Source organism: Battus philenor, unplaced genomic scaffold (assembly GCF_028537555.1).
Source record: "Battus philenor isolate CCGP_79_NKW_IND1 unplaced genomic scaffold, ilBatPhil1.0.hap1 SCAF_28, whole genome shotgun sequence".
NCBI lineage: Eukaryota > Metazoa > Arthropoda > Insecta > Lepidoptera > Papilionidae > Battus > Battus philenor.
This window is the reverse complement of record NW_027181691.1, coordinates 2,333,177-2,455,072: the sequence shown is the minus strand read 5'-3', so window position 1 is coordinate 2,455,072 and position 121,896 is coordinate 2,333,177. Positions and strand designations below refer to the sequence as shown.

The 121,896-nt window shown below is 33.5% G+C and overlaps 6 protein-coding genes across 6 annotated transcripts in view; 3 read left to right on the top strand and 3 right to left on the bottom strand.

The window, feature by feature from the left end:
• Window positions 1-1,608: 1,608 nt before the first annotated feature.
• LOC137925915 (large neutral amino acids transporter small subunit 1) lies at window positions 1,609-78,505 on the bottom strand. The gene is made up of 13 exons (XM_068769401.1): window positions 78,407-78,505; window positions 38,093-38,336; window positions 27,843-27,986; window positions 24,751-24,853; window positions 21,814-21,939; window positions 9,644-9,737; window positions 8,506-8,647; window positions 7,187-7,317; window positions 5,908-6,076; window positions 4,055-4,148; window positions 2,895-3,053; window positions 2,217-2,272; window positions 1,609-1,895 (listed from the first exon to the last, which is right to left on the bottom strand). Coding segments are annotated over exons 1-13 (1,467 nt in total). The 5' UTR covers window positions 78,409-78,505; the 3' UTR covers window positions 1,609-1,892.
• A 2,174-nt stretch (window positions 78,506-80,679) lies between these two features.
• On the top strand, window positions 80,680-94,245 carry LOC137925885 (NADPH-dependent diflavin oxidoreductase 1). The gene is made up of 7 exons (XM_068769362.1): window positions 80,680-81,212; window positions 82,203-82,492; window positions 83,074-83,257; window positions 90,643-90,863; window positions 91,597-91,872; window positions 92,814-93,040; window positions 94,014-94,245. Exons 1-7 carry the CDS (start codon window positions 80,828-80,830, stop codon window positions 94,240-94,242), a joined length of 1,812 nt encoding a protein of 603 aa, XP_068625463.1. The 5' UTR covers window positions 80,680-80,827; the 3' UTR covers window positions 94,243-94,245.
• LOC137925886 (U3 small nucleolar ribonucleoprotein protein IMP4) lies at window positions 83,468-89,601 on the top strand. The gene is made up of 6 exons (XM_068769363.1): window positions 83,468-83,806; window positions 83,931-84,093; window positions 85,826-85,958; window positions 87,175-87,313; window positions 88,475-88,596; window positions 89,419-89,601. Exons 1-6 carry the CDS (start codon window positions 83,620-83,622, stop codon window positions 89,599-89,601), a joined length of 927 nt encoding a protein of 308 aa, XP_068625464.1. The 5' UTR covers window positions 83,468-83,619.
• A 1,861-nt stretch (window positions 94,246-96,106) lies between the features above and the next one.
• On the bottom strand, window positions 96,107-106,823 carry tex (THO complex 3 homolog tex). The gene is made up of 7 exons (XM_068769517.1): window positions 106,555-106,823; window positions 104,932-105,053; window positions 103,971-104,106; window positions 101,666-101,769; window positions 99,350-99,511; window positions 97,553-97,653; window positions 96,107-96,323 (listed from the first exon to the last, which is right to left on the bottom strand). The coding sequence occupies exons 1-7, from the start codon at window positions 106,756-106,758 to the stop codon at window positions 96,166-96,168; spliced, it is 987 nt and encodes a 328-aa protein (XP_068625618.1). The 5' UTR covers window positions 106,759-106,823; the 3' UTR covers window positions 96,107-96,165.
• Window positions 106,824-110,697: 3,874 nt separating this feature from the next.
• TAF1B (TATA box-binding protein-associated factor RNA polymerase I subunit B) lies at window positions 110,698-116,137 on the bottom strand. Its single transcript, XM_068769429.1, has 3 exons — window positions 115,797-116,137; window positions 115,250-115,406; window positions 110,698-114,094 (listed from the first exon to the last, which is right to left on the bottom strand). Exons 1-3 carry the CDS (start codon window positions 115,990-115,992, stop codon window positions 111,436-111,438), a joined length of 3,012 nt encoding a protein of 1,003 aa, XP_068625530.1. The 5' UTR covers window positions 115,993-116,137; the 3' UTR covers window positions 110,698-111,435.
• A 711-nt stretch (window positions 116,138-116,848) lies between these two features.
• Gprk2 (G protein-coupled receptor kinase 2) overlaps window positions 116,849-121,896 on the top strand; it is a 111,924-nt gene continuing 106,876 nt past the window's right edge. The window contains exon 1 of the mRNA XM_068769322.1: window positions 116,849-117,307. Within this exon, the coding sequence (XP_068625423.1) occupies window positions 117,256-117,307 (52 nt within the window). The 5' untranslated portion in view covers window positions 116,849-117,255. The remainder of the gene's footprint in view (window positions 117,308-121,896) is intronic.

Sequence of the window (121,896 nt, the reverse complement as noted above, 5' to 3'; positions counted from 1 at the left end):
GGTAAAATGTTGGCAGTTGTATTTACAATACTTTAGACAATATTTGTTAATGTGAACCACAATTTTTATACACAATTTTCTTGAAAGATGAATCGATGAAATCGATTAAAACTGCCTTGCAACATCGATTATACAGCAAGCTAAAAATTATTTGTAAAACAAACTTTAATCGTATTTTACTACACACAATATATACCAATGAATACAATATTATATATTTTTTATATAATATAGCATATAACAATTATCGAACCGCTAAAATTGAGGATATATTACGTTAGGGATTCCCAAAGTGAATTATATCGGAATCGAGGCCCAATACCAAGGGGCTTACATATACGAAAATCAATTTTGGGCACATACTTACAGGGTCTAAAAATCGACCAAAAATAATAAACATAAATATTTTTTTACAGTCGACTTTCTGTGTTACTTGTTATAAGAATGGCTAATATTTTATTATAAAGGCATTTGTTAGAACAAGATATTTTACCTATATAATATTTTGTACTTGCTTTTAAAGGTATAATATCTTGTACTAACTAGTCTTTATCATAAATATATACGGTTGCTTATAGGAGTAAAATTATTAAAAAGCCTAAAGTTTTTCTGCGGGAATTGGTTATACATTACATCTACAACCTTTACACCTTCTTTCAATCAATAAGCAATATAACTCTGAAATATGATACATTTTTTGACAGGATCATCACTTGTTTGTATGAAATCTACAGGCACAGATAGTAAACAATAATTGATTTTAATATGCAGTAATCTGAATTTTAGTTACACTTTTACTTGCTATTTTATGACAACAAACAATCTACAGATTTGCCGCTGAGAATCTTTTACACCTATATCTAAAAACAACAAATAGGGTAAATACTAGATAAAGAGTTTGAAAGTGATTTGGCTATGACTGTTTAATTTTCGAGATTTTTTGACCAAAATAATTTGGGAATCCCTGTATAACGCGAATGGCAACATCACATGCACAATAAATCACATTTCAACCAACGCTAAACATGTATACACAATTTAAAATTTACCACTAATATTCATGTAGCGTATATATATTTCTACTTAATTTTTTGAAAGTATATTTTTTTAAAAATTAGGCTTGAAGCATGATTAAAACTTTATGCCCGCATATTATGCATATCATAATTAAAAAATCTAAAAAAAAACATTATAAACAGTTATTTGCGTATACACTGTTACGAAAATAATTGCGATAAAAAAAGCATTTTTAATAACAATTATGACCACATAATCGATTCTTAACCTAATGACCAGTGATCGAAACAGTTCGAACGATGTACGTGAAATGTCAAACGTATATGTAACATAGACATTCCTTCGTTATTCCTGTATATGTAATTATAATTTCTGAAACTCGACTGGTGATGACTATTTCTGTTCTTAATCGAATCAATTAACTTTAATGAATTCACCAAAGTGTCAACTATATATCATTTATAAAAGATTAATATTGTCTGCTATTCTTAATTTTATCTTCACTAGAAGAAAATATTTAAAATATAAGCTTAACGAAATTACTTTTAATTTTCGATATAAATTAAATATATTAATGTGATTATATTTACTTCGCGGGATTAAAGACTTTTATTTATATTAAATTATGTTAATCTATTATAATACTTAATTTAAAAAAAAAACAAGTAATGATTCTATTTTAAATCAATATATGTGTATGTTACTACGGTTAATAAATAAACATAGTTTAAAAATATGATAAGAAGGCTTATCCATGTTTACCTATTTCGATCACTGGCGATGACATATGTGTATTCCGCTACAGATTAAATACTGTTCTCGTTATTCAGTAAAAACGGGCCGGATATGTTGGTATCACCGAATTTTGATTTGTTTTACTGGAAAATTAATTACGATTTATTATAATATTATATTATTATTACATTAATATACAATGCAATATTTGTGTAACCTGAATAGAAAAGAAAACATTATCTGTATTTGAAATATTAGACAATAATAAATGTCATTGTTTTTCGAATGCAGATAAAAAAATAATAACAATTATTTTGCAAAAGGTCATAATACCACAGACATTAATTTTAAAATTAATAAAAATTGTTTCAATTTTATATTAATTACTGAAGATATAAAATTTGTTATTGTAATTTTTTTTGAAATATTGATAAAAGTGTTTTAATTTAACCATTAGAACTCACCTTTATCTTGGGCCGTACGGATAAAGTTAGTTTCTGAATTAGTTTCGTAGATGAATCTGTAATAAAATGAAATACTGTTAATTTGATTCATCAATAACTCTAGGTGGCACTATAGATATATTCCATACAAGACAAAGCTAGAAAATTGAATTTGGGCCTCTTTTACACCGTCCTGCTGAACTAATTATAATGAGCTATAGTGTATATTGTGACTTTCGTTCCTCCATATAGTAGCATAGATCGATTTACTCCGTCTTTTAGCAATAGACAAAAAACAACACCCCAAAATAAACAAAAAACTTAAAACAAATAAGATTTTTCGATAAAAGCTTATATAAGTAATATAAGCCTTTATAGATATAAAATTAAAAAAAAACATCAGTATAAGGTTTCTTTCGTTAAGTGTTAAACTCGTTTAGAGCTATTTCATCACCAAAACAATTCACAAGAATGAACAGATAGCTACAACCACTAAGATGTTCTTTCTTGAAATGATCTAAGCGACGACCACCCAATCTTGTAATATAATAGATCGGTCCAAACCGAGGCTCTGTCCCTTCAAGGTTCCAAAATCTAAAGAGCTGAACCGATTTTCCGATATCTATTGGTTGAATCTGTGGAGAGAAATCATTGGGATCTGGTGGGAAAGTGAAGCCTTTGGTGAGTAGTTGGACTGACCTGTGATAGAGCTAAGCGCTTGTATCCGCGTCCTCGGCGCCAACAGCAAAAGGTAGACAGGCAGCGCGGTGAGGATCATGAGACAGCCCACGCCTGTCTCCGCGGGCGACGCCACCGCTGGGACCGCGACAACGAGCACCGTGCAGATAATGTATATAACTGCAAATTTGTACCGCATTAGAACCCGCTCCTTTACCGCGAACAGCATGAGCGGACTGTGATAGGATCCGGATCCCTCTTCGGCTCGCCTGTGGTCCACGCTGCCGTTTCAACCCGCAAGCACACTCCAGCAACACACCCCGTCAAAGCTCTACCTTAAGCTCTAAGAGTCTTAACAACGTGCGAGCGTCCCTGTGCAACTGGTAGGCGTCCCACCAGCTTTTAGTTCCTAGTTTTTAAATCTAGTTCACGGCCCCTTCGGCTCCGTGAACTCAATACCGATGAAACTATAAAAGCCTTAGGGCTAACAGCATTAACATGAAGATGTTTCTGAAGAGAAACAATACACCGCATTAGAAGTAATATTGCACTAGTCCACACGCAAAAAATTCGTATAGATATGTTGCAAATGCAGTAAAAATTATTTTATTACTATATATACAGTATTAAGATGAGACAGCGAAACGATATATAAAGCGTAGGACGTGCACCTATAAGCTGAACAGCTGACCTGATAAAGGACCTTGCAAAACGCTGGATGGTGTTTTCAATTTTGTTTATTGGAAATCTATACATAAAGCCATGTTTAGCAGTCGATGTCCTGCAGCTGAAATGATAATGATGACTCTATTAAGTATATATCCTGAGAGCTTTTATTATATCCATCCTTTAAAGGATACGTACTGTCCCTAAGTATGCTATCGAATCTGAAAAAATAAAAACAAAATTCCACCCGCACGAGAGTTTGGGGAAGCATTCAATAAATGCTTATTTTGAAACAAATAATGCAAAGAAAGGATTTTACGTATTACACTCATAAAAGACAGCGGGCTTCGCGAAGTAAACGGAGAACGCAATTACTTCAGACGGTGATAATAGATGGCGCTGGTAGTAGATTACCTCGCGCTATCGTTTGGCATGGGTCAGTCAGCACCAGGGTTAATTAGCTAGAAGAGTCAAGGAAGAACTATATAAGATTACAATTAATATTTGTAACTTACCAGGGAAGAACAGGTTGACTTTAATGGGCCGCTCGAGGTCCGGTCTGGTGTACCGAAGTACGGGCAAGCAGAGCACGGCCGCGCCGATACTTAGCTAAAAGGTTTTTATAAATATTATTAATATTATAATTGAAATTTATTGTTATATAATCTGTACTGAAAGCAAATTTATAGGAGGCTTGTTGAAGGTAACAATTGTTTAGAGGTCGTGTAGGAAGTTCTGTGATTGACATTTTTAATCGTCCCCGGGTAAAAAAAAAGCTGTCATATTTCATCCTGGTAGTATATGTAACTGTGGGAACAAACTACACTCAACATTTCCTTTTTTAAGTTTTGACTTGTACACGATTTGTCTTTCAATGTAATTTTTTTTATTTTGCCGCCGCTATTGGGAGCCTCTCGTACCCCCTATCTGGTGTGGGACAGAGACTTTTGTTTTCATTTATTTAATTTTTCACAATTTTTTTTTTTCATTTATTTTCGTTTTCTTCATTTATGCATCCCATGTTCTTTCAAAAAGAGCTTCAAGCTAAATGATATTAATAAAAATGTAAATAGAAAATAAGTAATAAATAATATAATATATAAAGCAAAATAAATGTAAAACAAAAGTATGTAAATAACAGAAATAAAACAAATAAAATACGAGAGTATAATGAGAGAGGAATGAAAGGTCATAGAGCGAAAGAGAATGAAAGAAGAAATGTGGAATGAACTAATTGGATGTTAATAGGATCTGGATTCCACCGGTTTGGAATGCTCAATGTAGCAACCGAAGCGGTTGATCCTGGTGGACGAGCTTAGATAGGACTTTTCCTTTCGGCAGTCTTGTCGACCAAATAAATAGATTGCTGCTGTGATCTTAAGGTTGTAGGGAGCAGACCACGGGTGGTAAACACAGCGTAAGACTTGCTGGGCGGATGTTTGGCGTGAGGAGATGACCTCTTGTAAGTCTGAAAGGCGTTGACAGAGGTCAGACCTTGCTTGGAAGCGAAGCCGTCAATTCGCCGTTAAGGCGATTCTCCTGATGCTCGGGAAAGTGGTGTTTTCCAACTACAAATGATACCTTCGGAGTCAGGGGTGTTTAAGGAGGGGATCATAAACCTTTCAGACGATTTATCGTCGTGGTCTCGAACCATAGTAATAGCATTGTGTGCTATTGTACATCATAAATATTGTGAATAGTGCACATCTTAAATAAGCTGGCACATCAGAATTTTTAATTATTATAATATTGTTTAAATGTATCTACTCCAGTCTTGCTTTTTTAAATAAATAAATATTACTACGAATGTTTTAATAGTAGCGTGAACTAGACCCTTGGACGGGTTATCCAAAATAGCACAGGTGTATTATCAGCGCAGAAGACTATCACCAAGTGAGTTTTCATCATCATGGTTATCTAGTCAGCAGATAGACGGCCACTTTAAGGCAACTTTCTGCAACTTTAACTACTTCGTTAGTCCACATAGTGAGGGATATGTCCTCGTCGCGTCTACTGGTTCGTGGTCACCACTCTACATTTTGTCTCCGATGAGTAGTTCTTCAAGCTACTTGGGTGATTTTAGTTCTTATGTAGATCTACACCTTTCTCTTTCCTCTTTTCTTTCAACTAACCTACTAAGATCAAAGTGATCCGTGGTATTATAGCAGATATGTCGGTGACAAAGGTTCTTCTGCGGATTTAACTTCTCATTTCTGATTTGAAGTCCCGAAGAGATGTTATTGGGTAAAAATACCATGTAAAACTGAGCAAATATTCCCAAAGGATAAAAAGTATACATAAAATCTAGAATATTCTTCCAGCTAAACCAAAAAAGACTTGATTAATAAACATAGTAAATGAAACATACCCAAGTAGCGAAGCCAACGTAGTTGATGAGGGCGTAGATGTCGGAGACGGTCAGGTATAGAAGGGAGAGCAGGGCTACAGCCAGCACAGCGTGAGCAGGCGTGGCACGGGCTGATACCATTGTCAGAGCGCTGGGCATCTGACCCTGAGCTGCGCCCGCGTAGAACAGTCTGTGCACATGAAATATACATTTACATATATACATTTACATAAACATTTTTTTATGGTCCCCGCTGTTCCCCTATCTCGTGTGGGACAGGGACTTTTTATTTCTAGTAATTTATTCATATTTTTTATTATTATCATTCTTCTCTTTCATGTATAATCTTAGCTGCCGTACTGTTTCTTTCATTCTACAATTTTCCCAGTCTTTCTCTTTTATTCCATTAGCCATACATCCATCCTCAACCACTAGATTCTAGGTTTTCTTACTATAATGTTATTTTGCAACATTACATTTATTGTTCAAATATTTAACACGTATTTTCTTTATAATTATCATCTTATATTATACTGTTTATTGCACTGTTTTTGGTACTACTATATTTCTTTTATTTCTATATTTTAGTGTTTGTTTTATTTTTACCTATTGCATTTATCACCACCTTCCTGCAGTAGCACATTTACGTTTACTTAAACATAACTATCACCAATTTTCGAAATTTAAAAATAGCTCAAAGAACATTTCTAAAATGTCTATACAACCTACTTACAACGCATATTTTTTAATTGTCTGTTTGTATGAATTTACCATTAAACAAAAATTTGCGAAAAGATTCACCTACTTCGGCAAATTGGCGCCCTGTTAAAATTTGTAATTTTAAACAGTGTACGGAAATAGAAGCAAATACGTAAATCAGTAATGTACTTATAGAAATTATTACTGACTCGCTTTACATGCATGCAATTATTTAACCCATTTCCCTCACACTGTGTATTATTTTAATAGAATTGCCACAGCTTATAAACAAGTTTCTAGACCATGGGCAGTACTGTCCTCTGCGTACCACAATATCACACTGCGATCGACAACACGTCTGCCAATCGTGGCGATTATGGTATATCCCTCCATAGATATGTTTGCGAGAGATGTATGCTGTTATAGCGTTCCGTGTGGAACAATCACGCGGTTTAGTTTACACAATAGCCTTTTATTTAAGTTAGGATAGGAAACCTATATCTATTCCCCGGTGTTCTGTACTCCTAAAACTATATTACCAAATAAATAATATCAAGAATTTTTAGATCACTATTAGAGCTGATAAGTGCTTGGTACAAACCTGGAGGAAGTTAGAAGTACTCCGTTGACAGCTCCAAATGTAGATGCAGCCACAAACAGGGGTATGCAAAGCGCGAACCAGCCGAAAAGCCTTTCTGCGAAGGTGACCGCCACCGCCGCTGATCCCAGTACCTGGAGATAGTCCACCCGGTTTACAAAGCGTCTTATCGCATTATCATCTTAGCAAAAGGTCATCAGCTACTGGTCATTGGTCTCTCCATGGATTTTCAATCCAACCAGTTCGAAGTGGTCTACACCCAGCGTCTTCCGAGGACTTTAAAAAAAGACGTCTGTCTCTTGCGGATGAAAGCCTACACTGCAAATACTATCATGAAACTTTTACCAGCAATTATTGTTAACGAAGATGCCGCTACTATTTAATTTGATTTACAAGCAGTAGTAGACCAGCGGTTAGAGGACTGAGAATTGCGATCGTAGGTTACATGTTCAATTATTGAGATACAATCTCATATAATTTACACTTTGTGAATTAATTACTGAGGATTGTCACTGCTTACAAACAAGTTTCCAGAATATCATAGTGCTTCACTAGGTAGACAGATGACATATTAAGGGTTGCAAGAAATCACTGGTTGTGGAAACCGCAAGATCGAACATCGTGGCGATTATCAGCGGTAAATAATAAGTAGAAGAAGAATGATTATTTACCCGAAACCTTCGTTTTGAAATTCTAACCTTTTAAATTTTTACATTCCTTAGCTATCAACTTTTGTTTTTTTATTATTTTTTTTAAATAATAATTAATGTAATAGACATGTGGCCGCATGAGCTATACACCTTTGTCCAAAATTTCAAAAAGTGAATACATACAAGTCCAGTTAATTGAGTTATGAAAAAAAAAGATTTAAATAATTTTCTTTCATGCAATAAAGATTATGATTCTGTATTTTTTTAAACTTTTAAACATCAATTTTTGAGTTACCTGTTTAAGAATGCTACCGAAACCGCTATACCGTGCCTTACAAGGCTTCGCGAGTAAAAAAAAATCCAAGTGCTCCGTCGTGAGCGTTGATTGACTGATAGAGCAGAGCTGTCGATATTATCCCCCGTCTCGCCGCTTACATACCTAAGGCGCGGTATAGCTGTTTCGGTAGCTCTGTAGTTGTCTATATAGAAAATTGTTTCACAACCTGATTATTTTTAGAAGCTATAAGCGATTTGAAATACACGATAGTTTGATTATATTTTTTTCTCGGACTGAATGGAATATTAGGGGACTTTCCCTTATAAATGACGGCTATGATGTTCAGTCCTGAGGAATCGAATCTTAAAGATATAGGTATTCTTTGATCTGCTTACCTCGGTGGGTGATAACGTGGTGTAGAAGGCGATGTTGGTGAATGTGTACACGATGGTGACCAAGGTACAGGAGATGGCGATCGCACGCGGCAGGTTCTTTACGGGATCCTTCAACTCCTCGATTATGAAGTTCAGATAATTCCTATGGAATGATGATGAACACAGATTTAGATATTTTTTCTATTATATTTTTATTATTATGTTTCACGAATATACAGAGAAGATTGCTGAGAGGTCCGAAACTCGTCTTGGTCAGTTACTACAGTTTTGCTTATAACTTTAAACCTAGTTCAAAAAGCGTTGGCGTACATATTTAAACAGTTTTTACGAATGATTTGATAAGCACTAAATTATTCTATCAATGTTTTCTAAAAACCTTAAGCGTACAAAATTTTATAACAAAAAAAAATTTGGGATTGTTGTTTTCCTTTTTAGATGATTTGTGTGTTTGTCTGTATGGAGAAAAATCTGGAAATTTCATATATTAGACACACACAAATGACCTCTGTAACTGTTCACATATTTACGAGGATTGACTTTTTGTTTTCAATTAATTTCTCTTGAAACGTAATGTCATAGATCCGATTTTTCTATATAAATTAGTAAACGGTATCATTGACAGGCCTGATGAACAGCTGGCTGAATAACAGTGTCACTTTCGACTTGTTTAAACGAAATAGATATTTTTAATATTTAAATATCTCAAAAAAGAAAGTAATAATTACTTCAATATATAACATTTGTTTTTTAATCACAGTGTAACTTATTCTCGACTTTACTCTTCATGCATATGGTGTGTCCACTTCCAGAAAGTGGTAAACATGGTTTATTATTTATATATACTTTATTTATGGTTTATAGCATACGTAATGGACCAGTTCATTTAAAAAAGGTAGTTTGCATTGTTGACTGATTAAAATGAAAATATTTATGAAAAATCTTGGGTCTCTGATTCTTTTTTGAGAAACACAATCTCCTTATAAATTATGTGTTTTTTGGCCTCCATTTTTGAGGACCTCTGGTTCACCCCTATCTTAACAATTTTTGAACTTGATTTTATACAATGAAGCAAATATATAAAGTACACTAGCAGCTTCTAAGGTTAACTAATATTTCTTATAAATATAATTACACTTACCATCCGTTGTACGCGAAAAGTCCCGAGTAGAAAGAGAGAGCTATAGAAGTGACGTCACTAGTGGTTCCTTCAAATGTGAAGTGTTCGACTTTACCTGAAAGTAAATGAAAAGGAATGTACATCTCGTTTTTACTTCATGTTATTTCATGAATCCTGAAAATGATTACCAATTTATCATATATACTGGAACGAGATATCTTTGATTTTTATTAGGATATATATTCCACAGATATTAGCGCCCGTGCATTTGTTTTTAAACGGTTTTATTTAGTTCGACCCGTACGGAAATTATTTTTTTGGGTCTAAATTAGAAATTGAAATTTAAGCACCTTTCCGTTGTCAGATTGATCTGAAATTTGGTACACACATTTAATTTAGATGACAATACAATATATTAAAAACAATAACATTATAAATGTAAGATGGCCGCCGATACAAAATGGCGGATTAAATATTTTTCTTTAACCCCCTCAATATGGGTATCAAATGAAAGGGCTACACTAGTAAAACACGATGATTATGTCAAAATTTAAAATTCAATATGGACGCCGTTCCAATATGGCGGACTAGGTACATATTTTTCCACAACCACCACACTATGGGTATCAAAAAACCGTTTAACTTAAAAGTTTTTTAAATGTATTTATTACAATTACGTTTGATATTTACGATTTTTTTGATCACATTTTTACATGTTACAGTGTCAGTCTCAAACTATTTATTAACTTAAATCGCACACTATCTAAAACAAAAATTGGAGAATCATATGTGTCTTGTTTGTTTTTAACGACTCCATAACAATGTTCAGTTTTTTGAATTATGTTTCGTGCGACCGCTTCCTCGTCCCTACTCCATCCTTGCCATCATCAGATTGTGCGCCAGTGTCTGTGCGATGGTTGTCGTATTCACATCGATGAACCTTGCGATCGCATCTTGAGTCTCGTCCATGTGACGTGATATCGCTATCACCGCATGATGAACACTGTTATACAGCCCGAGGGTGTCTGTTGTACGAACAACGATCATCTCGCTCTTTAGTCACTGAGCCTCGTGGCTGATGACCATTGAACTTGCCTCTGTACCTTGGCAGTAATGGTTTCGGGATATATCACTTCTGGTCCCATGGTCAACCACGCAGTGGCTCCATGATCCATGTTGCTAGATTCTTTAACGAAGTATAATCAGTTATGGGGTTTCGTAGACAAACGAAAATAACCGAAATAGCCCAGCGAATTGGAATTGAAATAGCAGTGATGACGTCACACAAGCCACACTGTTGGGGCTTGGGGTTATTCTGGAGTGGAAAACACGGACCTACAAGCCCAGCGCTGGACATCAGATGTACAAATGACTTTGTTAAAGTCGCTGAAAGACCTTGGATACCGCTTTCAAGTGGTACTATTGAGAATCTATTGAGAAAGTGTATGCTTTACAGCTAAAATAATAATAATGTTGATGAATCTATGAAATATATATTAATTTTTATTAGCTCAGCATCTAACTGGAAGCAATCAGTATATCGGCGTGAGTGAGCGTTTAAATCAGTGCATTGAATCAACATACGAAAGTGTAATTGACAAAAGAAATACATTTTGTTTTAGAGGTCAATACAATTACGTCCCCTATTTCTGTGTCACGAATAATGGTCGCAAATTTAGTGTATGAATTATTACTGGTATCATAACTGTGTAGGTATTTTTAAACAGTCTATTTCTGGCATGAATTCTTAGACAAAGAAGGTTAATAGATCTAATTTAGATACTATTAATTTGAGATTGTCCGTCAAAAATTTCGCTGTTTTAATGGCCGAACTTTAGGCAGCATTTTGTTTGTATTTTTATTTCCGCCGCCTCTTATGTAAAATTAATTCATAATCTGTATACATTTAAGAGATATTTATAGTATACGGCGATAAATATTGCACGTCGACCTTTGGAAAGAGACAATCGGCTAGTTTCGGCTTCGTAGAGCGTTATCTCAATCGCACAAAATACAAACAGTCCGGTATCTATTAGGAGCTGTTACAACAATTATCATTTGCTTCTTTTGATAATTATTTTAATTCTTTATATAAAATACACCAATTTTCTATAAGTGTGTAATAAAACCTGAGCCCTTTGAGAGTACAGATACTGAGAATTAGAATTTCTTTTTATTTTTATTACAATGTCTCATTTTAACGAAACGTATAATGGTGTTTATTATGTACAGTTGTAATTTTCCTAAATAATTAAATACGTAAATATAATGTGAACATGTTTTTTACCCCAACCTAAAGCCACCACTTATAGCAAAATTGGTGTATTTTATACAAAGGATAAAAATTATTATCAAAAGAAGATACTTGTTTTACAGCTCCTAATATATACCGGACTGTTTGTATTTCGTGCGACAGAGATAACGCTCTACGAAGCCGAAATTAGCCGATTGTCTCTTTCCAAAGGTCGACGTGCAATATTTATCGCCGAGTACTGTACCTATGTACTGACTTATCACTACATCTCTAGAACCATAAGGTTTATAGACCTGAGTTTAAGTAGGAGAAGGCTTTTATAAAGTTAACGTGATTGTTTTTAGGCTGTGTATGTTCAAAAGGTAGATGTATAGCTCATTTGTCAGCAAATAACTTTAAACTTTTTACAGCTATTTCCAATCACACTGCATGAAGTGAATCACTTTGAAATATGTTACATTAATTTATTTTTTCTATTTTAATAATGGCCAATAATTTATGACAGTACAAAGTCTGCATGGACAGATTTGAAACAATAATTATTTATTGTAATTATCATTACAGTCTATAGAATCTTACTGCAAGAGACAGGCCTCTAATAAAGATATCTATGGGAGATATACCATAATAGCTACACCTGGCGGGTTGGGCGATCGCAGTGTGGTATTGCAGTACACAGAGGATGTTACTCTCCGTCCTCTGGAGACTTTTCTGTGAGCAGTTGCAATCCTATATAATTAATATATAAAGTGTGATTAAGAAAAAGAAAGATTATATTCCTAGAATCAACCCAGGGAACTACAATCGCATGTCTCAGTTTTACACTCGTGTGCTACCACAGCTCAAACTGCTAATTATTTATAGTATGTAATAATAAAAATTTAGAAAACTGACTGTTTTTCTTACTACATCATTACGTTATATATATATATATATATATATACATATATATATATATATATATATATATATATATATATATATATATATATTTACATATATGTGTGTATATACATATATATACATAAGTGCGTATGCGTGTGCGTGTGTGTGTGTGTGTGGAATAAAGACGGGGCAGAAACTGGGAACTGGCCATGGCCTTTCACCAGAAGTGACATGCAAACCTTATCAACTATCAAAGTGAATAGCATCATTGTATGAGATTATTGCAATAGTTTATGATCGTTATCTTAAGATATATATATATATATATATATATTGTAACCATTGATTTTGACTATATGCCTTACATATTAAATGACCGCAAATGAATTACACATTTAACCATTTATAAAAATAATATATCACTCTGTATGTAATGAGTAAATCGTTTCTATATTTCTCGTTTCTCTAACCAAACCGTTTTGGAATAAATTTTATTTATATATTTAAATAAAACGAAAATTAGAAATAGGATTATATAGTTCGAATTGATGTAAACATGTACATTCATTGAACTATTACGTTAATTAAAAAAAAATCAAATGAGATATGCTTTCAAATAGAACGTATTGCAAGAAGTTTGATTTCTCGTTAACTTCGGAAGACTTCGGTATATTTCGTTGGACGGTCTTATGCAATAAGCTACTGTCGGCGCATCAGTCGACGGGGCATTCCTCGGGACGTAATAATGCAACCAGAGCGCACCGGATTGCGGCAATCATCTAATAAGATGATATGGCGATGTTCCATGCCGCTGAGGATGTACGAATTGAATTTATTTTCACCGCCTCGATGACAGCAACCTCTTAACAATAACATCCACTTTTATACCATTGTATATTCTCCAGTTGTATTTTTTTTTATAAATGCAATAAAATATATTTAAAATACTAATACATAAATATGGCTTTACATTTTTAATCGATTATGTACTAATTTACATATATATGCGTTTACTCTAAGAAATAGTAAGACAGTGTTCCGCACTGCATGTGCGGAAGTGCCTAAATATGGCCAAACACAGAGTCAACTTTGCCACAAATCGGTGTAACATAATTCCTGAAGATGCCCCGTGGAAGAGTGAAACACGTGTTGAGTTTTGACGGTGGCAGTTGTGTAATTCGCATTGTTTGCCACATGCGCATTTATCAGCGCACTGGCGGGCGGTGCACTTTGTTGCACGACTACCACTGCATGTGCGGAAGTGGCTAAATATTGGTCCTTTTCTTACTTAGGATGGACTTCCGCAAGCTAACGTCTGATTCCTTTAAATATCCAGGACTTGTGGGGGTCTATGTCCTATATTCCTTTAAATATACAGCAATATAGGACATAGACCCCCACCACTATTTCTAATAGGACCAGGTTGAAGCGACATTCGGCATCTTCAGAGGTCACAAATTCCCTACGTGCCCATGTACGTGCCAATGCTTCATAGTGTCCACACCAGAATCTTAGATCCTCATCAGATATCATGAAAATTGTACCAGGTTCAAATCGCATCAGATCATGTAACAAAAGAATATTGTTAACGAAGAAGGTTTTATATAAATAAATAGCATGTGGCTAAATCGTAATCGTAATTCTAAATAAAAGGTTGTCAAATATCTCCCTTCCGCCTTTTTGTCTTTTGAATTTCGCGGCTATGTACAAAGCGCTACAGCTCGTATCTGGCAATACTATACATAATTTGAAAGGTCTTGACATAACCTACAAAACGACGCTATGCATGATTAGTTTGGATATTGCGTTCAACAGTTATAGACGTGTAAACATGGAGTTCACTAACGCCGAAATTCGCGCTATTTTAAAGTTTTCCTTCGTTAAAGGCAAATCCGCTAGAGAAACGTTCCGTGAGATTAATGGTGTTTTGGGGGATGGTACTCTATTACTTCGAACCGCGGAGGAATGGTTTCGACGATTCAGAGCCGGCGAAAACGACACCATAAATAAGCCAGCCGGCGGAAGACCTGTGACGACAAATACCGATCAAATCATGGACTACATCGAGTTAGACCGGCATGTGGCATCTCGTGACATCGCCCAGGAGATGGGAGTTAGTCACCAAACCATTTTAAACTATCTGCAGAAGGCTGGATACAAAAAAAGCTTGATGTTTGGGTGCCGCATGATTTGACGCAAAAAAACCTTCCGGACTGAATCAACGCCTGCGATATGCTGCTGAAACGGAACGAACTCGACCCATTCTTGAAGCGGATGGTGACTGGCGACGAAAAATGGATCACATACGACAATATCAAGTAAAAACAGTTGTGGTCGAAGGCCGGTGAATCGTCTCAAACAGTGGCTAAGCCGGGATTGACAGCAAGGAAGGTTTTGCTGTGTGTTTGGTGGGATTGGAAGGGAATCATCCACTATGAGCTGCTCCCATATGGCCAGACGCTTAATTCTACCATCTACTGCGAACAACTGGACCGCTTGAAGCAGGCGATCGACCAGAAGCATCCAGAATTGGCCAACAGGAAGGGTGTAGTGTTCCACCAGGACAACCCCAGACCACACACTTCGTTGATGACTCGTCAGAAGCTACGGGAGCTCGGATGGGAGGTTTTATCACATCCACCATATAGCCCGGACATAGCGCCAAGTGATTACCACCTGTTCCTGTCCATGGCGAACGCCCTTGGTGGTGTAAAGTTGAACTCAAAAGAGGTTTGTGAAAAGTGGCTGTCCGAGTTCTTCGCAAATAAGGAGGGGGGCTTCTACGAGGGAGGTATTATGAAGTTGCCGTCTAGATGGAAACAGATTATCGAACAAAACGGTGCATATTTGAACTAAATCCGATCACTATTTATTCAATTTAGTTATTTTTACACGTGTTTCCATATTTACATTCATTCGAAAATACAGCTTGTTAATATAGTTTACAAATAAATACATTCACTTCAAGAAACGGGACAGATAAATAAATTAAAAAAATGTTTAAAAATGCGGACGTGGAATTATACAAGTAATACCGGGTCAGATAGAACAGGGAACTGCACTTTTATGTGCCTGCAGACCTTCGCCTCTGTTACAGCTACCGGTGTTGTCATGTGAAATAATATGCTGTCGATTATATGTAATAAATACGATAATTGGATTATGTATATATATATATATATATATATATATATATATATATATATATATATATATATATATATATATATATATATATATACACAGATAATCTAAGCTGCTATTAAAACCATTAATATTAATAAACTGATAATAAAACATTACAAAGAGAACACCTTCAATGTCCGAGATGGATTTCAAATAAAGTAATTTTCTCAAGTTAAACTGCATGCATATAAATAAACTGAAATTGGGTCGAGTTCGTTATCTTTTGTATATACTTAATGCATATATATTGACACAGTAAGACTATTTATGTCGGCACTCGAGCTGGTAGACGCAGCGTGTCTAGGTCCCCCACTAAGGGAACCGAAGCCATGGGTCAGGTATGGGGAAATGCTTGATGTGGACAGCGCAGGACCGGTAATCGTGACGGTCTTTGGGGGAGGCCTAGGCCTTGCAGAGGGCCTTCATCAGCTGGAAAAAAAGAGCAGTGGTATCTCATTCCCACGTAGATATTTTTGAGAGAGGCTTTTGCCTTGGAGAGGGAATCCATGTCCTGAAACGACGTAAGAGCAAGAGGTATAAAAATGAAATTGCTCTATAACCTACTGCAGGATTTGGGCCTGCCAATAGTGAACACCAGCATCTGGAACGTGACGATTCCATTACCTTGTTAAGCATATGAATTTTCGCTTTAAAAATGGTAACGAATGAGGAGCACGTTCCAAAGGATATTTAGTTGTATAGCGAAGAAGTGAGTAATATAAGGATTAAGTAGGAGAATGCTAAAGGAGCGTAGTATTTTATCATGTGCAGTTACGTTATGGAATTGAGATAATGGGTAGAAATGAGAAGTAGCAGAATAAAGAGATCATGATTGTAGATCGCACAAACAACCTACCAGATGTCCAAAATATAACAGGATGCGAAATAGTTAAAAGTTGCTAATTACCAGATGCTAAGTTTTAAACTCACAAAGATCTAGAAAGACTGCTGAATAACCAGAAACACAAAGGCTCGACTCACGAGAAGGCTTTTCTTTCCAGTCTTTTTACAAATCTGTGACCTGGACGTCATAGAAAGATCAAGACATATTCCTTGCATTCTTTGCCAACAATGTCAACCATGCAAAATTTTTTTGCTTATTGTAATCTTGTATGTATATTGCGTCACCAATTCATTATATTGTTAACTGTCGTTCACATCCTAGGTTTTATTACATTCCTATCGATACAACAGCCTACAAGGTTCATAAAAAATAGGATTTTAGAATGTGTATAGTATTTTAAAGACCTAGGAAATGATAATAAAATTTAAAGTTAGATAACTAGAAGAAATAGTAGAAAAATACCAAAGATATAATAAAAAAACTATACTTGTGATATAAAGAAGTAACATACTGTAAAATTTTAGAAGCGGAAGCGACGGAAGGAAGGCGGTGTATAAGGAGACAATTAATCCAGAATAATGTGAGATACTGTGACACAAATTGATGACGAATGAATGACATTGTGAAGAATGTAGAGAAAGAAAAAAATTAAAATGAGTCTACCATATCCCCCACAAGATAGGGTTAGACGAGAGGACCCCATAAACAGGGACCATAGCAATAAAGAGGGGGGGGGGGGTTATTGAGGGCTGTAGCCTTCTTCTATGGTATGGATGCACAGATCGCGGCCCGCCGGTCGAATACTGGTGGCCCGCCGGCAGCAAAAATAATAGGTTGTCAAATATCTCCCTTCCGCTTTTTTGCTCTTTATTCAATGCTTTATAAAAAGTGTTACAGTGATCGGATTTAGTTCAAATATGCGCCGTTTTGTTCGATAATCTGTTTCCATCTAGACGGCAACTTCATAATACCTCCCTCGTAGAAGCCCCCCTCCTTATTTGCGAAGAACTTGGACAGCCACTTTTCACAAACCTCTTTTGAGTTCAACTTTACACCACCAGGAACAGGTTTACGGAACAGGTGGTAATCACTTGGCGCTATGTCCGGGCTATATGGTGGATGTGATAAAACCTCCCATCCGAGCTCCCGTAGCTTCTGACGAGTCATCAACGAAGTGTGTGGTCTGGCGTTGTCCTGGTGGAACACTACACCCTTCCTGTTGGCCAATTCTGGACGCTTCTGGTCGATCGCCTGCTTCAAGCGGTCCAGTTGTTCGCAGTAGATGGTAGAATTAAGCGTCTGGCCATATGGGAGCAGCTCATAGTGGATGATTCCCTTCCAATCCCACCAAACACACAGCAAAACCTTCCTGACCGTCAATCCCGGCTTGGCCACTGTTTGGGACGATTCACCGGTCTTCGACCATGACCATTTTCGCTTGATATTGTCGTATGTGATCCATTTTTCGTCGCCAGTCACCATCCGCTTCAAGAATGGGTCGAGTTCGTTCCGTTTCAGCAGCATACCGTAGGCGTTGATTCGGTCCAGAAGGTTTTTTTGCGTCAAATCATGCGGCACCCTAACATCAAGCTTTTTTTGTATCCAGCCTTCTGCAGATGGTTTAAAATGGTTTGATGACTAACTCCCATCTCCTGGGCGATGTCACGAGATGCCACATGCCGGTCTAACTCGATGTAGTCCATGATTTGATCGGTATTTGTCGTCACAGGTCTTCCGCCGGCTGGCTTATCCATGGTGTCGTTTTTGCATCGAAACCATTCCTCCGCGGTTCGAAGTGATAGAGTACCATCCCCCAAAACACCATTAATCTCACGGAACGTTTCTCTAGCGGATTTGTCTCTAACGAAGGAAAACTTTAAAATAGCGCGAATTTCGGCGTTAGTGAACTCTATGTTCACACGTCTATAACTGTTGAACGCAATATCCAAACTAATCGTGCGAGCGTCGTTTTGTAGGTTATGTCAAGACCTTTCAAATTATGTATAGTATTGCTAGATACGAGCTCTGTAGCGCTTTGTACATAGCCGCGAAATTCAAAAGACAAAAAGGCGCAAGGGAGATATTTGACAACCTATTAATACTCTCGTACATTCGAACAATATTGAATTCTATTCTTTTTCAATTTAAAAAAAATCATTATCAATTCTTTATTGTCTTAAATTACCTATACTTCTGGCGGCCGGCCCGCCATCAGTTCATGATTTGCCCGAGTGGCCCCTAGTCTTAATAAGTCTGTGCAACCATGCTCTACGGATTGTCTTGGTTCACAAAGAGAAATGATAAAATGTTGAATGCGTGCTGACACAATCATATTTTTAATTTGAAATAAAAACTTTCATAATTTAAAAATTTTCCAGCGTTGATTTCTAATAACCGGTTGTCGCCTGCCTGATATGCGAACTTAATGTGCATCCTCTTAATCTTTCTTGCAGAAGAAATTTCATCAAATTTTAATTTTAGGTTGACTATAAATATATACATTTTTAATTTTACTATGTCCAAAACATTTAGGCGACATAAACAAAACCAAGATTTACCTATTTTATAGTATAGATTTAATTATAATGATAAAGCACATACTATATATATATATATATATATATATATATATATATATAGATAAAAGGTTAATCATATTTTAAGTTCTTAACGTGTTTATATGTCACATTCCGTGAAATCTAACATTGTGGCTTCTTTACAATATAAAAGTAGAATTTAATGTTTCTTCTTTGATAAAATATACATTGTATATTTTATTCCCTACCAAAAACAATCTAAATATATTATGGAACACGATTAGACAATAAAAACATGTTTATTAATAATCACGAATCTAAATAGTTCTTACATTGTACTATCATTGACATTATTTGTATTTTATTTTAAATTCACAATAGAATTGTATAACAAGTTTATAATTTATAATACATTGTAACATGTGTGAAATATTTCTGATTTTTAAATTAAATTAAATATTTGTAGTAGCTTTAACCTAAATTAATTTTTATTTACAAACATTTTTTTCCGTTTTTCTACTTAAATTTTTTAAACGGAATTGTTACTTGCGCCGTTCAGTGACAAAAACCAACTAGCTGCTCCCTTCAATTAAATTTCTTATTATTTTATTTCTTTTTAACCTTGTTCAACACCTAACACAGATAATAAAAAAAACTTTAGTGTAATTTCTAAAATTTTATAAACACATGTTTATAAAACACAACTTCATTCAGTTTGTGCTGCCGTCATTTTTAAAACACTTATACGTTTAAAATTTTACATGCATTAAATAACTTATGTTATATACTCGTAATAACAAATAGAACAATGATGAGTATATTCGGCAAATATCCCATTAACAAAAACCCAACGGGACCTGAATAAATATACACATCAAAAATTAAAAAAAAAGTTAAACATACGTATTTATTTTTATAAATAACTAAATTATGTTCCCCATGGCCCCTTGAGCGACTTGATATTAATAAAAGTCAGTACGTTAATAATTGCAATTTTTTTTAAAAAAAAAACTTTTTTTTTATTGGAAAAAGGTCAAAGGCATCCAATTATTGGGGCCGGAGTAATTTGAGTTCCTTATACTTCTATTACGCAGTCAATGGACCGGAAGAGTCTGACAGTGGGGTAATTGAAGATGTAAATTGAATCACGTCTATTGCCGAAGCAACCGCTTCCTCAGACATCTGCGTCAGACGTTCCGTTAACGTGGTTTTTCTGTTTAAGAAGGCAAAGGAAATTTTCCATTCAGCCAATAATTTTTTTTTTCAGTTTTATTTTCATTGTAATAATTTTTATAATGGAACCTCAGACGAACCGTTGTAATAACACACGTGACTTGATGACGATATATATGTATATACCATCATCATAATTTCAGAGGTTACGACAACCATTACTGGACATAACCTTTATAGATTTCCCTTAGGACAGATATAAAGCGGTCTGCATTTAGCGTCTTCCCACGTAACCCAACTTCGCCTTGGAGGTCTTGGTTTTCAAAGAAAGATTCCAAAGAGCCTAACCAAAGCACGATCCGATTCTTTAGTCAAACTTAGTAAATTATGTGATTATTTTTACTTTTCTTGACTTTTATTGACTTCCACTGCTGCATATATGATTTCTAATAGGACCGGTCCGAAGTGCCTTCGATGTTGTAGCGAAATAATCACAGTTGTCAAAATACTTTCGCTTATCTGTCAATGCATCGGTCTACGCATGCGCGAAGTCTAAAGACGCGCGCATGCGTAGACCCGCGAAGTTTGTAGGCGGTTGTCAAAACCGCGTCTCAAGCTGAGAAATATTATGAAATATAATAATGGCTAACGGCGTCAACTGACATGTGTTGTTTGTGAATTTGTATTAAATCTTTAGTGCTGTTATGGTATATTGAATTAAAGACTATCTTATATCAAATTTGAATCAATGTTTAATATTTCCAAATGAGTGATGTAATTTTTATGTCAAAATTATTTTATTCGCATAACAAATGATATATTACGGCGTTGGTGTATCTGAAGTTGTAGGCGGATGGCTTTTAAAATAAACTGTGTCTATCTTTCATCGAAGCCTTTTAACTTTTGTGCTCCAGCTCGCTAGGTGTTGTCTCTAACATTGCTTACCTATCCTGTTAAACTCCACCACAGTATTAACAAAGTAGTCTGTACATCTAGCGAATGTTCTGCGCTGTGCTAGCTGCTTTACCGTCTTCACTTCCTTGCCCTAAGACTTTAGTTACCATCTATTCTATATGGTTCGCCTACTGCCATTTCAACTGGTCGATTTGCTGGGCTAAGTGGTTCCTCTTGTTCATCTACTGATCTCCTTATCCCAAAATTCAAATGTAATTGCTGGATTTCTAGTTTTGGATTTTATAAATTTTATTAAATTTGCTATGTATTAATAAATTAAGCATATTTTTTACAATTCATTGATACTGGTAACAAAAAAAAGTGTGTTAAAATTTATATAATATATAATATGTGTTACCTCTACAGAGCTGATAGATGCCGGCTGCTATGATGATGAAAAGCGCCAGGAGCTTGGCGTAGGTGAACCAGTCCTGGACCCTGGTGGCGGCGCGTACGGACCAGCAGTTTACGAATGTCAGTAGCACTGTCAACGAAACAACACTTTTAAATATATAATTTATCAATTTTTCATTGAGATTTTTTCAGTTTGTTTTTTGTGCGTTTTTAAAACATTCAATATATATATGTATATATATATATATATATATAAATATAAGTTAATTATCATTTATGCACCAAAATTTATTTATTTATATAAATGTCAGGCGCACAGCGACATTTTACGAGCGAGAGTGACGCGTTGGAGTTTGGATGCACTGAATTTTTCGTTCGGAAACACACCATTGGAATTTTGTAATGCAAAGTTATTGTCTATTATCTACAGTATATCCAGAATAAAATGCAAAGTACTTTGATCTGTATTTAAAGAGGATATATTCCTAAATCAGAAAGGCAGCCTGGGCAGGTCTAATCTAAAATCTAAAACCTCCGCCACAGATATCTATGGTGGGATATACCATGATCGCCAGGTGGTGGCGGTAGGCGTGGTAGGCGGGTTGATGATTGCAGTATGAGATGTGAATTATATAAGACTGTATCCCGGAAATCGAACCCGCGACGTACGATCTCAAGTCGTAATCTTTACCGCTGGGGTACCACTGCTCGACCACCGATACAGGTAGGTCAAAGTAAATATAATTTAATGGAATCAGGCGTTATTTTGCGGAAGTCCATCCTAAGTAAGAAAAGGACCAATATTTAGCCACTTTCGCACATGCAGTGGTAGTCATGCAATCGCATCTTCAGGAGTTATGTTACACCGATTAGTGCCAAACACAGAGGTAAATATAAATATAAGACCAAAAGCCAATGTAAATATTAATTTATAACAGGTTGTCAAATATCTCCCTTCCGCTTTTTTGCTCTTTATTCAATGCTTTATAAAAAATGTTACAGTGATCGGATTTAGTTCAAATATGCGCCGTTTTGTTCGATAATCTGTTTCCATCTAGACGGCAAATTCATAATACCTCCCTCGTAGAAGCCCCCCTCCTTATTTGCGAAGAACTCGGACAGCCACTTTTCACAAACCTCTTTTGAGTTCAACTTTACACCACCAAGGGCGTTCGCCATGGACAGGAACAGGTGGTAATCACTTGGCGCTATGTCCGGGCTATATGGTGGATGTGATAAAACCTCCCATCCGAGCTCCCGTAGCTTCTGACGAGTCATCGACGAAGTGTGTGGTCTGGCGTTGTCCTGGTGGAACACTACACCCTTCCTGTTGGCCAATTCTGGACGCTTCTGGTCGATCGCCTGCTTCAAGCGGTCCAGTTGTTCGCAGTAGATGGTAGAATTAAGCGTCTGGCCATATGGGAGCAGCTCATAGTGGATGATTCCCTTCCAATCCCACCAAACACACAGCAAAACCTTCCTGGCCGTCAATCCCGGCTTGGCCACTGTTTGGGACGATTCACCGGCCTTCGACCACGACCGTTTTCGCTTGATATTGTCGTATGTAATCCATTTTTCGTCGCCAGTCACAATCCGCTTCAAGAATGGGTCGAGTTCGTTCCGTTTCAGCAGCATATCGCAGGCGTTGATTCGGTCCAGAAGGTTTTTTTGCGTCAAATCATGCGGCACCCAAACATCAAGCTTTTTTTGTATCCAGCCTTCTGCAGATGGTTTAAAATGGTTTGGTGACTAACTCCCATCTCCTGGGCGATGTCACGAGATGCCACATGCCGGTCTAACTCGATGTAGTCCATGATTTGATCGGTATTTGTCGTCACAGGTCTTCCGCCGGCTGGCTTATCCATGTTGTCGTTTTCGCCGGCTCTGAATCGTCGAAACCATTCCTCCGCGGTTCGAAGTGAGAGAGTACCATCCCCCAAAACACCATTAATCTCACGGAACGTTTCTCTAGCGGATTTGCCTTTAACGAAGGAAAACTTTAAAATAGCGCGAATTTCGGCGTTAGTGAACTCCATGTTTACACGTCTATAACTGTTGAACGCAATATCCAAACTAATCAAGCCTAGCGTCGTTTTGTAGGTTATGTCAAGACCTTTCAAATTATGTATAGTATTGCCAGATACGAGCTCTGTAGCGCTTTGTACATAGCCGCGAAAATCAAAAGACAAAAAGGCGGAAGGGAGATATTTGACAACCTATTATTATTAATCATATTTACCATTAACAAAATGATTTATACATTTTTATAATTACTCAATGAAAAAAAAATGTCAAAACCCAAAAAGGCACATTAAACAAAGTAATAAAACATTAATGAATGATAAAAATTTTGGGAAATTAATTAAAAAATCAATTACTGTCGATAAATAAAAATGTTTTTTTTAATACACCTATAAATTGTTATTTTTTATATATCTATGATCGGATGACACAGCGTGTGCAAATGTATTCATAAAATTGCTTCTAAAATTACGAAATTTAAATATGTGTATACGTACCCAATACCACAGGTTGTGGGTCTTATGAATTTTATTGAATTTCAGGCCGCAGCGCCATGTGATGGTTTGAATAGGTTAAGCAGATAAAATGTGTCACATTATCAAACATTACAATTAATTATATTAAACCTGACTTTATATAGAAGCTGAATAATCGATCGAAAACTTTTCTGACTGAAGGCTTTTGTGCAACGAATGTAGGCTTAGCTGCGTGGCTTTAATTCAGGAAATGACTAGAGTTTTGTAATATTTCAGATATGAAATTATCTAATGAATGTGGTCTTTCTAAGCTAAGAAACTGTGGCTGTTCCTTCTAGGGGTAATAAGTTGTATGAAAGGTCTGGTTTCGTAACTCATAACGCAGAGTGGATACATTTGTTCGTTCTATGGGTTAATATGATAGATAATTTATATTCACTTACGTATACAGCATGCGGCCAATAACCTAGTCGCGTCTTCAGGTGGGTCGCACTCGGGGAAGATGGGTTTCAGAACGTACACGCTGAACGTCAAAGCGACTATAGCCTATAAGGGAATATTCAAAGTGATTACTAAAAACTTTATTTATTTATTTACATTAGTCTTTTATTTTACACTTAAAATTTAAAGTGATCACTTGCATACGTAAAAGAATGAGACAGAAGAATCCAGTTTTATAGAAACTAGAATCAGATTGAACTCTACTATAACGGCATTTTGCAATTTAAAGTTACAAAGGAAGACACCGTGACCTAACAGCCCACAATGAAATCAGATAAGTTTTTTTTTAATTACATTTATAGTTATTACAGTAAGCTAGCATTTAATTTCCTGGTTGTATTGTCAATCATAGAAACTATAATAAGCTTTTTTTAAAAAAACTTAAAATAAAGTTTTTTTTTTAAATTGATTATATATCAAAGGTTTTAGACGGTAGTGTATTATAAAACCATAAATAGTTACCGAAATCAACTGATGTTAGGAAGCCTTAATAAAAGCATAGTTTTATTTTAATATGCTAATAATAAATATATCGATCAATTATTATATTCATTAATATTTATATCACATAGACAGCGGTGCAGCAATTCACAATTTGTACATTAATTATATATCAGTGCCTCTGTCCACAAACAACTTTCGAGAAGATGGGCAGCATATATATATATATATTATATATATATATATATATATGTATATATTTATGTGTGTGTGTGTGTTAGAAGTTAGGAAGTTAAAGACGGGGCAGAAAATGTTTGATACATTGATAACTAAGAAAGGAAAGAAAAGAAATCATAGAACACTCTTTGGGTTTCCGTGCCAATGGGAATGGAATTAAAAAATAGAAAGTGGCCATGTCCTTTCACCAGAAATGACATGCAAACCGTATCAACTATCAAAGTCAAAATAGCTTCATTGTATGAGATTATTGCAATAGTTTATAATCGTTATCTTAAGATTGACTTTACAATAGTTTGTAATGCGATACCTACTGAAGAAGAACTAACAAAAAAGTCAATATGGTTTGTATTTTTAAATGATACTTTCAATAATTATAATTCCTTATATTAGACCAATAATAAAAAAAAGAGTAATCTAGCACTATGTTTAGGTAAACTTCCTTTTTCATCTATATTCACATCATAAATATAAAAATTCACAATTAAGAAACACCTAATAACTGTATAATGCTATTCAAATAAAGACAAACCGTAATTTATTTAGACCTTAAAGCTTTCAATCCAATATACAGCTCCATGCGAAGCGATAGCGATAAAATCAAATTGTCAACAGTAATACGATTTTATTGTGCGAGCTTTATACATATGTGTAACGTTTAACAGATTTATTCGTTCATTTTGTCTCAATAAACGTGAAAATACGGATGTCTGTTTCATTGTTACAGCGTTCGTAATATGTAATATATATCAAGTTGGAAATTGACGTCAAACGTATATATTAATATGGACATACCCAAAAAATATAAATCTGGAAAATTCGTATCTGAAGATTCAGTCAAAATTGACTTGAAAGCTTGACAGATTCAAGGCGAATCTTTTAAGCAAAATTTTTTTGAATCACTTGGAAGTATTTTACCGAGAAACAAAGGTGTAATTGCAAATAACAGTAGTGAATCCAACCACCTGTCTCTATCTGTCAAAAATTTGACGGCAATAAAAAAAATAATTAGTTGATAGGATTGTCTTTCATTGAATAAATTCAAAATGAAAAGTTATTTCTTTAAATGTTAACATGATACCATTCTGACTAATCCCTATTAAGTGTATATAGGCGATCTACATTTTTATCTTGACTTTTTTGATTTCTCTGAAATTTTTGTACTTTGTACCCGCCCGTGTGGAATTTGTACCCGCCCGTGTGGAATTTAACAAAAAAATATAAAGTTTCATTTTTTATTTTAATTATTATTTATTAACATATTATAGTTTTTTTTATAAAATAATAGTAGCCTAAGTTACTTCATATTACATCGGCTACTTGCCAGTACGACTCGTCAGAATCTGTCCAACGATTTTAGACTTTAGTCGGAACAGACAAACAGACCGAAATTTAAAAAAAATGTAAATATGTACCGTATTTATATTCATATTCGTATAGTAAAAGGCGGTTACATGCCAATTTTATTTATTAGTATAGATAGATCATCTAAATATATTTAATGGAATCAGGCGTTATTTTGCGAAAGTCCATACTAAGTAAGAAAAGGACCAATATTTAGCCACCTCCGCACATGCAGTGGTAGTCGTGCAACAAAGTGCACTGCGCGCCAGCCCGCTGATAAATGCGCATGCGGAAAACAATGCGAATTACACAACTGCCACAGTTAAATCATTCAAAACGTGTTTCACCTCTCCACGGGGCATCTTCAGGAGTTATGTTACACCGATTAGTGCCAAACACAGAGCCATTTAAATATACTCTTTGTAATGATATTACAGCATTTAAAATATATTATTAGACTGGACACTAGTACAAAGCGGTATTCAAGGCTTGCGCATGCGCTCCGTGGAGTGACATAGCAAGAGTTAAAAAGAGAGTCCAACCTTTACGTGGTTTTTTTATGGTCCCTGTTATAGTGGAACATCTCGTACTCTCCTATCTGAATTTGAGACATAGCATTTACGTTTTTTTTCTAATAATACTTGCCACAAAATTATTTATTCCTTTACTCGTATTTTTATTCGTCATATGATCCAACTTTCCTCTTCTTTCATTCTGTAAATCTCTAGCAATCGTCTACATACTAATTTCCTTATATGCTCTTCTTTTACCTCGTTCCTCAAATATCACACGTTTTGTAGTAATAGTACACTACAAGTAGTACAACAATAGTACACATTATATCGCATTTTTTCGCTTTTAGTTTTATTTTTATACTATACTTACTATTTTGTTACATTACCTCGACGCGGTTGGTTACTTCTGCCTGGCATAAGAGCGAATCCTTTAAGAGCCTACATAAGAGCATTACCTTATATTGAAATTATTATCTGAATTTTAATGTGAGACTCACCTGAGAGCAGGGTCGGACTATCATACACTCTATCCAGAGCCGGATGAAGGCGGCGAATGGTCCAAATGTCTCCATGATGTAAGCGTAGTCGGCACCGCTCAATCTGATCATTGTTCCCAGCTCCGCATAACAATACGCTCCTACCTGTTAATACAAGATTTATGTTTATATTTTTAACACAGACACGACAAATACAAAAAAATATAAATAAGTTTGTAAGCCCCTAACTTGCGTATTAACTTAACAGATCCTTTAGGAATATATACGCATGTATAATAAAACTTTACAGGATATCTAAGGTCTTCCTTTTCCTAGTTATAAATCTAAAATTTTAAAATTATTATGTAATGAACCATAATATAGCATTTAAGAATTTTTAGCTGAACGAAATGTGTGGAACTTGAACTCAGATATGTAGATATCTGCAGAAGAATTGCAGCGGGCGTCTGTCTGGTGATACTATAATTATAACATCTGTAAATTGAATGATACTGATTCTCATTTGTTAATATAACGTCATAGACAAGGGTAAACTAGCGGTTAAGGTTCTATTACGACTATTGGTCGCAGGTTTGATTCTCAGCAAGCCTTCGCTTTGTATATATTGCATAATATCATCACGAACAATTAGTTGGAGTTGCTGAATATTAAAGAGATAGAAATAGAGACTTAGACAGCATTTTAAAACAGACTCGTTCGAAAGTTAAACCGACCACGATCAATTAAAAATAATAATTAACACACCAATAGAAAGATTTCATGAGAATCCGGGGGCGTTTACTAGCATAACAAATATAACACAATGAGGAGATAAGGTATTGACCAGACGCAGACGTGGCCGTATGGCGAGTTACGCATAGCTGACGATAGTGTGTCTATAACCTAAATATATATATATATCGAAACTATTACATTTTATCTTTTGTTATTGATATATGTTGACCTTTTTACATTTATAACGAGGTGAAAGGGCGCTGAAGGCATTGAGGCTAGGATTATGCACGGGGGACCCTCCTCCGGAAGACAACTTTGGTGATTTGGTTGACCTTACTTACTTCTCCGGATTTTGTAACCAGGTTCAAAGAAAATAATTTTGGGATTTATCTTCGAAATTGAAACAAAAATTCGGAGATGGTAGTGACGACACGATCCTGCAGATAGGCAGGTTGAAGTAACAGTGAGCAGGTTATATATCACGCAGAACCGTCAACTGTCAACCTTATGAAAATTCAAATAGAATTATGGTTGACAGATAACTTTGTTAGGTTGTCGGAAGACGTTGAATACAAGCGATAAATGGGGGATAGAGGCATGTCTGTATGGGTCTTATAGGTGTGATGATGACGACGATGATAATGAAATTCATAGGTCGTTCAAACAGACTTTAGTGATGTGAAAGGACATAAGACATAAGTCGAGCTAAGTCGAAAGGGCTGAAAACACTGTTCGATCTACTACTTCTTTGAATTATTTACGCTAGTATTAATTACGAAAATTGCTAGTATTAACTATCAACTGACTTTATGACAGTTTAATATATTTGAACAGTTTAATATATTGAAAAAATGTAATAGCCAAACCTCGAAATTCATATGTAATTTTCAACATATAGTTATGTGGCAGTGATATACTGTTACAGAGGACGGATAACATCTGTTATTAACCTCAGAACAAAAATAAAACTCTAAAAAAATAAATATCTCTAAAAATAAACACTGAACCCTTGGATTAGGAACACGCGTGACCTTGAAGTTATTTATAAAATTGAATTAAAATTGTGTACGGTTCTCGGAAATTCTAACCGAGTACTATCTCGAACTAGCTAGAACTTTATCCGTAGTATAAGTATACTCCCCATGACGACAGTGTTGTTTTTCCTATTATAAGATTAAGATCTACGGTCAGCGAAACAAAGTGACTATATGGCAAGTTATTTATACAGTGATTTCTTAAGCGATTTGTAAGGATACTTTTAACTAAGCGAAAGTATACTTTGTGTTAAAGTAGGGTGACCATCTGATTTGTGAATAAAAGACTCATTTTGAACCAGAGGTGTTTCATTTCGAGTCTGAACCCACATTATGCAACAATACTTATTGACCAGTGGTAACACAGCGGTAGCAGACTGGAAATTGCGGTCTCAGGTTCAATTCCCGGGATACAATCTACATAATTAACTTTGTATTAATTATATAGGATTGCCACTGCTCACAAAGAAATTCCAAAGATATGAGTAGCAGCGTCGTCTACGTAACATAATACCATTATGTGATCACCAGCTTGTCTACAAAGCATGGCAATTATGGTATATCCTCCGATAGATATCTTTGAGAGAGACATTCTTTTTGTATCAGGGAGGGTAAACCTTGTGGATGAACATAACATACCCTGTCCTCTGGAGGATGGACAGAGTTATGTGGGATTCCTAACTACTAAAATCCCCTCAGTAGTCGTCTTCGGAAGCTGAGGAGATCAGAATCTCCTTCGGAACTCGCAGCTGCCGCCCAGTACTATGCCAAGATACATCCTGTGAGGAAGCTGTGCTCCCCCAGTAATCTCGCTGACCACTTCGCATTGCAGCATTTTTTGGGTTAGCTTTGATGGGATGTAGAAGTCCTTCAACGCCCGTGAAGTCGATGCTCTTTTAGTCGTCTCTTACGACAGGTGCTACCTTAGCAAGAAAAGGACCAATATTTAGCCACTTCCGCAGATGCAGTGGTCGTGGCCGCCAGCCCCGTGGAGGGGTGAAACATGTGTTGAGTGATTTGGCGGTGGCGGTCGTGTGATTCGCATTGTTTGCCGCATACGCATTTATGAACGGGCTGGCGGGCGGTGCATTTTATTGCATGACTACCACTGCATGTGCGGAAGTGGCTAAATATTGGTCCTTTTCTTGCTTAGGATGGACTTCCGCGAGGTAACGCCTGATTTTATTAAATAGGTGCTACCTTGGCTCTATTCTAGTGAACACGGCTGAAGGGTTGTGGACCCGAGCTTGGTTGAATCTTTGGCCTATATCCTTATGGGTTTAAACAAAGACGATTTATATCAATCTAAAATTTTTTATAGTCTGACCCTTGTTATTTTAAACGATACTGTTTTCATTTGATAGAGTTCTACGACATTATGTTCCTGCCGTTTATGTTTTGACTCATGGTCACGGGTAAGACTGGGCAATTTTGTCCCAATAATAGCCACGTGGGACTAATTCTTCCTTCATTGTACTGCTAACATAGCCAATGAACGGTAATGAGTTAACAACTGTCATTAGTGACATTAATGGCCCGTGAAAACGTTTTGAAATGTTTCTTCTGTACTGGGTTAAGAAAATTAAATTTTAATTTATTCTGTGCAAAATTTTTAAGCAAGTAAATAGCTTGTCTTAACACGTTCACTGCGGGCCCAATTTTGAAGAACTTTCAGCTGGTGCGGCTGAGGTCGAATCCGCCTCAAGCTGAACTTCCTAGTAGTGCGGTTGAGGCCTTTTCTGCCTCATGTTCATTAATATTTTTTTACAATATTGAGTCAATGCTTCGCAGACATAAAGAATAAATTTGTCTTTGTCATACCTCATACGGTTGAGTGTAAACAGCCGTCGCACTAGAGAGAAAACACGAGTTTTACGCGCCGCACCAGTGCAAAGTCTACCATGAGGCTGAATCGACCTCAAGCCGCAGTGAACGTGTTAAGTTGCAGTACGTGGGACACATCACTCGTGCAACAGATAGCAGTTGGGGCTGAAAGGTACTGGTGTGGCGACCACGAGGCGGTAGACGCGGCGTAGGTAGACCCCTCCACTAGGTAGACTGATGGTGGACATGGTTAAGACCGCGAGAATCAGCTGGATGACCAGTCATCGTGAGGATCTTTGAAGGAGGCCTATCCCTTGCAGTGGGCGTCGACCGAAAAGAAGATTTTCTCGCCCGACAAAAGCCTACACACTTGCAAGTTAGTGAATTGATTAAGAAAAAAGAAATTAATCGATATATAAAAGTAGTGTGATAAATCTCCTCGTCTAACATTTTAATACATAATATTTTATCTTATATTTTATCGGACATATTTATATGAGCCATGGGATGCAAACTAATAAAATAAGTATCGAAAAAAAAAACAATATAAATCTCCGCGACCTGATTTTACAGACACTGAAAAAATTATTCAAAAAAATATTCAAAGTATAGAGATTAGCTTGCAACAAGTGATAGTAAGAGAAGTATATATACTACATCGCTTGTTGAAGTATGAAGTTGTATAAATGTATACATATATATGTGTGCATATATATATATATATATATATATATATACATATATATATATATATATATATATCTATGTGTGTGTGTGTGTGTATAGGCGATAAAGATCAGTGATATTTGACGCCATTTGTAAATATTATGGCACTTTCACATTCTAACATTACTTTTGCATCACCTTATGTAAATGCTATTAGCGAAACGGTTACCACTGCTCACGAAAAAACAAAATCTCTGTTTGTGTACAAAACTATCATAATTAAATTTTATTATCAAATTAATAAATTAGAATAGTGAGATTTTACACAGAAATAACGCAAGGTGATCCCTAGGTTACTAATCAATCATTTTGAAATATACGGAATTCATTTTTTTAATAAATCCGGTTTGTCTCAAAGGACAATAATAAATTGGTTCGCTGTTCGTACTTCACAAAGTCAGAGTTTTAATAAACTTGAAAGGATCATTTTCTTCATAAATGACATTCGTCAGTCTCCCAAGAGAAATTAATATTAGCGACTGAATGTTTGCGTCTTGAGTAAACACAACAAATTGCTTCACTAGGGAATACGTATTACAATGTGAAATGATTGTTATTACTGGAGCATTTTATAATTTATTTGAAATATTTTATTATGTAATATACAAAAATGTTTCTCTACCATTGTAGGAAGCTATTAAGAAGGCCTACATCCAGCTTCTTCCCTGTTAAGGTCGTCCATCCGACATGTGAGTGGACATCCTAAACTAGATAAGGAGTTCCCTAAACTTTTTTGTGTCGTAGACCCCTTGCCATGTTTTTCCGTGTTGAGTAGACCCCCTACTTACCTGATATAGATTTCCTGTAAATTTCTAACTGTAGTGAAGTTTAGTGTATGTTCAAAATGTATTGTGACCACAAAGCGAATACCAACATCCTACAACTTACACAATTTTATAAACATATATAATATTTTTTTTTACTTCATAGGTACTTTTATAAATAATGTAAATGTTTTGATATTATAAGATAGTATGATGTAAGTAAATAGGAACCATCAGTGTATGTGTTGAGACCCACTATCGTTGACCCCCATTTTCATTTCATGGACCCCCAAATTTTTTTCGCTGACGTAGACCCCTTGCAGGTTGTCATAGACCTCTAGGGGTCGATATAGACCACTTTGGGAATCACTGGTTTAGACCTATCGAATTTATTCGTGGTCGGTGTAGGAGACATCACAATCAAGAGACCTCTATAGCTTAGTTCCTGTAAAGAGATCTAAGCGAGATAAGTATAGAAATGTAAATAAACGCTTTTAAAGAAAAATCAAATGAGTATTGTTAAAGAAAATGTTTTAAAAATATAATAAATCTGGCAAAGGATGAAAGGCGATGGTCAGAAGGTATGTAAATGCAATAAGAATGTAAGGAAACGTAAAAGGAAGAAGATGCCAGATATTGTGACGGATAAAAGAAGAATAATGAATAACTAACATAATGAATACTGAAAAAAGTTATTGAAATCAAAGTGGCTGTGCCAAAAAATGATACGAGAGATAGAAAAGGGGGAATTTAAAAAGCAAATTGACTTCAACATGCTGTCATTTGCTGTCGACATTGCATTTGCTGTCACACGATGATGTAATTGCCAATAGTAAAATCATCATCATTCCCACCCAAAGAACATCCATTGCCGAACACAGTCTTCTGTAGATTTACAATGTGACTAGCAGGACGTGGACTACATCCAGCGTCCACTGGCAACCTTGACTTCAGAACCTTGAGGCTCTTGCGGTTAGTTCTACCTATCAGTGCCACTTCTAGTTTCCAATCCGCTAGACAACGCAGGTTTCTTTCGTTAAAGGTTCTCTGCATAGCTGATTATATCTCGTAGAGAAATAGCAAATCTTTCGCCGTGGCTTTGTAAGCTTGCACATAAAACTGAGAGTGAGTGATACTATTTCAATACCGTAAGTCATCACCTAACTGTATGTTATATGTTTGCTTTATCGAACCGCGAGCTAAATATTTTACCTTGTTAGATCGTATCCCATTTACAACGATGATATTTGCACGAAAAGGGACTATACTGGTGTAGGTGTGGACTAATCGATGGAAACGACATAGGTCTTTTCTGACCCTCGCTTGAAAGCAGCCATCACATAACACAAACTAATAACAAAATACATGTATCAGAGTTCTCTTTATACAGCATATTAATATATGAAGAAATATCATCTCTGTTTTTGGCACTAATCGGTGTAACATAACTCCTGAAGATGCCCCGTGGAGGGTTGAAACACGTGTTGAGTGGTTTAACGGTGGCAGTTGCATAATACGCATTTATCAGCGGGCTGGCGGGCGGTGCACTTTATTGCACGACTACCAATGCATGTGCGGAAGTGGCTAAATATTGGTCCTTTTCATACTTAGGATGGACTTCCGCAAGGTAACGCCTGATTCTATAAATTTTTTAAGAAACATCATTTTTATCTTTCTTTTTTTTATGGATGTCCACTGCAAGGCATAGAGCTCCACCAAGGACTGCCATGATGATCGGTCCTGCGCTGTCCATATCCAGCAACTTCCCGTGACCTGAACCATTGCTCGGTCCCCCTAGTGGGGGGCCACACGCCGCGTCTACCATCTCGAGGTCGCCATCCGAGTGCCAACATAAATAGTCTTACTGTGTCAATATATATGTATATTAAGTATATACAAAAGATAACGAACTCGACCCAATTTCAGTTTATTTATATGCATGCAGATTAACTTGAGAAAATTACTTTATTTGAAATCCAACTCGGACATTGAAGGTGTTCTCTTTGTAATGTTTTATTGTCAGTTTATTAATATTAATGGTTTTAATAGCAGCTTACATTATCTGTGTTCATTGAGACTGTATTCGAAATGCTATTATATTTTAAAGTATTCAGTTTGAATCTCAATTAGTTGGACAGACATAATCAAGATCACGGGAAGTAGCTGAATCTTCGAAGGAAGCTTATGCCTTGTTGTGGTGATCCATCGGTTTACATGTATCAATGAGATATATTTAGTTCTATGAATAATTCTTGTCTATCCGGCCTTCGTCCACTGGACATGCCACCCCTGATGAATCTGTAACTGCCACTTGAACCTTCATATTTTACAGGCCGCTTTCTAACCAAGTTCGATAGCATCATAATCGTCTTTTTGACAGACGATGTACTTCGAACAACGGCTGAAGTGGAAAAGAATATATTTTTATATATATATATATATTGTATATGTGTGTGTGTGTGTGTGAGTATAGTAATATATGTATTTGAATGTATGTACATCTTAAACTGCCATTTCCTTCATGTCTCTCATCTCCATTCAAAGGTTGTCTGGTAGAGATCGCCTCGAACGATAAGACCGCCTTTTGTACCTCTATATTGTATATTTTTTAGTTTTTATCTAAGATGTACAATAAAGTTTAAATAAATAAATCGCCATGTATGACAAATACAAGCGTTCTGTATGGAATAGTCATAAGTTCCACTTCACATGACAGTGTTTTTTTAAATTACGATAAAGAACTCTCTCCAAAGATTTTCTTCTCCTAAAAATAAATGGAATGTTTAGAAGGTACTTCTCATACTTGGTTCTTCGGAGATCACATATTGCTTCACCGGTAAGCTTAATTGAAAATTCTTGTGCAACCTTATGCAAGAATGACTTGCAAATATATCGGAATGCTATTTTAAATATTTAAGCAGGTTTGTATTTATTACCCTATTGACCTTTACAACAAGTTCCTGCTGTAAAAATGAAAAATTATTCTAAAACTTGGTTGTAAACAGAAATCTGTCCACAGCTGGCCATAAAATCTCTCAATCTCATATAATTCCAATAGGATAGGTTGCCTATGTCCTTTTACAAGGTCTGTACACTGTTTTACGTGGTCTATGAAGTACTTGTTTACAAGAAAACAATAAATTATATTTATACAATAAGTTCTATTATACTCGTGTATATAATGTTACACGCAAGATAAATGACTAGTATTTTTTAACTAAAACGAACTTAAAGTTTTTGATAAAAAATTGTAGTCTTTCTACAAGAGTTCAAGACGAAATCCATCTTTACCTGATGTCAGGTTCACATACCCTCACGCGCCGTTCCATATCAATAGACCCTCGCCTTTGACATTGTGTTTTTAAATCACGTGCTATTTACTGAAAGATAATGACTGTCTCCTTATCAACGTATCCGTCGCGCAGTTTCGGATCCTATATTAACTTAATGATAAACTAATTTATTTATCAACAGACGATTGTTTTGTTTCTTAAGAACATACGAATTGGAATTTAAAATTCAAAATTTCTTTATTCACATTCGCATTTGAGCCATCGATTATTTTAACATTATAAGCAATAAGCTACAACCGGCCAGGAACGCTGAATTAAAAAGAGCCGGCCTGAAACTAAAAAGTTGCTCTTTTAAATGAAGTTTTTCATGCGTCAATAAACCAAGTTCGGCACATTAAAATGTTGTATATAATTTATTTAATAACATACCTATAATTTTAAATTTATTACTAAGAAAATGAAGCTCTAAGATGTTTTGTGGAACTTTTTATATACGCTACATCAACCCATGAAGGATTTGTCATTTATTTTTGTTTCTTATATTTATCACGTGTCTGTCACTATATTTCATATAACATTTTAAATTATAGCGCGTGAATAATATGTTATTAAATAAGTATTGAGAAGCTACCGATAGGATACCAACTTCTTTAAAAACTTCTCAGGGAGACTATAGCATTTATGTTATAATTCTAGCGTTTAAGTATGCTTCAAGCATTTAAGTATAATTCTAGCGTTTAAGTATAATTCTAGCATTAAGTATAATTCTTGCATTTAAGTATAATTCTTGCATTTAAGAGTAATTCTTGCATTTAAGTATAATTCTTGCATATAAGTATAATTCTTGCATTTAATTATAATTCTTGCATTTAAGTATATTTCTAGCATTTAAGTATAATTCTAGCATTTAAGTATACATGAAGCGTTCAAATATAATTCTAGCATTTAAGTATAAATCTAGCATTTAAGTATAATTCTAGCATTTAAGTATAATTCTAGTATTTAGGTTTAGTTCCTGCATTTAAGTATAACTCTTGCATTTTAGTATAATTCTAGCATTTAAGTTTAATTCTAGCATTCAAGTATAATTATAGCATTTAAGTATAATTATAGCATATAAGTATAATTCTCGCATTTACGTATAATTCTAGCATTTAAGTATAATTCTAGCATTTGAGTATAATTCTAGCATTTGAATATAATTCTTGCATTTAAGTATAATTCTATCATTTAAGTATTGTAGTCGTATTCCGCTTTAAACCTTCTACACCTATAACCAATCACACCACCCGTACCAATCAACACAATAACCAATCCAAACGTGTTTGAGAGACTTCCACCTATGTACTAACTCATTCATCATCAGTGATAAGCAGCGGTAGAGGACTGTGACTTGCGATCATAAGTACGATTCACACTTGGTAAATTTATTGAAAAGGATTACCATTGCTTACAAACAAGTTTCCAAAGTAATGTAGTAGTAGTAGTAAGGCCTGCCAAGTGTGGGGATTACAGGATATCCCTCCATAGATATCTTTTGGGAAAGCCTATCCCTTGCAGTGGGCGCCTATGTGCTAGCAACAACACTCGTTCATTACCATAGATAATAACTTAAAAAGGAACAATTAATATAAAAGTAAAAGAGACAGGCTTATCGTTCGAGGCGATCTCTACCAGATAACCTTTGGATGAACAAAAGAGATATCTGCTGGTCTCTAGGATCATAAGACTTAGAGACCTAAAATTTTGGTACAAAAATTCCTTTTTTAAAATTAATGACAGTTAAGAGTGGATTTTGCCAAGTTTTACCCACAATGACGGTTGAGTGGGAGTTCATAAAAATTGCATGCAAGCTTTTACACGTATAACCAAACATCCTGTGTATAAACACTTACCATACTAAATACTCCTGACGCAATCCATACAAGAAGACTTGCGTTAACTGATCCAGTGTACTTTAGTACGCCGGTTGGTGAAACAAAAATGCCGCTTCCTATTATGGAGCCAACTATAACAGTGATGCCATTGAGAAGCGACATTTTAGCCTCGAGAGCACCGCCATCTTTTTCATCCTCTATCGGCGGTTCCGTCTTCAACGCTTCCGTGTCGCAGTCTTCCTTCGAATCGCTTTTCGGTGACCTGAAACAAAAGGTTACATTAGATATGTTGATGCTATTTGTGTCAATATATAAGTGAATAACTGTACGATATATGCACTCCTATGTAATATGTTTAAATTATCTTAAGTTAGTAATTTAAGAAGCCGTGAGAACAAATTTGAAAAAAAAAGTTCTATTATAGTGTCATTATTCATTTATTCCTATGTCCCCAAGATGGGGAAGAGAGAGAGAATGAGATTCACGCTTTATTTCGCTCCACGTCATTCCAACTGCCTTCACTTCTGCAGTGATCGTCCGCCGCCAGGTTTGCTGTGGGCGGCCACGTTTTCGCTTTCTTTAGGATCCCAATCTAAGGCTTGCCTCGATATGTGATCAGTGTGTAGCCTATCCAGTTCCACTTGCAGCGTTTGATCTGCTGGTCGATCGGCATCTCATGCCAGCGTTTTAAGAGATCTAAGTTGGAGATTTTCTCGGGCCAGTATATACCGACAATACGTTAAAGATAGTTGTTAACGAAGACTTGAAAAATATATACCTGTATCTATTATAGTGTACAGGTATATATTTTTAAGTTATGATAGAGCTTGAGATTAAATCGCAGTAATATAGTAAGTAAGGATACGAGGGCCAAACTGAAAGTTTTTAGAACTGGCAACTTAAAAGCATTATATTAAAAAAATAAGTTTAAATTTTGAAAATAGAACTCTTTACCAATAATATTGAGTATACATTTCATTCATTTGTCATTTGTTTTACGATTTGGCGGCAAATTGAAAATTGTCTGTGCACGTCAGAATGAATTTAAGCCGAGAAAATTTTCGTGCAATGATTTTTTATGACTTTCGATGTCATATAAGTCAACAAGAAAGTTATGATAGACTTCGATTGGCTTTTCACGATGAAGCCCCATCTCGTGCCACAGTTTACAACTGGTTTAATGAATTCAAACGTGGTCGAACTAATCTCACCGATGATTTGCGTGAGGGACGGCCTTCTACAGCGACGACTGAAGACAATATCAGTGTTGTGCGGCGTATGATAGAGACTGACAAAAGAGTGACCTATCAGCAGATTCGGACAAGTCTAGGCATAGGTATGAGTCAAGTGCACAAAATCCTCCATGAACATTTAGCGGTCAGGAAGCTTTGTGCCCGCTGGATACCGCATAATTTGACCGAGGCTCAAAAACTCCGCCGTGTTGATTGGTGCCGAGAAATGATCTAAAAATTTAACGGAGGTGACTCAAATGCTGTGTTCGACATACTAACGGGTGACGAAAGCTGGATTTACTGTTATGATCTGGAAACCAAAAGACAGTCTGCTCAGTGGGTTTTTCTTCCGAAGAGTTGCCAACTAAAGTGAAGAGAGGTCGAAGTGTTGGAAAAAAGATGGTGGCCTCGTTCTTCGGAAAGACAGGTCATTACGCGACAGTTGTCTTAGAGGATCAGAAAATGGTTAATGCAGAGTGGTACACTAACAACTGTTTGCCACTTGTCTTGGAAAAAGTTCGAGAGAAACGACCTCGCAGCAGGATCCTCCTTCATCACGACAATGCCTCGTCGCACACCGCCAGGCAAACGATCGACTATTTGGCGACCTCAGACGTGGAATTACTGGGTCACCCGCCGTATAGCCCCGACCTCGTACCCTGCGATTTTTATTTATTCCCGAAAATAAAAGAAAAACTTCGAGGAAAACATTTCATGGACGCCGAAGAAGCAGTGGCTGCGTTTCAAAACGCCGTCGAAGAGACCCCTATGGCCGAGTGGGCAAGGTGCTTTTCTCAATGGTTCCATCGAACGCAGCGATGTATTGATGTAAATGGACGCTATTTTGAAAAGTTATAATAAAACTAATAACTTGCTAGAATGCTTAGTTTTTGATTTTCTAAGAACTTTCAGTTTGACCCTCGTATTATAAAATTGACTATAAAATAAAAACTAATCTGAACGTGTTTTGGCATCTTCTAAGATGAGAACGCCTTTGGAATCCATATAGCTTTAAATTGAAATATTCCTTTAAAGGGCAGTTCAATTTGATTCTAGTTTATATCAAGAGAGAAGAGAGAATAGAAGTGTTTATGAGTCGACCATACCTATGGCGAGATATACCATAATTGTCACACTTGGCAGGTTGGCAGTCTCAGTGTGGAATTATGATACGCAGTTGATATGCTGTCCATCCTCTGGAAACGTGTTTGTAAACAGTGATAATCTTATATAATTAATGCTTTTTTTATCTTTTTATTGCACTCTCACTGCTTTCCAAATGGCATTTGCAAATTTTATAGGTATGTAAGTGGCAGAGTACGCATATCCTAAGACTTATTTTAAAGTATCAAGGGTCAATGACTCCCGGGAGAGCCTCGGCTCAGGTCGCTATATGTTACTATTTTACCAGATTGGGAGGATTACCACCGAGCGTAATTAATGCATAAAGAATTACATAAGATTGTATAGAATCGAACTCGCAACCTATGATCGCAAGTCTATATCTTCAACCGCTGCGCTACAACTGCTTTAAATACATAAGTTGTAATTTTAAATAATGAATAATAATATGAAGAATCGTAATAATGAAATAATATGTAAGTATAGCATGCTATCGAATCATAAATGAGACACGTAAATAAATGAAAGTAACCACAGCGGATTGGCAAGTTAAAATGGCAGTAGAAGTCGATGGAGAAGGCCTATGTCTAGCAGTAGACATGTAAGAGTTAAAATGTTGATATAGAATACTGTTTTGAAGGATACTTTATTTTAAATAAATTTTAAGAAAAAAATATTATACAAATACACGTGAAAATTTAAAATTATTTATAAATGGCGAAGTTGTCATTCCTGCCAATGTTCTGAGAAAAAGACTAGATCTTATTATGACAATATATTGTCTGGAATAATTTCTGCCATTATCGTCGCCAGACATTAGAGGTGTGTGCTTTGAATGCGCAACGATTCCTGATCACCCTAATATAAAGTAGGAGAGCGTTCAAGAGAAGAATATATTGTACTTCGAAGAAGTGAATAAAGTCGGTACTATAGGCAGGATATTAAAGTAGCTGCTTCCTCGGGGAGTTAAGTGTTTTTTGTGTGTTCTAGCTACGAACCTGAATTGATATTATTAAGAAGTCAGGTGAAGTAGGAGAAAAGGACCTGTATTGTACCCTGACATTTGTTTCATCAATTCTTACCAGCTAAAAGAGGCTGCCTTAAGGCTTTCTCCTTCAACTATCACCACAATGGCCGATATTTAATGGAATCAGGCGTTATTTTGCGAAAGTCTATCATAAGTAAGGAAAGGACCAAAATTAAGCCACTTCCGCACATGCAGTCGTAATCGTGTTTCACCCCTACACGGGGCATCTTCAGGAGTTATGTTACACCGATTAGTAGACTCTGTGTTTGGCACTAATCGGTGTAACATAACTCCTGAAGATGCCCCGTGGAGGGGTGAAACACGTGTTGAGTGATTTAACGGTGATAGTTGTGTAATTGGCATTGTTTGCCGCATGCGCATTTATCAGCGGGCTGGCGGGCGGTGCACTTTGTTGCACGACTACCACTGCATGTGCGGAAGTGGCTAAATATTGGTCCCTTTCCTTACAATGGCCGATGTTGTGATGCCCGCAAGCAACTTCCGATCTTGATTATGTCTTCGATTCACCTAGTGGAGGGCCTATCTACGCCGCGTCAAGGTAAGAAATATTATAAACTGTACGAAGTTTAATCTAATGTATACTATCGTAGTTATAAGTGTTAAGATAGATAATATATTGAAAAATGCCGTTCATATCTCGAATAACCTTTCATTGTATAACTAGACGCAGCCGATACGGCAGCGATAGCCCGTTTACAATTAATTTAAATATTAATTCATCTCGTTTGAAGACTCGGTGGGTCGTGACCTTGGGACAGAGCGTCGCCCATCTATTGAATCTACTGTGCATTGCAGAGATATCAATTTTATAAATAACAATGAAATGCGTTTTAAAAAAAATGAAAGTAATATATGTCGTAAACATTTAAACGTGTTGAAATTAAATTTGTATTTATTGTACATTAATGATTGAGGCCTGTATCCAACAGTGGATGTCTAATGGATGAAACAATGTTGATAATGAAATTTTTCTTTAGTTCGTGCGCGAGAAATCGTGGTCCTGGGCCGAAATACGTATGTTAAACATAGATCTTCCACAAATATATTAAATAGGACTAATTGAAAGTGTCGTTTGTTCAAACAGTAGATTGCGTTTATGTTAAACAAAAATATCTGATATTTCACTTGCATATTACGTATTTACCGTCCTTAATATAACTTGCTATGAGATTCTATGAAGACAATAATAGTGTCATTGGTGTGAGAAAATATATTAGCATTTTTGATGTACAAGTTGTAGAGTTAATTTATATACGAATATGTCAAGAATAGGTTCATAGATACTGCCTTGTGGTACTCCGTATTATTAATAATTTTTTGACCTCGTTTATGGGGTCAAAAATTATTAATAATAACCTACGGTTTTTTTTTAATAATTATTTTCACGTATGATTTTGTTCTTCTCTGTTTTTTTTAACATAATTAATATTTTTATTAGGCCATGTTTTTGGAGACCTTTCGTTACTCTTGTCATGTGTGGGGCAGAGAGGTTACATTTTAGGTTAATGTATTTCAGGTTTTTTTATTGACATACTCCTTCCTTCCTTCAAACTATCTTTTACCCTTTCCTTTCGTCCTTCGAATGCTATATATCTTTCTTCATTTGTAAATCTTCCATACATCACCTTTCTTACCACGTCTACATTCCTTGATCACAATTTTGCATTACATTTCACAGATTTTCATATGCATCTCTTTTTTGTTTATTTCTTGTAAGTTTTTCGAACCTTATCTAAAGTTGTCTTATTCCTATTTATTCATCATTATTTTTTTTTGGATCCCGTTTTTGGGGACGACTCCTTCCACTCTTATTTATGTGGGAACGGGGATTTTATTTTTGTTATTCATTTTCTTCACTGGCTTTTATTATTACCTTTCTCTTTTACCATTCGTCACAATATCTATTTTGCTAATCTTTCATTCCACAATTCGTTCTCTTTTTCTCTTCCACTCTAATTACCTTTCATCCAACCTCAATCACTGCAGTTAGGTCCATTTACAATTTGCAAGACACATATTTTTTATTTAATTTTTCTCATATCACAGTTTCTTTTATTTGCCACATTTACAACATTATTATAATTTACATTTAGTTTGTTCCCTACTATATTTCACCATTAATATTGTAGCTGTTGTACTTGAAGCTACATACAGGTGCTCGTATGATTAACCGGCTATTTGTGATCGATGACGCTTTTGTGCGAAGAGAGAACATTCGTCATGTTGATTATACGACGGATTTCGAATAAAGCCTAAATTGTATGGTAAATATTTGCCACAACAAGCCTCTTATACACCGTCGGTCTGTGAAATCCTTTGATATTAGCATTTTTCTAGCAAATGTACACATTTTTTATTATGTACACTCTGAACTTCTCTTTCCTTCTAGTATCTCATCTCCACCCAAAGATTGTATGGTGGAGTTCACCTCAAGCGATAAGACTGCCTGTTGTATCTCAATAAAAATTGTTTAATTGTTATTATTTTTGTTTTAATACTACATATCCTTTTAAATATACATTTTATAATTTTATGGTGTACAATAAAGTGTAAATAAATAAATAGATGGCCATGTTATTCTATAAAGACGAAATTTCCGTAACAGTGTCCTATATGGAACAGACATACGGTATTTAATTTATGTGTACACATAACACTTTTTTACTTCAATTATGATAGAGAACCTATTTACACCTGCGTCTCTCTCTACGTGTATCTGAAATACATCTCAGAATATTACAGTAACTTTAAATGATTATTTTTATTCGCATTAGATATTTCAGTTTATACGGTATCACAGGCTTTGTTTGGTATTAAAGTTAACCTCAATTAGTGTTACGGTGGCATAGAAAAGGTTTGGATTCCTCTAAGCAGTTCATTGATCCAAACTACGACCTATTTCCAACGGTTGCGGTCACCGATTGGGATTTTGTTACGTATATGTATGCAATAAATACTCCCAATACTTCCTATTTTGGTTATAAACATTTTTTTAAATATATCTCATTTTCTATTTATTTTATTTTACTGTTTTTTTTAAATATTTGTTTCAATGCGTTTGGTATAATTTTTTTTAAAAAATACAGCAATAATAGCATACATAGCAGCAAAATAACATAGCTATATTTAACTATAACCAATTTCGGAATCGCCTTTTTCTTAGTATATCATCAATATGTTATAAACAATCTATAAAACTGTTGATTTTTGGAAAGGATGTACCTTCCATTGATTGCTAGTAAATAAGCTATACATTCAATCCCATTAAAGCTGTTGCACCAATAACCAATTACGTTATTTAAAAATCAATAGTTTAAGAAATAATAAATAATTTAATAATAATATAATAACCATAAGAATAGTCATAATTATTCGCATTATTATATGTACTAGATATTTTGTGAGCGATCACTTCATACAGCAGTCAAATGAGCTATACAATCACTTGCTTAAACCTTCACGCAATCATCCTGTATATATAAGCATTTAATGTTAACCTTATTTATCTTATTAAAATGCTGTTGTATACGACACTGCGAATGTTGTACACAATTTGAATAAACAAGTGCATTATAATTTTTAATTTAAATACATTTGCTTTTGATATACTTTTTCTTAATAGTATATCTCGTCATTTTATAAGATAAACACGAGATTAATCTTGATATAATTCATGGTAAGTGATCCGTCCTGTCTGTTACAACTAGGATTTTAAAACACAACATCCTGCGGGAACCACGCCCGTATTCGCCACGTTGATCTTCTAACTCGCTTGGTAGAGCAAATGTGACCTTGAGAGATATTACACATTCTCTATATAGCAATATTTATAAACTATTTTGATACAAAGCCCCTCCTTAGTCTTTTTACAATTCTTACGCCCTCCTATGTAAGATATATTATTTATATTATTTTAAAAATCATAGCTAAAGCCAAATTTTGTTTTTTACATTATCACGTGTCAGTAATGACTAAATAGACAAAGTAAACTTCTTACTGGCATTATGAAGCTATAGTTCTAGCAGCGATTGAAACCTCTCAAATCACTTTGAAATTCTATTTTTAACTTTTTTGTCATTGCTACCAAACATTTTTAATTATAAAATTGTGCTGTTGATTGTTTTGGTATTTTTTTAAAGGCACAACAATGATACTATACAAATTAATAGTTGTAAAAGTTGGCACATGTAAGAATTTATACAGTACGTTGAAATTGTTATAATTTGTGTTAATTAATTAGCGACAAATTTTAGGTTTCCTCAACTCCTAAAGTTAGTTTTTGTGTATGTAAAAATTACATTCGGGAAAATTTATTTCGACCACTTTGATCGATTGTTGAGTACACGTGTACTTAACATTCAACTTCATCGAGTTAGTAATTTTTTTTATCCTCAATATATAGGCCTATACAAAAACATCTCTGATGTTGTTTTCAGATGATGAATGTTCACAAAACTATTACTAGATTTAAAAATTTCTAAATTGTGACATAGGTTTCTACACAGTAAATAACTTCATTGAAGATGAAGAACTCACTTTGCTGATGATGACTTTTTAATGTTAATTAATTTTTTTTTCTATAAAATTTGTAATCCATCTAAGTATCTTTTGCTAGTTCTTTCCAGGTCTTCATTATTTATATTTAATGTTATTGTAAATAATAGCACCTTTTAATTTTTATAAGATAGTAGAAGGCTCCTTTGTTGAAGATGAAGGATTCTCTTTTGATTCGCCTCGAGGTAATTATGTGAAGATTAGTGTAACGCCGAGTCTAAGATATTCGAAATATTCTTCCCAGGCACTTCATTGCCAAGGTCACTATTAGCGAAACAGACATTAAATAAACCATATTATGAGCAAAGACCTGATTGTTTTAATAGATTACTTTGACATATATGTAAGAAGTTAAGCTAGATAAATATAACAGGGAAAACATTGATAAGTCCTCGAGTAATAAAAAATATATTTTCACTTTCGTATACTGCAATGTTTTATTAATAAAATGATTATATTTTCATTGTATTTCCGTATAATACATGATAGTTTTGTTTCATTACGTACATCACATGTAATCGGCCCTATTGTGAGTCTTTGGGAAAGCCTTTGTCTAGCTGTGGACATCTTACAGCTGAAATCATAATTATGATTACAACCTCACAAGCCATTTTTTAAATTTGATAAACGTCAAATGTATGTTAGTTACTATCAGGTATTTTGGTTTACTGAATGACTTGCATTGGAAGAACAAAGTGTTGCTTTTACTATTTTCGTTACAAATTTTCCATTTTATTATTTTATATTTAATAGTACCTTAAGGAAAATTAAGTAATAAATAGCTGAATTGGCAGAAATGTTCTCGAGTTTTACGTCTAACAACAACAAAAAGACTTAAAAACTTCTAGACCTATTTCCTACAACCCAGAAAAAAGTTAGGTAAGGTTAGGAACATCTGAGCTCCCCATCCGCAGTCGGAGATCTGGACGCCGGGTATTATACCGCATCTTTCTCCAACCCCCTTAGCATGGCCTTGGTGACGGAGTCGAGGTGATCCGGTGCAAGTAAGGCCCAGCACTGGACCACCGCCGTTGAAACTGCGATAGTATGCGAAAGCGTTCCCGTAGTTTTAACAAGGCGTTCAAGAGAACCGTGGGGTTTTAGCTGGTAGTAGTCTAGCATAACCCTATCGTTGCCCCGCAGCGGATGGGTATCCCGTGCGGGATTTCCCCACGAATAAAAAAAGGTTAGGTTAGGTTAGGTTACATTCTATCGGAATATATAGTTAAAATAATAAATTTTAATATGTAGCAATCCCAATTTAAAACCCATTTTTTTAATCGTTGCGTTATTTATTATTTCTGAAATTAATTTCTAGATAAGTTGTATATATATTGACAAATATGACTTATACATTCACACCATTTAAAGTTTTTACACTAATAACCAATCACCCTGTATAGAATAAACTTAGGTATTCAGGTTATAGTGTTGATGTGTTCCATTGTTGAACTACCCTCATTTAAAACGCTTAATACTGGACGCCCTTCAGCGAAACAACAAATACAAGCGGCATACAATACCAGCGAACCAAACAGCTTAACAAGCATCTGTCTAGATGAAAAGAGTCTGGGAACACACGACGCGCCGAAATCTCACAATTATTGTGGGAAGTAAACGAGTTATATGAAGTATTTTTTGGAACAGCTTTCTAATCCACGGAAAGAAGCAACATAATCCTCAGACAATGTTCTCGTCTTCATTTTCATAGACTGTAAATGCAAAGGTCAAAAAACCTCATGAAAAAGAAATGTGATTTAATATTTTTATGTTATGTATCTTACATTTAAATTTTTGTAATTACTATGTTATATATTATTTACTATGACTGACATAGTCAAGGTGTGAGAAAGTCGCTAGTTGAGGCCTATGCCATGACATGAACACATAATTTATATAAACACTTAACATATACACTTTCGTAATACTCTTTACTATGTACTATATGATTCGTTTTTTTTGTTTCAAGTCTACCATCCATCATAATATTATATACTTCGTAATTAGCATAGTATTAAGATGTATTAAATTATATTACTTGTGAATTTTCAGTGTATAAATAAATAAATATAAAATAACCTAAAAACGCCGGCAAATAATCTTTTAACTACGTAGAGTGTATTGTTAGATAAAGAAATAGATGTCACTGCTCTCTACTATAACAAATAAAGGGAACCTAGTTTTATATGCGCAAACCGACCATTCTCCAGACAGCGAAATGATCAAAAAGTTCACGCTTCGTTTGGCGTCTTTGTAAGAATTTTTCTCGACTAACAAAAACGTAACAGAAATGAGGGCAAACAAGACGACGCGCGGAATTTCTTCTTTTTCCGCTACGGCCATTTTGTAATGTTCCATTTTCAAACTCGAAATTTTTAAATTTACTATTCCGAAAAATTTACGATATGTCTTATAACGAATAGAAGAAACAGGTCGTATTCAACAGAAAAGGACAACTAAAGTGAGATTTAAATAAAGAATTGTATCATACAGTTATATTCAAATAATATAACGTAAATAAAACTGACATTGTAAGTTTTTTTTTGTGGTCCCATTTACATATTTAATATATTAGTATAAGAGAGAAAAAAATTAAAGCCTGCTTTCGTCAAATGTTGCAGAGCGATAATTGTTGTAATTAATGGGAATATAGGTAAAAATAGTACAGGTCGGGTAAGATGTTAAAGAAGTAAAGTAAAAAGCAAAACACTAATGTCAAATATGTAAGTCAAAATAAACAAAATGTTTAATTGTGAAATTAAATAAGTAATTTATGTAAGTATATTATATATTATAAATAAGTTTGTGATGCCCTGTCTCATAAATACGATAGGGAAGAAATAGAGGCCCCCAATAGCAAAGGTAATTGAAAAAAAAAGTATGAGGAATCATTCCCAGGCTTTTTTTATCACTTGAAAGATCCTTCATCAAACTTTAATAGGATTTTATCCATTTTTTTAAGAAACTTTCAAATCAATAGTTTCTTTCGATACTATGTTTGCTCTAGAGGCTATATTACAATCTTAAATTTATAACCTATTCGTTGTCTAGGAAACACTGGATCAAGAAAACAAAGAAAACAAAACAGACATCTCTGTTTCACATGATTTCTGTCTGTTTTACACCGTATTTATCAAAGGTCATAGCCCAGGTTATAGAGGTCAAATGGTATCACACATAGCTCCCGGTATCCACTTGGTTAGCGATAACATTATTAAATTAAACTGATGTTATTTTTTAGCGAAGCTGTTTTTACCTTACATCACTGTAAAAGTGGCATTTGCAGATGCTACAGGTTTGTGAGTCAGGGTGCAGAGGACGCTTGGTTTTAAACCTCTTTTAGGTTGCAAAGATTGAGGGCTCCTGTGGAACCTTGAACTGGACCAGTACATACTTCTACTTCACCGGATTGGAAGGCCGCCTAGCCCTTAAATCCCTACGACAGATTCTCCATAGAATAATCAGGCTCGAGAGCGCTCTAAGAAACCTCAACATAGGTTGGCACTCGTGAAAAGCCTCATTTATCGATGGCCAGAAGGAAACCTACCTTGGTAACCTACCAGGGTTACGAAAATACTACTTTTTAAAAAGAAAATTGAACAGAGTAAACATTTAAAAAACAAAAATAATATAACTCTGCCAATAAATAAATTGGAATAAAATTTACCTTTTTCGTAACCAGAAACAACACGAAAAAATTTATAAATTTATTATTCTCTTTTAAAAAAAAGCACAACATTCTACATTACAACACACTACGTAATTGAAACTGAACTATAAAATTAGCAACACAAAGTGAAAATAAAACTGTATACAAATTGCGTTGTTTTTAGTTAGAAAGGGAATCCCCGAGTTTTGATGGCATGGCGCAATTAGAAACAAAAGTGTTGCCATCTTTTAGAAAAAAAATGAAAATTAAAGACTCGAACCCAAAACAACACAACCTCGAAATTCTAACGACGCACAGTGAAAATTAGTACTAATTAAGCAGCGACGCAACTTCGAAAAAAACGCAAAATGAAACAACGCAAAGCGAGGTTTTGGTGTATATGAAATTGTATGTTGGATAAAAGAACCCGCAACCTACGATCATTAATTTAAGCTTTACCACTGCGCTACCACTGCCGATAACCATACCGGACCCTATTTCCGCACATTCCATCGGAATCATCTCTATTCTGAATATTAAAAATGTATTTAATGGCTGCTGGTGTCAAGCAAAATAGTCTCCTACCTGAAGCCCTTGCAAGCTATCGCTCTATGAAATATCCGCCTTAAAGTTCTTACTTAACCCTTAATAACCTAGAGTTTCAATTTTGATACCAAACTTTTAAACCGAATGTTCAAATTACTATTAGTTGTTTTTATAGGTTGGCTGTACGTATTTTACTGTTGTATAATATTCTTGCCAACGAAATTAAAAAAAATCTATTTTTCCCTTCATCTAGACCCTCAAGCAAACACAGTAATATTAAAAAAAAATCCCTTTCGTAAATCAGGCTACTAAGGGTTAAGAGGATGGTAGTTTTAAAATCTGTAAGAACATCTAATATAATGATAAGAAAGAATCCTATAGCTTGAGGTTTCGTTCAAAAGAAAGCCATATGATTGTATTTTTTTTTAATTTATCAACGTTTTACATTCAATTCAGTTGTTATCAGTTCATTGACCTAACAGAATGCGTTGAATGAATCCAGAATATATATGCAATATGATACAATTAGTCAATTCATTTAAAAAAATATGTTTTAGTGTGAGTGATGTAAACCCACACACTATAATGTTAAACCTTTTTATATTAGTGATTTTAAAATATTTATACTATCGTGAACTATTTCTTTTTTTTTCTGTACTTAATTGTTAACCAATACTGTTATTGCTTGTTATAGATCAATATAGTCTTTTTCTTTCAACAAAATTCTTTTTTTAAAAATCCTTTATCTTCTTAAATTTATTATCACAGTATCAAAATTTGATTATAGCTTTCTGGCTGATCGTTAATAATAAAAAAATAAACAAAAACAAAGATTATTTAAATTTTGGTATACTAACGGTTGCTTTTCAGTGCATATTTAAATACATTGTTTACGCGCCAAAATTTATAACCTTACTTAAATAATAGTTTAAGAAAAATATATTTTTTTATTCAATTTTAACTTAGAAGCTATTGTCATAGATCCTTTGAAAGAAATTTTCTTAACATACTTTTTTAGCACAAAAACATGACTTCCTCATGAGTGGGGTCAATTCGTATAGAAAGAGAAGACAAGAAGGAAGAGGTACTCTATATCTTCCAACTCTTTCTAATTTACGTCAATCGAACCACGCGTGCCATCAAATCTAAAAAAGTAGTCTAACGCAATTACATAAGAAACAAAAGAATTCGCAAAGCGCAGAAAGCGGGTCAACAGAAACGTGACCTTATACTTGCGGCAAGATCTCGACACGTATATTTCGTAAATAATCCCGTTCTAATGCAATCATGATTTCCTTTCGACAGGTGATAATAAATTATTATAAATTATAAATCGTTTTTGTTTACATTACATAACATTTGTGTAAAATATCGTAAATATTATGTATAAACTTGTAATAAAATCTCTTTGGTTGTACTATTTGCATCTGGCTGGTATTGGTGAGATTAAAAAGATTTTAATTACGAGTTATTTTTTATTCGTTATTCTATATTTAATTTTACATCAAAAAAGGACAACGTACAATGCGAATCGTGAAAAATTTGTGACGTTTATAGAAATAATAAAAAAATATTAAGAAGTTTTATATAAAATCTAAAGGAACTTTTTCCGTAACCTATTGTACAAGGTTCTTTTTATATCATGTTAAAGCTACGGTTATTAAACTACATTGCTATGTATAGTTTTGAAAATAAGAAGCAATTCATCATCATAAACTCATTTCTAAAATAACATTTGATCATTTTAAACTTAGTTAGATAGGGAGAGGAGTCGAGTGAAGCAAGGAGCCCTTCCTAAACCTGCTGCGCGGGTCGTCAGCCCCGAGAACCGTGGTTAACGTCGTCGTTTCAGCCCTTAGACGCCCACTGCAAGGCAAAGTCCTCCCTCAAAAATATCTTTGGAGGAATATACCAGAGCAGATGGTTTGGCAACCGCAGTGTGTTGTTATAGTTCCCAGACGCTGCTGTCCATCCTCTAGAACAGTGATACTCAAAGTGGTCTATATCGACCCGTAGGGGTCTATGACAACCTTCAAGGGGTCTACGTCAGCGAAAAAAAATTTGGGGGTCCATGAAATGAAAATGGGAGTCCACAGACTGGACATCATTAGCCGAGGAGATTTAAGATTAACCCTCACAAAATTGACGCCAAATGTTGATAATTTATTATTAAAGCATCATGTTCATCCTTCTCACTATGAATATTGACTTATTGCTTATGTTATTTTATTTATAGTTTATTTTATGTTTATTTATTGTCACGTATATATTACATAACAGATACAAAATTTTGTTTTGAGTAGTTTTAATTTAAATTCAATTAATAAATGTATAAATTAACATGTGTTTTTACTTTAAGTTTTTAACACTAAACTTCGCTACAGTTAGAAATTTACAGGAAATCAATATCTGGTAAGTAGGGGGTCTACCCAACACGGAAAAACATGGCAAGGGGTCTACGATACAAAAAGTTTGGGGAACTCTGCTCTAGAAACTTGTTTATGAGTGGCAATCCTATATAATTAAGACTGTGTCACGGAAATCGAACCCGGGACCTACAATCGCAAACCTTAGTCCCCTGCTGCTGGGCTATCACAGAAATTTGCACATGACAATTATATTCCGAATTACTACATAAATTTTATATTTAATTAATTTTGTTAATGTACTTATAAATGTCTATATTATTATTATTAAGATTATGTTGTCCAACGGTGTGTCGAAAGACTATTATAATGGGGTCAGTCGATTCACGAAGAATTTCAATATGCCATCCCTCTTAACATCCTTGACCTAAATAGGGGTAAGAACCCTTAGTGGAGGAATTGGAACGTATTTAGAATAGGGAAATATATTCCGCTACAATACACAAGGAGCTTTGCTATCGACTAAGTATTTACGTTATTTAATATAAAGAATAAATAATAAAATGGTTAAGAACTATTAACAAGACTTATGATTATCTATCTGTTAAATCATTTCCTTTTCTTCCTCTGTTTCTTTCTTAATATAACATAAATTATTTAATATATATATATATATTAAATAATTAATATAATAATTTATATATATATATATATATATATATATATATATATATATATATATATATATATATTTATGTATGTCTGTGTATGTTCATGTTCGTTTGTTTGTAAATATGTATGTTTTGTACACGTTAACTACCCATTATTTGTAGTTATACCTTTTCCATACTATGGTTGTCTGTAAGAGATTACGTCGTGTGATAAGACCGCCCTTTGTACTTTTTTGTATATTATAGTGATAGTATTTAAATGTATTCTAGCGTGTACAATAAAGAATATTAAATTAAATTAAAGAATACTTTGTAATTAGTATAATTCGTACAGTCGCTGAAGTCGTCATTGTGACCATATTTAGGAGAGGTTCACCTTGAAGTCTGCGTCTATCGGCTGAGATGATCATAAGTAAGAAAATGACTAATATATAGCTACTTCCGCTATATAGCAGAAGTCGTGCAATAAAGTGCACCGCCCGCCAGCCCGCTGATAAATGCGCACGCGGCAAACAATGAATTTTGAATTACAAACTACCACCGTTAAATCACTCATCACGTGTTTCATCCCTCCACGAGGCATCCTCAGGAGTAATGTTACACCGACCAGTGTCAAACACTGAGAGAGAGGTGCTGCATAGAGAGGTGCTACTGCTACATAGCGGAAGTAGCTATATATTAGCCCTTTTCTTACTTAGGATGGACTTCCGCAAAGTAACGCCTAAATCTATTAGATATTGAAATAATCATATTGATAGCACTTTTTTTGAATTAAGAATATGTTGCCTCTCCCTAATTAGTAACATAATTATAATATTTCTGTATTTTTTAACGTATGGTTACTGTTGTTCTATTGTCATTAACAAATTCCACTGATTTAAGGGAGCAAATAGCGCGTTGCCTAGACTTAGGTTTTGGTACCAAATCTTGAGGTCTTCAGAAGTCTTGTCTTGGGTCTGTATGTAGATCGATTAGATGAACATTTCATAGAATGTTCTGGAGAACTATCGGGAAGGCACCACGGCTTGAACTGTCACTGGTTGCTATTAACAGCAGCCTGATGTCTAACATGAAAAAATATTAAAACTAATTATCTTACACTTTCTATCCCTTAAGACATTGTACTGCCAGAAGTTACAGACCTCTGGCATTCCAATAGAAAAAACTTAATGTATCATATTTCAGAGTGATCACTTTATATAGGATATATATTGTATTGTAAATGAAAGCAAAACAGTAACTATATCTGTACTTAATTTGATCAAGCAAATATGCCCACGCTTTCTTTAGGAACCTTAAATTTTATTAGTCAACATATTACCTTTTATACTTACATATCGTGAGCGACTTTATTGAAAAAACAAAAAAAATAATGACACCAAATAAATTATAGTAAACTAAGACCAAAGAACGTTACTTGAATGAATCCATGCAGGAAGTTATGAGGCTTCATTTCCCTCGTGACGTAACATACCTTCCGGTTCCAGGCGATTGAATATACGAAGCTAATGAGAAATGAGGCTCAATCACATTTGCGCGCCTTATATTACCGTTATAATAAACTTAAGTAGATGAATAAGTAGTTAATATATGAATAAACACTTTTATTCTTAACATGTATCTAGCTTAAAACTATTATAAATGTTTTATATGGTCCCCGTTTTTAGCGGCCTACCGTATATTCACTTATCTACAAATATATGTTCACAGGTACAATTTTTCCAAATTACTCATTTTCTATTAATTTTATTTCGTCACTCTTCTATCTGTCCTTCTCAATTTCTCTTCTCGTTCCTCCTTTTTCCCGCACGAAAGATTATCTTTCATTCAATTACCTTTCACAAATCGCCTCTTTTCATCTTCGATAAAATTAAAATTTTCAAGAAGGATTTATTTTTATTTTTTTACTCGTTCAGGAAACTTGAAAATTAGTTACATATTAACAGGCGACTTATATATCAAGGGTTCATTACAAATTTCCGCCTTTAGCATTATTACATACATTGTGAGGATGTGCAAAAGGATCATAATCCTACATAGCCAAAAGTTACTTAAAAAACTCTATGGCACATGCAGGATACGTCTTACAAGATACATAAAAAACATATACTCATATACATATGCATGTATACATATACGCACGTGCATGCACATACACGTATGCATACAATGTACAAATAAATGAAAAAGATGATATTTTAATTTTTTTATTATTGTATTAGTTATATTCAGTTTTATTTCTTGTAATTAATAGGGTATCTGTCACCATTTTTCATTTAAGTTTTTAAAATTATTGCGCACAATTAATATGCTATTAATATATTGAAAAGCAACAGCCACAATGTTTCTTCAAAAAAAAACCTCTGAAGGATTCTCTAGCTTTTTAGTTATAAATGACCCTGCACATCTCTTTTTTGAACTATTATTATATAATTAATTTTATTTGAATTATTACAAAACGATATAAAAATAACTAAAATAAATAATTGCAGTTTCTTAATCGTTTGCTGCAACGGTCAGTTTCACTAAATTAATTTATTTATTTCACACATAATAAACAGTGTTCAATTTGTTATACAATAACCGGCGATAAATATTGCAAATCGATCTTTGGAAAGAAATAATCGGCTAATTTCGGGTTCGTAGAGCGTTATCTCTGTCGCACGTCTGATAAAACGTCACAAATGTAGTGTGGTTTTTTTATTTAAATGCAACAGACAGCTTATGGCAGCCTGACGGCACTGCTGATATAAAATAAAAAAAAACTATTCAAGTAGATTGTTTCAGAGATTATGGATAGGTTAACGTTCTAACCTAACCTAACCTAACCTAACCTAACCTTTTCGGTGATGATAACCTTTCCGGCATTTGCAGCTTCGTCGAACTCGTGCACCCGCGGGCTAATATAACGGAACATAACAGTTCTTATCACTTACCATAAGTTGTAAGGTTCATAATAAACGCAATTAATTGTAATTGAGATATTATCTAAGTTTTACTGATACAGTTATTACAAAAAACTTATTTTTTTTCGTGTATATGGTTTTTATAAGGCCGTCTCGACTTAATCGATTACTATTGCCAGACAGAAGAAACTTGAGCAATCTAGAAAGTTCTATCTCCATCTACCAAGTGACTGTAGATTGGCTTGTTAATTGTATTATTTTTCTCCGGAGAAATGAGGGCGTGTCTTAATTTTATTTATTTACATTTTATTATACACCAAAATAATATATACAAAAAACTAAAAGGTAATGTAGCAAAATAACTAATAACTTAAAAAAAAATTTATATACAGGTACAAGAGTCGGTGTTATCGCTCGAGGCGATCTCTACCAGACAACCTTTGGATGGAGTTGAGAGACATGAAGGGGAGAGCAGTTTAGTATGTACATAAAAAAAACTATTCATATATATATGTATATATATATATATATACGGACGGTATAGTCTTAAAAATTCCTCGAGGGTCACCTGAGGGCCCCAGAGACACCAGCGACCTCAAATCAAATCCGTTTCAAATCAATAACGTGATCAACAAAAACGGCATAAGCCAAATGTGAATAAAATATTTATAAATCCGTTATTATTTTTAAATTTTTTATTATTACTAAACCGTGCTCTTTTCAAAAGAAAATAACTTATTTTCATCCAAAAACAGTATAGTCTTTTTACGAACTAATTTAAGTTAATATATTGACACAATTTCTCAAGTGTGCCCGTTATAAATAATTTAATGCTAGCTGTACAAATACGACTGACAATCTTTAACTTCATAAAACCTTCTATTCCGTGAACTCGGCTCAGATGAAACTGTAAAAGCCTATGGGATAACAGCACTAACATCAACACAGAATAAATAAGGATTGACAATTGAACGCAGACTATGGTTATATTCGATTAGTACTGAACGCTGTCAGTCTTTTTAGCTCATATAGCTTCTTCGGACTAAGGAGTCGTAGATCCGAAATCCATTAATAAATGTAAAAAAAATCTACGACAGATGAGTCTCTTTTTTCTTTATTTTAATGGGGACAACGAAAGGACGCCGGACTCCAAACAGCTAAAACTCTACTGTATTTGAAGCTATTTGTTAAAACAACGGGAAAGCCTTAGTACTTTTAACGGCGGTGGCCTATTGCCTCAACTTCTTGGTACAGAGCTGTAATCTCCCATATATGTAACCCCTAGTGTATTGATTATTATCAGAGAAAGATGCAAACCTTATCTTCGAAGATCTTTCAGTTGAACTGATATCAGATTTGGTCGAAGTCAGGTTCAGTAGGCACAGAATGCAGGTACATGTCTAGTTTTTACACCACTAAAACACTAGAGTCCCATATCTGTTAAATTTTAAAACATCACGCGTCCTAGAATAGGTATTTTTCCCATATAAAATCTATATTTTTAATGATAGTAGTGAATATATAGCATTTATCACTAAAACGTTTAAAGGTTTTCGATCTGTTACAAAACATCTTGTATGCACTTAGTAACATTAGGAAAAACCTAGTCATTTGAAATATAACTATAGTAGGAGCATGGACACAAAGGGAGGCACTCTTTTACGAGTACCTAAAAAGCTTTGCATGAAGTAGTTGAGAAAAAGCCGTGATTGACGTCAGCTTTTATGCAGAAAATTTGCTTATGTTATATGAGTTTATATTTGTTTATATTGACTTTAAAATTTAATCAAAATTTTTCTATGTAAAATTTTCTCTAGATTTATTTCAACATTATAATTTTATTTTGACATTAAAAAAGCAAAAAAAAATGTCATGGTAGAATAATGGTGCATTTACAATGCTTAAACAAAAATAAAGTACCTGATAATCACCGTTTTACTTCTTAAATATCAACGGTAGACTGTATTTTGAATTTCAAAAACCTTTTGTTATATTTATACATTATAATATATATTATACCATAATTTCAGGCGCTATTTTGCGGAAGTCAACCCTAAGTAAGAAAAGGACCAATATATATTTTGGCGGATTGGCGGAAGTAGCTATATATTGGTCCTTTTTTTACATATAAATTGTTGATAAGTTTACGAACAGTGATTGCCCAGCGGTAGACAGACTTGCGATCGAAATCACAGGTTCAATTCCATGCATACAATGTTATATAATTCACAGTTTGTGCATTAGTTATATAGGATTGCCACTGGTTACAAGTTTCCAGAGGATGGGCAGCAATGTCCTCTGCGTAATACCACACCACGGTCAAGTGCCTGCCAAGCGTGGTGATTATAATATATCCCCCATAGATATCTTTTAGGGAGCAATGCAGTGGTCGTCTATGGGGTGAAACGAAGACGACAAATTTTAATATTTCATAATCCGAGTTTTTAAAATGTTATTTTTTTATAACACCTTTACGTTATTAATTATTATTTAATGGAAACAGGCGTTACCTTGCGGAAGTCCTTCCTAAGTAAGAAAAGGATCAATATTTAGCCACTTCCGCATATGCAGTGGTAGTCGTGCAACAAAGTGCACCGCCCGCCAGCCTGCTGATGCTGACGTATGCGGCAAACAATGCGAATCACACAACTGCCACCGCCAAATCACTCAACACGTGTTTCACGCTTCCAGAGTGGGAAACACTGTGTTTGGCACTAATCGGTGTAACATAACTCCTGAAAATGCTCCGTGTAGCTAAATATTGGTCCTTTTCTTACTTATTGATTATTTTAAAACCGATGATTTTTGTACAGGGCGTACCATATATTAATTGACAGCAAATGAGCTGTTTTAAAACTTTTACGCATTGTACATCACCCTATATACACATAAGTACTAAGCAATTATATTTATTGGTTCTTATTATATCATTTTGGTTCATTTACAGTGATCACCTGTGAAGAGAAGAATGCCAAAAAGAATATAATTAGATATAGATGTAAACTTGAATAGATAGAAGAAGTATAGATTGAAGTCCCTTATAATTACATCCTTTAATTAAAATGACGAAGTAGCCAATACGACGACAACATCTACAGAACGAGGACTGTTTCACCCAACACCTGGCGGGAGTAGGAAACATTGTACCCCAATCACACAAACGTACCACATGACATCCATACATGTATATTACATATAGATTCTGTTTTTAAACGGTTTTATTTAGTTCGAATAAATAAACGAATTCCCGTACGGAATTTGTTTATTTATTTGGGTCAAAATTAAAAATTCAAATTTAAGTACCTACCCGTTGTCGGATTGTTCTGAAATTTGGTACACACATTTAATTTAGATGTCAATACAATATAATAAAATCAATAACATTATAAATCTAAGATGGCCGCCGGTACAAAATGGCGGATTACATATTTTTACTTAACCCCCTCAATATGGGTATCAAATGAAAGCAGCCCACTAGTAAAATACGATGATTATGTCAAAATTTAAAATTCAAGATGAACGCCGTTCCAATATGGCGGACTAGGTACATATTTTTCCACAACCACCACAATATGGGTATCAAAAATCCGTTTAACTTAAAAGTTTTTTAAATGTATTTATATATTATTATTATATAAATTATATACGTATAATTATTAATTTATATGTAAATTTGTATTACCTTATATCCATATAATATAACGTTATAGTTACCTAAGTATAGTTTTCTTCGTTGGTATATTTAAGACAGATTTTTTTAATTTATCTTTTTCCGTCTGTTTTATTTTTCTCTTTTATGATTTGTAATAAATAAATCATTTTTACACTGTCTTATGGTCAACAGTTATAAAATGATTTTGGCTTTAAATTTGTCGTCATACTTTATGTAAAGTGTCTAACGGTTTTTTTTAAAAAGAAGATTTATTGTATGTTATTTTTATATTTACAAAATTATAAAGAAGTTGACTAACATTAACAAGGCACATGTAATTCTATTCCAGAAAGTATAGAAACGGGCAGAGGGTAAAGAACATCATCAGAGGTAGCCTATATTGATTTACCTCGTCGAAGCTGTTAGCCTTGTGCGGCTATTATAGCTTCATTAAACTTCGATTCGCGAGCTAAATGATCTACCTTTGTAGCTTGTAGGCTAACTATCTTTATAATCCCTAATTTAGGATATGTCAACCTCATTGTGATCTATCCATGATCATCACATTCATCTGCAAACTCGTTTAGCTAAGTGCGAAAATCATGTGTACTGAACTTCAGTTGTCTTGATTCGAGTAATTTCCTATTTCTTCGATTCTTGGCAAATATCATCAGCTAACGGTGGTAAATGATATCACAGACATACACATGACATCACAATCATCATCAGAGATAGTTTTTAATATAAGACTACATGTGCTAAACACATAATGCTAAACACAAAGTGGACTTTACCAACATATAAAATCTTAAACACATTTTTTGTATAGAACCGCGAGTATCTATTACAACTTTGTTATACAATTTTAAAATAGAACATTTACTTTAACCGCAACCCGTGTAACAATAGTACCGGGAGATTGGTTTTACCGTTTAAAAGTTATGTTGATTTAAACCTTTTTTTATTGGACTTTAAACGATGTGACATTATAAGACTTGTTTCTTGTTGTATGATTTCTACAATTTTTTGAACGAAATTCTTTGACACTTTTTTTAGGATTATTTTTAAAAAGTGAATATTAACTTTTTTTAGTGATTTTCTATGACAAAGTTCAAGAGTAATTGGGAGGGCGACACATTGAAGACGTCCTGTAGCCCACCTGGAGGACAGAGGAGTTTTAGAGACTCCAAATCATCATGGCATTCAGAGCAAGCCTTACTCTTTGAAACTGACCATAAATAAATCCAGTGAATTAAGATCAGTAATGAATGACGGCAAAACTTCAGCTCTGTTGAAGTACGAAACGTTCGTTTCTAACCAAGATTGGTTGGATCGTGCTTTATTTCCCTTCACCGAGTTTTACAGGAGGTACCATTTTAAATTATTGAACATAATATTGTTAAATGGTTAACTACCATCACTAAAGTCGGTCAATAACCACGTTGTACTCTGTTGACTAATTTAAAGACTTCTCTAAAACTTTCAACAAAAATACGGTCATTTTTTTGTTAAATCATTGCTCAATTGTATACATTCGCTCATTCGTATACAAAATTTTTCTGTAACTTCCTTTTGCGTACGTACATAGTTGTTTTGATTTCACCACCATATTTTCTTTTAAATTATCAGTTAAGAAATAACCCGTGCGTCTCTTAAAGGCTCAAAGTCCTAAATCATCATTTAAGTATCTAATGGATTCTGGCGTTACTTTGCGGAAGTCCATCCTAAGTAAGAAAAGTACCAATATATAGCTGCTTCCGTCATGCAGCAGTAGTCGTGCACTCTGTGTTTGGCACTAATCAGTGTAACATTACTCCTGAGGATGCCCTGTGGAGGGGTGAAACACGTGTTGAGTGAATTAGCGGTGGTAGTTGTGTAATTCGCATTGTTTGCCGCATGCGCATTTATGAGCGGGCGGGCGGGCGGTACACTTTTGCACGACTACTACTGCATGGCGGAAGTAGCTATATATTGGTCTTTTTCTTAATCATCATTTAAAATACGCGCCATGGTTATAGGCGCTATTTTCATCTCACGTGGTAAAATCTTCAGGCAAGATTCCTTTGAATTGTTTTTCTTACTGCTTTGATCGCTCTTTTCGTATGAACTCATGTGGACAGCCAGATCGTTTTCTGTCACAAACAGAGGAGGTTTCATTTTACCTATTAATAGCCCGGCACATAAACATTTAATTAATACCTAGCATATGAAAGATTTAAAAATTATATTTGGCACCATACCTACTTTATTTAATGCAATCACAGCTATTCTGTTTCTCTCATCATACATTGTCGCGAAAATAAAAAAGTCCTTGTGTAAAAATATAAAACTGACAGATTCCAAATTCAAAAATAATATTTTGTTTATTTTTAATTATAACAGTATTTATGGCCAGACGAAGTATATTGATAAATATTAAGATTTTATACTAAGCGTGAAATTCAAGAACGACTTTAATTAAATCTTTTTTTTTTTTTTTATTGATACGAGAAAGGTTATTAAAGAGAAAAATAAAATTTTGCGGAGAATATTACAATCAACACTTATATTTCGTCGTACCACTGCGGTTCGTCATGGTAAAAAAAGTTATAAATTATTTAATACCCAAAACATTTGATGATTAAACTAAAAATTTTTCGTAGTATACGAGACTTAAAATAGAAAAATTATGTAAATATAATTATATGCTCCAGTAATGAATATACATATTTATTTTGGTATATAATACTAGTTTATACATTTAGTCAATAAATAAAGCGATCCGACTAAAACGACTGAAATATGTTTTTTTTTATTAGATTTCGTTCTATTGGAAGTGGCAAGCCTGTAATGAAATTTGTTTGGCCATGTATTCATCATCTTGTCTTATAAAGGTCGCCACAACAAGCGACCTAGCGACTTCCCGCAATCTAAATGTCATCGGTCCACCTAGTAGAAGGCCTATCCACACCGCGTCAACCTAAATAGGTATAGTGCTACCAAAACCCCTGTACCGTTCTTTAGAAAAGCGGGCGGAGGAAAAACGAGCAAGATCTCATCCGCCGCCGGCATCGACCGAGGCGGATTCTCCCCCTGTATGACTACGTGCATGTCTAAGGGACGGTACAGCGGTTTCGGTAACACAATAAAATGTTATTTATTCTCATAGCTGTTTAATCGTTTTGAATCTACATTCAAACGCGTTCCAAGAAGGATTTAATGTATATTGTAAGGCCTTCTCAATAAAAAGTCTGTAATTGTCGATTTTTTTAATCTTATCCTTGTCTTCGTATGTATAGTTTTATTTTGACACGCGGATTCGTCTCTGCGTGTAACAATAATCATTTTACTTTTTATTTATCATCAATTATTTTTTTCAACGAAATTCTTCTCGAAACTCGATTCCGATTTACCTTCTAAGAATTGCGATACCGCATGCAACATTGCATTATTGTTTTAAAATTATGATACAACGAGATAAGCACAGTACAAAGACTTATGATAGCAAGACGAAAGATGGTCAAATATTTGGTATAAATTTTATAATATTAGTATTATGTTTATGACTTTTTTATCGACTTCCATCATTGGGTGCCTCCCTTATATTCTCTTGTCATGGGTACGCAGGGACAATTTTTCAAATAATTTATTCAATTTCTAATTTTACTTCCTCGCTTTTCTTTCGTCCTTCTCAATTTCTCTCACTCTTTCCTCTTTTGCTTTCACAAAATCTTTCATTTCATTACCACCTATTCATCCCCCTGGATTACTTTTTTACAATATTTAGTTTAATATTTTTTATCTGAATTTTTATACATTTCTGCTTTAGAACTTATATCTATATTACAATTTTTATTGCCTATTTCTTTATCATAGATATTTCTTTGTCTTTCTCAACTATTGTTTGTGTTTTGTAGGCTTTTATTACTCTACCTATCACCTTCCTGCATACGACAGTTCTATATTAAGGCCACATTCGATTGGCGCTGACGCCGGGAGAGTTTCTGGCTTTTACAGCATCTTTGGACTCAGGGCTTGCTGATCACAAATCCATAGTGTTAATAAATAAAAAGTCAGATGCGTAGCCTGACGTATTGTATTGGCTAAATGATATTCACTCGGTTTTCGGAGAAAGAGTGACTTTTCTTGGTCTGTTGTATATGATACGACGTAGCTAGGTCCCCCGCTAGTTTGACTGACGACAAAGTGAAGGTCGCGGGGAATCAGGATTGTGGCAATCTTTGAGCGAGACATATGCCTTGCAAGCGTCTATCGTCAGCAAAAGAAGAAAATATATACGACTTTTCACAAAACCTATACACTCTAAAATATGGACGCACAGACCGCGGCCAACCGGTCGAATACTGATGGCCCGCCGACAGCAAAAATAATACTCTCGTACATTCGAAAAATATTGAATTCTATTCCAGAATAAAACCAAAAAAAATTAATTACAATATTATATTTCTGGCGGCCGGCCCCTAGTCTTAATAAGTCTGTGCAACCATGTTCTAAAAGGACTTTTTTTTTCAACATTGATATAGCGTTGCCCGGCATATATCATCATCATTTCATCCGTAAGACGTTCACTGCTGGTGAAAGGTATCCTCAAAAGATTTCTATAAACACGCGCTGAAATCAGCTTGCATCAACAGTGGAAACGAAAATAATAATTAATTAAAACAGTAATGACACGTTAATTTAATTTTGAAATTGGCGCCATTTTGTGAAAATAAATGACAGAATGATGTAACGTGAACAAAATGGTAGAGTACTATATTCGAATTTTAAAATAATTATTTAAGGATTATTTTTTGAATAAGGTTATAAAAACAATTACGTCATGGCTCATGGCTTCCAACGTGAATACTTTAAATCAGGAGTGAGCGACCTTTTTTGCTCGGAGGGCTGCAGTTTCAAAAACAAGGAGCCAGGAAGAAAATAAAGTATATGTACAAAGTTTAAAACATGTTATAAACGTGGTATATGTTTGTATTTAAGATATTAAAAATTAATTAGACACATTGTTATCCTTTAAGGCTTGCTTCTCAGTTTTTTTTAAAAAAAAATTAAAATAAATTAAATTATTACATGCCTCGAGGGCCGCATGCGGCCCGCGGGCCGCGAGTTGCTCATCCCTGCTTTAAATAAATTAATAATTTTTTTTACGATTCTCTATGTAGTAACAGCGCGCTTTATGAAATTTAATTCTCCCTATCACAGTTTTGTCATAGATAAAATTGAATTGCCAAATGTGTTGACTCGACAGATTCTTCTAATATTTTTAGACAGAATGATTAGTTATAGGTGTAAAATCTTTTCGATCTAAAAATATGACACATTATTTTTTTTTTATTGGTATGCGACAGCCAAATAATTTTCAAAAAAAACAAGTCTATAGAGACAGATAGTAAACAATAATATATTTAAATTCTGAGTGAAATTTTCTAATATTGTGTACTATATATATAATAGCAGTTTATATAAAGAAAAAATATATATGAAAATTTAATATACATTTCCTTAGCCGTCAAATATTTGACGTCAATCAAAATTAAAAAGTGTTTAAGAAACAAAAAACGATTACAAAATTTAGCAAAAAGATCAGATCAGATACAAATAGTGTATATTGGCCTTATGTGAATCTGTCCGTGAAACTACACAAAGCCTTGTCACTCTATTGGCCGAAGACTAGAAAGGCTTATTGTGATCTAGTTGTGAAACGTAACTTGTGAAATAAATCTATAAAATGATAAGCTATTGAAGGTTAAATACCCGTTACCGCGCTACTGTTAGGGTAACCGTTACTCCAACGGTTATGCGAGACTGTTTTTTTTTAACATTTCTCAGAGACCGTCTCTGTACTATTGTAGTTTATTGTTCTGTCATTATGAATAAGCTTTACTTAGTTTTTATTTTAATTACGTCATAGCGCGACAATCGACTTTTATTCTTAAAATATCCTTATCATCATTTCAGGCTTAGAACATCCATTGGACGTTTGGAACCGGTCTACATCCAGCGACTTGCGACGACCTTAACATGGGTTGCCCACCATCTCCACTCCAGAACCACCTTCCAACTGCCACTTCAACTGACTGGACACGCTCATTTGTAATGTCCAAAAATCTTGAAACTTTTTGTATATGTATCTATATATACACTTATTTTATTTTGTTTTATATATATATACATATATATAAAACCGGTTATTTATTTTCGTCGAGTGGAAGTATACCATGAAGAAAAAAATATATTGAAATAACAAGTAAAAATAAACAATTAATTATCTAATATAAGCCTCGGAGTATTACATCACTGGTTCGTGTCAATTTTTTTTGAGTGATATGGATCTTATTTCTTTAATTTATTGAAATTGTTCATTTTATTTACTTCTATTCTTCCACGGATAACATTTTCTTTTTATCTTTTCTTGTCTTCCATCACAGTTCCTTTCGTACTTTTTTCATTCTTTTCCACCTTCCATACATCACCTCAATCACTTCTTCACAATCTCCAAAGCATCGCAGTAACAATTTTTCCTTATCCTTCCTGTCAATTATTTGACGTCAATCAAAACTAAAACAAGTTGTGTTATGATGTAATAAAACAAAAAGGTGTCGTATATCATACAGGTTTACGACGGAAATACATATATGTAAAACTCAGGTAATAAATATAACTATTTAATAATAATAATATTTAATAATTTTACGGTAAATTAGTACAACATTTATGTCAATGAAGAACTGGCTTTTATTATGCAATAAAACATAAATAAATATATCCATATGTATATATATATATATATATATATATATATATATGTTACATGAAGCCTAATTTGAAGCACAGGATACACTTCAGTCATAAAGAAATTTTATATTTTATGCGTAAAACAGTGACTTCCATCGTTAAACAAATCATATGACGTCATCGCCTTTCAAAAACGAAACGATATGATATGTAAATAATTCTCAGGTTGCAACAATACGCAGAGGATGCTGCTGCCCATTCTACAAAAACTTATTAATGAGCAGTAGCAATCCTATATAATTAATGCACAAAGTGTGAATAATTTAAGATTGTATCCCGGGAATCGAACCCGCAACTTGCGATTGTCTCTACCGCTCTACCGCTAAGCTACTTCTATACTACGATTTTACTAAATTCCTCCCGCAAGGGGCGATGAGGGGGCGTTCATTAAAATAGCGAAGGGAGCGGATACTTTTTGTATTTATATAAATAGATTAAAATTACTAAGTATACTTTTAGTATTACATATAAATACTTATTCCTGAGTTTTTAGTTGAGTGACGTGTTCACCTTGATTTATTGACTAATTTACATGATTAATATTATAATATATATACAACAAACATTGTTAAATTTCATTAGAAAGAGAATGTAACTTTATTTTTATATTTTGATTTTATTGTACATATATCATAGAAATACAAGAGGCTGTTTTATCCCACGAAGCGATCTCTACCAGACAACCTTTGGATGAGAGACATGAAGGAGAGGGCAGTTTAGGGTATGTATTACTGTACACACATATATACATACTTATATATACACATATACCTATATTTAAACGAAAAGGTGTTACATAAGTACGAATAAATAACAAACGCTACACAAAATTTCATTTTAATGCCTGTTTAATACCTAATATCTATTTGAATAAAGATGTCTTGAATATTTTTTGTAAGAAGTGATCTAATTTATACAAAACACAAATAATTTTAAACTGAGCAATAAAAAAAGAAAAAAAAACACACTTTTTAAACATAAGACAAAATCTTTTTTGTCTCAATCATTTTTTAAATCACTGTCTTTATCACAAATACCTACATTCTATATTTTTCGAGGAAATTGGTTTGCTTCCTCCCACTGGGGAGAGTACATCGTACTTCCACTGAATAAAACCCCCTTCGATGTTTGTACGTCATCGCTGTTGCCTACGTCATAGCAACGGGGGCGTGAGGGAGAAAATCGCCCTCTCCCCTCGAACATAAGGTGCGTCGACACGTTTTGCGCAACTTTCTTCTAGTAAAATAAGTATGGCAGTGACCTTCCTGTATGTTCTAACCATCTCTAGCGTCGCATCATATATACAGGACGATTGGTAATAGAAATAAAAGCTTTAAAGGAGATGAATGTTTAGTTTATTTGCTGTCAAGGTGTTAATAATATGCGTAAGAATACGCACAAGAAAGTCGTCAGAGAAATAAAAATTGCTTATGCCTAAATGTTATAAGCAAAAAAAAAACATAAGGAACAGATACTCTAGTAGCAAGGATAGTAACAGTACAATACGCACTATCCAGATAGATGATAGTTCATAAACATTAGAAAATAGATTAATAAGAACGATTCACTTCCCTGACGGTTACATTCGGTGTCGGGTCCAAGGTATGAGTGGTAGACTGGTATATATTGATATGGTTAGTCTAAAATTTGTTATAATCTATCTATAAATCAATGGATTAATAGATGAATAACATAATGATAATATAATAGGAAAAAATGTTTTTAAAATTCGATTATATTTCAAAAATGGATTCTCACATTATTGTATCACTGACCTAATTGTACTAGTCTTAATACCTTTGCCTTTCTGTGTTCAAAATTTAAAAAAAAACAAATTAAAGTTATTTATTGTTTACTTTCAGTATTGCCAAATGTCATCGGCCTGTCACAATCCATTACAAAAAAAATCAATGTAATATATTTCAGAATGATCACTTTATTATACAATCTGATTGTAAATAGTTGTAAAAGCTATAAATATTGTTATTGACAAATTATATATTTCCTTTTAAAGTTTATACACTTATAACCAATCATTCTGTGTATAATAGGAACGAAAATCTTAGAAAATAAACTTATATATTTGATATGACGTTGCTTATGATATATATTATATTTCGGACGCCTTAATCTTGTTTGGAATTATTTTATAACTGTTCGTATATCATCATTCCAGCTTTAAGACGTCCACAGGTTAAAGTCGAAGAATGAAGATTTTATCCTTTTTAAAATCAAGTTACTAGCTAACTCTTGTGTGATATAACTTGATATTAAAAAGTAAATATAGATGATAAAAATTAAAATAAACACGTCAGAACAATATGATTTTGAGTATTGTTGTAATTCCGCAAGTTTTAATTATTATTTTGTGATATCACCATCTTCCGTAACTAAAACGGCCAGTGTATCTAAACATCGTTTCCAAAAAATACAATCTATGATAAAATACACCATCATCATTAGTTCAGACGTAAGATATCCGGGTCATAGGCTTCACCCAAAGATTTTCAATAAGACCAGAAGAGACCTTTTCGAGCTTTGTCCGCTGCGCTGCTGACCTTTGGGCTCCACTTTAGATAAAGCCCCTGCTGCCATCTGTTCTGGGTGCTATATGGTCTCGATTTCTTCAAAATACATATATATTTATATAAAAATATATATACATATATATAAATATATACAGATACATGTATATATACATAAATTAACTTTTTATTTTTCATCTTACGTCAATAATTATACTAATTAAATTTTTATTATCTGTGCTTCTTATCAGTTTAGTTAATTGTCCACGTATATGTGCACGTTTCAATTTGTTATCTTTAATAAAAATTAATGAGTGTTCCCTATGTTTATAAGAACAAATGAACGGGCCAAGAACAAATTACTAATATATATTATTGACGTACAAACAAATTGATATGATTGAAATATTATCTGTGTAGCGTGAATATTATGAAGGGAATAAGTGTTTAGATTGATATTACTATGATGTTTGTGTTTCCCGCCAAAACTGTAGTAAAGATACTTTTTAAAAAAGTGGAATAAAAAGACAGATTGTAAGCGGCCTGCATACCTAAGCAAGGAGGTCGAAAGACACTGTCCACCTTCTTAGTAGAAAAGCTACGCTGCTTGCCAATACTCCAGGACCAAGTGGCCATCAATTGGCTAAATTTCGGATAACAATAAATGATGATCGGTTCTAGGTGTTCTTACCGGAAATTTAGGGAAGAACTTTGTCCAGAAGTGGACCTATTTTAGCTGCTATGATGATCTCAAAAAAACTAACATACACAAATGCAATACGGCATTTATCATCAGATACGATCAACCCATAAATGCCGTGCTCTGTGTTACTCCCTACTACTAACTAGAGAAGTTTCAGTAGCTGCCCTCTACCTTAATGTCGTCATCTGACCATCGCATACGTAGCCTTTTCTGAGCCATTTTTTGATCCCAAGGAGTCCATTCTGGTAGGCTTTTACCAGAATTTTTTTCTCATAATATTGCCAGTAAATTCGTATTCTTGTCTCCACGCTGTAAGGTAGATATCTATGACTGTTCTGATTTTGAGCCATCAGAGTGTCTATTGGTCCCAAAAGCCACCAAACCCACTTCTTTCTATTGCTCTTCGATTGTTTAACTTGATTATTTACTAGAATGAGAAGAATTAATTGGACAAATGTTTAAGATCTCTGGTGGTAAACGGAACCAGAGGTAATGATTTTGTTTTATAGTTAACAAAATCGATGGAAAAATAAGTGTTTTTATTCTCGGCATCGTTACATTATTCACAATAACACCGTAAGCCATGTTTATTTATAGAAAACGTGCGGACAACTATCGGCTCTCATCAGTGTCGATGTAATAAATATACCACAAATGAACCGCGGAGTACTTCAATCTACATGTTTATATCTATGTCAAATAAATATTTACTATATTTACTTTTTAACTGAAATTATAACTATAATGACTAGATTAGATATGCACAGGGGATTCGTTGAGTACCTATATAGGTTCAAACTCAGGAAAAGTCTCAAATGCATCTGTGACCCAGCGATGGGCCGTGGTGTAAGCTATAACGTGGTGTCTCGTATTCGCAAAAGAGAGATATGAGTGTGAAGTGAAGCTGAACGGGTGGAAAATGGCACCATCACCTCGTCGCAGAAATTTGTCGAGAAGATTATAAACAAAAATAAGAAGATTAAAAATGTAAGGTCGGGTATATTTAGAGAAAAATGTAAAATAAAAATGACACAGGAATAAGGAATTTGAAATTATAAATTGAATGATATCAAAGAATGTGGCAAAGAAAGAGTGGTGATGCGTGTACGAATTGTAAATGAAAGGAAGAAAGAAAAAGAAAGTATGATAAATGAAAGAGGACGTAGCAATAGAGATTGTGAAGCACGAAAGAGGAGAACGAAAATAAAATACTAAGTAAAGTTTCTGTCCCAAATACGATAAGGAAAATGAGAGACCCTCAATAACAAAGGCCATTAAAAATCAACCACTGCCTCCGTAGAATTCTGAGGAGTTACTGGTCCGAGAAAATCACCAAAATAAATCTATGGGTACCCTGCAACGAGACGAGCAGTTGCATAAATGGAGTTGGTTAGGTCACAAACTCTGAAGTCACCCGAAGGAACGCGCAAGCGTGGTCCTAAGCAGTCTTTTTGCCGGACAATAAATGAAGAGATGTAACCAAATTTAAATTCAATTAAAAATACAATATATCTTTATTTATGTAGGCATTTACTTCGCTTGTCGATTACTTTAACACAATAAGTCGTAATCTACCAGAAGAGCCAGCTAGAAACTCAACGGTTACTCTTTAAAAAGAAATTTAACAATTAGTCATATGTACAATGTAATATCAATCTTGTAAACGAGTCAACAAATCAAGTTACATATTTCGATCAACTAAAAACTCTTGATTGTTATAATAATATATATGATCATGCTATCTTCATCTCCAAAGATAATATCTTTTCCTTTCTGACAGGTTTTCTTTGAATTCTTTCATTTACTACTTTTATCGCATTATTCTTTTTTGTCACAAACAGAGGAAGTTTCATTGTACTTTTTAAGACACACATACAGATAATAAACAACAAATAATTTTAAAATTATTTACTTTACTTTCCCTTTTTTTCGAAAATATAACGAAAGGCAAAAAATGAGACAATTTTAATATGGTTTTATGACTACTTTATTTATTATTTCTAGAACAATTGATTTTTGGATAAGGTATACCCTATATTAATTGACAGCTATATTTGGACCCTTTTAAAGTTTTTATGTCTGTAACCAAACACCCTGTATATGTTTCGTATTAATTAAAAATGATAAAAGGTCTGAAAGCGTTAATATAAATATAAATCTTTTAAATATATTCCACAATATTCGAAAATTACTTGGCTGATACGGCAAATTTGTTTTTTTTTTTGTTTATTTATTTTCGTAAAAACAGGAGATAGGTGTGATAGGTAAAGAATGAAAATTTGCGAGAAAAATTATGATAACCAATGTTTTTTTTTAATATGAAACAAAAAAAGGGATCAAAGAAAAAAATACAGTGTATCTTAACAGTGGCGTACCTAGAACTTTTGCCGCCCGGGGCGATCTCCAGTTTGCCGCTCTTTCTATTATAAGTCAATCAAATAGTGGTTTTTATAAATTAAGAAATAAATAAATTGTGTTAATTACACATAAATAAATTATTAAGAAATTTAATCGATATTAATTAATGCACAGAGTAGACATATTTGTATGCACTCGTAAATATATTTATATAATATCTACTCTTCTAGCTTTCATACTAGAAAAATCGTGTATAATGCTCTCAAAATTTATATTATTTGTAATTTCTTGTTATACTGACAATATTGCAAGATTTTGTAGTCTTAATTGACTCATTGTAGAACGAAGATAATTTTTTATCAACTTCAATTTTGAGAAGCTTCTTTCGCAACTAGCGACACTGATTGAAATTGTTAAAAAAATTCTAAACAAAATTACAATGTTGGGAACAGAATTTTCATTTATAATTCAAGAAAGAAAATAAATATGAAATGAATAAGTTGCTTTTTACAACTATAAGTAAATATAAAAAATGCCGCCCCAAGGTAAGTGCCGCCCGGTGCGGACCGCACCCACCGCCCCCCCCCCCCCCCCTAGGTACGCCACTGTATCTTAATGCATTACAATGGAAAGAAAATCACATAATTACATACTGTATGGTACAAAATAGATTTTTTTTGTAAGTAATCGTTGTTTTTTGAAGTTTTTTTTTTAGTTTTATTTTACACATTGATGACATACTAATGGCGTAGTTTGGTCGTACAAAAATAAAAAAAATCTTTATTGAAGTATAAAAAACATACTCTACAAACTGTATAACATTATTAGGTATGTCTAACAAAATAAAAAAATCCTTTTTTTTATTTAATATCCAAAAGAATCGTTCATATATTTAAACTTTTATCCAGATGAATTGACATTCAAAATGAATACAGAAACTGATCAGTTTGAATTACAATTTCTTTTTATTAAACTGCTTATATGCATTCTCTACCAGTCAACGTCAAAATAGAAATTCTAAATTCAAAATATTATTATTCAAGTAGCAATTTAAAAACTTTTTAATCGTTGTGTGTTTTAACACTATAAGTAATAAGCTTCCACCGGCTCGGAAGGCTGAAGCCGGGCGGAAACTCAACAGTTGTTCTTTTAAATGAAATTTAACAATGTTTAATGTATCATTATGATATTAAAATGCTGAGAGGTAAATAACCAAAGTTCTTTTCATCAAAACTAAAAACACTTAAATAATGATTTATTTAATAATATACTTTTAATTTTAGATTTGAAACTAAAATTGGAAGGTGTAAGATATCTTGTAGAATTTTATCGTATATGCGTAAAGTCAAACCCATGAATGATTTATTAACATTTCAAAGACAAGATATAGGCGTTACGAGTTTATTTTTAATTCTTATATTTATTAAGCGTCTGTCACTATTCTTAGAATTTAAATTTTGGACCATAAATAATATAATAATAAATATGTATTGAGAAGCAACCGTCATAATGGCGTAAATATGTTATAAAATGTACATTACTATGTACTTTATATACACAATAAATAATTTACTTAATATATAATTTCTCTAAATTGTTAGGGGATCGAAAGGTCATCGAACTCATAGATTGATTTTGTAGGCCCTGCATGGATTGACCTGACGCCAGGAGACCGTAAAGAGACCTCTACTTGAGCAGCACAGAACTCATTTTCCAAATTCAAATCCGCGTTCGAATTTAAATCAGTGTTCGAATTCGATTCGCATTCGAATTCAAATTCGCATAAATTATTTAAAACAAAACACTTAGTTGTCGTAGTGGCCAGTAATATGAATATTTCTTACGTAAACGCTACACCCCTATAATTTTGACATCTAAAGCCAATCACAATGTATATAGAAGAAGTATTAAAATTTCGTATATAATTTAATATGAAAGTTACAACCACAGGTTTTGAGTACGACAAATTAACATTGACTACAGGAAGGCAACAATCTATTCCGGCATGCGGCCTTTCTGGTTCTCATTTTTGGCAGCGACTTGACTCCTGGAGCGACAAGTTTTTATACGCCAATCCGGAATCGTACTTCTCGGAAATAATTAAAATTTCACCACCATAACTTATTACATTTTGTGTAATATTATTACAATTTATTATCTGTTAAGGTTACAGTTTTTTTTTAATTTAGTAACAAAACTAACTTGCATATGTAATTAAATAAAATACTATAACAAATTCAATATCATGTTTCCCTAATTTACTGAAACTTACTGACTAATCCCTGTATAAAGGCTATCTACATGTTTATGTTGACTTTTTAGATTTCTCTGAAATTTTAACGTAATTATTTTTATCGTGGTAAGTTACGAAGTTACCCTAGCAATTATATTTTTTTCATTTATTTATTATTGACAGATATGTATATAGATGTACGTATTTGCCTTGATTCGAAAGAAGTCCTCAAGGTCCATGGTCTTTGATCGTGCGGCTGCTTACCACCATCAGGGCAATACCGAACTGTGGTTTAAAATCAGGCCAGACCTTCTGCCCACTATCCTTTTAATTGAAAAATATTTTTCTTCTGTTGCAGAGTTCGTTGTTTCTTTTTACCTACCACACCTCGGTCAGACAATTAATTATGCGACCGGTTCACTTCTCATTTCCAATTACCTATTCTGAATCTATGGAGGAAGTCTATGCCCAGCTGTGGGCGTCCTAATGAAATAATGATGATAATGAGTGATATGAACGCCCATTGAACTTTTATTTTATTGTAACAAAATGTTTTTTTTTCTATGTTACGTTTCCAAAAAAAGAACATTATAGTAATAAAAGTTGATTTACTCGTAAATGTATATATTTTTTAGACTTCCTGAACGACAAAGAAGTGGAAAGAGATAAAATAGGTATTTATCTCTATTAATTTCCTTCTATTTTGAGCAATGACCTATTGCTGTTATATACATGGTTGGGATTTTTCACGACATTGAATTAGGAATGAGAAGATCCGTAAAAAGGAATGTAACCAAAAAAACCCACCAGCTGGTTGACAAGTTGAAGTGCCAAGAGTTCTGAAGTAGAGAAGCACCGGTACAGTAGTAGAGTACATCCATCCACAAGGTGGACAATGTCCTTGTTAAAGACAACAGAAAATTGGAAATTGGATTAAATCCATGGAGGATGGCTTCCTGCCAAGTCCAGCTGTGGACTTCCAACTGCTGATATGATGATGATCATTTTAATAGAAAGCAGGAAATTTGAAGAGGACACACGAGCTATACCTCGAATCAGTCGATATGTTTACCGCGGTTCGCTTATAACATCTAATGGTAATTGTGATGTCTAAATAATAAGGCGAAGAGATAAAGGGAGATCCACAGCACTATTAAAACTAATGCGTGCCATTGTCTTCTCCATAAATATGGAACTCTACGTACATAATAATTATTTTAATATTAATAATTATTAGTAATATTTTACGCGTACGAAATCTAGATACTGTTACACAACACGAGTTACAGAACCCTTTAAACAATAAACACTGAACCCTATTTCCGTGAACACGCGTGACCTGGAGTTATTTATATATTTTTGTGTACGATTCTCGAAAATTCTACCCGAGTACTATCTCGAACTTACTAGAACCTTATCCGTAGTATAAATAAGTGTACTCCTAAAGACGAAGGTTCAGTGTTGTTTATCGAGTTATAAGATTAAGATCTACGATCAGCGATACAAAGTGACGATTTAGTAAGTTATTTGGACAGTAATTAAAGTTTGGACTATGCGAAAATATACTTTATATTAAAGTAGGCTGACCATCTGATTTGTGAATAAAAGACTCCTTGTGAACTAGTGGTGTTGCATTTTGAGTCAGAACCTACAGACCGTAACAACTATAACTAAGTAAAGAAGTAAAATAACGTAACAATACTTAAGTGCAAGGCAAAGGATAGACACATTCGAAATGTGTTTTTTGCGCAGTGTTAAGAATCTTGTAGACAGCGCACTACACATATTCGTTTATCCTTAAATAGTTCAGATTAGACCGTACTATAAACAATTTCCTTATATAGAATACTCTGTTAATTCGTCTACATTGCACGGAGTAGCTCGGACAGTCAAGAGAAGCTTGTTATCGGTAATTTGGAGAGTAAATATACCATAGGACGGTCACCTACTCTATGCGCTGACGCAATTTCAGACGCTTGTAACACCATCGTGGACCGCTGCTTAAAACTTTAAAAAAATAGAACAGCCTGAAAAAAGAGGTAGCAAATACTGATATGCTTCACCACGACTTTCAGTTATAAAGAAACGTAGAAAAAGGAGCATTTTATTATCTATGTATATCAGACTTCGAAGCTTCTGTAACTTGAGCGCCTGCTCCATTTTCTTCTCAATAACTAAGACACTCCGTTCAATAGTTATCCGGAAAAAATCGATGCTTGCAATAACTGCCGTATGTACTACCTCTTTTATTACAATTTATGTTTTTTTTTTCAGTGTTTTCATGTACAATCATCATCTTTACAACCTTGGGAAGCCCACTCTTGGATTTAAGTCTCTACCACAGATTTGAGAAAGAAAATGAAAGATTAGAAGCGGCCTCTATCCGGTGTCATCCGACTACCTTTACAAGTTTCTCTGACCATCTTTTGAATTTAATATATAATACAGAGTTGAATTAACCACCTTTGTATATAATATTTTAATACGAAATTTTAAAATTAGATCTCCGAAAATATAAATAGCAGATTACGTTTTAGCGATCATCATATGACATAATGGTGAATAATAGCTCATATACATTGTTTTTACACCTATTTTCAATCAACCTATATAAAGTTATCACTGAAATATGTTACATTAATCTATCGGAATTCGACAAGCCAATAACTTTTGACATTACAGTCAGCAGGAAGATATAGTAACAATTATTAACTATTATGTATAGTAATCCCAATTTTTAAAACGGTTTTTCTTACAATATTTTAATTTTGTTAATATTTCGGAAATCATTGATTTTTAGGTAGGATTCTATAATCAATCACCTGTATCCTATATGGTACTTATTAGTAAATATAATGCTTTCAAAAGTTTTTATTATATATTTTAAACATGCGTTACACGTGGAAAAGCGCTGTTACTAAGACATTTTTATAAGGAAGACAAACGCGTGGAACGAGTTGATTCTGACCCCAACAGAGGGCTTGGGGTGGGGACTATGGATCGATGGACCCACGTGGATCTGATGCAATAGGTACGCGTTCATTGATATATTATGATTTTTTTAATATTTTCGCGCCTTTATTACAGTTTTACTATGTATTTCTTTTTAAATTTTTACCTGCCAGTGTGTCAAAAAAAATTAAACATTTTAAAAAAGTATTTATAAGTTACGGCATACTTACATGTTTTTAGAGAAAAAAAAATTATAATATCACTACAGTTCGCAAGTATAAATGTAACAAATTTATTTCAGTTAACATTTGACTATGCATCCAATTATCATTATTTAAATTAGTAGCTCTTTCCAGCTGTGGTCAATAGGAGATAACGTAACGTAATTACAATCTTCTTTTGTAACAATGCAAATAAATTATGATATTATCAAATGGTATATACGTAACATATATTATTAATATTCGAAAATCAAAAATAATTTGAAAAAGGAACATTACTTAATAAAAATATTTATACATATTATATAATATTTAATACATAATGTACAGAGTTACCAGTTTTTAAAGATTTCGTGCAAACTTTCTAATTAATGTTAAATATTCTTTTACATTTTTTTTAACATAAATATTAAACGACCTTGTTTAATATTTACGACGATTATTAACTATTTACTATTTATTCAATCATATATAATAATATAATCTGTTATAGATTCCGTGTTTCCTTTTTTAATGTAAATATTTAGTTTTTGGACGAATAATTTAAATTATACGTAAAAGTTATAGTTTTAATTATCTTGAGGCGGTTTAATAAAATATTTTATAAATAAGTAACGGCATTCATTCTCTACAAATACGGAAATCATGTTAAAACCAGATTTCAACTTTTATTATTGTTTAACATTTCATTAAATATTATCTTCTCAAATGTTAAAAGTCAATCATGTGACACTAAAATAATCATTATAATCCAAAAATATGTTTTATTACAAAAACATGGATCAAAAACCGTACTTACATATTTATTGTATTTATTCACTTAAACAGTTTTTAAAAAAATAAATGAAAAATTACACCGCACTGATTCCCGCGCTTTTCGAAAAGAGCGACTAAGCCCGCCAAGACGTTTCGCGAGACTGCCGTGCGCCATTTATGAATGAGACAGCAAAGCTCTTTAACCCGAGAGTAATAAAGATATGTATATACATACATTCGTATTGAACCATCACTAAGGGTTGCATCAGGGTTGTAAGCTTAGCCTTAAAACGTGTTATATAATTATATATATTATGTAGGAAAACAACTAATTCGTCACTTAAAATTAAATTATTTTTTTACAAACTCATACTGTGAAATTTATACATTAATTATACATATTGTTGCTCGATGTTTTATAATAATTAATACATAGCGTTGTTTTCATTGCACCATGGCAAAAATTGTAAAATAATCTATTTACAAAGAAAGTTTTTTTTACTTTTGTACAATTTAACTAGTGCAATGGGAAAAGTTCAGTGTCATAGATACGACAAATAAAATTCACCTAAATAAGACCTGAAAATTTTAAATAACCTAGAGGTAATAATTTTTTCGCTACTCAATTAAACATGTCAGTTCCGTATGACTACTTTCAATCAAACGCAGACAGACAGTCTTGTTATTTCATAAAATACTTTTCAACAATTCAAGGTAACACTTTCTAGATTCTTTTAATGTGACGCAATGAGTTCTGTAAGTTTATCAGTCTGTTTAAAAAAAAAACTGCCTCAGATATTAAGATGGTTTACAGCGTCGCCATGAAATTTGTAGATTTTTAAGGATGACTAGCTGTGTGGAGATGATTTTGCGCACCACGAGTGTACGCCACATATTTTAAAATAAAATATAAACATCTTTCTGGCTAAAATAATAGTAAAACTTGTTTTTACTATGATATCTAATTTGCAACGCTATTATATATTTGATAATAATGAGCTTTATACTAAGTTCTGTAAATAAATTCGTTTTGCTGATGCAAGATAAGTTGTCACTTTTGCTTCACCGAACCACGTCAGGACGGCCACATTACTAGCAGCATCCAAAATAGCGCAAGAATGATTTAATACAAAGTATTAAATCATTATTAAATTATTAAAACTAAAATTATTAAAGCATTAAGAAGCGCTCTTTCGTGATCCTTACTTGTATTAAAAAATACATGAAAAAATATTATTAATTATTATTTCACACTTAAAGAATTATACAGTCCTTCCCGTCCATATCGATCACGGCGACCCTAAAATTATATACTTTGTAGCATATTTTATAGACAATTCAGCTATAATAATTAAATTTTAAATTCCGCATCAAATGTGCAGCAGTTAAGCTAGTCTCCGGACTTTTGAACGTACACGTATGTGTGGAGGGCTTGTGTCTCTCTAAAATTACTAGACGAACAAATATTAAAATAGTCAAATTTAATTTTGTCTAATTAATTGTCATTATTAACCGAATTTGAGGGAACTAAAAAATGTCAACAGTACAAAAACAAGCTTCTTAAAATATAAAACCTGCCTTATTGCTAGAAATAGCAATCGTATGCTTTATTTACTTTTGGCTATTTTGTTTGTCTAACATGTTTTTATAATATTGCTTGTATATGGCGCGTCCATCTAAGCGATCTAAGAGCTCGCCAGCGTTCCATTCTGATAAAATATATAGCGGCCAAGACAAGGCTACTCCGAGAGCCCTCGAGCTTTGTAACTTTAAAAAAGATTGTTTAGGCTTAGCGCTCTCTGCTCCCTTCCACCTAAAACCCGCAGAATTACAAAAAGACAATGAAAAATGATAGACCGGTACAAAAAAAAATAGGGCTTACAGTTTTTAATTCTTTTGCATCGTGAAAAACATTTTTAAGCTTATAAGTAGAAAAGACATTGAATAAACTCGTCTTTGTAATTAATATTTATCGATTATTTAGTAATCGTTATTATTCAAAAATCAGGTCTAATATCTAATATAATATAATCCGCAGATGTTTAGCAATAAAGTCACGAGTTTTAATTATTGAATGAATATGTTTTAATAAGAAATGATTATCCTGAAACTTTTCATCCTTATCATCAAACGTACAACTTACCACAACGTAGTAAGTTTAAATATTATTTGTATTGATAAAATGTAATTAAAGACAACTTTTAGGAATTATTTACTAAAAAGGATTTATGGACATTGGCGACATTTATGATTGTCACAATAAATGACATTTCTTTCAAAGTCAAATTAAAACTAAAAGCGATAAACATTGAACATATAACCTTTAATTCCATTTATAGTAAATTTGAATTAATTATATAAATTATCATTTATCATTATATCTGCAAAATATCTTGATTTTTAAGTGAAAATCCTGTGGTATAAATAATACAGTAAAAATTGACTTCAATTGAAATATAACAATATGCGAGAATTAAATAGAATTTTGGTCTTATATGGCAGTCAAACATTCACAGCTCAGGAGGTAGCAGAGAGGATATGGCGGAAAACGAAAGCGTTAGGGTTTCGGGGTCCGGTTCAGGCAATGGATGACTATCCCATATCCCGATTGATCAATGAAAACTTCGGTATATTCGTATGTGCAACCACAGGCCAAGGGGATGAACCAGATAATATGAAAAAGTTCTGGAAGTTTCTATTGAGAAAAAGTTTACCGTCTAACTCATTAAACAAGCTAAAATTCGGAGTAGTAGGATTAGGAGATTCGTCATTTGAAAAATTCAATTTTGTTGGAAAAAAACTTCATAAACGATTAATACAATTGGGTGCAACACCCTTGTTGGATGTTGGTAAGTCTCATGAACGTTTTTTGAATAATAAAATATGTAGTACATAGTGACAAGAGCTCCATATGTCCACCATTTTATATTTAAAACATAGTTACAAATCTTAATCTTCAATTATATAATTAAATAACAAGCATTCTTATTTATATCAGTTGTATCATCTTTCAAAATAGTGCAAGAACATGAATAAAGATCAGAAACTTAAGATATTTTTGTAAAAAAAATTATTAACATAATGAACTATTTTCTTAGTGTACCAGCATGATATTCTAACCTAGTATATTTATCTGTTTCATCATCACCATTTCAACCATAAGATGTCCACCTTATCTGAACATTCTACACTGCTTGCCAATCCATGGTGTCCACTACAGAACCTTAGGGTATCGTCTGTTTTGTACATTACGTCACCTGCTCCACCTTATCCAATATAACAAAATCTTACATTTTGAACCTATTTATATGTATCCTAGCATGAACAATAAAGATTCCATTCAAAGGTTGTCTGGTAATAGTTATAAGACCGCCTCTTGGTCCACAACATGAATTGTGTCTTTTTTTAATTATTGTCTATGATGTACAAAAAAGTGTAAATAAATAAGTAAATAATATTACATAAATAAATAAAAATAAATTGTTTGTCCTCTAGTCCTAATATATGTTTATTATTAAGTTCTGTTTATGTTACCAACATCATGAGTAGTGCGGCATTGATGTAGCCAACATCATTTTGTGTCAAAAAAGGTACCACAAGCCAGTAGACACATTGGCTGCTGTTGATAATGATTATTTTTAACTAGACTTTCACTCCTGTCTAAGTGGCATATGCAGATACTGCAGGCTTAAGCCAGTGAATGTCAAGGGTGCTCAACCTATGACTTATTTTAAGGTTTTGAACCTCATGGGCTCCAGGGAGAAGGATGATGACAGAGTAAAAAAACAATGAACATTGTATAATATATGTTGTCTTATAATATTGTTTTCATGTTTTAGGTCTATGTGACTACCAACATGATTTGGGCCATGATGCTGTAATGTTACCGTGGTTAGATAAGTTATTTATCAAACTAAAGGACTATTTTCCTAATATTCAAACAGATAACATAAATGATACATTTATTCCAAAGTGGAAAGTATCTTTATTAAAAAATGAAAAGAATGATTTACATGATAGACAGTTTGAAGACATTTATTTTGCAAAGGGTCAAAAAAATGCTTATTTGGAAGCTACTTCCTTGAAAGTAGTGAAAAATGAAAGGACCACAGATGAAACACATTTTCAGGTGATATATTTTTTATTTTATTAATATTAAATGGTGCATATATAGAAAGTTTTATACTTTAAAGCTTCAACATATATTTTGATAATAGCTAACTGTAATTTATTTTAATAAATCGTAATCCAAATATTGAAAATACTTTTCTCGCTATAATTCTTTTTCTCATTACTTTATAAGTTATTTATGAAACAATTGATTTTTAGTAAGGTTACCATACATTAATTGACACAATACATCCACACCTTAAAAATTTTTACTCATATAAGCAATCACATATTTAAAATGTAGGTATTAGCATTCAACTCAAACAACATGTTAAATTCTTACTGCAAAAAAGCCTAAAATATCGTCATTATACAATAGCCTATATCTTAGTTATGATTACATACAATAGATAAATGCCCTTATGAAAATGAAAAGAAATAAGGATTGGCGTAAAAAAAAATGTTCCAAAATTTTATAGTGTAAAAATGAATTATACAATTTGTAATAGGTCAATTTATTCTGTGGTTTGCTAAGTATTAATGTTGCCCTACAATTAAAAGAAATTTACAATGTTTATTTAACCATTTTAATATTTTTAGGATGTAAGATTAATAACACTTAAATCAACAGATGGCAATAAAATAGATTACAAGCCTAGTGATATATTTAATGTTAGGCCACGAAATGCTAAAGAAGATATTGATGATTTGTTTGGGATATTTAAAAACCATGACATTGATATAAAACCATATTACAAACTATTGGTAGAAGAATATCACGATGGTGAGTAATTTCATTCATTGTCATTTTGGTTTTATTTCTTATGATGAAGACAAATTTCATTTCAATAAATTTTTCATTCATACTTGACAAAAATATATATTAAAATATAAATGGTTAAATAACTAACGTTTTTAAGTATAAATATGACACATATGTCTTGGTAAGTTATTTACTGTTTCATCTGGCTGTATGGTCAGTGTGCATTTGCTTAATTGAAAATATACACTGAACTGTCAATGTCAAATGAACACGTGCGGCCGCGCTTGACGCTACGTCATTTTCCATTTTCAAAATATATACGAAAAGTGTTAATATTTTTATCAAAGAAATAGTGATTTATATGTGTTAAGAGAAAATTAAACATGTTACGAAGGCAGGCGCGTTTGCGTCGCGAATATTTGTACAGGAAGTCTGTAGAAGATAAACAGAAGAGTATACAAGCTAAGAAAGATCAATTAAAACGATGTTTAGAAGAAAACATTCCTATACACGGCGACCTGAGAAAAGAAGCTCTCGCTCTACAAAAAAGGATAGAATATGAAGACAAAGGTAAGTAATTACACAAATAATCTGTCACTACGTGTTTTTTAACCTTAAAACATAATTATATTGTGCTTTTATGTCAATTAAACAATTTCGAAGTTTATTAATTTAAATTTGTTTCCCACTTTAGGACCAGAATTAGCAGCTGCCATTGGAGGTTTTAGTGGGGGAGCAAATACACTTAATTCACAAGATGATGAATACAGATATGCAGGTGTTGAGGACCCAAAGATAATGATCACGACATCTAGAGAACCTAGTGCTAGATTAAAGATGTTTGTAAAAGAACTAAGGTGAGTTGGATATTTATTAGCAAAACTTTTGTTCATTAATTTATTAGTAGTCTAGGTTTATTCTAGTTATTGAGGTTAATTATTGTGCTTTTCTATAATATTTTCTTAATCTTCAATGAAGTAAGTATTTAAAATTAATATTTGTTTTATTTCATGGTCAACTGGCCATTGTTTAATTAAATTTAAATTAAAAACAATAGAATGTAAACAATTACATGATTAACACCATTATCCACAAAATAATAGTTTAAACAGTAGTGTTAACAGAAAAGTTACATTTTATTATATTATTAACATGTACCATGTCACAGCAATTTTTCAAGATTTTCCATTCAGGCCATGTGGCGTGCATATGACCCATACATTAAAAATTAAAAAAGTCATTTAAGTCATACTATACACTTTTTTAATACTGCAAAGCCATATTTAGTGGAAAAAAGTTATCAATTTTAATATGCATTACATATGTGCATATGTGATGTAAAGTTATCTATATTCGACCTCACAATTCATTTGTTTAAGAATCCTTTGTTTTTCAATGAGAACTGCAAATGGAAAAGAAAAGTAAAGCAGCGGTTGTATACACCCCATTTGGCACGGAATGTGTTAAAGCTAGAAAGTAGATTAAATTTTTACTCAAAATATACATAGATTTTTTTTTCAATTTTGAAGGACTAAAAACAGATCACGAACAGATCCATATCAGAATAGTGATCATTGAAGGCTTAAAAAATTGTAATACAAATGACTTGAAACAAACATTACATTGGGAATTAACCTAACAGATATCCCATATTTTTTTGTACACAATTTTTATGAAAGTAGTAAATAAAAAGGGGTTGTATGCAAGGAGTGACAATGCTGAGCCAGTAGGCATGACATGAGTATGCCCTCCACTAGGTGTTAGATAGTTGCTAGATGTAGGCAGCACAGTACTGTTCATTGTAGCAATCTTTGACAGAGGTTGATGCCTTGAAGTCCATGTCTATTGCCTGACAAGAAAAAAAAAGTGAGAATGTGCGCAGAATAGAACATTAACGGTAAAAATTAAAAATAAAACTACCTCTTTGCTACATCATAATTAATGAACCAAGTTTGCATATATTCAAAAAAATGTAATATTTTATTGTCAAGATAAATGATTAGAACCATAATTTAATTTATTTTAAATTGTTAATTTCTTTTATCTCTCATGATCACTCTATTATGAAATTTCTTGTTTTATGGATACATTTTAAAAAATGAGTTTTGTTAATCCTCATCTTGTATAAAGTTGTTTTTACATCATTGTTCATTTATTGTCAAAAAAGTATTACTTTTTACTCATATTATTTATCACTTTGAAATATGTTATGTTCATTAATTTATTTGTGTTCAAATGTGACAAGCCTTTAAATTTTGGCAGTACAATGTCTGCATGGACAGAGATAACAATAATTTATTTTGTATATGTAGTATTCTGAATTTATAAAACACTTTCCCATAATATCAATACATTAGTAATGTAAATTATTTAAAAATTAGTAATAAAATTAATTATTTCTGTAACCATACATACATTAATTGACAGCATATGAGGTACATGTTTACCCTTTCGTAGTTATACATCTTTTCTCTCTATATAAAACATTTTAAGTTCATGAACCTTCCATGAACTCTGCTCTGGTGTAAAAGCCCTTGAGCTAACAGCAATAACTTCTGTGAAGTATAAAATGTGTATTCTAAATTTCAGGTTAATATTCCCGAACAGTCAGCGTATGAACCGAGGTGGTTATGAAATGTCTCAATTAATTCACGCATGCAGAGCCAATGAGGTTACAGACTTTATAGTTGTTCATGAACATAGAGGGGTCCCTGACAGCTTGGTGAGTTCCATCCATTTACACATGATTATCTACATTTATCACAGCTTATTGTTGATGATTTAAACAATGAAAATATCCATCGCATATAAGCCTGGAGATCAGATCCTAGATGCGTTCACTTCTTTATTGTCCTTGACAACATGTATCTCCCTAGTTTTCTGCAATTGCATAGCTAAAGTATAAAAAAAGTAAGCTTAATTGGCCAAACCATTCTTGATACTTGAGCTTAGCACTACATTTGTGGATTTATTTTAGTATATTTAGATATAAACATGTTTTGCTGATTAGAAACTAAACCCACATATATTAGGGGTACCAGAAAGTAATGTGATTTCTGTCAACATATTTAACAAAAAAAACGATTAAGTTTTACCGCATTGAAATCTTGTATACTAGATGGCAAAAAGTTGTTGATAATGAAGGTGAATATATTGTTAATTAGAAATAAAAACTTGTTAGAAATATAATTGTGTGAATTTAACTTAAGAAAGCGACATTACTTTCTGGTCCCCGGAATATTTATATAGTGCGTTAAGTAACAGTTTTGAATCTGTAAGTAAAATGCTCTAAAAAAAATTAAACGGAGCGTTGTGACTATAAGCAACTTTCATTAGATATTACTTAGCAAAAGTGTTAATGATTTGTCAGCTAAAATAATGGACAAAGTTTTTTAAATATTATGTTCTTTATGCTTTAAAACGATTCGAGATACTCGATTTGTAGAATTATTTCTCATGTGAAATAGAGCTTCCACTAATAAAATTTACTAATACATCAAGCATTTTTTAAAATTAGTACCAGTAATGTGATCTCTCACTTTGGCTTCTTTGGCAAAATCACATGGAAAGGATTATGCTTAAGGTTTCTCCACAAATCAGAAGGGCATAAAAATACCCGACATAGCCCAGCAGATTGAGGTGGTAGCGGGCATGTCACATAGTCTGTAAAACAGATGGCCATTGAGACCTTATGGTATTGGAGTGGTAACCACAGATTTGCTAGCGCAACATAGGATGTTCGCCTATGACTTGGGCAGACGATCTGGTTAAGTTTCTTAGAAGATGCTAAATGCAGGCTGCTTCCTGTCTTATTATAAATCTATAAGGGAGACATAAGTCTAACAGTGGACATCTTATCTACTCTGCTCTAGTTATCTAAATTATATTAGGAGGAAGAAATTATCAGTTTGTTGATGCAATGAATTTTATTATTGCAGGTTATATGTCACCTTCCATATGGTCCAACAGCCTCATTTACACTGTCCGGTGTGGTAATGCGGCATGACATCCCCGATATAGGACCAATGAGCGAACAGTACCCTCATCTCATATTCCACAACTTCAAGAGTACTCTTGGTGAGTATTTAAGACAACTTCGCAGCATTTCACAGATTAGCCATCATGTGTATGAATTTTAGAGAAGCCATGTATGGTGCTTGGGGCTAACAATCAATGTAGCAAGCTTGGGAAATTTCCTTACAATACATTGGCACTCAATGTTATTACTAAGTTCTTACTAGCTTACCATTCCATTGACGCTGCTTAGAAAGCCTTTTCCAGAAATGAGCTGATTTTCACACTTAACAGGGTTACACCCTTTAATTAATCTTTGGGCAAGGGAGACATTGCTTACATACAAGTTATTCAAATTAATATAGGGGAATCATAATTAGTATCAACCTGCCCTTGGTAAGCCACTACGAAGTTATTATTCTGAAATATTATTAATTTATTTTTCTTTTGGAATGTGATGGGCCAATAGCATCTGGCAGTAAAAATACTGTAGGTGCAGATTGTAAAAGATAAACTCATTTTAATAAGTAGTAATCTGAATTCTGAAAAAAAATCTTTTTAACATTATTTATTATTTCTGCCTTTATCTTTATCTATAAATACAGAATGATTGCTGTATTGGTTATTTATGTTTCCATGGGAAAACCACCCTAGGGTCCATATACCATGAAGTGGTGAACCCTCTGGTGTGGGTACCAGAGTGCAATCTATATTTATTACATTTATTGTGCGAATGGGCATGCTATAGGACCGAGGTACAGAAGAGTTCAGAGAGAATACTTCTATTCTAGTAAATCACATAAATATAGACAACTTTTATAATATACAATGAGATAGATTTTTATAATATGTAATATAGATTGAGCCGCAACATTAACATTATAAATATTAAACCTCAACTTGGCAGATTTTTTTCAAAAATTACATTAATATTCATACCACTTGACCTAAGGATGCCAACAGAAAAAACTAAGAACAAGCGTTCGAAAATAAGAAATTCCCTAAACATTCACAAACAAATGATTACTTTGCGTTCAAAATTGATGCCACTATTTTTTTTAATTCTGATGTATCTCTACAGATACATTATCAAGAAAAGAGTTAAAAAGTATATTATTGTCAAGTTAGTGCAGTTATATTGCAGATTATACCATATTAGTATTTTTTAAGATATTCTGTATCAAATAATTTTGTATTAATTAAATCATCATTTTTGTACCGCAGGTCTGAGGGCAATGAGCATATTGAAATACCTATTCCCAGTCCCGAAAGCGGACTCGAAACGTGTGATCACATTCGCTAACAATGATGACTACATTTCCTTCAGACAACACACATATAAGAAGGTAGAAAATCTTTATCAACTTTTTTGGTCATATTGCTTATGTGGGTCATAGTTTTTCATATTAGTCTGTACAACTCTCTTTTAAGGCTTTTCAGTTTTATTTAAAATATTACATAAAAAGTAGTGACAGACACATAAAAACAAGAAATTAAAATAAACTCCTTGTGCCTTCAAAAGTTAACAAATCCTTCATTGGTGTGTTCAAATCTAAAATTAAAAGTATATAATTAAGTAATCTAATAAAAACCTTTAAGAATTTTTGATTGATATAAATGTGTGGAACATGGTCTGTTGAATTTACATGGTTGACACTATCATGCACCTACACCAAAATTTAATTTAAAAAGAGCAACTGTTGAGTTTCTGGCTAGCTCTTTTCAGATCAGCATTCCGAGCCATTGGTTGATTACTACATTTAATGTAAAGATAACGATTCAAAAGTGCATGTAAAAATGTCTACACTTGTTTATTCAGGTGTATTGAATTTGCATTTGTGAAAATTTTATATACAGTGTATGGTGGTGTTGTACAGTCAGTGTAGGGACTAGATAGAGGTGACTGTACTTTAGCCATTTTACCCTCTACGTTGCCGAGAGAAAAAAGATACGAGTATAGACTCGTATAGACTTCCTTCATAGATTTCATTTAAGATTGCTTGCAAGCATCCTGTATCCCGGGATTCTTGATAACTTAGTGTTATCAAGTATATCTGTCCACCTTGTGAGAGAATGCCTTACTCTGCATTTGCCATAAACAAAGTTCTGTAATATATTATCTACAATTTGTGATTTTGATGATAACAGTTTGATTTTTTTAATTCCAGGCGGGTAAAGACATTGAGCTGACAGAGATAGGGCCTCGCTTCCAGATGAAGCTTTATGAGATAAAACTGGGCACGTTAGACGCCCTAGACGCGGCGGATACAGAATGGGCGCTTCGCCCTTATATGAACACGGCTGCCAAACGTCGCTTCCTCAGCGACGATGACGGCTGGCACGAGGAATAATAAACTATTTACAAATAATGTCATTTTTATTTTTTAAATCCTAAAATTATTTCCTACTATACAATAAAACAGGTTATTGGACTACCATTTATTAATAATCAAAAACACAAATTAAAAATTAAATGACGGAAAATTCATATTGTTCAATAAACGAATATTAAAATGACAACAATCCTTGGCAGTTATGTGACTTGATTATTTTCTTTTTAATTAGGCTATATCTCATAGAAAGCCTTTGTGCATAAGTCGGTATTGTTAAACTTTATTAAAAGATGTGTTGTTGTGAAGTTTTTTCTCCATAAGTATAATACCTTGCAAAGCAGAGAAGTCATAAATTAAATAGTTAAAAAATTGTCGACCTCGTGTTGAAATTTCAATTTTGTCTTTATCTTATACTTGGCTACATATTACAGTAAAGCATATTACTGCAATGATTTTTACTAATGGACCCAGTTATTTAACTAGGCTATTATTTTTACGTCAGTCGCGATTTGTGTGTTAGCAAGCGGCCGGTAAAGTGTGAAGGTTCAAGTGGCAGCTATAATTGCGTCATAAAAATCTCGCGTCAACATAAAGAATTAACCAATAACCACAAACCATGCGCATTTATCAGCGGGCTGGCAGGCGGTGCACTTTATTGCACGACTACTGCTACATAGCGGAAGTAGCTATATATTAGTCCTTTTCTTATTTCCGTAATAACTCCAATAATTTACAGAAAAAATTAACAGAAATTAAATACATACATACACGTATATAAATAACTGATGTAGGTTGAATATAATGAATTTTCTTAAAGAAATGCCGTATTTTGATTCTCCTGTATAATTTGATTTTTGCCATTACGGGTTTATTTGACGGGTGCGATGATCCAGCTCTAAGTTTGACATCCTTAATGATTTGTGTGGACTTTTTTCCATAATATAACCCTTTTTCATTCTTTTTTCCATTACTAACTCAAGAATAAAAAAATAACTGAATAGGTTCCCCAATTTTGCGATTGGGCCTATACATTTTTATTCATATGTAAATTTATTTCAGATATGCCCGTCCCGGATTTCCTCCAACAACCGCTTACAATGTATGAAATCGCTGAACAATACTGGGATCTAAAGGCGTTTCCAACACAATACGTCTTCTCGCTCTTGGCTACAATATCGCAAGATAAGTTAGAAAAAGACAAGTGCATAGAACTTAGTTCACCTGCCGGGCAGGAAGACTGGCTGAATTACTGCAGACGCCCACGGAGAACTATATTAGAGGTAAAGATTGTCAAGGTTATACAGGGTGATGGAAACAGGCAGGAAAACTTTAAAGAAGTGAATATACACTGACAAGTCCAAAGTGGATATCTCTGAAATGTATTATATTAATTTTTTTTTGATGGAATTCGGGAAAATGACATCTGGCAATACAAAGTCTGCAAAGTAAATATATAGTAATGTGAATTTTTGATATCGTTTTTCCTCTTTATTGTACACGTTAAGATACATTTAATAAGTTTTACAATAATATACAAAAAAGTACAATGGGCGGTCTTATCACACAAGGCAAATTATTACAGTTAACAGTAAAAGTACTAATAAAGGGTAGTTTACATGTACAAAAAATGCATATTTACAAACAAACGAACGTAAACATACATAAACATACATAGACATACATACATACGTATATAACATATATACTTATAACAAATAAGGTGTCGCTTTTTTGGTGGTATTCTTATTTATATGTAGAAGGAATAGACGCGGCACAAACATACACATACACATATATATATATATATATATATATATATATATGTGTGTGTATATATATATATATATATATATATAAAACTTTACCACATTTTAGGCTAAACGCGCTATCAGCGCGCCATCATAACGCGCCATCTGAAAGATGAGATTTCAAAGAATCGAAATTTCTCCTTCTTAACCAACATAAATTTTAAATTTAATCATCGTTTAGTCCGATATTACTCTCCCCTTCCAGGTTTTACATGACTTCCACAGGTCCACGTCGAAGCTGACGATAGAAGTCCTCTTCGAGCTGTTCTCCACGATCAAGCCTCGGTCATTCTCTATAGCAAGCAGCGCGTTGCTATCACGAGGCCTGGAGCTGGACCTGCTGGTGGCTGTGGTCACCTACACCACCAAGCTGAAGAAGCCACGCCTCGGTCTCGCTTCTAACTGGCTGAAGAACCTATCTCCTGGTGATTGTGTTTATGGATGGATCAAGAAAGGGACGTTTAGATTCCCTGACGACAAGGTAAGATTTTTTTTACGAATTTTTTTTAATCTTAATCTAATATATAAAAATCTCGTGTCACGGTGTTCGAACTTGAACTCCTCCGAAACGGCTTGACCGATTTTTACCAAATATTATATGCGTATTCAGTATGTCTGAGAATCGGCTACTATCTATTTTCCATACCCCTAAGTGGTAAGGGTGGTCCACCCCTAATTTTTTTTTATTTTTTAGACAATTTTTTTAGTTTTTTTTCTTTTATTATGATACAGCATACAAAAATGCATACAACCCTAAATTTTCACCCCTCTATGATTAACCCTTATTTTTTATTTGTTAATTAAAAACTTTAATTTATTTTGCAAAACAACGTTTTCGGGATCAGCTAGTATGTCTGTAAAATGACAATAATTTAGGAGTTAAATAGGAAGTAGCCTAGCGTACCTTGACGACCTTGTTAAGGTGGCTCCGTTCCCCAATAGTTCCCCATCCATGGACAGGTGGACTTTCTACGCTTACCGGATCTTGGTCTCCACTTAGTCCCAGCATCTAACTATTCTGCCCGGTGTGCGGCTTGCCAACTGCCACGTCAAATGACCAATCTGCATGTCTTAGTTAGTTTTTTCCAACCTATTCTAATTATCGTCTTTAATATATTTTGTGTATAGTAGTAAATTTTAGTAGTGTAACGACAACTGGTTGCATTGATTAATGCGCGTTACTAATCAAGAAGCGTTTTTATATATAGTTATACTTTTCTCTGTCGCACACATCTTCCGTCGCTCACACACAAACGACACGTGTGATTGGATGTAAAGCAAGGAATGTAATTGGTTGTATAAATGTTAGTTCTACAATTGATTAACGTTGATCTAAGGTTTGGTATAAATGTATTGTCTCGGCAAATAAAAATCTGAGATAGTCTCCTTAAGTAGTAATAAATATTGTAACTTATTTCCCAGAATATCCCACACATCCTAATAGGACCTGGCACAGGACTAGCGCCGTTCAGAAGTCTTCTACAGGAAAGGATAGCACAGAATGTAGCCTCCAAGGACACGTTCCACCTGTTCTTCGGCTGCCGCTACAAGGACAAAGATTTCCATTGCAGGCAGGAGTTAATGAAAATGGTCGAAGATGGAAAACTGTCTTTATACTGTGTCTTCTCCAGAGATCAGGACAAAAAAATGTATGTTTATATTATTGCAACAAATCAAATAAGCTTCTAATATACAGTGAAATTATTCTATTTACGGTATTGGTTATTAGTGAAAAAGCTTTAAAATAGTGAATCTGTAGCTCATTTGGTATGACACACAGTGTAAAATCTAATGTATAAAATTCTCATGTCACGGTGTTCGAACTTGAACTCCTCCGAAGCGGCTTGACCGATTTTTACCAAATTTTACATACGTATTCAGTATGTCTGAGAATCGACTACTATCTATTTTCCATACCCCTAAATGATAAGGGTGGTCCACCCATAAACTTTTAAAAAACTTTTAAACCTAAACCACCTTTTAATTTTTTAGACTATTTTTTTGGTTTTTATTTTATTATGATACAGCATACAAAAATACATACAAACCTAAATTTTCACCCCTCTACGATCAACCCTTATCTTACATTTGTTAATTAAAAACTTTAATTTTTTTTGCAAAACAACGTTTGCGGGATCAGCTAGTAATCTATAAAAATGTCCAGAATTAATGAAAGAATAACCTTTTTTTAAATTCTTATTACTATATATTAAAATTTATTATTACATACTTTGTACTGTCAGAAGTTATTAGACTGTCGCATTCTTTTAGAAAAAAAATATACTTATTTCACAATGATCACTTTATAAAGCACTTACGGCGGTTTTAAAGCTTTTACGGCTGTGAACAATCATCCTGTATATAAATCAAATATATACATATAATATGTAAGCAGTTTGAAAAAATTACGATGCTTTATTTCCTTTCTAAATTTTAACTTTATTTATTTTTTGTGAGCATTTCATGTTATCTTAGCGCTATATTAAAATAATTTAGTCATATATATAGTTCTTAATGATAAAACTCACAATATTATTGCTATAATGCTACCGTATCCTCTCATTCTTCAGTTCATTCAGTTAAAAACTTTCCACATTATAATTGGACAGAAATGTTTTACAGATACGTGCAACACAAAATATCCGAACACAAGGATATGTTATGGCGGCTAGTCAATCAAGATGGCGGGTACATCTTCCTCGCAGGAAACGCTAAGAACATGCCGGATAACGTCCGAGATGCCTTCGTTGAGGATGTGTTCTGTGGGGCCGGAGGTCTGAGCCTCCAAGAGTCCAAGGAATTGCTGCGTCATATGGAACAAACCGGGAGGTTGCAAGTGGAAACTTGGTAGGCTAATATAATATATAATAGTGTAATTGCGTTGAGAATATATTGAGTCATTGTTGTCAGTCAACATAGGTATGGATTTTAACCTGCTTATCTATTTATTTAAAATTACAATCTATAATTCTAATATGAAGAGTGAGAGAAATACCTGATAATTCCACCATGTCGAACTTTTCAAAAAGGGTTACGGTTACAAGCAATTATTATTAAATTGCCTTTGTGTAATTAAAAAAAATGGGTTCTAATAAGTAGATAACTGTAAAATGTTATTATGTATGTTTTTTATTATTTTTAATTTAAAATTGTATATCTATTGTCATGTAATTGTCCTATTCTGATCAGATGTGACAAAAATATGATTTGTACCAAAATGTTTGGAAATATCATGTGCTAAAAAGGAGTGTACCAAAATGTATGAAATGTATCACGTTTTGATCCAAATTTGCTAATAATTTCCAACATGGAAGTATCATGATTTGTGCCAATCTGAAAAAACTCCACAAATACCCCAAAACTTAATAAAGAACAAATAAATATTTTTTTGAGTTAGCGGAAATGTAACTTGAGTTTAAATATTTTATTTTTTTTTAAATCCTCATAATGAATGAGAAAACCGTGTCCACATTGACCAGTTCAAAAGAATTATTTCACTACAACGCAACCCCTAGTGTTTTTATATAGTTGTGTTAGAAAAAGTTGTTGTATTTTCAAATCACCTCACAATTTTTTCTCAGCGTTTCTATGCTATTTTATATTGTAAATAATTACTCTATTTCCAAGTGGAATAATTGTGTTGTAAATAAGTATAGAACAAGGGTAATTGTGTACATATACATATAATATATCTACATAGGATTTGTGTCGTCGATTCTTCTATGTTAATGACAATCCCGATAAACTGTTTAGTGCTAGTGGGACTACTAGCGCCATCTATCGGCGCCTACAAAACTGTTATATAGTTTAGTTTTAAAGGTTGTGTTTTTTTTTATTTTCAAATGGAATAATTGAGTTGAAAGAATACCTTTAAGTTTTTGATTCAGTTTGACGAAGTACAAATGTAAACAGCAATGTCATAATGTACGGAATTTAACATTCAATGGTTATATATTAAGAATAAATTATTACATATTATATTGACTATTATTTATTATTACAGCTTATTTATCAGCCAAAAGCTTCTGCACCTTTTTTTAAAACATCCTGTACAAGGAGATGACTTTGGAATATATTAGTTTATTTTTCTCTTTTTGAATGCGACAAATATATCTTATCAACTTCTTCAGGGACAGAGAAAAAGTGATTTTACTATGAAGTTTCCCAATTTTGAAAACTCATCTGAAACCATTGATTTTGGGATAGGGTGTCATTCATTGGTAGTAAATGAGATATACATTCACTCACTTAGTTTTTACATCTATAGTAAATCACCATGTATCGACTAAACTTGCCAAGTAAGTTAGAGTTACGAAAGAATATTTAAAAAAAAATCTTTTGTTTCAAAAATACTGATCAAATCATATTGATATTAAACACGTAAAAAATGTACTACTTTGCGTTTGAAAAGTATCCTAAAGGAGATAGTTTTTTTTTTAATTTATAGCATAAAAACTGTTCTAATTAATCATTATCATGACATAGAAGATTCACAGCTGGAGATAGGCCCGCTTCATAGTTTTCAAATAGGATCAGTTCAAAGCATTCTATATCCAGCATTTTCTGTGGATCTTAACAAGTTCATTAGTCTACTTAATAGATGGTCGCACTACGCATTATTCCAGAAGCCGCTTTCTATCACCATATTGTTTCAAGAATAATGTGATCAAATCATATTGATCGTTTTATTGACAGGAAGTGTAAATAGGAAAAGTTTATTTATATATTTAATCTTAATTAAAAGTACAGTATGCTAAGGAGGTCAGTTGAGATCTCAGGATACGGGCAGACCCCAAAGCTTGAGGTTGCCGGCGTCGCGCTTGCGTTCAGGTGGCTCCTTGTCCTCGCAGGCAAACGCCACCAGATACCTCGACGGGTGCCAGGCCACCGTGAACGTGGCCGCTTGCACCGGGATCTCTGCCACTTTCTCACCTGTAAAACAATACATATTATTCTCCTTTTGACAATTTGGTTTTTGGAGTTCAAACACAATTCAAAGTCACTAACAGAAAAAAAAACTAAGGAAATATATGTTCTTTCAAGTAATTCCCTTATGATAAAACGCATTTTTTCCAATGTTTTGCCAGTCCTCGAAACATTCTGAAGCTTTTTTACGGTATAACCTTTAATACATGGATGCACAGACCGCGGCCCGCCGGTCGAATACTGGTGGCCCGCCGACAGCAAAAATAATACTCTCGTACATTCGAAAAATATTGAATTCTAATTATTATCAATTCTTTATTGTCTTTAATTACCTATACTTCTGGTGGCCGGCCCGCCATCAGTTCATGATTTGCCCGAGTGGCCCCTAGTCTTAATAAGTCTGTACAACCATGGTTTAATATCTTTTTATCTCCTTAATAGTCTCATAAAAGTATCCCCGTATTGGTCTTTTGAATTTACTACATAATAAGAAGTCGTACGGAGCCAAATCAAGCAAATACGGTGGTTGAGGAACGATATCGGTCAAGTTTTTGATAAACAAGTCGCAAAGAACCAATGCAATGACATCGACCAATCGAGACTTGACGCTTTTGAGATAAAAACATCCTTCAAAATGATTTGGCCTGAGCCAAATATTCCAACATTTGACAAACAGACGTTTGGCATATGTTAAAGACCAGTGATTCCCAAAGTGGTCTATATCGACCCCTAGGGATCTATGACAACCTGCAAGGGGTCTACGTCAGCGAAAAATTTTTTTAATGTTACGTTTATTTTACATAACAGAATCAAAATTTTGAGTAGTTTTAATTTAAATTAAATTAATAAATGTATAAATTAACACGTGTTTTTACTTTAAATTTTTAACACTAAACTTCACTACAGTTAGAAATTTACAGGAAATCAAAATCAGGTAAGTAGGGAGTCTGGCCAACACGGATAAACATGGCAAAGGGTCTACGACACAAAAAAGTTTGGGGAACTCTGTTATAGACAGTAAGAACCTAGAAAAATAATTACTTGACTTCCTAATGCCCGGGAGGTTTAGATGTCCATCATAAATATAACTACGCCTCAGATACAAACCATCACCGGCAACACACACTAGTCAAAGACATCTTCAGACATTTTCTGGGTAATAAGAAACGTTTCCCTGCCTACTTACACCCGTATTATTTCCTATCTATAGAACTATCAAATATCAGAAGACTCACCAGTCTCCGTGTCCCCGATATCGATGATGTGGTCTTCGCTAGCAGAGGCCAGTAGCCTGCCGTCGAAACTGAATGACAAGGTCCGGACCGGCCATTCCAATCTGTACACAAAACCAACAATAAAACTTAACCATTTCCACTCCAATGTCGAGTGTCACTCGACACTGATTTTGTTCCACAAGCTCCACTGTCAAGTGATACTCAACATGGTGTAATACTTCTTTTTGCGGAAAATTTTAAAACAGGAAAGATTTTTGTTACTAAAATGTTTGAATCACGAATGAATGAAACATATTCTAGAATCGCAAGATACTGTAATTCAATTAAATTTTATCGATGCTACTTAACAGCCTTGGAGCGGAAAGGGTTAAAGTAACTTGACCGAGTTACAACTAATTCAAAGTTAATTGCAGAAGTTAAGAAAGAGATGATTTCATAATTATTGTGGGAGTCGTATATATACTGATGTGATGTCTGAATGAATAATAGGTGTAAGATTTTGTGGGCGAGCGTAGCCGACGGGCGAACTTAGTGTGCCGAATTAGTGCAGCGGGCACATGCACGCACCGGTGACGCGGGCGCAGACCTTTTGTTACTTTTGTTTCTTTTGTTTCTTTTGCGCCTTTGTTGAGCACATTGCGCCCCAGAGTCCTACGACGAATGCACGTCCTTTTTGCTCGCACTCAAGCGCTAATAAAAATTTGTTCGTGTGTTAAATAAATTGATAAAGTGTTACAAATATCTTTTAATAAGATGCCAACTCTTTATTATCATCATTTCAACCGTAAGATTTCCACTACCGAACAAAGGCCTCCCTCATAGATACACAATAGTAACGGTTGGAAGTAGTCTTCTTCACCCAACATCGTCTGATGACCTTGATAAAGTCACCTGTCCACCTTGTGGGCGCCCAATGATGAACTTAAAGTTCTGTGGTCTTCACTTCTGTATATTAAAACCCCAGCAGCCATCTCTTCTGGCATTAAACGTTATATTTTTACAGATAGTAAACAATAATTAATTTTCTTACGCAGTAATCTTAATTTTGAAAATACGTTTTCTAACTTTTTACCATCACCATTGATAATCACCAGTGAACACATAAGGCGGTTCCAAATACAAGCACACAAGTGTAGTTATTATATATGTATATATCATTCACCCATTCGCAACCCGCAAGATGGATAATAGATAAAAATGTTATATATGAAAATAATTTAAAACAAAAACAAATCAGTATGCTAAGCTGAGAAGTCAACACTTAACAAGCTGGACATAAACCCCTCCTATAGACCTCCAATGGATGGAACTGCCTGCATCCATCGTCTACTTTAATAAGGTCTTCTGTCCATCTAGCAGGCGTACGCTGTAGCTTAGGCTGTACTTGCTGGTCCTTGGTCTTTACTCCAGAACCTTAAGGCTGTAGCGGCTAGCCTACCACTGGTACTTTAACTTGATTCGAACTTGAAGAAAATTGGTTAAATATATATATATATATATATATATATATATATATATATATATATATGTAAAGTATTGTCGCTTTCTTAAGTTAAATCTACACTACAAAATTTACGTAAAAGTTTTTATTTCTTATCAACAATATATTCACCTTCGTTATCACGCCATCTAATATACAAATTTTCAGTGCCGGAGCGGTAAAAATCAATCGCTTTTTTCTGTAAAATATGTCGGCAGAAACGACATTCCTTTCGGTGTCTTTTACATATATATATTACAGAAAAAAAAAACATCGAAACATGCAATGTCAAGCAATGATAGAAACAAAGAGTTTACCTTGAAAAGACGCGAAGACAGGCGAGTTCCTGCACGTGCCAAAGGGAGACCAGGGCGTCAGCGGAGCCCGTGGCGAAATACCGACCGGTGGGGTCGTGCTCGATGCAGATGCAGGTGCCCGGGTGAGCCTTCAGCACCGTCTGCAGCTGCAGCCCTGGGTACCTACACACAAACACTCTCTTATAAATTTCTATGTTCACAATTTAGCAGTTAACAAAACTCCCTTTCAACAGCTATTTTGTCAGATAGTGAAAGGTATATATGATAAGCATATAATGGGTTGTACAGAAATCTAGCAAGAATGTTGAAATAACAAAGCATTTTATAAATTATTACTGAAATTAATTGCTGAAAAATTTAAAATATCTGTATCAGTGGCGTAGCTAGGGGGTGGCGAGCGGGGCGGCCGCACCAGGCACCACAAGCAGGGGGGGCACCAAAGTTGAAAATAATTTTTTTGAATTTTTTTTGTACGATGAATAATGAAATGTTAAAAGAAAAATGAAAACCATAATTTAAAGTAAGTTAACATAAAAAGAATATCGAATTTTACTATTTTTGTACTAAAAAAGTTGTTAAATAATATGAATATTAAAAAAAAAGTAAACGGTTACAAATTATAATATACACAGTGTTTAAGCCTTTCATTCGTAAAACACAAAGTTTTTTTTAAAAGGGCCCTAAATCAAAAAACTCATATCTGTGTTCATGAAATGTACATGAAGATATATATGTGTTCAACATTTAAGGACATGATTCTCTCCCTTAATGTATAAACCACAAAGATGAGTTCATAAAGGGTTCAAAAAATTCTGGAAAAACTTTTTTGTTTTATACAAAGAAAAGGGCGAGGATCATGTCCCTTTAAGAAAGAAAATTATTTTGATTTCTATAATATTTTAAAGAAAAAAAACAAAATTGAGCTTCGGAGTTTTTACTATTTTATGGGCAAAAAATTGTACCAAAATGTGAAAAATATATAAATAAAGAATTTAGACTCCTTAGGGGGGGGGGGGGGACCAAGCCCCAATCTGCCCCAGGCCCCAAACACCATAGCTACGCCACTGATCTGTATATATATAGCAAATCTGTGATAACTAATAATTTAACCAATGCTTATCAGGAATTCTAGACATAATACGCTCCAAGCGTTCTCTAGCTATATGTAAAATGTCTGTAGTGAATATAGTCTGTAGTGATCTCACTACCACTAGTCACTTTATTTAAATTGTTATTTGTCAAAATTTTTATTTACATTTATTTTAATACAAAAGATTTTATTTACATAAACCTAAACACCTAAATTAATTTAAATTATATCTACTTGTAAATGTTTATGTGTATTCAATAAATAAATATTCTAGGGTCAAACTGACATTGTACGCAACATTTATTTTAGCAGTCTAGCTGCGACATTTGCTTGCCGGCCGGCTATGTAGGTCACGGCCCGCCGCGCCCGCGCAACCCCCGCTCACGCAGTGCAGCGGCTGCGCCGGCGCGGAATCCAGTCCCGGTACGATTGTGACGCGGAGCGCATGTCAGTTTGCCCCTCAACTTTCTCGCAAAAATACGTTGGTTTTAGTATAAGTTTTCCCATTCTGCCCTCGCACCTTCTATTATTCAAAAAAGCTTGCTACGTACACGCACGCACGCTTTAAGTCAAATACTTAGATACAGTACCCGGCGATAAATATTGCACATAGATCTTTGGAAAAAGACAATCGGCTAATTTCGGCTTCGTAGAGCGCTATCTCTGTCACACAAAATACAAACAGTCCGGTATCTATTAGGAGCTGTACAACAAGTACCATTTGCTTCTTTTGATTATTATTTTTATTCTTTGTAAAAAATACACCAATTTTTCTATAAGCGGTGGCTTTAGGTTGGGGTAGAATAAAAATAAAAATAAAAATAATTCTCAGTGACTTCCATTTTACTATCTGTGCTCTCAAAAAGTCAGGTTTTATTACAATGTCTCATTTTAACAATAGGTATAATGATGTTTATTATGTACAGTTGTACTTTTCCTAAATAATTAAATACATAGTCTGAAATGTTTTTTTATTTTATTTTACTGTGCCGGGTACTGTACTTTAATTTTATTTATTAAATTTTAATTCTATTTCTTAATTTAACTTAAATGCAAAAAAAAATTCTTTCTCTCTTTTTTTAATTTCTATTACCTATTCATTGCAAATTTCTTCAATAATTGCAAATAACTAATATCTCTTATTTCCTTTTTTTTAAATTGTTTGTTAAATAGATGTAATGCAATACTTTCCAAGGAATATATAAGATGTGTAATGCAAAACTCACGTCAGAATATGAACACAGCCGAGGCCATTGGTCAAATAAAAGAGATCCGATTCATTGTTCCACGAGATTTCGTTCACTTCGAAATTGAACTGCTCTTCGGTTACCTGCAATGAACTTTAATATTTACTCATACAAATTATCATGTTACGAAGTACGAGTAAGAACCCTCTAAACCAGTGATTCCCAAATTGGTCTATATCGACCCCTAGGGGTCTATGACAACCTGCAAGGGGTCTACGTCATTGAAAAAAAATTTGGGGGTCCATGAAGTGAAAATGGGGGTCCACGATAGAGGACCTCAACACATACACTGATAGTACCTATTTACTTACATCATACTATCTTATAATATCAAAACATTTATATTATTTATAAAAGTACCTATGAAGTAAAAAAAATATTATATATATTTATTAAATTGTGTAAGTTGTAGGATGTTGGTATTCGCTTTGTGGTCGCAACACATTTTGAACTTGTAAAAACCAGAGAGTCGTAGTCTCAGAGCTTCGCTACCTTGCACTGACTTGTTCAATTCGTCACTCTATAAATACAAATGTGAGACAAATACGTTTATTCGTTTCCTGAATATTGAAAAGGAAAGTGCTAAGAAGAAACGAATGTCATAATACAAGAGGAACTGACTGAACTAAGTACAAACGAAGAACTTAAGGTTCAATTTAAAAACGGATATCAGCAATTCTGGCTGCAAAACAATATTATTTATAGTTTATTTTATGTTACGTATATTTATATAACAGATACAAAATTTTATTTGAGTAGTTTAATTTAAATTCAATTAATAAATGTATAAATTAACCTGTGTTTTTACTTTAAGTTTTTAACACTAAACTTCACTACAGTTAGAAATTTACAGGAAATCAATATCAGGTAAGTGGGGGTCTACCCAATACGGAAAAACATGGCAAGGGGTCTACGACACAAAAAAGTTTGGGGAACACTGCTCTAAACAATAAACACGGAACCCTATGATCAAAAAGTGCCGTAAACACGTGACCATGAAATTATTTATAGATTTTTGTGTACGGTTCTCGGAAATTCTAACCGAGTACTATCGCGAAATTACTAGAACCTCCTCCGTAGTATAAATCTTCTTGTACTTCCCATGTCGACAGTTCAGTGTTGTTTTTCGAGTTATAAGATTAAGATCTACGATCAGTGATACAAAGTGACTATATGGCAAGTTATTTGAACACTGATTTCTTGAGCGATTTGGAAGCGAAGTTTGGACTAAGCAAAAGTATACTTTGTGTTAAAGTAGGGTGACCATCTGATTTGTGAATAAAGGACTCCTTATGAACCAGTGGTGTCTCATTCCGAGTCAGAACCCACAGTACGTAACAATTATAATTAAGTAAAGAAATAAAATAACTTATTTATTTATAGCTCCCTGGGAAGAATCCCACTATACTTTTGTATTTTTCAATAATAAATAATTAAGTCTTTGCCACGATCATGAGAAACACGATTAGAGGAATAGAGTGAGAAAGACATATATATATAAAATAATTTATTAGTGATTATTAATATGATAGATAGACATAAACTTAGATACAAGTTACGGAAGTTAAGTACAGACTGAGCTGACTCTGTGTTTCGCACTAATCGGTGTAACATTACTCCTGAGGATGCCCCGTGGAGGGGTTAAACACATGTTGAGTGATTTAACGGTGGTAGTTGTGTAATTCGCATTGTTTACCGCACGCGCATTTATCAGCGGGCTGGCGGGCGGTGCACTTTATTGCACGACTACTGCTACATAGCGGAAGTAGCTATATATTAGTCCTTTTCTTACAAGTTAATTGTCTATAAAAGGTTGAAAGTGATGATTTAATTGGTTGAAGCTGTGGCTATGTTGCGCGACCTAATGCGAATATACTACAGTAGAATGCTTCCTCAGCTACTGCAGGAAGGTGGTAATAAATGCAATAAGTAAAAATAAAACTAACACTAAAATATAGAAATAGAAGGAATAATACGTGTTGAATATTTGAACAATAAATAATGTTGCAAAATAAAATAGTAAGGAAACCTAGAACGTAGTGGTTGAGGATGAATGTATGGCTAATGGAATGAAAGAGAAAGACTGGGAAAATTGTAGAATGAAAGAAACAGTACGACAGATAAGATGATATATGAAAGAGAAGAATGATAATAAAAAAATATGAATAAATTACTAGAATTAAAAAGTCCCTGTCCCACACGAGATAGGGTAACGAGAGGTCCCCAACAGCGACCATTAAAGAAAAAAAAAAAAAAGAATATACAATAGTTGTAGAACACGTACCACTTTATATGTTCGTGTGTCAATGAAAGAGACAAGATCTTCCTTGTTGCCAACTGCTATAGTGCTGCCGTTGGGCGACCACGCGATGTTTATATTCTCCCCCTTTGTTGATATACTCGCAGCGCATTTATGTGATCTGTTGAGAATTAAAACATATATTAAATTGAAAACTTTATACAGGTGATTGGTTATAAATGTATAAGTTTTAAAGCTTTCACACCCATTTCCAATCATCCTGTATAAAGTAAAAACTTGGATTAAAAGTGATCTGTCGTTTATTTACATTTTCACTAGTGAGATATAAACTTATGTCAGTACAAACTCTGCAAGGACATATAATATTTTTTTTTTAATATTATAGTTATTCAAATTTTGAAAACACTTTTTTTACTATATTAACACTGTGTTATTTATTATTCATGTAACCAATGATTTTTGAATAGAGTGTACCATATGTTAATTGACAGTAAATGAGCTAAACATTCCCCCCTTTAGGCTTTTACATTTCTTTCTTGTTTTATTAATTTTGGAAGACAGTAAAATAATATAAAAATGTCGGGACAATGGTATTGTATTATATTTTAAATCATATATTAACGGTAAACCAATCCAATAAAAATTGTACACAACTAAAGTACAAATATTTACTGTTGAATTCTAATTTATTTGAAAATGAAACTTAAATAGTTTCTTTCTAAAAAGAAAATCTTAAAATTTGCCGATCCACTCAACTGTTTACATCAACCTGTATAATCAATGGTGTGTTTTATGTTCTCTTGGAATAAAATAGACAGAAGCATTTAAACTAGGATATCACTAAAAAGATAAACATATTAAGTCATATAAAGATGTTAATATTCACAATGATTTAATTAAAATTAGGAAAAACAATGTCTATATTTCTTTGTTAATATACATCATAATTGTTGTGATGTAAAAATTAAATATAAAACATTTTAACCTTGTATCCCAAATCCTCACGGATTTGTCACCGCTTGCTGTACTGAGTAGATCTGCGTGAGAGGCGTGCCAACATAACTGATCTACGGAGCCTGTGTGACCGCGAAACACAAAGTCTTGTACCTGGTAACATGTACAATTTATTGTTTTAGCATTCAAAATGATACAACCAACCATTAACACATATCTTATAAGTACCATGTGCTAACTTAACCCTTTCCACTCCAATGTCGAGTGTCACTCGACACTGAATTTGTTCCACAAGCTCCACTGTCGAGTGATATTTGACATGGTGTAATACTTCTTTTTGCGGAAAATTTTAAAACAGCAAAGATTTTTGTTACTAAAATGTTTGAATCACGAATAAATGAAACATATTCTAGAATCGCAAGATACTATAATTCAATTAAATTTTATTGATGCTACTTAACAGCCTTGGAGTGGAAAGGGTTAATATTAAATATATTAGGGGAACCGGCAAGTAATGTTGTTTCTATCAACACATTTTACAGAAAACCCGATTGATTTTACTGCTCCAGCATTGAAAATGTGTATACTAGATGGCAAGAGGTAAATGACTGAATATTTTGTTGATTAGAAATAAAAACTTGTTAAAAATATAGTTGTGTCAATTTAACTTAAAAGAGCGACATTACTCTCCCGTGCCCCTGATATGTATATATAAATAATAATAACTAACATTAAGAAATATCAAACAATGCAAATATGTAACAGGATCTAATTATTTTCCTTTAGTATGGTTCAATGACTATAGTTAATGGCCACTGTTGAATGCCTACAGCCTGCACTTACCTGCCTGTAAGGTAAGACAATAAGCCTGCCTCACTCACATTTGTGTTGGGAGTGTTTTACATAACAAATATAGACATACAATGTATTATCTTAAACTAATGTTATTATGATAATTGGTAATTGTGAAGATATGTTAAAATTCCTTGCATTAAGACTAAAGTCGGCACTCGGTTTTGAGTATGGTTTTGTGGCCAACAAACACTATACCGAAGTGGCTAATCACAATATATTTAATTAGATTGGAAAATAGATATCAACTGTGTTTGAGTGAAATAGTGTTACAATAGCTGGTCACAACTGGATGAAAAAACCAGGACAAAGAGGCTTAGCACCAGTTGGAGGAGGGTTCTACCCATTGTTATACTATGGTAGCTTAACTGAGATTCAAAACATATTTTAACTGAGAAATCACTTAATGCATTACAGTTTAGAACCTACAAGAATTTATCTAATATTGGTGATATTTTATACCAGTCTTGTGGATTTTAATATCATGAACATGTTATGCACTCCATTGGTACAAAATATGAATGCACACTTTTATTCAATCAAGCTTTTCACAACAAAGTGTTTCCAATTTAGCCCTTGGTGAATTAAAACTACATATTGTTGAATATATTGTCATTGCTCGGCTTGGCATCATTTTAAGGCTAGAACAAAATATTATACACAAACCCAGCCTTTTTTTAAGTTTAAAAGAGACAATAGTCTCACACAATTTTGAAAAGTTACCAAATGCTTACCGGTCATTTGTTTACGCATTGTTGTGTTGTATTCTTCACTATTGTAAACAGTAAATGATTGAACTCACCAGTCTACTTCTTTCCAGGTTAAATATCGCGACACTCTTATCAAAGGAGCCGGACGCAAGCCGCCTGCCGTCGCAAGACCAGCCGACGGAGTGGACCTTCGATGAATGGGCTATATACTCTCGGACCACATTATGAGACGCGAAGTAACTCCGTAGCTCTGCTAAATCCTCTATCGGAGTCTGCGTTTGCTTGTGATCTTTCATTTCAATTCAGTTATAGTGATAAAAACATAATACAAAATCAGTTAGAAATCAACAATGCTTCTCTAACGATACGTCAGTTATTTGACATTGACAGTATAGTTTTTAATGTGCGAAGTATAAACTTTTTGCCATTTCGATTTTGAAAAGATTTCATTTGCTTCTAATCTGCAATTTACAATTAACAACGTAATTAGTAACATACAAAATGTTTCAACTATTAATACATCTTTTAGTAAGTGTTATAAATTTTTCCCTTGAAAACCTTTGCTATTATTATATTATACTATTATTAAAACAGTTTTCGGGGTACCTTGTATTTATTAAATATTGTGCAAGTCTAATACAAGATAAAGTTTAGGATTTAGTCGAATTTATAAAGAAAAATGAAAACAGTAATTCGGTTAACTTGATAATCGTAATTTTATTAAACATATTATTAATTTGCCTTATTATATAAAGACGGACGTTATGCCTTGTTATTAGAAAAATTAACAAGAATTTTAATTTTATTTTATGAAAACAATGTTTCAATTAGGACTTATTTAGTCATTTATTGTTGTCATTGTATGAAATACATTTTTAAATTTAATATGTACTGGGTGCGTTTTCTTTTCTATAAGTAAATATACTGGAATAAAAGGCATTTTTCCCACATCACGGAGAAAATACCTAGAACGTACATTTAATAAGTTATTCATGCTAATTTAAATTTTATTTTATTAAAATATTGTCGTTTATTATGTGAATACGGTACGTTTTTTATTAATAAGTCTTAATAAAGAGTACACATTTAATTAAAATTTGAAACAGTTATCATTTATTCAATATATTTTCGCCGCCAAACTTTAATTTGAGTAAGTAAATAGAGAACCGGTGACATCCATACTGTTAACATGAATATGGCGTGTAACAGTTTTTCCTGGAACAAAAGGACAGTTCATTTTGAAGTAAATTATTTTTTAAAAACAATTTCGAATTACACAACATGTAGAGAGTCCTGTAGCTCCCTCATTTAAAACAACATAAAACTGCTCGCGCGACATGAACAATGAAACGGCAAGAGGTTAAGAAAAAGTCTTGCAACGACTCGTGACTAATATGCTTCTTCACCATGAGGCCGCTATAGTAAATAACATACATATGCAGCATAAATGACTCGATGCTTTCTCGGTAAATAAAATAAAAAGACATTAGTTGCAGGCCGCTGTCAACCGGTCCTATTGAAAATCCATGGGGGAGGCCTGTGCCCAGCAGCAAAGAACATGTAGCTAAAGTTATGATGAAAATGAACATAGATCTATCGTCAACATCATTTCGACCCCGCACATCATCTTTCAGATGAAAGTCTGCGACAAATTTGTTTAGTGTAATTACTTAGGGCACAGAAACGTGGTCTCTTATTCTCTCACTCCTGGCCTCATTAGCAAGTTCAACGCGCCGTAAAGGGTGCCTTGCTCAGGATTTCTTTACAAGATGCTAAAGTAACCTTTATGGGTTACTTTTGGGATATTATTGTCTAGTGGATTAGCAAGTAAAAGGGGCAGTGAGCAGACCACACTGAAGAAATGACCGCTAGAGCCTCAATGTTCTGTCATGGAGACCAAGATGGCTCTTGATCTCCACTACAGAGCCAGTGTATTGTTGATGGACGGATGATCTTGTTTCGTTTCATTCCGTTACTGTATAAACGAAGAAGGACGAAAAATGCTTGGCCGTTGGCGCCTTAAGGTTCTGGAGACCAGAGACCGGCAAGCGCACAAGGAGAAGGAAATTTATTGGACAGGTCCAGCCTTGCGACGATCTACAACTGAAATGATATTGTTAATGATCTCGGTTTAACTTACCGTATTTGAACATTGCACTCTTGGCGGTGTTGATATTATGTTTCCAACTTGAGTCCAGTTGCGTGTTGGAACAAGAATGTAATTCTTTGTTTTACGAAAAAGCGTCCCAAGGTTAGCTCTCAACATTTTTGTAATAGATATTTAGAATCAGTTACGTTTGATAATTTGACAGTTGAATATGACGTAACGTCAAATTCAAATTTATTGGAATGTAAAGTTTTTATTGTATCAATATTTAATACTTTTTAGTTACAATTTAAAAGAGAATTTAATGTTTAGCAATCGGTATTATACGAACTTTCAATACGGATTGAAGGCCATATATGCATAAAACCAGTGAGAGCTTAACACAGGGATGAATTGGTATGTGGCAGCTCAGCGCGCATGCGCAGTTCGACAACCACTAAGGATCGACTTCCCGCGAACGCGCGCTGTCTATATTCGATTGATACTACATGCTGTTGGCTGTTTTGGATTTTCAACTTCATCGAACATTAAGCATTAATTAAAAAAAAATTACGTCAGATGCGTCGCCTGACGTATTGTATTGACTAATTGATATCTATTCTGTTTTCGGAGAAAGGTGTGATCTTTTCCTCCAAAGCAATTTATCTTGTGGTGGAGTTTAACAGGTTAGGTAAGCAATGTTAGAGACAACACCTAGCAAGCTGGAGCACAAAAATTAAAACGCTTGGATGTTAGATAGACATAGTTTATTTAAAAAGTCATCCGCCTACAACTTCAGATACACCAACGCCGTAATAAATTAATTGTCATGAGAATGAAATAATTTTTACATAAAACTCTCATCACTCATTAGTAAATATCAAACATTGATTCAAAATTGATATAAGGTAGTCTTTAATTCCACATTCTATCACAGTACTAAATATTTAATACAAATCCACAAACAACACTTGACGCCATTCGCCATTATTATATTTCATAATATTTTTTGGCGCGAGACGCGGTTTTGACAACCGCCTACAAATCATACGCCGCGCGTTCTTACATTTTGTGCATGCGTAGACAGATGGATTGACAGATAAGCGAAAGCATTTTGACAACTGTGATTATTTCGCTACAGACTGAAGAGATATCGGATCTGGGAGAGGATCGGTTGGAGTCGCCGGTGCGTGTGGCACTGCGTCGCGCAATGATATGAGGGCAGTGCGTTTTAAAACCTATTCGGATGTCGTTTGCGCGCCGTGATACTTGAAACGCGCATTTTACACGGAACTCCCTTCTTATAGTGTGCGAGAGGGATGCTAGTAGCGCTATCATTCGTATATATAAATAGGAATCATTTTTGGAAATAATATCACTCTCAATCGAATCGTTTTTCTTTAAACACGCAATACCAAAGGTACAGGGCTGTCACGTTTCAAAACGTCGACCATTATTTTACGGTTGGTAACACTGTCAACCAACGACAAAAGGCCAATACTTCTCACTGTATGTACTGCCTGGGTATAAGTTCCCCAGAGGTATAAAAACTGCAAGGATAGATAGTAAATAATATTTAATTTTAATATGTAATAATCCTAATATTGATAACACTTTTTATTACACTATTATCAATTTATTTTTTCTAAAAACATTGATTTTTAGATAGGATGTATCATAACCACACCTTAAAAGCTTTTACATCTATAACCAATCATCCTGTATAACATCTAATTTAAAGTAACTTGCACAATTTAACAGGCCTGAGGTTTTTACAGGTCCAAATATTAAATTATTTTATTAAAACAAAACATTCTAAAAAATTAACAAAATAATTTTAAATAAAACTGCGAGCATTGATAAAATATTTTATTACCTAATTCAATAAATATAACAAAATACTATACGTATTAAAAAATCGATATAAATAAGAGAACATTTCTAAACGACGACGACGATTCTTAAAAATCACAGCACTTTTGTCATCACACTTTCGTTAACTATAAAAAATTTAATTAAATATTGCTTTAATACTAATAACATAGCTCAATGCCAGGGAAACAACAAATCCGTTGGGTCGCGTCATGACTGTTGGTGCTGAAATTCCCACTAAGTGGACCCACGAGAAACCAGCGGAAGAGTGGTTCTGTTGAGGATAGAAAAGTACAGCCAGAAGCATTCGCTATAAGGGGATTTGGGTGTTTCAAAACAGTTTAATTTAAAATGGTCCTTTAACCCTAATGAATTTCTGAACCGTTGGGAAGTTGAGGTCACATTGTATAACAATGTTATATTGACACCATTTCTCACCGATGGCAATTTGGGTAAAGCTGTTTAGAACAATATGCTCCGGGGCTGTGTTTTAGGTCTCAGGGCAAAAGATTCTTTGGCTACCGAGCTAGAGAGAAAAGTTCTTCCAGAATGTCTTGACCTGGAGGATGATTGCAAGAGTAGGGTTGGATGAGTCATCTTCTGATGATGCTTCTTCAGAGGCTCGTGTGTTCTTGTACCGGGGTGACAGTATTAAACCAGGATGAGTGAAGAGAGCGAGCCAAGTGTTCGGTCCAAACAGGAGAGGAGGCGTGACATAAAGTCCACCAGTCCATCTTGTGGACGGGTTACTGGTAATACTGCTGCTGCTGTGGCAATTGTTTACATTACGCAGAATACGAACGCGTGTATAAATCCTGTACACCCAACAGCATGATGTTGTACTGCTCTTGCCGGTATGTGGTCTCTTCTTCAATATCTTAAAGCTCCAGAGGTCATCGATTCTGCGCGTTATTTGACGTGCCCACTACCCTTAGTCTGTGAATCTTCTCATTCATAATTCATTAATAAAAATACTGTTAAGACGTTCATGGTTCGTGGAGCGACTTGGAGCTAGTTATACATCAGTTGTACGTAATTTTGAATTCTTTTTAATAATTTCTATCTCCAATTTTTGCATGGACTTGTAAAGGTTGTATGTTGAACAACCTAACACACCCGCGCATTCTCCAATAACAAAATTAAAACTAGCTGGAAATTTATCAGTCAATTCCATATCAAATTTTTCATGCATATCTAAATTTTTTCCGATGCTACATGTGTTGTAATGTCTTAACCAGTATTTATATTCTTTAATTTTTAATGAATCATTAATTAATGGTTCAAAACATTTCTCTATTTTCTCTCTCTCTTGTTGTGTTCTTTGTTTCATGTTTATGCACTCATCATCTTCACTGTCACTGTTACTAATTTCTGTTTTAGTTGCATCTTTTACATATTCTTCAGTGATATTAACATCACCATCAGAAACTTTTTTAATTTTATCGTTAATTATTTTATTCAACTCAGGGTCATCTTCTATATTAACTAAATCATCAAATACAACATTTTCATCAAGTTTTAAATACAATTGTTTGATATTATGGGTTTTAGAATCAAAATTTGGATCCTCTCTTTGTATAAAAGGATCTGAATCATCATTTTGTTCAGAATTTAACTCTGTCAAATTATCTGTACCACAGACAGTATCACTGACTACATTTTCTTGGACTGAATTATTTATTAAAGATTGATAATGATCACTTTGTTCTAAATTAGTATCAATTCGTTCAGGTATCTCAGTATTTTCGGCGTCATTTGCTTGATTATCTGGTAAAGTATTATTTAAAACATTTTCAAAAATGCTGTTTTGAGCTTCAATAGCATTTTTAACTTGCTGTGATAATTCTGTCAATATATCATTTTCAACATGCTTATAATATGCTGAGATCATTTCATTAATGTTGATTTGTGTTTCACTTTTTTCTATTCTTCTTTTTTTCTTAGGTGCGCTTACGCCAGCTTCTGTGTCAATATGCTTGCAGCTTCGTTTCCTTGGCTGTCGAGGCGTTTTCTCCTTTGGTTTTGGAATTTTGTACTTCTCACAAGCAAGTGAAATAAGTTCGTCTATCATTTTTTGTCGATCTAAATTATTTAAATCGAATTCACTGAAAGAATTGCCACCTTCTAATGGTACATCGTCATTAAAATCTGTTGGTACTGTTGGCATAGTGACATTATTTATTGTTTCTATAAATGATTTATCGTCTTGCATTAAATTATCGAAATTGTCATCAAATATGTTAACATTTTCATTTTCTTCTTCAAAAACTTCAAGTTTCGCTTCTTCATCTTCTTCAATATTTACTTCTTTGTCATCTGGAGTGCTTTCGACATTAGAATCATAACCATGATCACTATCTTTATCACTGCCTTCATTCTCCCCGACTTTAGTAACATGTTTTGCTGTAGGTGGATTTGTTACTAACCAATTTTTATTTTCACAGTTTCTTATAAATACCATAGACATGTCTCCTTGTTTTGGTTCAAAGTTTCCTTTTACATCTCTTTCCACTTTTTTATTTGTTTCACTAATACCAACAATAAGATTTTCAATATCATTTTCACTGTCTAATAGTGCTAAATTTTTAGTTGCATACTTTAGATTGTATTGAGTAAAATCTTCACTTAACAGCAATCTAACTTCATCATTTATAACATGATTTATTATAACATCTGTGTAAGTAGACATAGGTGACAGACAAGGTTGAAATTCTGACTTAGGTATAAGATTAATATCTTTTTGGTATGGTATTTTGTTCAAAATATCCATTGTAACTTCATCTCTTAATTTGATAGGTCTCATATTTCTTTCCTCCAATTGTTCCATCAGAATATAATCATCGACTTCTTTGTTATGTATTCTAGCCATTGGCAAGTAGTATTGACATAGAATAGTTTTCCTAAACTGTAAAAAACGTGTCCATTCTAGGAAAGAGAACAACCTGTCACTTGGCTCGGAACACATACCAAGTTTATGCGATTTTATATGATTTTCTTTATAATTTATTTTATCAACAACATCAGACATTCGTACTTCGTAATCACCATCTAAACCAAAACACATTTTAAGCGCAACCAGAACATATGACATGGCAACACTTTCATAGTCAGGAAGTCTTACCATAAATTGCATACGGATTCTATCTAAATCAAGATAATCACAGGGATGACAGAGCATGAGAGAGAGGACTAAATCTTTGAAATCATTAGGGAGACATAATTCTTTAATATAAGAATCAATAATTTTGTTTAGATCTGGAACAATAGGGAGACCTAGATCCAGACTTTTAATACATGACATAGCATAAGCACGAATTGTATGTGAATTATAATCGCTTTGGCAAAGTAAAAAACTTTTCCAATGCGGTATTGATTTAGTTTCTATTTCTATTGGAACATATTTGGTGCAATTTAAAAAACTCAATCTACCCTCTTTTATAAATCGAAATACATGTGAAAGTTGTATATGACTTTTGTCAAAGTTAAGGGCTAAGTATAGTATTGCCAGTATTAATCCTTTAGTAACTATTTTAATATTTTTAGTAAATTTTCCTGACTGTGGTTTCTTCTCTTTCTCTTCTGACTCTTCTTCTGATAAGCTATTCTCACTCTCAGTGCGTATTCTTGATATTCTAGAAATACTTAAGCTGACATCTCCAATTTTGCTCTTGTCTCTGAAATTGAACATAACAAAATTTTATACTATTTTCAATAAAATAAATATGTACCACAGTATATCCACAGAAGTTATTGATTGATAACCCTTTTAATATTTTTTAGGGTTTCACCTTTAGAAAAACAGAATTAAATAAAATCTATTAGAATTTCAAGTTTATTCTTCTCATATTAAACCAAAGAAATTAACATAAAATCAAACATACCTAAAAGAAAAGAAAAAGGTACATAAATTATAAATACTCTTGAAAAATAACATCCTACTATAGTCTTGCTGGAATTATATATAGGCAATCTATTAGGGGGACTAGAAAGTAATATAGTTTCTGTCGAAATATTTTACAAAAAAGCCTATTGATTTTTACCACTCTGGCATTGAAAATTTGTATACTAGATATGAAATGGTTGTTGATAACAAAGGTGAATATACTGTTGATTAGGAATAAAAACTTGTTAAAAATGTTGTCATATGACTACTAACTTAAGAAAGTAACATATATACTTTTCGGTCCCCCAATATTTTGATATTGAAAAGTAAAAGCAGTGGAACGACCCCATGGTGTGGACAGGACTAAGATTCTGTACTGAAGCCCTTTAACTATAGAGCACAGCGCAGATTGATTACACTCTAAGCTGACACAAATGATGTCGATCAGGTTACAAGATGATGGAGTCACCACTTCCATGTACTATAATTGGAAATCTATGGATAAGGCCTGTCTAGCAGTAGATGTCTAAATGCCGAGATGATAATGGCAATGATAGAATGATTAGAAGCCCAAATTTTAACAATATCAAAGTTAATTCTTAAAACTATATGAGAGTATAAATGTGTCAATATCACATAAATTTTTCATTAGTTTTCACTTTACAAATAAAAGCATTATTTTTTGTCCAAATTAAAAAGCATTGGAAAAGTATGTATATATTTAAATTAAAGTGAAGATGTCCCAATTATATATTACACACAGGCATATGACATACCCACTTTTCTGTCTAGCCACTTTAAATTCTACATTAAATTCAGTGAATAACTAATTATTGATGTGTTTACAAGGTTCACTTGATTTTAAAAATTTAATCTAATATAGACAATAGTAATATACAACTTTAAATCACTCTGCTATCGCTGTTTGAAAATAAGGTATACTTACTCCAAATCCTCTTTTACTTGAAATTGCTTGATGTACCGTGTCCATATCCAGAGGACTTTAGGTTTTAAACTTGGCTTTGCTCCTAGCTTAATTAGTTCTTCTGTAAGGCCCACAAGAACAAAATTATAGGCATGCCATTTGTGCCATTCTCCACTCACTGTAATTAAAAACACTATATGGTAACATATATGAAGGAAGAAAAAGCTGATTGCATTACTTAGTATTTTATACTTTAGTGTATTTTATTATATAAAAAAAAACTACAACAGTTAGTATCACATCATCTACGTCAATAGCAATTTATCAAAAAATTATATTTATTTATTCCAAAAACTTTGTTGATCATTTACGTGAATTTACTGCACCTAATGTAAGGTATGCCCAAATGTAAAGTTAATTTGAGGAAGCAGTCTACCACTTACCAGCCGAATTTGAAAAAGGTAACAAAATCTGACAGTGGTAAAAAAAAGAAAAAGCACAAACTGTAATGATGAGACCATAACAGCAATGTATCTACTCAATATAGCTTAAAATAAATTAACCTCACTTTCAATTCCATCTTTCACGATGGTGGCAAACTTCTTTCCTGAAACCAAAGCGAGGGTCCCATCAGCCAAATACGTCTGTTCCACGACTGTCTCCCGTACGTTCGCGTCCTGGGTGCCGCATTCTACGCAGTAATAGTATCCATCAATGAGGTTCAGGTCTGTGCTGCCGCATACACTGCACGGCTCCTCCTTCATATTTTGGCGATAAAAATTTTAATCAACTTGTATTCAGATACATCCAGAATAAATATGTGCCCATTTTCACTGCCGTGTCACAAATGCGAGAAACGATGATGGCACGTGAGTCGAAACATTTTTGTGTACAAAATTCGCGCGCACGACGAACTCATGAAAGTGACATTTATAAGGATGGTCAGTAAAAATGTAGCCATAGCAAAATTTTCTGAGAATTTTAAATAAAAAGTAGACAAAATATTAACAAATATTGATCATAAACAAAATATAAAATTTTTGGGTCCAAATAAACTAAAATAAAATGCGTAGTAAAAAATTCTCAAAGTTATAAATTCCTTCATATTTATTTAAGTTGGTTATTTTAGGAAGCAGTATAAATATAGCATTAAAATCATTGCCATTTATTTGTTTAGCTACCAGTATAACTTTTAACCAATATTCTTTACAGTATTTATGTATACGGAATTAAACAAATCGAGATCACGATGAAAAGATTTTTATTTAACTGTATGTAATAATCATTTTAAACTTGTAAACAAAGCAATGTTGTATTTATCCTATTGGACAGTATGAAGAAAATAAGAATTTTTTACATCTAATCAGATCTTTTCTTGTGTTTATCAACTAATTATTATTACAAACATGGTATAAATAGTTATAATAACACGTACACCAACCTAAAGTAATCTAAACTTAATATATAAACCTTTCATGGTTTTTTGGAACAATCATAAAAAATTTCTTCACTCAAGTAAGCATAATGGTAAAAATTAAATGATCGAATTTGAAAAGAATGGTAGATTTTGTAGTTATATTGTGGCAACCTAATGCTCACTGTACCTTGTGGTAATTTGTAGCGTATTGCCGTACGTCGTCGATAACTCGCTACGATCTCGGGGCGTGTTCTCAGCAATTCGTAAAACTGAGAGAAACCAACCGGCTTACCTTGCTAGCGATATTTGCGAGCACTTGTATTGCGATTAGGTGCCGTTTAATTGAAATGCGAACCCTGTTTCGTGGAGTCACACCCCGGTTTAATAGATCGTGAACTTGTGTGTCTGCCGTTAGGGGCCTGTTCCGTCGCGTGGAGTGATACTGGAGTCGGTGACTGGGCTAATGTTGTGCAGTGTTGAATTCAGTGAGAGATCCCGCGTAGTACATTGATGGGCGGCATTTCGACTGGGACGCAGGCGGCAAAGAGGCCGCACCGGCGGACACTTGCTTCCTGGAGGGTTTACATTAAAATCCGTCACACTGGAACTGATGGAATTAGAGAATATTGTGGCGAACACTGTCTACTTAAAAGCCAGAGAGGGTATGTAGTTTTAAATTATAACATTGGGGATTTATTCGCGGATATCGTGCGGGTTATATATTCAAAATGGTCTGTCAGCTCGAATGATTTGTAAACAGCGGGTGACTGACCTAATTGTCATTTATTTATTTTGTCTTTTAAATCGACTTTCGTATGTTATTGAGTTAAGTTATAAATCAAATTTAATGTTTATGATTTTTAACATGCTTATTGGCGAATCAAATAGCACTTATAACTATATATACCCGACTATCTATACAGGTATAGAAGTAATGTTTTCGTGTAAACAATGTAAGAAAACATTGTGTTTTCACAAATTGTGAGGATGTTATATCATCATCTACATTGTGTACATGCAGTAATAAGTAATATTAGCAAAACAATTGGAGAGTGTAAGCCTGTTTCCACGTGCATTCATGAGACGCGTTCATAATATTATTATTTTTCTTTACTACGTATTTATTTTTAGCTTCGTAAATACTATTATTGATAGTAATATATATTTTTATGTTAAAAAAAATATTACAAATTTATCCCAAATATATTATTAAAAATATTTTATTGAGTAATAAATCAACAAACATTTGATAATTTAACAAACATTTTAATAAATTATTCAAATGTTTGTTGTGCCAACCTTAATTTTAAAAAACAAATTTTATTTTAACTAGACATGATTGTCATGATTGACTGTTGACATATTTTATGAGTTTTTGTTATGAATTTCTTTATTGTGTCTAAAAAATTTTAATTTCCAAGCATTCACAGCAAAAGCAAACTAGATGTAATAGTTAAGAGATTACAATAGATAAAAAATTCCTTACATCTCTTCCTTATTATTAATGTAGAAACCAATTTTAGTATAAGTAAAAAAATATCATTGAATGACAAGTGTTATTCAAAGAATTTGATAATGGTGAAATTGTATGTATATATATATATATATATATATATATATATATATATATTAAAACTTATAGTCAACATGCTTAGTGCAAATAATAGATTTATATTCTAAACCAGAGTTCCCCACTTTTATCTATTGAATATAGGATATGCAAGGTATTACAAGTAATAGTTGCTGAGCTTCTTAAAATATTATATGCCTACATTTATGTAAACAACATTTTAGTTCTTCACTATAAAAATCAGAAAAAAATCACCTGGATCACTTTGAGAACCTTTAGTTTTAGTTTAGTGCCTATACAAATCCATAATTTCTTTTACAGATAAGGAGGCTTTTTAAATACTAATTCTATTTTTAATTATAAAATACAATGCTGATACAATTTAAGTGTAAACAAAAATTATATATATATTCAGTCACCAAATTCTAATAGGAAATAATGGTTGATTTAATACCATTATTTATTGTGAATGTTTTATAAGCATTCTCTATCACTCAACTTAGAGTGATGCAGACATATAGTAGGCAGGTGTGTAAATGTGATAGAAAAGTAGTGCACATGTTAAGTATTATATAAAGGGATTGATTACAGATATAAAAGCTTTTATATATAGCTCAATTACTGTTGATTAATGTATGGTACACCCTATAAAAATGGTTAGTTTCAAAAATATTAAAAACATTATGATAATGTAGTAAGAAGTGTTTTCAAAATTTTAAATACTAGTTATTAAATTTACAATTATTATTAAATATCTATGCCTGCAGACTTTACTGGGAGAAGTTATTGGCTTGTCGCATTGTTATATAAAAAATAAATTAATGTAACCTATTTCAGAGTTACTTTATACAGAGTGTTTGAAAATAGGTGTAAAAGATATTAAGCTTTTTGCTGACAAATGATCTATACATTTACCCTATTAAAGATTTTACATCTGTAACCTGTCACCGTGTACATCATGTCACCGTGTACATATAAATGGGTATGTGTATAAACATAACAAATATGATAGCTATTGTCTAATTATATATTATAGATATACTTAAAAGTATAAATTAAATATGTAAATATACAATTAGAGTGAACTTACATATTTTTCCGCCAAAAGGAGGTGAACATTCTTTTTTAACATATCACAGTTTGCTGACTAGATCTAGTTTAGAGGGGGAGTTTATTCCAATGTTCTTAGACAGAAAGACAAGAATGGACAAAGTCTGATTTGTTGAGAAGGTACAATTTAGTAAAAAATTATTTGACAATTGTATATGGTTGATTTCATTGTGGTATGAGTCAAAGTATTCTAAGTTTAAGTATTATGGAAGGTGAAGTGTTAGATATAAGGATAGATGAAAATAAAGAGTTTAGCAGTTTGAAATGACTGGGTGGCACATAATAGAACTGAAGGCCAATGAAGTCTTAAAGTTCTGGAGTGGAGACCACAAATTTACAAGTGTAGCATAAAACATTAATTCTAATGGTAGACAGATGAATTTACGTAGGATAATGTCCACTAGTGGACGTTTTACTAAAATGATAGCAATGAAGAAGAATTTTAATATGCTTAACCTTTTTAGTGCCGGGAGCTGAATATCGGCTCCTGCTACACTGGCGAGAAGTGCCAGAGCTGGTATATCGGCCTGCGCCTACTAGCGCTTTACTATTCGCACTTCTAAAGAATTTTATTTCAAAATAAATTTTTAATACGTTGTAAATAATCTAATTTCATAATAAGGGGAGAATTAAAAATATCATTTTTCATTTTAAATCACGGGAAGACGACCGAGTATGGAGGTACTGAAATCTAACATAAACACCGATGGCGGCCGCTCCAGCGACATCCAAGCTGCGGCGTCATTTACTGTGGCTTCAGACCCTTATCGAACGTTTCCTAGAAATACTTTATAATAATTAGTACATATAAAATTATGTTAAAAAGATGACTTGATATCTTTTTGTATATGCAATTATGTTGTATAAGAGAGAACTCAACTTTAACTATTTTTATGAATTTTTTTAATTTTATTTATTTAAATCATTTCTAATGAGTAAAGAAAAAACTAGTTAATATTTTATTCTCTACTTCATATAGAGTACACTGCTTTTTGAATCATATAAATATTGTTTCTCCTTAGGTTTATATGCGCATTTTCCCCAGACCGTAGTAAAACTGTAATATTCAGCCAGTTATTCGAGAATAGGCGCATCTTTTTCACTCGGCACTAAAAGGGTTAATATTTTCAACACTTCAACTGGTTTTTTTTAGCTTTTAAAAGGTATCAGGGTCATAAATCTATTAATGATTTAAGACTAGATAATATCAAAATGAATACAGTTGTTTATAAATACTTGAAACAAAGCTTCAGAAGAGTGCCTTATCACGCGACGATCGCGTTATCACCAGCGCGTCCGCGGTTACGTGAACCAATTAAGATTAAATACCACATCTAACTGCCTCGTAGATTCAAAATACCATATGAGCAAGGATCGAGTGTTGGCTTAGTACGGAGAACGCTAATCGAAAAATCCTTCTTGTGCTAGTGAGGATACAAATTACATAGACTCGTGTGCAGGTACTACTAAAATAGTTCTTCATGTTAATCTATTAATAACTTAATGAAGCTGTTTCCACAATTTCCTAGTAAATTATCTTAAGGTAAATATATATACTACTAGCTGATCCCGCAAACGTTGTTTTGCAAAAAAATTAAAGTTTTTAATTAACAAATTAAAGATAAGGATTGATCGTAGAGGGGTGAAAATTTAGGGTTGTATGTATTTTTGTATGCTGTATCATAATAAAATAAAAACCCAAAAATTTGTATATAAAATTAGAATTAAAAATTTAGGGGTGGACCACGGTCATCACTTAGGGGTATGGAAAATAGATAGTAGCCGATTCTCAGACCTACTGAATACGGATATAAAATTTGGTAAAAATCGGTCAAGCCGTTTCAGAGGAGTTCAAGTTCGAACACCGTGACACGAGAATTTTATATATTAGATATATATACATATATATACACATATCGTCTTGTTTCAGTCTATTGACACCCACTACAAGGCATAGGCCTCACTAAAAGGTATATTTATAGGGGGTATGACCATAATTGGCATGCTTTTAAGTTTCGGGTGGAGATTGGAGATCAGTGTGGTATTATGGTACGCAGAGGATGTGCACATCCTCTGAAAATTTGTTTATGAGCAGTGGAAATCCTATAGCATAAAATGTGAATTACATTTTAGGAGTCGAACCCGCGTTCTACGGTCGCAAGTCTCAGTATTTTACCGCTGGACTACCGCAGCTTATTTATCACATAACGTATTATATATTCAAATGTAATAATAGACCTATGTAGGCGTGTCTATCGGCTGACCTAATGATAATATAGTAATTTAGATATACTAAATGTTATGATATATAAAAAATATAACATAAGTATAACAGTTTTTCAAATACGAGGATTAAGAAAAGGACCAATATTTAGCCACTTCCGCACATGCAGTGGTAGTCGTGCAACAAAGTGCACCGGCCGCCAGTCCGCTGATAAATGCATATGCGGCAAACAATGCGAATTATACAACTGCCACAGTTAAACCACTCAACTCGTGTTTCACCCCTCCACGGGGCATCTTCAGGAGTTAAGTTACACCGATTAGTGCCAAACACAGAGTCCGACTCTG

Bases quoted from the DNA above. Each gene is read 5' to 3' on its own strand.
- LOC137925885 (XM_068769362.1), top strand. From the start codon at position 80,828: ATGCGAGAATTAAATAGAATTTTGGTCTTATATGGCAGTCAAACATTC. The intron at 91,873-92,813 runs GTAAGATTTTTT...CTTATTTCCCAG, and splicing joins TTAGATTCCCTGACGACAAG to AATATCCCACACATCCTAAT. The intron at 93,041-94,013 runs GTATGTTTATAT...AATGTTTTACAG, and splicing joins AGAGATCAGGACAAAAAAAT to ATACGTGCAACACAAAATAT.
- tex (XM_068769517.1), bottom strand. From the start codon at position 106,758: ATGAAAGATCACAAGCAAACGCAGACTCCGATAGAGGATTTAGCAGAG. The intron at 101,770-103,970 runs GTACGTGTTCTA...AGTTCATTGCAG, and splicing joins ACACACGAACATATAAAGTG to GTAACCGAAGAGCAGTTCAA. The intron at 99,512-101,665 runs GTGAGTTTTGCA...GTTTGTGTGTAG, and splicing joins GGCTGTGTTCATATTCTGAC to GTACCCAGGGCTGCAGCTGC.
- LOC137925915 (XM_068769401.1), bottom strand. The intron at 4,149-5,907 runs GTATGTTTCATT...AAAACCTTTTAG, and splicing joins ACGTTGGCTTCGCTACTTGG to CTAAGTATCGGCGCGGCCGT. The intron at 2,273-2,894 runs GTCAGTCCAACT...ATTTTATTACAG, and splicing joins AGCGCTTAGCTCTATCACAG to ATTCATCTACGAAACTAATT.
- LOC137925886 (XM_068769363.1), top strand. From the start codon at position 83,620: ATGTTACGAAGGCAGGCGCGTTTGCGTCGCGAATATTTGTACAGGAAG. The intron at 83,807-83,930 runs GTAAGTAATTAC...TTCCCACTTTAG, and splicing joins GATAGAATATGAAGACAAAG to GACCAGAATTAGCAGCTGCC. The intron at 88,597-89,418 runs GTAGAAAATCTT...TTTTAATTCCAG, and splicing joins GACAACACACATATAAGAAG to GCGGGTAAAGACATTGAGCT.
- TAF1B (XM_068769429.1), bottom strand. From the start codon at position 115,992: ATGAAGGAGGAGCCGTGCAGTGTATGCGGCAGCACAGACCTGAACCTC. The intron at 115,407-115,796 runs GTGAGGTTAATT...TTTTAATTACAG, and splicing joins CGTGAAAGATGGAATTGAAA to TGAGTGGAGAATGGCACAAA. The intron at 114,095-115,249 runs GTAAGTATACCT...GTTCAATTTCAG, and splicing joins CAAGTAAAAGAGGATTTGGA to AGACAAGAGCAAAATTGGAG.